The 131,202-nt window shown below is 40.9% G+C and overlaps 2 protein-coding genes across 10 annotated transcripts; both read left to right on the top strand.

Moving 5' to 3' along the window:
- Positions 1-12,785: 12,785 nt before the first annotated feature.
- PUM2 (pumilio RNA binding family member 2) lies at positions 12,786-83,242 on the top strand. 9 transcript variants are annotated; one of them, XM_061989955.1, is made up of 21 exons: positions 12,786-12,888; positions 34,796-34,864; positions 40,611-40,716; positions 41,011-41,198; positions 41,832-42,004; positions 45,285-45,555; positions 45,791-45,884; positions 47,754-47,879; positions 49,012-49,151; positions 50,867-51,005; positions 58,250-58,393; positions 59,425-59,706; positions 64,313-64,549; positions 71,073-71,340; positions 71,890-72,019; positions 73,195-73,329; positions 73,583-73,720; positions 76,387-76,512; positions 77,387-77,508; positions 79,857-80,049; positions 81,311-83,242. In XM_061989955.1, exons 2-21 carry the CDS (start codon positions 34,814-34,816, stop codon positions 81,440-81,442), a joined length of 3,195 nt encoding a protein of 1,064 aa, XP_061845939.1. In that variant the 5' UTR covers positions 12,786-12,888; positions 34,796-34,813; the 3' UTR covers positions 81,443-83,242. The 9 variants fall into 9 exon arrangements, with proteins under 9 accessions (XP_061845939.1, XP_061845935.1, XP_061845933.1 ...); XM_061989951.1 differs by having other exon boundaries at positions 12,811-12,888; positions 47,757-47,879; positions 73,195-73,323; XM_061989949.1 differs by having other exon boundaries at positions 12,811-12,888; positions 47,757-47,879.
- Positions 83,243-97,537: 14,295 nt separating this feature from the next.
- Positions 97,538-123,376, top strand: SDC1 (syndecan 1). The gene is made up of 5 exons (XM_061989974.1): positions 97,538-97,874; positions 118,669-118,750; positions 119,777-120,270; positions 120,483-120,612; positions 121,173-123,376. The coding sequence occupies exons 1-5, from the start codon at positions 97,818-97,820 to the stop codon at positions 121,337-121,339; spliced, it is 930 nt and encodes a 309-aa protein (XP_061845958.1). The 5' UTR covers positions 97,538-97,817; the 3' UTR covers positions 121,340-123,376.
- The last annotated feature ends 7,826 nt before the right edge of the window (positions 123,377-131,202 follow it).

The following is a 131,202-nucleotide window of genomic DNA, read 5'->3' as shown; positions in this document are numbered from 1 at the left end:
CTTCTGTTGTGATAAGTACCAGAAAACAGGAGTGAGACCTTTCTCAGCCCTTCATGGAAGCAGCAAACCTTGAATCTTTCAAACTATCTGTCCTCCTCAACTGTTTGAACAAAAAAAAAAAAAAAATCATGACTATAAACAGAGAAGTATTTTTATTCTTTGCCTAAAAATTCCTTCTCTTCTAAATAATTTAGATCTTGACTTCCTCTTCTTAAAAAAAAAAAAAAAAAAACAAAAATCACCTCACTAACTTTACAGTTTTCTGCAAGAGTTATCTTGGACTCTTAGCAAAACTCATGGGCCCATAAGAAAAACAACATATACAACTCAGATAATTTCCCTTGCTAAAGCAAATAAAGTTGCACAAATTCTAGCATTGGACTGGAGGCCTTTTATTACTTAAAAAAGCAAATAAAAAGAACATAAATCTCACTAAGGAGTAGGGTTTTTTTTACAGTATAAATCTTATTATTACATAACATAAAATAAATAAGGAGAGTTTAGCAGCACTTGTCAGTAATATTAGAAGCTATTCCTAATACCATCTCACTAGTACTCACTAGCAATAGTGTCCCGGATGGATTTAACATAATTTTAAAGTCACAACATTCACAGTTGTAGCTTTAACAAAAGGAAAAGGTTACTTTATCTATATCAAGCAGGTTTTAAACTCTTCCTAGCCAAGATATGTGTCCTGAGAATAAACATTCACACCTTGTACTGCAAGGGTGCAAGTTAATGCATTTCAGGTTAATGGTTTGCAAAGTGTTTGAGAACTTGGAGAGAGGCATCTCAGTAATGCATTTTGTTTTTCTTCTACTAAGTAACAGAGATCTTCTCCTTAGTTAGTTTAGCTATTTGTATAGTAATCTTTTTAGAATTGCTAATCACAGTGTTAGGTGTTGCTGGAATCCTTAAGAGGTCTAAAGGTCTGCTTTTTTTTCTGCACTACAGATAACTCTACTGCTTCCTGCACTCATACTTTTATTATGTATATCAATCCTAACCGAAAATGTACCCACAAAACATAGTTAAATCAATGCTAAAGGAAAACAATATGGCTACAAGTAGTTAAGTATCCCTCTAGTAAGGTTACAGACCCATTTCCATAATTGTTCTCTCGTTTTAATGAAGGAGTTGCTTTTTATAAAGTTTTATTCTAATGTTGTAGAAAGAATCAGAATCTCTTCAAATTTGATCATGGAAAAAAAACCTCAACCCTTTCTGTAAGACCACTCAGATAACCAGGATTAATTAACTGGTATGTCAGTAGCCTCAGCCAGTTCCTTAAGGAAGATCTATTTCCAGTCCCAGGATCATTGTTACTCAATTCTAGCTGCTTCTACAGAAAGTAATAATGAACCTAATTAATCAGGATAAGAACTTGAGGCTATTCCTATGGAAGCTAAGACAGTCTGGTTGCTTCAGTGTTTGGTTTTTTTTCATTGACTTGTTTTTTTTTTTTTTTTTTTACTGATATCAGCATTAAGGAGCAGCCATAAGATATTTTAGTCAAATGGATGGTCACAATTATAATTTGTCAAAACTGGTTACATGAAAGAGCATCTCACTGCTCCCCTTATAAAGATACGTAAAAAGAGGAGTAAAAAGAAAAGTACTGCTTTCTCCTTAAGTGGAGTAGCAGAGCCTTGTTGTTCAAGCTGTCATGTAATAAATCCACTACCTAAGCGACTCTCATTTTTCATATGCCTTTGGCATCACAATGGATGGTTGCCACCTACTGGTCTCTAAAAAATAAAGCAGCTTTGTCCAGTGAAACACAGCTCAGTTTACATTTGGTCTTGATATTTTGCATTACTGATTAAAAAGAAACCCTACAGTAAGTATTAGTTCTTCAATGCTAAGGTAACACAAATAGAGTACACCCGGGTGATGAGTGAAAATTCTCCTTAATGCCCTTAGGGCTATTTTTATCTCAGTGATAGCTACAAGGCCTAGAGAAAGCTAATTTAAGGTAAAGGCCAATGTCAGTGGTAAGAACTAGACAAAACACGTGGGCAAATATTTTGCAATATTTAATTTTAGGTCCCAGGCGTGGTATTTGGATGAGAGTTATGGGCTTGGCTTCCCTGTCCCACGCTTGGGAATGAGTTACAAATCTCAGAATGAGGGTTAAAAATAAACCACCATCTGAAGATTGAGTGGCCAAAGCCATTGTCTTTAACTTTCTTTGGAGGTAAAAAACAATACTGTTTACAAAATTTTGCAAGGATCAAGATTTTCCTTTTTTTATTTAAATAAAAGCAACATCAAAATCAAAGCCAAACGACTGAGTTGTAAAAGAGGTACTAAAGGTTAGAGAACTCATAGAGGACATAAGATATGGGTTTGTTGGCCTTTTCTACTTGAGAACATGGAAACCTACAAACCACAAGTTGAATAACCTCATCTGCAAAATGCAGGCTTTGAACTGCCCTTGCAGACAGATCTTGGTGTGTGAACTTGCAATCTAAGTAGAAATGCAAGCTTGAAAAGAGGGAAGAAATAAAGGCTAGGAAAGAGGCATTCTGACATAGGTCTTGAGCCTACTCAATCAGAGAAAAAACACTTCTCAGATGCCCTGTATGAAAACAAAAGAAGGAAAGAGGACTCACTTAGAGGTATCTGGCTAAGGAAGGGATGCTTACAGCATTTGTCTCTAAGTCTCCACCTCACAGTAAATCCTGGCTCTTCTCACATCTGAGCCCTGCAACAGTGCAGCTTTGGGCCTCTACCCCTCTGGTGATGACCTGGACCCACCAGCTCCATGGGGACCCAGGGGCCAGTAGCTCTTGATTGCTCCCAAGGGCCCCTGGCATGCCTTGCAGCATAGAAGCTCTGGCTGGAATAGTAAAAATGCCAATATGAGTCGTAGCCAATAAAAAAAAAAAACCAAACAAAAACCAAACAAACCAGCTTGGGCTACTGGAAGTAGGATGAGCAGAAAAAAAAGACATTTCTGAGGATGCAAGACAGCTCTAGGCTTCACAACAAGAATAATCACTAAAGTGGAGCTGGTTTAAGTTTGGACAGTAACTGCCTTTCCCTGTCATGTTACAATAGCAGAGCTGAACCCAGGGGATTAAGAGAGAATCTAAAGACCAAGAATTTTCCGTAAGCTGAGTTAGGGCTTCCTGTCTGAGTCTGCAGACAGCCTGCAGCAGGGCCACGGAGAGGTGAGCTCGAGGCTCCCCAGTCCTCCTCAGAAAGGGCTCAACATATTTTGGTTCTACAACTATTAAACCTTGAAAAATTTGGTTTTGTTCTGCAGATATTCTTCTCAGAAATTTTTTTTGTATCCTACATGTTGGCAATCAGATACTGGATATTTTGTTCAGCTATATTACTGTACTCAGGAGGAAGCTGCTAGCATCATACTGCATGTTCTCTGGATTGCTCTATTGAGCTGGGCATAGGGCAGGAACAGTCTCACTCATGTACGTTGTATGAGTGTACTCTTAAATAAAAGAACTGTTAGGGAAGATAGTGATGGCATAACAGAAAATAAAGCTGAAAATAAGCTGAAAATAAAATAATTACAACTTTCAAAGGGTGCTAATCCCACCACTGCTTGCAAAGGTCAAAAGTTGTGTCTCAAAGTTCGGTTTACAATCATTTCATTAGAAATATAAAGTAATTATTAGAAAAGTTTATCATAAAAATGGAAAAGATCATGCTGCTTCTGATACGATTAGACTAGCATTCTGAAGTTAAACAGGCAAATGAGGATTACATTTCCACCACTAGACACTGCCAGCATGAGAAACACATACAGTCAGAGAAGATCCTGAGTGACTCTCTGAGAACAGCAGGAGAGTACCTGTGTGAGCTGGAGCAGTGACTTCCTTTTTAAAAAATCCAACGGGGAGATCTTATTAACATTTACAAATATCTAAATGGTGGATGTCAGGAGGTTGGGGCATCCCTTTTTTCTATAGTAGCTAGCAACAGGACAAGGGGTAATGGGATGAAGCTGGAACACAAAAAGTTCCACTTAAATATAAGAAAAAACTATTTCACTGTGAGGGTGAGGGAGCCCTGGCACAGGCTGCCCAGAGGGGTTGTGGAGTCTCCTTCCTTGGCGGTCTTCAAGACCCGCCTGGACATGTTCCTATGTGACCTGATATAGGTGACTCTGCTTCTGCAGGGGCGATTGGACTAGATGATGTCTAAAGACCTCTTCCAATCCCTACCATTCTATGATTCGATGACAAAAATCAACAGTCTTAGGCTAATGCTGGCCCCAAGATTCCACACTTTGGCACTGCAGGCAGTTATTGTATCAGCTGCCATTGCTGCATTTTCTTTCACCTTCTGAGGGAATATTATACAATTCCTCTTTACATCTATATTTCCCGATTTTATAGCTCTACATACACACATTGTATATGCATGTCTATATGCACAGTATTCAAAATCTATCCTGTTTTCTTTTTCTTTTCCTACCAGTACTTTAAATCAGCCTCAACAATTTCTTTGCATTTTTTTGTACTCTTAAGAACTCCTTTTAAATTTTGCAATTCATTTTCATTTATTTTTTTAGTTTAATTCAAGATTAGATTTTCTTGTCTCACAGAAAATCTGTAGAATATGTCCTATATCATTTTGCAGAATAATTATCAAACACATCCTATCATCTTAAATACCAGAGGCAAATACATTCGTTAAAACTTTCTTACCATGCCAGATTAAAAATAGAATTAAAACATGGCTCTATTTCCAAGGCCAAAATTCTGTTTAATCAGTGAAATGCATTTCTACATTTATGAGTAGATGTACAGTAATACTTTCACTAAGACTAAATGGTTTCAGTATTTTTAAACAAATTTTTAAAACATATGCTTAGAGCTTAACCTATAACTTTACATTCAGTTTGTCAGGCATCCTTCAATAATGAAATAGTGTTCTTTGTATGATTCTGGTCAAAAACATTACAATAATACTGGCAAAAATTATTCCAGTTTTTCTTAGGCCAAAAGGGGACATAGTAACGGCAGGTACCAAACATAGTGCCTTAAAGATTTCACCAAAACGTACACCAATTTTTTAATGAAACCTTCAAACAGAAGTGACATCTAAGGCCCACAGAAAGAAGCTCTCTTCCCCAGCCTGGGCCAGGGCTCTGCAACATTCCCGTAACCCAAAAGACGAAAGGGCTATTTGCCCACCTGCCCCTTTTTTTTCTTCTTAATCACAAAAGGTGGGGAGCATTCAGCTTTGGTATCATAGCAGAGCAGAGGACCTGCTCTGGAGAGACTAGGAGACTGAAAAAAGTGCTCAGAGAACAACAGCCAGGGAGAAAAATCGAATAACGCTGCTTGCAGCAGCTCATGAAAGCCTCGTGGGCTGCCTCTGCCTGTTTGGTTTCTCTGGGTCACAGTATGAAGTGCAGGGTGGGGCTGGGTAAGCTTATCCCTGAGTTGCACTGAGGGTTGTCAACGCAAGTGGGGCAGATCACTGTTGCACTGCTCTTCCCCCACGCAGGGGTGGGATATGCTTCAGCACACAGTCAGCATGAGATCAGGCCTTGCACATAGAGACATGCCCAAAACATTTCATTTGTGGAGTAGGTATAGGCTGCACCATGGGCTCTGGGCCATACTTAGAGCATTGTAAAGCTGATTTCCTGGGTTAAGCTTAGTCAGGGGCAAAGGGGCTCAGCCTGTCTCCATGCCACTTACTGCCTAGCTTCTCAAAATGCTAGGACAAGGGATTAATTTCAACCTTCTGTTCAATTATAACCTCACTTGGACTCTGCCAAATATCAAGGGAAAAAAACAGCCCCCCACAACATTTGCCTGGAAAAGTCACACAGTTTATGACACTCATATCTCTGGTGCTTTATGAAGCTGTACCAAACATCTATTTTGCAGCTAATGCTTTATCTTGTACAATTTTACCAATAGAAAAAGTAATGATCTCAGGCTGATAGTGCTGTGTTGAGATTATAATCACTCCCATCTGAATACTCTTGATAAAGTTATAAATAGATAAGAATAAAAGGAAGGATTAAATATATTACACGTATCTTTTCTTGGCTTTCCAGGGGAAGTATGTGTGGGAGATGGAGGCCAGGTTTTAATTCCACTTGGTAAATTTTCATTTCAGATTGTATGAAGAATAGAGCTGTGCTTGGAGGGCTCTTTCTGGACCCAAATCATAGCTTCCTAATTACCCTTGTCAGTGATATAGTCAGCTGATAAATTCATGTGTAATGAGGATGTCCAAGAACCAGTCTGAAGTAGTAATTTTTCTCTTGAATGCAAACGAGATGAATCTACAGATGTTGTCTTCTAATTCTTAGCCCTTAAGCCAAAATGAGTGGAAAGGCACTCTTATTTACACATATAAACTTCCTGTTTTGCAGTCCACTAACAGGATGTATTAGGAGGGAAGAAGTTTTCCAGCTGAGCTGGATTTCCGGCGGGAGCCAGCTCAAGGCAGTAGGCAAAGCAAGTTGCAGGCTACGGGGTGTGCTCTGGTGCCTACTTTTCCTGTGTCAAGGAAGTGGGAACTGATTATTCCTGTTTGAATAGCTAATCTCTGCTTCCCACTTGCAAAGCTCTTTGCTCCCAGAGTTACAGGAACAGCAAAGGTATCGTTGGGTGGGTGGTATGTTCCTTCCCCAGTAGCTCCTGCAGAAAAGCAAAATACTGCTCTTCTTTCTCACCCTGCCTTTTCCATCTTCTGCTACAGAGGCAGGCACACCCTTGGGCCCCCACTCCAGCCCTGGGGGTGCAGGTGCACAAACAGCTGTTGGGCCCTGATAGGAGATTAGTTGAAGACAGGGGTCCTATACTGCAAGAGAGAGAGAGAGCTAGCTTGAAAAAAGAACTTGAATTTTGCAGTATCAAAAAAACCCACGTAATTTCAGCTCCATGAATTTTTTGTTTTGTTCTGTATTTGACTAACTGCCTCAGAAGAAGGATGAACTAGAAACAGAAGAGGTACTTTAGAAGTTTGTAAAACCTGTAGATATAATTAAAGGTAAGCCCACATATGTATGAATACACCATCGCTATTTATGTAATACTTTATGCAATACATGCATAACATTGACACCCACTGTTCAGTATTACAGTGCTCAACCATTTTGTTTATGCTCAAGAAGCAAGCTAGGATTTCCCACCCTGAAAATGCCTTGTTGCTCTGAAGGTATGTCTGGTGTGGATTAAGGTTTGGGTTCTCTAGCTGGAAATGGGGCTGGTGGGTATATCTTCATGTTATAATGGTGAGTCAGAACACAGAGGTCTTAATTAGCTCTGAGCTAATATGGTTGTGTTTTGTTTTGGTATTCAAATATGTCCAGTCACATAGACACACCTTCTGCTTTTGGTCAGCCTCCTTGACAGTGTGTAAGAACAGGAAATTCAAGGGAGCTTTGGATACGCTTAAGATAGAAGCCAAATATAGGATCTAGTGATTATATCACAAGACCAGAGACAATCACAGATGTTACCCTAAGCAAAGTCCACTTGGTGTTGGGCTGCTCATTCAGAGGCCTGTCAGAAGAACCTACTGCAGTTGGATCAGTATTTGATACAGCAATAGGCAGAAGGATGTTGATGAACCTAAGGTGAGAGAAACTCTGTAACCCAAAGTACTATTGCAGATGTAGATACTGGCACAAGCTGCCCAGTGGTGGAGTGCCCATGCCTGGAAATACTTAAAAGACATTTAGATGAGGAGCTGAGGGACATGGCTTAGTGATGGGCTTGGCAGTGTGAGGCCCAGTGTCAAAGTCGTTTCCAATCAAAATGATCCTATGATTCCATGATATTTCTTCTAGTTTATTCTCTACATTATGGCATCTTGTTTTGAAATTTTCTAGTTCATGCAATTTAAGTTGGTGAGACTTTACCTATAGATATACTTCTAGTATTTGTAGACTGTTTTCCTTAGGAGAGGGAAAAATCACCTTTATTCTTTCCACTCTTCCTTGTTCTGATATGGCTGAACTATCGTACTCGAAGTGTGCCAAAAAATGACTGCCTTTTTTTCAGAGCTCTTGTGACTGCATCCATTGCATGGGATATTTCTTCGAACTCTTTTCCCCTTTTAGAAATCAGAGTGTTTACTCATTACTGCTTAATATATTAAATGAGTGAGAATCGATTTGATGATTATCTTTGAGGTTTCATTCTTCAGTTCTGAGACACAGTCTGCATTCAGCATGGAGAGTTCCTGGAACTTAACTCTCCACTGGAAAGAAAAATACACTTCTATTGAGACACACAGGCTTTTTTTTCCTTAAGATAAGCATTGACAGCCACTCTGTTGTGAACCAAAGTGAATATGAATCTAAAAACCAGCTGTCATTATCTCTGTCTTTGCCACTCAAAGGCTATTTATATTCATGTACATGAAGTGATGCTGTTACTCTTGTGGTGTTACAATGACTGTCTTCAGTGGTTGTGACTCTGAGGTATGTTTACAAAGCTTGTTTATACCTCAGTCAATTATGAGAGGGTGAATGACTCGGGGACAAAAGTCGTCTTGCCGGTGAAGCAAATCTTCAGCTGACACCTTCTCAGCCATTCTAGCATAGACTCACTCAGCAAAGTACTTCCAGGAGAGAGACTTCTTTCTTGGGACAAGTTCAGGAAGATCTGTGATGCAGGGCTGCACGCTCCATTTGCCTCATGCATTTCCTTCAATCCTCTTGCAGAACAGCTTCTTTGGAAAAGCCGATTGTGTCTACGGCAGCAATAACCATGTAACTGAATGGCAAGTCAGCACTTTAAAACAGTAGTATAGTAATGAATAAGTCCAAAAATGGGATTAGTGACAAAATTTATTATAATTCAGCTATGGGTTTTCTGTTGGTCCTAAACTGAAGTATTCCTATTTGCACTGCTCCATATGTTACAGCAGTTGCTAACTAGTGAAAAAAGGAAAACAACCCAGAAGAGATGGTCTTCCTTGAAGAAACTTACAGTTGCATAGAACAGGTAAGGGAAACAAATGGAAACATTACCACAGTTTAGGGCAACGAAGCAGACTGGGCTTTTCAGGGCACTGGGAGCCTGGCTGTTGTCAAATGGCTTTTACAGGAATGATATCAAAGGAAGGCCTTCTTGTACCAGCTTTTGTGTTAAATGGGAAATTGAAGGATGCTAAGGTAACTCAGAAGAGTTCTTCCCACATATGAGAAAAAAAGCTTAAAGATGTGCAGTTTTAAACATTAAAATTGGGCAACAGATGCAGTTGCGTACAGTGGCCCAAATGTTTCTGTACCAGAAGAGAGAGAGTTGAGACAGGAATAAGTTGTGAAGCTTGTATGCATTAAGGCAACATATCAGTACAATGAGATGGAGCAGGAGCTGAGTTAATTAACAGGTTTCTTGATCAAAAGCAATAGAACAGAAGAAGCAACTCTGAGTTAGCATGGTGAATGGTTATGTCAGGGAAAAGCTGTGCTTGTGAAGCAATGGTGGGGCAAAAGGATGTGTGGATGGGAAAGTCACTCTGTACCAAGAGTCTTTGGCTTGTAAGTCGGTTTCCCTGAGACCCTGGGGAGAGGCTAGCCCAAGGAGACTCCTGAGCCCCTAGGCCACAGTTCTTAATGCACAGCAGGCCCTCCTGTGCATTATGGTCACTGCTGGCCTAAAACATGAAATATCATCAGATTTCTGTAGCAATGCATTTAGCAGCAAGTCCTGTGGATGTAATATTTCAGACTCATTGAGTTTTGAATTTACTCATTGAGATGTGAATTAATTAATTGCACCTCTGTTGACAAGGTGGGATCCAGAATTTTGTATTGGGCAGCTAGATTTGCTATGCTGTGTGTGGGATAATTATTAACCTCAGTGCTGTCCTCTGTGCAGGTGGTAGACAATTTTCTGCAGCTGCATTTCAGAGAACTGAGCAAGACTCAACCATTTGACTGCTCCTCTGAAGAAATAAGATGGCAGTTAGACTAGAAGTTAAGCTTAGGGATTGGACTAGGGGATCATTAAAGATCTCTTCCAGCCCAAATCATTCTATGACCGTGACAGCAATGCCAGCAAGGCCACTAAGTAGAAGCCCTGAGATGAAGGTCTGGAATTCCTCCTTGCAGAACAGCTCAGCTGCAGCAGAGGGCAGCCAAAGCTGTCTGCTGATTTTAGGGACTCTAGGCCTGTGAACCTTAAGCAAAGGAATCAAATCTGGGTGCTCTCCAGTCCTGGGAGTGAAGGTTGTTGCACAAGAGTGCAAGACCTTTTTGGGACCTGCATCTTTTCTGGAGATGCTTTGAGAAGGTCTACCACATCTTGTTTCATTTTCATAGAGGAATGCCTTTGCTTTAATTAATACCAGTAATTATTTGCTGCTGTGATAGATCTAACATCAATGTCTATCAAAACTGCTGAGGGTAGGTCGATGTTGTGGCACAGCAGGGTAAATTTTGTTCATGTACACAGTTTCAGGCCCTGAAGTTTGTGTCTTTAGAAAATGTAGACATTTCCAGGATGAGACATTAGCTGAGTGTGGGTGGTTAGGACTGCAGATTTCAATTTCTGCAAGTGTTCTTCAATTAAGTACCTTACCCAAGGTCTCATAGGAAGATTGTGGAAGAATGCCAAGAGTATCCAGGCTTTCCATATCCTTGTCTACTTTTCTAAATGGTAGACTGTATATTTTTTTTTAGCAATTTTTATTGAGGATGCTTATTCACCTTAAAAAACAAATCATAACTGAGTTTATCTGAAATGTTTGGAGTGTAAGCAGAGCCCAGTCAGGTCAGTCATAAACACCTCCTTAAAAATAGAAATAGCTAGGAAAAGCATTTTGTAATGGAGTGATACCAAGTTAAAACTATCCAAAGTATGAAGTACTTTTAAAAGTTTTCACTCAGAACAAAGGTAAGAAAAAAAGATTTTTCTTGAACTATTTTAGGATGAGCCCAACATGTTCGTACCATTACTAAATTGTGAGGTGTGTGGCCATGGGATTTTTTAGGGAGTTCTATCTTTTTTAAAAAAATACTTTACAAAATAACCAAGTAATTGCATTTCTCAGATCAAATCTCAAAATGTTTGTACTTAAAACCTTTTTCATCATCAGGTTAGGTTTTTCAGTACTGAGGAATAGACTGATGTAGAAGTCGTTCAAGCTCATGCTTATCAAATGCACATTGAGTTCTTCCTGAACATTTAATGCTTTATATAAACACTGATCAGAATTATCCAGGGCTAATAGGTCCCCAAAAAAGGTCTGAGCTGGAGAGTATTTTGACCAGCTGCTGTAAGTATTTGGGATGCTAACACTTTGGTTTTCTTCAGTCCCAGACAGTCTGCATGAAGGGAAGGAGGCTGTGACTTGCTGTGACTTAGAGGCCTTCTCTCCTTAAGTAAGCAAAAGAACTGTTTTTTCAGACCTCCCTGCAGCCTCCCTGGAGACAGTGGTGGCAGTGGGACAAGATACTGTGGATTACAGGGATTAGCCATAAGAGCAGCAGCAGACATCCTCACACTTAGATGACTAGTATTAAGCTGAATCAATCATTTTCATTTCCTGGGAGAACATTTCTATCTTTATGAGGAGCTGTGAATTTCCATGTTTTTAACCATGTCTATAAATACTGAAAACAGAGAGGGTTTTATTTTTTTCAAGACACTTCCATTTTAAAGGATGCAGTTGGTAGTCACATACATCTCATCTGAACTGCTGCCAGCAATACCACCAGCACACACGGTCTTCCCTCACCTTATGTTGCCCGCTCCGGCGCTAGCAGAGCCCACCTGCTTTCCACCCACAGGAAAAACAGCCGATAGCAGTGTTTTGCACAGCCGCCGTGGGACTGATCCCCAGGTTTTGTCTGAAGGTTTGACCTGGGGATGGCATCTACATGCCTTTCCTGAAACGGAGAACTCTCTAACCAGGCTCTTTCAAGAACTGGTGAAATATCAAAATACAGGATTTTGCTGTGAAATCCCTATTTTAAAATGTCACCGACAGGCAGTGTCTTTTCCAGAGACTGCTAAGTAAGTAGAATCTGAACTCATATCGAGTGGGGTTACTAAAAGCCATCACTAGCTGCGTTTACCAGCATCCAGCTCTATCCCAGGTCCTGTATTTAATTCTCTCGATTGACTTTTTACGCAAAATCACCATGCACAGACTACCGTCAGAGTAGTTAACTAATTAGTAGTTAATTAATAACTTCGGTGATCCCGCCTCCTCCCGCGACGCTCGGCCAGAGGCCCTCAGCTGCTGCCGGGCACCCCTACAGACGGGCCTCGCCTTCCCCTTTGTCTCCTAAGCCCGGGCCTTCGGGCGGACACCGCCTCCCGCCGCCGCCCTCCCCGAAGGCGAAAAATGAAAATAAGGAAAAAGAAAAAAAAATCATCACCACAAAAAACCCCCCCCAAAACTAGTTTGGAACGGCCTGTACGACGGGAGGCTGCAGGACGGAGCGGCCCGTGTGGCGGGAGGCTGCGAGACGGGACGGCCCCGAGGAGGGGCAGCCGCTCACCGCCGAGCACTAAGCGCGCCAGCCGGCAGCGCATGCGCCGCGCGCGGCGGAAGAGGCCAGGGGCCGCCACCTCCCTCTCCCTGGCTGCCTCCCTCCCTCCCTCCCTCGCTCCCGGGCGGGGGCGCGCATGCGCTGTGGCGGCGGCAGGGGCGAGCAGCGGCGGTGGCGGCGGCGGGGGGAGGTTTGCCGCGCTCTCGCTGTCCCTCTCCCTCCGCGCGCGCCGGGCTCGCCCTCCCGCCATGTTGTTGTGAGCCCCTTGCGGCCGAAGGGGGGGAGGGGAGGCAGGAAGGAGAGGTGCTGAGAGGGAGGAGGAGGAGGAGGAGAAGGAGGAGGAGGAGGCGGGGGGCGGCGGCGGGCCGGCGGGCGGGCAGGGGTGTCCCAGGGCCCGCTCCAGCTCCATCCCAGCGAGCAGCGCCGGCAGCCAGCCCGTGAGTATTCCCCGGGGCCGGGGCCATGCGAGCTAGGCCGCGGGCGCAGCAGGCGGGCGGGCGGGCCCCCCTTCCTCCAGCCCCCTTTTGTCTCCGGCCTCGGCTGCGCGCCGAGGGAGGGGAGGGGAGAGGGAGGGGAGAAGAAGGGCGGGAGGGGGCCATGTTGTGGCAGGTCACCGGGCGGCGCGGGGCCTGCTCGGCGGCCGTCCGCTCCTCGCCGCCTTTGTGTCCTCCCGGCGCGCCGGGGAGCGGCGCCGAGGTGGGGAGGGAGCGGCGTGAGGGGGAGGCGGCGGTGGCGCGAAGGGGGCGGGCGGGCGGCGGCGATGCTGAGGGGCGGGCGGCATTGTGCTCTCGGCGAGCCGAGGGGAGAGGGGCGCTTGGGGAACAGTTTCCATCCCAGCGGGGTTTGAGGGACGAAGTTGTCTCCTCAGACGAGTCCGGGGAGGAGGAAGGGGGGAAGGGGCGCACACGGGGCCCTCGGAGGCGGTTGTGGGAGTTCAGGCAGGGAGAGGTACCTGTGCGCGAACACGAGCGATGGTGACGGGAGCTGGGGGCAGACACACGGCGCTGGGGGTTACAATAGGCTTCGATGCGAAGTGCCATGAGGCGCTGGGGAGGGCAGGGGAACGCCAGAGCGTCGCTTCGACAACCTCACGGACGATCGCGTGCGTGCAGAATTAGGATAAAATTGTCTTTGTTTAAATGTACCGAAAGCGTGAAAACTTGTGGTATTATTTGTGGAGTGTTTTTTTTTAGTACTCTTAAAGATAATGACTGCTTTCTGAGGGTGGAGCGAGAAGGCCAAATGCTTTTGGTAGTTGATACCACACAATGAAGTGCTCGGGTTTAATTTTTCTTGAAACGTATCTGTTCAGACTACAATAACAAAAAGTTGAGGAAAATACCAGCTGCCCTGAGTGAATTGTGCTTACAACTAACAGTTTGAGTTTTAATCTCCTTGGCAGTCATCGTGAAAGGATTTTTTTTTTTTGGCATTGTTCTCCTTCATGTATTTCATAACCTCAGACTCTTAATTCCTTGAGAGAAAATTAATATGCTCGGGACTCTATTCTTCAGGCTTACTGTTTGAAGCAAGATGGCTTAACACCAAAATATGTAGCACATTTTATATGTGATGTGATCAAGAGGTTACATCAACTGATTTTTCTGGGTAATGTAGGCATGTATGAGCTATGTAGGTCATTGCAAAAGAGAATTGGTAAAACTTCTTGTATTGCCTAGTTGTTTGTCACTTGCATGCTACGTGCTAACAAAATACTTTTAGATTTATTTTAGTTTCTCTTTTACGGAAGTCTTTGTTGCATCTTGCTGAGAGATCAGGCCTTTTTAGTAACCATGGGCTGATGGTATAGCTCCTCAGGTATGTGGGATATGAATGCATTTGAAATATAATTACTACCTCACGTTACCATTTTTACATATAAAACATAGTATTTTGTTATATTTAGTCGTGTCTGGGTTTAAAACCAAGTGTTAACAACAGTTGCAGTTCTGTTGACAAGCTGAGAGAATTATTGTCTACCTTTCTCTGATCTACAACTCAGTTTGTGTCTGTGCAAAGCTAGGTGGGAGAAGGAAACTCGAATAAAAAGGGAAATGATAATTTAGTGGTGGTGTAGTTTGGATTCTATGGGTAGAAATGACACTAAATCACCTGGCAATTTTCTGAAGTATTCTGAGAGTTGAAAATTTGGAATTTGTCCCAGCAGAATGGTTAGTAGGCAAATACATGCAAGAAGGTGCTTGATAATGCAGATTCTGCAGTTTATTATGTGACTGTTGCACACAGGAAAGTCCATGTTATTTGAATAGGGTTTTTTGGTTTGTTTTTTTTTTTTTTTCTGAGTTAATAGGGAATGTTACTTTTTTCCTTTAGTGTAACTCTTTAGTACTTAAGTATTCTTCTATATAAAGGATATTGTCACGTTGCTGAGGCAGTTATAATCATATCTGGTATCCTGATTGGGCTAATAGTGCAATAAGCTGTTGACTGAAAAAGTTGGACTTGCCTGTCTTTGATGAGACAATACCTCTTATTTTGGCAGTATATATCAAATCTTCTGGGGGATTGTAGTATGCACTGAAAGCTTTATGCACATGTTTTCTTCAAGATTTGGTGTCTCAGGTGTTTGTAGTGTTCTCAGTGGGCTACATATCGCGAATGTTAAGGGCAAATATGTTAGTGAACAGGATGTTAGCTTGTTGAGTGCTGTGAGCTAGATCTGATTTTCAACAGCACTTTCTACTTCACTTTTAGATGGGTTTTTCCCCCCTTGATTTAATGATATCTGAGTGTGCATTGTATAATCAGCGTATGTAGAATTTTCTGAGGACATTCTCCTTGATAACATTGCCTTTTTTTCTTATTTGTACAGTGGATTCTAAAACCCCTAAATTATTAGACCAAGTTTTTATAGACAGAGGCAAGTAATCCAGTAGATAGTTAGAATTCCTGCTTGTATGCCTGCATACTTCTTTCTGAATGTGGAGTTACATAAAAATTCACTGTCTTTTGCAGTAAAGAGAAATTCTTTTAAACATTCAATTCTTTTTGTGTTGGGAATCATCTATGAAACAAGCATTAGTACATCGTATCTTATTTAGAAACTCTAGAAAGGAAACATCATAGAACTGTAGAATAGGCATGCTTTATAAACACTTGTCCTTGTGTGCATTATAGGTATTCAGGATTTATCAGTCTTCTTCCTCTTCAATAAATTTATTTGAAAGTGCATATTACCTCATTTAATGTGAATTAACATAGCTGTTGTCTTTATTAACCCACATGATGCAGCCAGTCCAATGTGGTCACAAAGGTAGTGCCCAGGCTCATGTCTCAGAAATGAGACAAGAAGTCTGTCGTCAGAAAGCTGTTTTGTCTTCCTGTAACTAGTACCAATTATGTAGTGCTTCTAATAATGAAGTTGTAGGTGCTTCAGTCTCATATAGTGGAAGCAATTTTTAAGTGACGTCACAATATGTAAAAGTATTCAGTTCTAGCTACTTAAGTGTAATTTTAAACAAGTTGTATAAAATTTATTTTATAGTAACAGCTTGCATATCAAAACTTTATAGTAAGGTTTAGTTTTAATCTCACTCCGAATACCTGCTGTGGCTTTTAGAATAGTAGGCAAGAGCTTTTCAAGCTGGTATGTGAAATGTCTAGCTTACAAATAAAGACCAGATGTCATCTCTAGCAATGTCTTTAAAGATTATATTTCATTACTGATTAACAGTGTTTTTTTTAAAGATGGCTATTTAAGAACAGTTATATACATCTACAAGAATCGTGTCAGAAGAAGTTACAAAAACCAGAAGAAATCTAAAACTCTAAACTATAGCAAAAATATCTCTATAATAATCTATGTTTTACTTTTTTGCTAGCTGTACTAGATAGGCATTTCTTTTCACTAAACTTTCAGGTGGTGATGTGATCCTCTGTCCTCTACTGGCTGTGCCAAATATCACATCTTCAGCCCATTGAACAGACAGATTTTTACAACATAGATTTGTGTACATTGACCAGTGTAATCTGGTGTATGTTTTGTAATTTTTGGTTACTTTCGATTTTAATTTTTCATACATTTCTAAGATAAATTACCTCTTGTTTCATCAGTGCTACCGAGGTATTGGCAAAAGTCTCAGTTACAGGTAATGGGTCTGGTTGTCTCTTTGCATTATAAAGCTCTTAACCCTTATTTCCATTAGGATTTACATGTTGTGTCAGACATATGTTCATAACTTTGCTCCTAGATTTCATCTGTGTTATTCCAAGGAAGAATTTTGAGTGATGTATTGAGCTAGTTAAATACACTTTTCTTTCTTTGTGTGGCTGGTCTGAAGTTTTGTGTAGAGTTTATTTACAAATCTCTTCAAAGGGGAAGTGTGTTTTTAAAAGCTGGGTCGGTACATTTAGTTCCATCAGTCTTTACATGTGTGTATTGATTAAATACAAAGCTAGACTTGCTGGAGATTACTTTGTGCAGTTGAACTAAAAATAACCAACTTGTCTGGTTTGACTCATATTTTTCAAGTATCTCACCATTTATCTCCATTACGATATGTATTGCTTATACTTTAGTTCAGAGCACACTACAATGAAGAGTTAAGTCACGTAGTCTGAAGAAGTTGCAGAACTGATGTTAGTAGGGCATTTTGACAATAAATAAGTATCTACTGTAACACTACTACAAAGACAAAGTAGCTCTAAATCTTACGTTGCACACAAAACCAAGATTGTTTAAGACCATAAAAACCAATCCTCCTACCATGTATCTATTTATATATCTCCCTAAAGGTAAAGAAAGTCGATGAGGCTGAAAGAAAAAGGTAGAATTGTGTAGAGGGATTAGAGGACTGGTTTATTTTGGCTACATCTTCAGACCTAAGTGTTCTGTTCTGATTAAATATCTTTCCATATATGTCAATTCTTAATGTTTCGACTTAACACAGTTGTTGAGTGTGAAAAGTGAGACGTGTCTTGAACTTGAAAATTAATTTATTATTTCTTTTTTTCCTTCAAAAAGTACTTAGTTACAAATGTAGGGGTTATTTTAGGGTTTGGATATGTCCATTTACATATTAAAAGACTGACAGTATATTAGTTATGGCAGATTAAAATATGTGAAGATCAATAAATGTATGCATTGGGGGCAGATGTTTTTCGTGCAGAGGATTTTGTCAATATTAGAGAGATTTTTTTTTTTCCTCATTGTGAATTATACTTATTTCAAGCCAAAACTGAAGTGCTTTAAAAAATGAGTTGTCAAGCTTCATTTTAATCTGAGCCCGCAATCTTTGTTTTGTGAAAGCTATCATATGGGTTAAAAAAGCTTAATGTCAATTGCTCTGTTAAAATCTTACTTAGCTTAACACATTTGAAAGAAAAACAGAGACTGGTGTGTAAGAATGAGATGTAGTTACCTTTCTGTGCTACTTTGTTTCATAATCTACAAATGTATAAAATCAGATGTAACAGTATGAGAGAATTAGTGGGGGTTACACATTATACTGAGTAATAATGTAAAAGAAACTGTTGTCATTATGCTTGAAAATCATATTTTAATTTTTAGCAAGGAAGTATGTGGACAAGTATTTATAGTATGCAGAATTCTACTGCATTAATATATTTTTTTAAAAAAATCTTTGATACTTTGTTTCTCTTAGAGGCCTAGTTTGGTAATCATACTTAAATTTTAAATGTTAAATCAGTAAACATTTTGACAATGAATATTGTTCTTGAGTAGCTTGCAAATATTTTAATCCCCAAGTATAAGATCTGTATATTTAAAGATATGTGGGAAAGCCTTTTGTGTTAAGACTTCCTTTTTAGGTTTCTCTGTGGAATAAGCATTCTGTATATCTTCCAAGGCATGAATGAACTGGCCTGGCAGGAGGCCAGAAGATTGCTGCATGTGGATATTGGTCAGGGGTTGGAGTAGGGGTTGTCCCAACTTGGAATGGTAGTTGGAGCAATGTCAGGGTCCAGTTCAGATGGAAACACTCCTCACATCATCCCTGCAACTGCAGTGTTAGGTGCTTTGCATATCCAGCTACCACTCTGTGAGTGTTGTCAGGATGATGCCACAGTTGGGTATTTTGTCCAGAGGCAGGCCGGAGGAGGTTGAGTGGCTGCTCCAGCAAACACCACTGGATCCCAGGAGATAGCATTCAAATAGATCCTTCAGTAGGTAGCTTACTTGTTTTTCATGAAACAATTCCTGTGTTTTGTTGTTGAATCCACATCTTTAAAAAAGGTAGATGTAAGTTGAGCTAATATTTCAAAGCCTGTAGTAACCCAAACTCTGAAACTTCTGGGTAATCTTCTTAATGCAGTTATAATTGAAACTGCATCAAATAATTTTGAAATGTTCAATTTGAACCATTCATTTAACTTCTATAAACAGGACAATATTCTGATAGGCTTTGTGTGCTAAATCCATATTACTTTTCATAATGTTTTGTTCAAGTAAAATAAGTGGTAGAGCTAAGTGTAGATCAAAACTTTCTGCTTTTGCACGTTGTAATCTAGAAGAAAAAAAATCTGATTTTAAGCTTTTACTCCCAAATATTTAATTGATACAGCTTCTAATTTTTCTTAAAAATTTAGTTCTGAATTTCACATAAGAATGGCTTTTTTTTCTCCCAGGACTCTTGTAATGTGTCACACTGAAGTCCATGAGGAACTTTTTTTGCACCTTCCCAAGCCCAAGAACTTATTTTTTTTTCAAACAATGTGTTTGAAAAATTTAGTAGATATAAGAGCAAAAGTGAATAAAAAATTTGCTGACTTCAAAAGCAGGAATATTTGTGTTGTCTGAGGTTTTTTTCATTCTTTAATTTCTTTTGATATTTATTTTGTGATTTTACTCTTTTTTTCCTTTTACATTGATCTATGTAGCAGAAAAGTCTTTTCCTCTGATATCCTGCTTCATGCTGTATCACATTCTGTAAAACAGTTCTGTAGATATAAAATTTTACACTATTCTACTTGTCCGCTTGGACACACTTCATGTGTATGAGTTCGAAAATGTTGAGTTTTTCCTTGCCTGTGTTCAGTGTGTTGATATAGTGCAGATTTTCTCTAGCATTTCACAGGATTGATACATTGTGTAGATAAAATTATTCACAGAGAAGTAAATGCTGAGTAACAGTTGCATCTCTTCTGTCAGCTGTTTTCCATCCCAGGCGGAATCAAGAGAATCAGAGCCATGTCTTAGTAAGAAGCTTTCTTTAATAATCACTGAGGTCCATTAAAACGTTTCTGCATTTATCCAGCAGGTAAATGTCATGAACCTCGTGTATGATTTCTGGTAACTTGAATGGGGAATGCAGCAGAACTAGTTGTATTTTTTTTTTTAAGTGCTTCAGTGGTTTTACACATTATGGAGATTTAGTGAAAGACATTGTTACTGTGCATAGTTACCCATGTGAAAATAGTGTTTTCCAACTTACTGTAATCAGTGCCACCTTTCTGTTCTGCCATATTTCACTGCTCCCATTCTTCCTTGGCAATAAAGACTAGCAGAAATCAAGTATGGACCAGCAGACTTCTTCATTTCAGATCTTTGAGTGTTCTCTATGTACCAGTGTTTTTGGGGATTTTGTTAAGACAGAAGTTAACATTTGGGGTTTGTTGTTTTGTTGGATTCTTTTTTGTTTGTTTGGTTTTAGTAAAAAATAGACCATTTGCATCAGAAGTATTAAACAAATGGAAGTTCTAAAATCTAAATTTATGCAATCTGTGAAAGGAGTTTAGGGTAAACAGAATCTCTGTATAGACTAATATATGAAGTATTTCTTTTTAAATGCATTTAGAGAAAAATCAGAAAAAATAATAGAAGCAAGTACAGTAGATGAATATCACAGAATGGTTTGAGTTGGAAGGATCCTCCAGAGGTCCCTACTCAAGCAGGGACATCTAGAGACAGTTGCTCAGATGGTTTTGAGGTATAGATATATATGAAGTAGAAATGAAGATATCAAAATCTTTAATTCAACATACATTATCTTAGCACATGTTTAAAATGGATTTTGCATAAATTTTAGCATGTTATAGTGCAGTCAAAGAATTGAATACAATGCCAAAATAATCAAAAAGCACTTTAGGTAAAAATAAAATAGTAGATAAGATATATCTAGACAATAAATTCCAGATAAATGTAGCAAGACTGAACTTTTTTTTCTAACTTAGTAGGAATATAAAAATGTATAGTAAGTGAAATACGAAAATTGAACTATTTAAATTTGGCAGGAATTTTTCAAGTGACAATAATAATGAAAAGTGGGAAGTTTTCATATATTGAAAATAAGAATTGCTTAAATTGTCTTGGGAAGCCCTACTAGTCTTCTGGCAAGAAACTTGCATAAGCCTGAGGCCTTAGCAGGTGGATCCAACGAAATGCAGAATGTGGAAAAACCTTCTATTCACTTCATACAAGACACCTTATACTTTTTACTGAGTCTGAGTGGTAAATAGAAATGAATTGGAAGAAGAATTATTGTGAGCAAATTGATTTTAAGAGGAACAGATTGACTTAGATGGAATCACTGATGGATTTTGAAGAATCTTGAAATTAGTTGAAGTGCTAAATAAGTTGAGTAACAGTTGGAATAAGAAGTTAATAAATATACTTGATTCATTTCAAGAGTTGAATTCCTGGGAAGACTAAGGGAAAATGTCTTGTTCTTCTGAAAGCCATCTGAAATGTCTTCAAGAGAACTGAATGTAAAACTTAAGTATAAAGCAAAAAAGTGTCTTTAGTAAAGATAACTATTTGTCTAGTAGGATATTTAATTTTACTCTTGTCAGAAGACTGAATAATTACTTGTCAGTGTCCCTCACGAGGGATTATTGAGAGACAAACTATGGGCATCAGTGAAGTGTCAATAGTTGGAGGGAAATTCATGCTGTTAATAACATACTTTAACTTTTGGTCAGGCAGTTGGATTAGAAGGTCCCTTCTAACTGAGATATTCTATTCCCTGTTAATGCACTGTAGTATTAGAAACCGTTGACAGTACAGAAAAAGATTGGATGGGTTAGCCCGCGGTTCTATAGTATTACTCAGGTTTAATGTATGCTGATTGGGAAATTACCAAGACTGCAATGGAAAAATTTCAGATGCCCGACGTTGAAGAGGGAATCAGAAAGTTTGAATGGAACTCAACTTAGTTGAAATGGAAAAGTCTTTCTGTTAAGCAAATGTTTGACATGAGGTGTGTAAATAAACTAGCTGCTGTGATTCAAAACTGTTGTTCACTCATAGGACACTTGGGATAAGAGGCACAGAAATGTGTGATATTTGTAATATTCTGTGTGTATTCTGCTGTTGTTACTTCAGCTGTAGCAACAGAAAATTAAAGTGATGGACAACAGTTACTCCTATGGCAAAAACTTAATAGTGTTGAACTACTTTGTTGACGTGTGGGTGAGGCTCTGCAGAATAATTGGCAGAAAAAGGCAGAGCAGAATTATGAAGTATAAGAACTATCTCACTTGGGATTTTGCTTTTTTTTTTTTTCCTTTCCATTAAGACCAAAAAGCACTTGAGGCTCTTTGATAGGACAGTGTCTGAGGAAGACCACTATCCACTGTGACATGATCCTTTTGTTATCATCCCCATAGGGCTACAGGTGGGTTAATTTGTCATTAATTCACATCACTTCTGTAATGAAGAATTATCTGCAATAAAAGGCTTAGTGATCAGCAGTCAGTCCATAATATTTAGATTTATGGAGGTGAGGTTTTTGGGTAGCTCAGGATGCATTTACTTCTGTGTCAGTACTTGCAAATGTCCTTCCCACATGCTGAAGTGAAGAGCTACAAGTGTGGTGTTGCCCATACTATTTGTCCTATACTAGTCAACCCTATACTCCCCTCATGGCAAAGGTGCTTAACCACTTCTGTTTAAGCTAAATACATTGGGGTTTAGGAATATACATGAATTTTAACATTTCTGCCCTCTTTGCCTCTAGTAGTGGGAAAAAAAGACAGGAACTGATGGTGAAATCATTAGATAGAGTCCTGCAGCTAGGTGTACCAGAGCCTTTGCAAATCCTGAAGGAGCAAGAGTTCATAAGCAAAAGAATGCCAGAGAAATTCTTAGATTGTAGCAGACTTCTCAAAGCCTCTGAAGGGTACTGGTGCTCTAAACAAAAGAATATAAATTGTGACTTTGCGCAAAGCTTTGATTGAGCTGCAATTGCTGTAACTCATTTGTGTTAGAATTTACAGACTTCTGGAGAAGTTTTCTGAATAGCTACTGTGACAAAGAAAAATTCTTTCTGTTGGGGGATGGAGAGAACAAAGGAAAGTCATACCGAGTTCAAGAGCTTTTTAGCACTTGTGCAGTAGGGAGGAGAGGCTCTATGTATCAGTTTTTTCAAGTATCCATCATGGTTTCCATGAGGATCTCTTAGAATTAATATAACCATGAAAAAATGGATGCTATTAGACCAATAAAATGTATGCATATTTAACCTTGTTGCCTCCAGGTTAAAACAGATAATTTCTAGTGAAAATTTTACCTTGGTTATAAAAAAAAAAGCCCTTTTTTTGCTGTTCAAATAAGATGTGCAAATGAGTTTTTTGGTGTGGAAATTGTGAAATAATTTTCCGATATGAGACCTCATAATCATGTAGCCATCCCTTGGAACAATTGACTTGTTCCCAATTTGAATGCTGAGTTTAACATAATTTTTCTGACCTTACTGTGGGAGTTGCATTTCCTGGATCGTTAGCTTCTCCTTCCATGGGTTCTACTCAAAACTGTCTCTGGAAATGTAAATGAGTTTACAGTCCATATTTTTTTTATTTGCTGACTTTGTTTGCAACTTTTGCTTCACGTTAAAAATAAAGTGTAATTGTGAAATGTGAAAAAAGTGTAGTTGTGAAATATAACTATTTTGAAGTGTTTTGGAAATACTTTCATAGACAGATACTTCTTCAAGTGCCAAGCAACTACAAAGCTCATAAATACTTTCCTTTAATTGCTAGTAAAAGCTCAAGTTTTATCTTAGCTGATTGATGGCTCCTTGTAAAGTTAATATCCTTCTGAGGCTCTTCTGAAGATCACTTATTTAGATTTCTACAATCAGCAGGTTCTGTAACAACTTTTTTATGTCTTACATTTCTGTGTTTAAGTTTGCAGTGGTCTTAAATTTTAATTTTTTTTTTCCCAATTAATTGCAGTACCATTTAGCATCAGGTAACTAGAAATACAGATTAGTAATGTCAATTGTATGATTTAAACAACTTCTCAAACTTGCAAATTGGTAAAACTTCAGGTTCCAGAAACTAGGAGAAGAAATCTTAGACTGGAAGGATTTTCCATTGTAGTTCAGGGAGAGCTGGGGATAGGGCATTTTTTTCCTGTTTTGGAAAATACTGTATGCCCTGTTAGAACTACCTTGTTTAATAAGTTCTTGCTGAGATTTTTTTTCATCATAGTAGTGCCATATGGTTTGGAACAAGTTTCACAGTTTTTTTGGTGAATATTAAAGTTGTGGCTTTTTGTGTGTTTAGAAAATCTAAATGTCTTGCAACTTGCCTGCTTGAGGCATCACTTAATTACCTACTTTGGCCCTCTCAGCTGTGGCAGCAGACATAGCTGGAAAGCTTGTGTGTCCCCTTTCTTTGAAATAGCTAAAAATAAATATTTTGTTCCATACTGCAAGGTGTTTTCCTGTGGTTTGACTGAAAGAGAAACATTGAAAGTATACTTTAGATCCCTTCCCTAGTGAGAGAGAAGAAAATTGCAACATTGCATTTTGCAAATACTTGATTTGTATTTTAAGTAGTTTTAAGCCTGTAGTGCATGGAATAGACATCTTAAAGTTAACTATTGTCAGAGCAAGGAGAGTAATTTCAGTCACCTGATTGTGCAAACATGTTTATTCCTTATGATTTCTGTTTTTTAGAGACTATCCCTCAATCTCATCTTCCAGTCATTTTCTGGTTTGGTGCATCTGCATAGTTTCTCATCTTTTCACTTACATTTCCATCTGCAGATGATAGTTTTAGCTCATGAGAATATTTGATCGATTCCCACCTACTGCATATTGTCTAGTATACTATCAAGGTGTGAACTGCTACCCTAGTGTTAGTTGTCTCTTTCTTAAGTATGTTCACAAGCATGCTTGTGCTTTCTTCATCTTTTTTGTGCTTCCTGACATACTCCTTGAGTTAGTCTTTTATGTTTTCATCTGCCTTGATGTTTCCAAATACCTAGCACTTGTGCATTGAGTGTCTCAGTGTGAACAACTACTTTATTCTTATTTTACCATTTCAATTTCTCATTATATCAGTCTTTGTGCTTAGGCTAGGAGCTTTTGGAAGAAAAGTATTTTAGTTTTTATTTAATAATTCACATAGGGAGAGTCTGATTTGATACTACAGCAAAACAAATAGTGTAGGGTCAACTGTGCATTATCTTTGATTTACTTATAAATTATCCTGTATACTTGTGCAGCAGTAGATCTATGGGGAATCAAGTCAAGTCCTCAAGGAATTCTTGCTGGTACCAAAATGGTAGCATTGCTGCTGGGGGTAATGTGGACTGGAAGCAGCCAATGCCTGTTTGTGCACTTTGGAGCCTGACATAATGGGAACCAGAGACTTAAACCAGCTACTTGCAGAGCCAGGTGAGGTTTCTTTGCACTTTATTCCTATACGCTTCTGGATCTAAGTGGAATTATGAATTCCAAATATGCATTCCAATAATAATTTGAAACGTGATTATTATATGGTTGTGGGGTTTTGTCCTAAAGCTAAAACTTGTTTTAGGCATTCTAGGCATAGACATCCAGTATAAGCTGGTGGGAGCCATTAAGCTCGGGAAAAAATGGCTGCATATACTTGTTCAGGCATTTTGCATTTGCAGGGTATCTCTTCATATTTTCTTGCTTTCATTATTCAAAATGTCAGCAAAATAAAAATTAAATTTGGCCTAGTGTTATTTATTTTGCTTAATCTAAGTTATTACCTGGAGATTTAGAATGTACTTTGTTTTATTTAATGTGATTTAAACTGAGGCTTATGAAAATGTATGACACTGCTTTATTACATGGAGGAGCTACATTTAGTTTTCTGAACTACCTTGGTTTGTTACAGTTTACATTAAAGTCAGGATGATGAGGGCCCACATGTATCTTTGTGAAGGTATGGGAAGAGTTAAATGAAAGCTTTTTTCTTTAGTGAAAGTGGTGGAAGTTGGAACTCACAGGGAGCAAGGTGAAGTGATAGGTAGATATGCAAAGGGAGCAGTGGGACAGCACATAGTCAGGTGAGTTATTTGAGGGAATAGTTTGTTTTGGATGAGAATTAATAACCTGGAGTTCAGACATCTAATCCAAAATTCTGCTTGTGAGATCACCTCCTTGTATTTTGTTAGATGGTAATGCAAATATAGGGGGAGGTTGTCTGCAGTTACTGCTTCTGCGTACCCTGAGTTCTGTTGTATATGTGCCAGTAGCTGGTTTACATTAAATTGTTCTTAAATTTTTTGTTCAAGTGGAAAGGTTTTAAAATTCTGCTTTAAATCCACCATAACACAGATGTCTTAATGCCAATCTCGGAAATGATTTTTGTTACAAAGCATTTATTACATCGATTTGCCTTGTAAATAGCCTACTTTATTTCCAGTAGCTTAATTGTCATCAGTATAAAGTCTTTGGTATTATTTTAGATTTTTTTTTTTAGCTTCCTTTGAAGGACTATGCTGGCCAACATTTAATGAGATATTAATGTCCAAGGCTAAGCTGCCACTCTTAACTGAATTAGAAATGAGGCTTATTGAATTAGAAGTAGTCCCTTTAATTTTTTCTACAGTTGGTTGTTTTTTAGGGTTTAGACAATTGCAGAAGTCCATGGTTAGTTTAAATAGACGTATTGTCCAACGAGAATATCCTTAGAAAACAGCTGAAAAAATTGATAACAGCAATTTCTTTAAGTATCCATTCCCCTGCTGCAGATAGATAAAGTAGAAAACACGTATGGTTCTCTACAGTAATTCTTCTAAAATACCTTAAAAGAAACGTGCCTTAGTATTCTCTGTCCTTGAGGTTATGCAGAATTTAAAGGCTCACAGGATTTGGAAGCAGATTGGCATATATTTGAAACTTTGAGGTTTTTCACTGCCATTTTATGCTCGTGATGGTAAGAAGTTGTGTGTTTCAGCAGCAGCTTTCTTTAGAACAACGAGTTATAGTGGAGTGAGAAGTCTAAAAATTCTTAACTTCTTTTTTGTAATACCTACGATTCAATTCATTGCCTAAAGAGTAGGTAGTTCCATTTCTTCAACTCTAATTTTGGCACCTACTTAGAGAAAATCAGACTGTGTTGGTGTTCCTTGTTTTCCTCTTGCCTGCTGGAGGAGAAAAAAGCCAATAGAGCTTATTGAAAGGGTGCTGGACTTCGAGGGAGAAGTGGCAATGTTAGAAACTTCTGGGCAGGAGAATTACTTCAATTTTTGCATCTAGTGTTGTATCCTTAAAAAATGACTGTTGTGGTAAACACATCTGCCATATTCAGGAGTAAAGAAAATGAAAGTAAATGTTCTGAAGAAGGGGATTGTCACATATCCAGAAGTGCTGGCAGTGAGGGGAACTTTTCTGATCAGTGCTACAAGAACACAAAATAAAACTGTTTCCTGGAAATTCTGTCAGAGTGACTTTTGTAATTTCCTCAGCCCCACCTGTAAGGCAGGGGGATGTACGTACAAAATCTTTTCCTTGCTATGAATGACATCATAAATTGATGATTTTTCCATAGGTTCCCTTAGAGTCCCTTTTTTCCCTTAAAATTCCTTTTAAAGTGCTATTAAAAATACATAATTTTTGAGACAGAAGTTCAAAACTCAATTATTACTTTTTGAGTGGAACAAGGTGAGATGGTAGCATATAGAAAATTGCAAATAATTTAGATAAAGAAAACATCAGCAAAACAAAGTCTTTATTGCAATGTAGAAAGTTAATTGATGAAAATTTTTACTGGATTCTAGGCCTGTACATTCTAATTTCTGATTATTAACACATTTAAGAACAGTTTGTTGACTATCAGTCTGAAAGTTATATGTTTCATTACATTACGTATTGAGATAAATTGTCCGTAGTTCCTGCCTGTGTGTAGATAAATTTTGAGTTTATAGAATTTTCATCTTCAGAAGAGGTGATGTTTTCAGTTTGGAGTTTTTGTAGCATATTGTCTACAGAGCACTCTTTTTTTGTTATGTTTTTTAACTTATTAAGGGGCTAATGATAAAGTAACTAAGGCTGATGTCTGCAAACAGTAGTGCAGCAAATAAATGTCACACTTCCTTCTAGAAGTAGTTGTGCAGTGTTACTACTGATTGACAAAGCCTTTCAGTGTAGAATGGAGCAATAATGGTTAGAAGCTTCTCAGTTCCTCTAAACTTCTGTTACATCACTGGTAGCACTTGTTACTCCGTTATAGAAAGGTAGTGTTAACTGACTGGCTTAACAGGAAAAGTGTAGTGTTTTTTAAATTCGAAAGAAAGAAGTTTGTCATGTACATATATTAACTAATCAACACTAATTCAATAATAAGCATGTTTAGACAGGAGCTGCAATTCAAATTTAATTTCACAACTTTGTTTTCCAACTTCTGAATATATTTGATGTCTTCCTTTTTTGTTTGTGGTGTATTTATGCAGGAACATTGAAGTGAGAGATGCAGAAAAATAAACACATATCTGAGAGTACAGTAGAGGAAAAATTTAACAGTCTTGCCAAACTAGATAAGATTACATTTAGATGTAATCTTATGACTGTTTTACAATGCAGATTAAACCTGTGCATTTTCTTTTATGAAAGAGAGTTCTTCAGTTTGATTGTAGTAAAGAATTAAAGAATGAATGAGCCCCCTTTTTTTGAAGAATTACCTTTTCTTGTAGCCCATTTAACTATTAAGCTAAAAAATGAATGGATAAATACTATTTAAATCATTGTTTTAATTGTTTTTAAAGGATTTCCTGTTTACAAAAACTCATTTGACTGATATGGGGTTTTTCTTCTTTTTCTTAAAATTGTATGTAAACTTTTAATCAAGTGTCTGTTTTCTAGACTTTTATTTTACAAATGTCTGCGACATCTGTCACCCTGACTTCCTGTTCAGTACATTTCTTAGAAACTCTTGAGTGGATAATTTCTTAACATGATTAAAAGACTTTGAGAAACCTGCTAAGTTATTTAGTATAAACTGTATGCCCTACTTAGGTTGGCATATATCACTTTAGCTTTTCAAATGGAGGAAATGGTTAAACTGTCATAAATAGTTATAAAATCCGGTTTCAGTACAGACACATTATTATTAATGTATGTGAGGATGGTAATTCTGCCAGTATTTGACTGCAGGGATTAAAACTCTGATCTTGAGGACACCTGACAGTAGTTTAGAAAAACTTACGCTACCAGTACTGCCTCTCTTAGGGTAAAGCTTGAACTTACTGTGTGGAAAGACAGGCATAAAAGCATGTACAAGGGAGAGATAAGCTTCCTACATGATGGAAGAGTTCATGTTTGGGGGCAACAAGTGCAACTACCTGTTTCTTAGAGCATGTTTCATGCTGTAGCCAAGCTCAGAACACAAGGTTTCTGAATCTTGTTGGGCCAATGAGCCATTGTGTGCTTCATCAGCAGAAACAGGTGGCAAGATGTCTTCTGTTTTCCTCTGCTTTTCTTCATGGGAGGTGGTGTCCTGTTATGTTTGTTCTGTACAGTCTATTGCAAGTAGATTTTGTAATTTCCAAACTTGGCTGCAACTTGTGAGATGCTATCCAGCATCATTTTGATATGCTTATATATATGATGCGTTACTGAAAACCTAGGAAAGTCCTTTCTCCTGTGTGCATGCCTTTTTTTTTTTTTTCCATTGTTGTGCTCCATGCTTCAGAAACCCTACCTTGAGGTCTCCTAGTTTAATTTTTTTCATTGTTGATGCACTCAGCACTGGTAAGATTGCTTCTTAATCTTGTGAGAAAAAGTTTGAAAGGAAATACAGTAACATTAAGATCCGGAGTGGTTGTTGAGGCAGGCCAACTAATCTGACAAATTTGATTTTGTTAGATTGTTTGAATGTATTAAGGGTCATACAGTGCAAAAGTATAGCTCAGGAGTTAAGAAGCCTAAAATACAGGGATTGAAGTATTATTCCTTTCCCTGCAAAAACAACCACAAACCACCATTTGAGTTGGTTTTAGAACATTGTATTTTAGTGCAATGAAAATTTTCATACTTATTGGGGGAAGATGCTAAGCTGTGAGTTTAATGATGCACTTGTGTGTTAGATCTTAATACTGATTGCTTAAGTGTCTTGTCAGAAATGCCTAACATCTCTTGTTTGTTCACACTGCTTAAGGAGATGCATTACTGTGACATATACTGCTTGCTCAAAGGATATTACTTCTTTTCACAACACAACGCACTTGTAGGCTTTGGAATTACTCAGGACCAGCATCGTGTATTAACCAGTTTGGCAGAAAGCGAGCCTTTGATTCCTTGATGCCTCAAAGAGGGAAATATGCATCTAGCAAAAGGCAACTTTAATCAGAGAAATGCCTTGTTGTCCTAAGAAGTTACACAAAATAATTTAGCGTTTTGTAACTTGTACAAACAGAGTTTTGGGACTGTAGTAGTTGCCTGTTTAACTACTGAGCAACTTTTTTTTTTTTAACTGCATGTACTGTCTTCTAAAAGAAAACAAGGAAATTTTAGGTAATTTGGCAAAATAGAGGAAAAGTCTCTGCATAGGGCTTGGAACTGCAATATTTTATTTTAGAGGTAGAAGGACTTGAAAATTAGACTTGTATAGTTTTTCCTTGTTGTCTTTTGTTGTAAATATCTATTAGATTTTTGTATAAAATTTTAATTTGCATTAAAATATTTTTATTTAATACTTTACTACTTTATTTCTGCTGGCTACTCATCTGAAATGTTAAATAAGCTTTTTATATATGTAGTCAAGTGTGAGGTATGGCTTTACAAGACAATGTTTAACTACATATTGTGTTTTAAAATATAGCCATGTTGCTGTTCTTTAATTAGTTCTAAACTTGCTAATAGGTGTAGGTCTCTGCCATAAACATGTGTCATACATAAAAAGTTAAATGTTGCAGGAGAGACACCCCTGTAGAAAACTAATAAAAAGGTATTTTGCATTAATGCATTCAGCAAAAAACAAGGTTTAGGCATTTGCAATGCGAATAGAAGCTTCCTTTTCTTTACAGTCACAGGACCCTAATTGCCAAGTGGTTTGTGTTGAATTTATGGCCTAATAGCATAACTTTAACTTCAAAATGTGTTCTTTTCTTTGTCAGAGTGGTTGAGTATTCATCTGGGAAGGGCGGGCTGAGATTTGGCATTTCTTCATGCAGGAAAAGTGGCTCTACTACTTTCTGGTTAGTTGGCTTAACCACTTTGTATTTATAAAATGAAGCAGTCTTCTATTTTTTTTTTATCTACGGTTTAATGTTATTTTTCTCCTTCAAAGAAGGGGATAATCTTTACTTTTGCAAGAAAATTGTTAGAAGCTTATTTCTGTCAGGATCCAGGGCTATAGGGGAGAGTATTTCTCTGTAGATCTGGATCTAGCTGCCTGGATTCCAGAAATGGATATTACTTGAAGCAGTCATTCTAGATGACTATCTAGTCTGCCTCCTGAATTCTGTCCTGTGTTACGTCAGGATATGGTTTCATGTTAGTGGTTTATCTTCTTTCCTATTCTGCTTTGCTGCAGACCAGTTTCTCCTTGTTGCCTTTCCCGTGTAAAATGTAGTAGTCTCACCACTGCATTTTTTTTTAATTTTTTTTTTTTAGCCAAATAGAAGGTGTCCTTGCCTGTGGCAGGGGGATTGGACCTAGATGAACTTTCAGATCCCTTCCAACCCAAGTGATTCCATGTTTCTGATCTGGCGAAATTCTCATGCACAGGAAAAGAAGGAAAAGATTTCTGAATCAAACATTTTACTTGATGATTGCAAAGCAAGTGGTAAAAACTGTTGGGGGAAGGATCAAAGGACTGTCCCATTCATAGGTAGCTGGCTAGATGTGTTCAGCTCTGTTATGAACACAATCTATTGGTTGAACGTTGCACCATTCAGTATTGAGGGCTGTCGTGTGGGCATGGTGTGAGGTAATAGTGCAATGCAGAAAGAAATAACTATTCTTGGGGAGTTTTGATGGAGTAAAAGAAGGATTTTTTGTGTCAGACTCTAGATTTAAAATAAATTTTCTGAATTTCAGAGGGAAAGAAAGAGTAAACTTGTGGAAGACAGACAACTAGAAAAATGTAATTTTGGTTTTACTGTATGTTAAAATCTCATTCCTGATTCTTTGGATTAATGGACTAATACATGCTGGTAGATTGTATCCAGTTTCTGTGGAAGAACAAAAAGATCAGATTTTATCAATATGTCAAAAAGGGAAAGTTTATGGATATGCTTAAACCATTCTGTCTATTTAACAGTAGCGTGTTAGGAATTGTTATATCTGAAGGCTTCTTTGGTGGTGTGTAGTATCCATTCATGCATAATTTGGGGGCCCTGTGTAATGATCAGGTGTGTATCAGAAGAGTGGAACTACTGAGCAAATAATCTCCAAAGCAGGTAGATGGTAAATGGAGAAAGGAGTCTTCAGAGTGATTATGAGGAAAGGGGAAGAAAAAACCCTCCAAAACCTAACCAAACAAAAATCATAAAACAAAACCAAACCAAAAAAAAAAAATAATTGACCAAAACCAGGAAGAAGTTTTAAGTGTTGAGCAGGTTTCATAGGCCTCTTTCCTGATTTATGAAATATGCCAGACAAAAGGAAGTAAAGTAGATAAATTCTTTTTGGAATGTTCTGAATTTGAGGTAAATATAGAATATATAAAATGTATTTATTTCAAGAACAAATTAATTAGGTGAAAGTTGGCATTGAGTAAGAGAAGTTAAACTTCCTGGTGATACAGATGATTGTAACCAAAAAGGCATGTCTTTGTCTGAAGTAGATCTAGATTGTCATTGTTCTGGATGTTTTCCTCTGTTATTGTAGTGATAGGCCTAGCATTGAAGAAGGCAGATTTTCTGAAAATATTAGTGCTGCTTGTATTTTCTCCAAATGGTAAATTGAGCTGTGAAACATGTATTCATGATATGAGACAGGATTTTGTGGGCTGCTGTTTTTAATGGAAAGAGAAATTGAGACCTTTGCTACAATAAAAGGACTGTATTTTTTCTTTTACTGCTGATAGCAATAGATAACAAAAAGTTAAATATCATGTTTCTGACACATGGGCCGGTGAGCAAAACCAATGTTTGGAGTGCTAAATCTCATTTAATTTCAGAAAACTTGAGTGTCTTAGAGCTGACTGTGAAGTGCATTGGGTTGAAGGAAAGGCATTAAATGTGCTCTGATTCTTGGATTCTCTTTTCTGTAAAGGATGAAGGTGTTTGTGGTCCTGTTTTTGAACTCATTGTATTGTGAAAAATAAGCATTTGTCATTAGGTCTTGAAGCACAAAAAAAGCCCTAATAAAACCATCACCAGCAAAAAAAGACCCCAAGAAACGAAAAACACCCCACCCCAAAACAAATCAACCACACAAAGAAAAACAAAAAAATCCCACTTCAAAACTCACAAGCAAAAAACTTAGAATCTCTTTTAAGCTTGGTTGATTTTTTTTAAATTTTTTTGTTTTATTATTTTACTTACTAGTGACTTGGATAATGTTTATGGTAAATATAATTTGGCAAATATTAGCTACAGATTTTGTTTAGAGATATTATTAGACCAAAACCATCTTTTAAGATAAATATCTGATTGGGATTTGATTGTAATTGAAATTAAGTTCAGGTCTTCAGCACAGGGGGTGGCTTATGGTAACATAATCAACTCTCTCAACCATCTGTAGAAAAAAATTCTGATTTAAGAAACTGTATCCAAATTCAGAAGTCTTCAGTTGGAATTTCTGATTATTTTTTTAATTTCCCTTCTACAGTTAATTTTTCCACGTGCATGCACAAAGATTTGATTATCTCTCAGAGCTAACAAAAAAAGAGCTTCTTTCACATAAATTCAAAATAATTTTTAATTTATTTTAAAAACCACCTTCAAATTTTTAACTATACATGTAATCTGCTTTCTATTTGTTTTTTGGTTTTTTTTACCCACACACCACTACCTCCATAATTCACTGTGAAACTGTGGAATTGCTGGGAATTGGTTTCACAATCCATCTTAACTAAAATACGGTTCTTTCTGAGGGAATATTTCTTTGAGTTGTGAAATTTCTTCCTCAAAAGTACAGAGACACACAACCTCAGAAGTTAATGGCTTATAGTGGTTACAGGGCAATAACAATATTTTGAGAGTAGAATGTTGAGAGCAGAGTATATCTGGACAGGTAATTAGTTTTTCAGCACTAAAAAAGAATTGGAAAAGTTGTTTGTGCCAGAATATTAGAAGCAAAAATTTGTTTCTTTTCCTATTATTTGAGTATGTTTTTGAAAAGTGATTTGGTTATCAGCTGTATGGAATAGCTCCATTTCGATTCATTTGTAATGTAAACAGATGGGTTTACCAGATGAAAATAAACTCTCAGGAGAGACTGGTATTGGGAGGGAAACTTTAATTTTACTTTGAACTTGAATAAGTTTGCCATTTTATGCTGCTGCATCTCAGTGTTGAAGGAAAGGGGAGAAACAACTCTGAATTTCCTTTTTTTTATTTGTTTTTCTAAACTTGTTATGATTTTGAAAATTCCTTGTGGAAACCATTTTCTCAGGAAAGAATGCAACCAGTGCATTGTGTCTGCATGCCATGAAAAAAGAGGTGGTTTGTTGAAGCAGCAATTCTGACCTTAGTAATATACCTTTTGTAATTACATTAAATGAAAAAAGACATCATGCAGAGAAGGAGGAGTGCTATTTCCTGGAAGAAAGCATTAGAAATTGTGATAATGCAATGGTAACTAGATTTTAAAAGCAATGCATTGCTAGTAGCTTTTTTGTTTGTCTTTGTTTGCTGACAAGCTTACTCAGTATCAGGGCAATGGCTCACCTCCTTTCCAAAGGATGTTGTATGTCCAAATCATTTATTTCACTTTTTTGCATTTGTAATTGTAATATTGTTCATTATTTCCATAGTGAGTGATACCCATGCGGATATATGAAGATTAAAATTTTTAGGTCCCTCAGAATTTCTCACATGCAATTTATTAGCATGGTTCGTCACGTTGGTCACTGTGTCTATTTACTCATGTTCAGCCTAGAGGGAGTAGCAAATTTTGTGTGTGCTTTAAACTGTCAAAAATCGTGAGGAGTATTACAAACTCAACTTTTGAAAATACAGTTGATTAATAGATTGCTCTTCTGTTTTCCCTGCTACAGGTTCGATCTGTGGATGAGATGAATCATGAGTTTCAAGCTCTTGCCCTAGAATCTCGGGGAATGGGAGAGGTAATTATTGAGGGCTCAAAATCCAATTGGTGGTTTGGAAGTTTTGATACAATATAAGACATCTTAAATAATACACATGAAGCAAAGATCTTTACTTAAAACAAATTACTTTTTTCAGGCAACGAAAGATTTCTGTTCTAAGGTGAAGATAAACAGTACTTTGCAAGATCACTGGGGTCATTTTTGTCTGAATCTACTATGTTACTGTGTCACTCATTAAATAGATGGTACTCTTGGGGAAGTGACAGGATAATTTGTTTGAAAGTTTGTACAGTTCTATGAATTGAAGCATGTTTTCAGTATCACTGTGTCTAAACTAGTGAAAAAATTGCTTACTTCATTTGAGAAGCCAAGGAGACTCTGATCTGAAAAGTTTATCTCCACAAAAGGAGCAAGTGGCATACCTTAGGGGAACAGTGTGGTAATTTACTGTTTTTAACTGGTATTTACTCCTTAAAAAGAAGTGTTTAACCAGGGTGAAGAGCACTATTGTATACTTTATCTAGAGGGAAGAGGGACACTTTTTCTGACTTGTCTTGATTTGTTTGGGATCTTTTAAAGCCTTGTAATGTGGGGGTGACAGGATTAAGATCATGGAGGATGACTTGGCTTCTTCAAAAACAGTTCCCTGAATTGTTTGGAAAGTAATCAACATTCATTAGGGTTACATGCCCTGACAGGATGTGGTAATGAAGTAAATTCACATTGAACTTAGATTTCAAGTACTGATCCTTTTCTCTTGCTGGATATTTACCAAATTCACTTGATGGTTGAAACGGTGACAATATTTTCTTTAACTTTCTTAAAATGATGATAGGAGTGTGACCTGTACAGTAGGCGTAACTTATTGATGAAAAAGAAATGCCATGTTGTTGAACATTTCTGGCCTGACACATGACTCCCCCCTCTACCCTGATGAGGCCTCATCTGGAGTAGTGTATCCACTTCTGGGCTCCCCAGCTCAAGAGAGACAGGAAACTTATGGAGAGAGTCAAGCACAGGGCCACCAAGATGATCAGGGGACTGGAGCATCTTCCTTATGAGGAAAGACTGCAGTAACTGGGGCTGTTTAGTCTGGAGGAGACTGAGGTGGAATCTCATTAATATTTATAAGTATATAAATGATGGATGTCAGGAGGTTGGGACATCTGTTTTTTCTGTTGTATCTAGCAACAGGACAAGGAGTAGTGGGATGAAGTTCCATTTAAACATACGAAAAAATTATTTCACTGTGAGGGTGATGGAGCAGTGGCACAGGCTGCCCAGGGAGGGTGTGGAGTCTCCTTCCTTGGGGGTCTTCCTGTGTGACCTGATCTAAGTGGACCTGCTTCTTCAGAGACACTGGACTAGGTGTTCTCTAAAGGTCCCTTCCAACCCCTACCTTTCTATGATTCTATGGTCTCCCATTTGAAATAGTGAATACATGAGGTCCTGTTCATTAGAAAGACAAGCAGCATCACTGGAATTTTTTGTTTCCCACTCCACCAGCCCCTGCTCTTGAAACTCCTTTTGAAAGGAGTTAGTTCTGAAAGATATTAGTAAAGCACCCATGATAATACAGTGTGATAGAGTGAAGAGGTAAAGTTCATATTGCTGTTTGTAGTAAAAGAACAAAGTACTCTGAAATACCAAAAATGGTGAAAGGGAAGGATGATGTAAATGCCTAGGAATTAGAGGTCCATATGCCTACTCAAGCAGATCTTTGTGTTAGGTTATCTCTGACAAAAGGAGATATTTCTGCATGATTATGATTTTGGTGGGGTTTTTTTTGTTGTTTTTTTTGGTTTTTTTTTTAAAACAAAGGTATAACAATAAAAGCCACAAAAAAACAGAGTCCTGTTATGGTAATATAGTGTCACCCTGCACTTATTAGGTTATTATGTCTTTTATTTCAGTGGTGTCTTTTGGGTATCTGGAGGTTAATATAAGTTTATGTCTCTGACTTGGCTTAGTAATTTTATTAATATATTACACAACAATAAAGCAGTTCTGGAATAGATTCCATAGCTGTTTTAACTTTTTTTTATTATAATCTTTTGAAATATTAATGGAAATATCCTTTTAAATACACTTGTAAGCTAGAAGTGATAGTTGTGTATTCTTACACACTGCCCTCTGTCTGTTTTGAAAGGAGTTGAAAGGGAAGTCATGTGAAGTGATCTGCTTCTAGGTATTATGAAGTTGTTCTCTTTCTCATTTTCTCCATCTGGATAGATTTTTCTCTGAACTGAAATAAATTTCTTGTTCATAATTCTAATCCTTCTTGGTCTTTTTATTTCCCTGACCAGGAATCAATATTTGAGGTTAGGCTGTTAAGGTTTTCTTTTCACATCATTGCTAAACTCCTGACTGTCTGTGAATCCTCAAGAAAGTATCTTTTCCATGTGCTAATGTAAAGGAATAGAGTATGAAATCTGTTTTCTTTGCACCATAACACATTTTGGAGCTAATGAGTACTGGAAATCCTTCTGTTAAGTTATCCATCTGAGTTGCATTCAGATGGAGCCTGCTACCAATCAGTATCGGGAATAGGAGAGTGGAACATGTGCCAGATAGACAGTTTACTTGATCTGTCTTGGAATTGTTTAATAATTTATTCTGTAAAGAAACAGTCTAAAGTTTTATTACCAAGAGATCTGCTGTACTGCAGGTATCTTTCCCTAAACGTCTGCTAAAATTTTATCTGGTTAAACATAGATGATGCTTCTGGCTCCGGCTCCCAAAAGCTATTATGACCCTTAAGGTCATAATGATATTCCAAAGAAACACTGACACGTGGTGCTATTTCTCTTCTCCAGGCATCTGTTTGCTGTTTCAGGGCTAGCATAGTGGGCTTCAGGACCTTTAGTTGACTTAATACAGTCATATATAAAATTAATTGCCAAACAGAATATAAAGCTAAATCTCTTTGATAACGGCTATTCTTATAGAATGAAAAATCAAGGCACACACCAATTTTGTTTTAGGGACAATGTATCAATTTCTGGGGTAAAAACTTCAGAGAAATTGTGGAAGACTCTGTAGGAGTAGCTTCTGATCTTAAGGAAAAAAAAAAATTAAGAAGTCCTTACTTCGAGAGCCAGTAATCAAGACTGTGCAGTTACTTATCAGAGAGCTGGATAAGAGGCAGCTTGAGCATAATTGGTTATTATCTATGGATAGAAAAGAGCTTTGTTCATCTGGTAGAGACATAACAGGGATCAAGGCTGATACTGAAAAAGATGATTTAGCATACTTGTTGTAAGAGCTTAGGAAGAAATACAGCAATCTTTTCCACTATTTTGGATAAAAATTGGATTTATTTTTGTAAAGTTTCTTTTTTGTTTGATTCAACGCATGAAATAGTGAGCAAGACTTATGTTATCATAGGGTAAAACATGATAATTTATCTACTTGTATTAATTTGCAATGATTTACACTTGATGAAGTCTTTTTCAGTAGAGCTAATCAAGTATGGTTTTTTTCTTCTCTGTTAAAGAGGAACACAGTTGTTTTGCTTTTCTGAAAAGTACTTTTTTGAGTACCAGAATGAAGTAAGCTTCATTGTGGATTAAAGGGCTGCAAGGGCATGGACTGCTAGAGACAGGGCTGCTCACTTATATGGCAATCCAATAGCTAAAATATCCCTTTAAAGAGAGCATAGTGTATGTCACATCCATCAGCTGTCAAAAATAAGTAAATAATCTAAGTCATTGGCCCTCAGCAAGGTGCAAAATTGCAAACATTTAAAAATTCATTTATTTAAGTATTTGAGGGACTTCTTTGTGGTGTAGAAATTTTACAAAGTTTTGTCTGTAAATCTGTTTGATCTTCAATGGAATACAGTTTAAATTTAACCTCTTGGTGTATAGATGATGCATTATGTTTTGTGTTAAAGATATTCTGTAGTCTTTGAATGCCAGAGTACATGAAGATCACAAGCAGTTGAATATATCTGTTTGGAATTTGAGAGTAAGTATTTAAAAAAACAAGCACAATAAGCAACAAATCAAAGCAAACAGCAACAGGAAAAAAAAAAAAAACTTAAAGAATGATGGTGTTCTACCAGTGGTCAGATGTTTTTCCTCTGATAGAAATCCTGAGAATTAGTTATGAAATCAAAACTAGTATTACAGTGTCTTCTGCTCTAAATTTACATATTAACATTGTGTGATCTGAACACCTGGGTAGAATTTTCTAATTTCAGAGTAAGCATACTTTAGGATAATGCTTATTTTATAACATCCAAACTTAATCTGTTCATTTCTGCCAAGGTTGTGTTAGATTGTGACACTTCCACTTTTGTACTTCCAGTAGGTTTCATGTCAGCTGGACAACATTATTGTTCAACATGGAATATAAGTAGTGTTGCAAACTTGTTACAATATAAAGTTTAAAAGGAAGATCAGATTGCATAGGTTGATCAGAAATTTATAACCTTTCACTTTTAGTTGGACCACAATTGTAAGATTCTACTAAATCTACTTCTTTGTCCTCTGGCAAACTTAATCCCTTACATTTGGAGGAAACTTAGTATCCTGGTGCTTCCAAGGTATGTTTGATTAATACCTGTTCATGACAAAACAAGCGTCTCAGGGCATGTTGTAATAGTATAATACTCTCACAAGCATGATACTCTCCTGTAGTTCTGTTGAGCTTTGGCTGTTTATGGTCCTCCAGTATTAATAAGTTTGTGAGAAACTCAGGAATTTCAGTCAAAATACTTTTTTTCTGTTTCTTGTGAACAGAGCTTCATTGAGTTACGTTTTTTTTTTCTAAATTCACAAAATGTAGAATTTTAAACAGAGTGATACACTTCGCAAAATCTGATGGTTTACAATGCTATCTTCAGAGCTATTCCTTTTCTTCTTTGCAAGTTGTTTTCATTGATGCACCATGTAAACTATGTAAGATGTAGTCTAAGAATACAGGGATTTAGTTACACATTCAAGAGAAAATGTGATGTACAGAGTTTAGCAGTTGTACCACTACTGATGGAAAAAGAAGGAAAAGATAGAAGTGGTGAAGAAAAAGTGAAAAGAATGCTGATGTTGGAGATGGTCTTGTTTGTGTGGTGCTTCTGTCACATCACACCAAATATTTTGTCCTCAAAGGCAGTATACCAGAAGTGATACTGATCTAGTGTGAAACTTTCTACTTTAGAAGCAGTAATGAAAAAAAATCATACCGCTAAATGATATCTTGGGTATGTGGAACTTCAAATTTGAACATCACAGATGTGTAACTGGCAGATCTCTGTGGTCTAAAGGAGAGCTGACTTACCACTGTGTATGTTACTTGCTTTCTAGAATTTGGAACATGATGCATTTCTAAGCCAACAGAACTTTACAATTAACTGCTGCTGTTTCTGGTTATCATGACAGTACTAGTGAAAGGCCAAGATTTTGAGCCAACACAGAAGGAAGGCAGTGTCAGTACAAGTTTCCGAGAGGACTGACTTGGTTTAACACAGGGATTCATTTGAGCAGCTCTTTTAACAACTGCTTCTATATTCTGTAGCTGTCTCCCTTATAATATAAGAATCTTAGTCTTGTTGGGGTCATTTGAGCAATTCCTATATACAGCATCAGTTTCAGTAACAGAACATAACTTTTAAGTGTTCATATATTACTTGGCAGTATGTGTTTCTGTATATAAAGCTGACCCGTATGTAAAATGAATTACATGCCTGCCCTCTTAATGGTATTGCTGATTTTGCCTGTTTATAAGCATACTCAAAATAAAACCATTTTCTCCTTTGGAACAGCTTTTACCTGCCAAAAAGTTTTGGGAACCTGATGATTCAGCAAAAGATGGACAAAAAGGGATATTCCTTGGTGATGAGTGGAGAGAGACTGCATGGGGAACTCCTCGTAAGTGATTGATGTATATGTATTGAAAAGTCAGTGCTGTTTACGGAAAATGTTATTTCAGGATAAAATAAATATTATTTTAATTGTGTATTAAATGTGATTTTCCTTAAATCTTAATTGTGAAAATGTATACTGCACTGATGATTGTGAGCCAGTTATGCTTTTGAAACTAAGATTTTTCATTTTTATTTTATTCTTATTTAATATTACCATCTGTAATGAAATGCAAAACCATTACAAGTTGTATTTAAAAAATACAATAGGTTTTTATTTTCCATTTATTTGTTTTAACAGACCATTCTATGTCCCAACCTATTATGGTACAGAGAAAGCCTGGACAGGGTTTTCATGGAAACAGTGAAGTAAATGCTGTGTTGTCTCCACGATCAGAAAGTGGTGGCCTTGGAGTGAGCATGGTAGAATATGTGTTAAGTTCCTCTCCAGCTGATAAATTGGATTCACGGTTTAGGAAAGGAGCTTTTGTAAGTAATGTGATGTGTTAAGCTTGCCCAGTTACCTACTATGGTCTTGCTGTCTTATATGGTTATATTTGACTGTGTTCCTTTTCTAACTCTTTTCTTTAGAAGGAAGAGTGTAGTTGCTATCTGTTCTCCTTGGTTGGAGGGGGCAGAGAGGGAAGTAGTTTGGGAATTGTGATTAAATAACTGTCTTCAAAGTATTTTCCCAGCATCTTTATTTAAATATAAGAAAAAGATTGCAAAAATATTAATTAAAAAAGTGTAATGGGCATTATTCTAGATATTTCTATTCTGTGTTTCCATACAGATTTGTTTTGTACTAGTTTTAACAGTATAAAATAAACATTATTTCATATTAAGTGTTACTACTTTTTTACTACTTTTAACAGCACCGCTATAGTTAAGGTTGAGTTAGCTCTTCCATTATAAATCCTAGCATTCCTTTTTCACATTTTGGCAGTTATTAATTGCATGTGGTTGAAACTTGATGATCAAGTTACCCACCAAATGCAATTTCATTTAAAACAAACTGTTTGTAATGTTTATGTGCACTTGTAGTGTAGAATTAGGTCACCTTGTGGTGCTCCTATTGTGTTCTGTTCAATATTCAGAATCAAACAGATTCTTTTTCCTCAGGGCACTAGAGATGCTGAAACAGATGGACCTGAGAAAGGAGATCAGAAAGGCAAGGCTTCTCCATTTGAGGAGGACAAAAACAGAGATCTTAAACAAGGAGATGATGAGGATGTTACTAAAATAAGTGGCAGAGGTTTGCCAAATGGAATGGATGCCGATTGCAAAGATTTTAAGTAAGCTTTTAAATCTTTCTCAAGAGGACCAGCATGTCTCTTAAGGGCTTTATTACAGTTCTGGTTTGTGTGTCAGCTTTAAACGTTACCCAGCTGCAGACTGATTCTTCTTACCTCATGTTCTCCCTTTCCTACCGTGCCACATGTTTCTTAGGTTGTCATTAATGTGTGTGTCACTTCTCATGAGACAAATTCATCTTAGTATAGTAATTCTTCCAAGTAAATGAGTACCTTCAAAATGTGGTTAATTAAAGAAGGATGAAAACTTTGACCCTTTTATTTTCAAACTAAATACCTGTTTCTCTCTGCTTCTTTTTAATACTCTCTAGCTTTTGCATCTGATTGTTGTTGTAGAGAGTAAGTCAGAATTTTTATTTTCCTCCTATTTTTGCTAGTGGATACCACAGCCTAATAAAATCATTTCCCTACAGAAGTGAAACCAGTAATTTGACTAGGGAGAAACAATGTATTTCCCTATTCACATAGTTAAATGTCACCTGTTCACACTATAGAATGGTGTTGAGGTTTGGATGTTTTCTTAGAGGAGAAAAAAAAAATCCATCAAGCTCAAGACTTTGAACTGTAAACTCCTATATGACAGCACAGGCAGCTTGTTTTTTCCCAATACTAAACCACATTTTAAATTGGATATTTTTAAAGGATAATCTTTGTTTTTAAATAACTGTTATCTATTTGTAACTGTCATAGAAGAGTTAACAAGATCAGAAAATTAGGGTGCTGCTCATAAATTGATATTCATGTGATGAACATGACCAAATAGTGGTGATTTCACTAGTTAATTACTAAACCAGTATATTAAAATGCATACTTGAATCTCATATGTATTTCCTACCCTTTTAAAAAAGTATGTTTTTACCTGAGCTTAAGGAGGGATTCAAGTCTATCTTTCAAGATGTATTATCGAAAATAATACAACACCAAGCATATCGTAAATTAGTTTCTTTTGGATGCATGCTGCAATAAGCACAGTAAACAGTTACCTTCAATACTTTGTGTAGAAAACAGCACAAATTTTGTCTTGATTTTCTTAACCGGTATCTATTACAGTTTTGAAATAGTTGCTTGCCAAGTACCTTGTGTATTATTTAAAGAGAGAAGTTATTAAAAAATATTCAAGTGCAAAAAAGCATCCAAAGCCAGTAAACCTCTCTCTCTCTCAAAAAAAAAGGCCATCTAATTAAATGGGCCGTATAAAGCCCTCCAAACAGAGGTTTATAATTGAAGTATTGACACAACTTTAACTATAGCAACAGAACAGCACCTGTATAAAGAGCAACCTATATTAGGTAAATAAAGAAACTTTGTCCTGTCTTCTTCCTTGTATTTTTATTGTACTTGCAGCTTTTAAAAAAATAAATAAGTACTGGAATAACTGCCTTTTTCCCTTTTTGTTTTTCACTTGATTGATATTGTATGCCACTTGGGAAGAATAGGAATATTAAGTGGCTTCAAGCTTGGGTTTTGTACATTGAGCTAGCTAGGACACTTAGATGGTAGCCAGTATGTTACAGATAATTGTCGTGAGGTTGGTTGATATGTTAAAAACCCCTACCTTTAAAATATTTTGTCCAAAATAGTAGATGGTACACTCTAGTTAATAAAACTCACTAAGAGAATGCTTTCTGACTATATAGTCTTTAGAGTCAGTATCAGCAAATATGTACTGGCACATTTCATTTATCTTGTGCTTCAGTGAGGAATAAATACTTTAGCTTTGGAGCTCTGAAGAGGGAAGAGAACAGGTAGCACTAAGACAGTATTTCTGTCTTAGAATTAGCAGTGTACAACACTGGTCTGGCAGCATGCTGCTAGAGTAAACATACTTTCATCCTGCAAGATGTCATTTTGTATCTGAGCCCAGTTTTCACAAGCAAACTTAACTGGAAGTTGTATGTTTTCTGAGAAACAGTATATAATTACCAAGTTCTGCCAGCACAATAGTGCTATTAAGAGATCATCTATTCTTTCACACAACTCCTTCATAGTAGTTGACTTAGACTTTTGCCAGTAAAAATTTGGTAGAATAAACAATGTGACCTGACACAGAAGGTGGATTACCACTCCAGATCAAGATACCCGAAATCTAACCAAATACAGGCTGGAAGTCTGCTTAGGACATGAATCTGTTGACATCTCACTTCAGATGTTTGCCTGTAGGTATTTATAGGTGCACAGAAGTTCCTTCGAGGGAACTACAGTGGTGATGTAGTCAATACAGTAGAGATGTATCTCTCATATGGAGATGAGAAATCGATTCAGCTTTCACCCTAAAGTAAGAACCTGATAACCGCTCAGTTGAGTTACCATCTAGGCTTTTGTCAATGACATTGACTGGATTTTCTTTCCCTCTGATGGGAACTTAAACATTACTGTACCTAGAGGTGTGTTAAGTGTAGCTATCTACATCTCAGTTGCCCCCAGCCCTTCATATTTGGAAGCTGAACTTGCAGACATTTGGCATAGTAAATGATTTGTAGCTCCATAGCGCTGTCTTGTTGACATCAGAAATGAAACACCTATGATTTGCTCAATCCTAAAGAATTTCCTCTGGAACAGGAATCTACATCTGTTCTTCGGGAAACTGAGATAGAATCAGTGGGATTATATTAGGGATACTTTTTTCCCCTATACCAATCATCTGGTGTAGTGTGATTTATTAAATGAGTTGTGCAGGAAATGAAACTTTTTAGTCAGATGCTAAATTAGGTGGTTATTAGTCCATTTTATTTGAGGTAGAAAATGTATTTACTTTTGAGATGTGAAAGGTACTTGCTGTAATATATGTTTGTCTTTTCTAGTTGGAGTTTTATTGTCTCTTTCTTTCCTTTGTCATGAGATGCACTTAGCCATTTCCTTTTCTGTTTGTTGGGGTTTCTTTTGTTTATTTCTCTTCAATACATTTTCTAATAATTCCTGTCACTACCAAAATGCAATAAAGAGCCATCCCAAAAGTTACAGGTGACCCACAGTTCACTCCATTTCACTCAAAACCACCTCAAAGATTAGTTTTTCTCACAGTGATTTGAAAAGCTGAATAGTCTTAAAGTTTAAAGATATAAATAAAATTATACTTTGAAATGAAATGTGTCCTTTAACTTGAGCCATCAATGCATGCTGGTTAAAGTTGTTGAGATCAATCTGTCACTCTTTTTTTAGAAAATTTCAAAGTTCAGAGATTCTTTTAAAATAGGAATGCTGTACTCTATCCACGGGCAGCTTTATTTAAGATTGAAGAGTATCTTGAATTTCTTCTAAACAGTCGTACCCCTGGAAGTCGACAAGCCTCCCCAACAGAAGTAGCTGAGCGCTTGGGCCCCAATCCCAGCACCACAGAAGGATTGGGTCCACTTCCCAATCCTACAACCCACAAACCTCTGGTAGAAGAATTTGCAAATCCAGAAAATCAGAATCTAGATGCCATGGAACAAGTTGGTCTCGATTCTCTACAGTTTGACTATCCTGGCAATCAGGTACAAATGGACTCTTCAGGAGCTACTGTAGGACTTTTCGACTACAATTCTCAGCAGCAGGTTAGTACTGAACTTGAAAACATGTCAAGTTGTTCTTTTAGGCGGTGCATTATCGTATTTGATAATCATTTAAGCATGTAATTTAGTCGAAGGCAAATAAATGTGGATAATTTTCTTTAGTAACTCATTAGGATAGAAATTTAGTTTAAAATCTTTATTTTTAAGTAAATTCCAGTATATCATAGCCTGTCTTTGGAAAACTGAAATGTATCTTTTTTTTTTTCTTTTTCATTAGCTTTTCCAGAGGACTAATGCTCTGACCGTTCAACAGTTAACAGCAGCCCAGCAGCAGCAATACGCATTGGCTGCAGCCCAGCAGCCACACATAGGTGAGGTTTTTGTAAAGTACACGAGGCATCCCTGTCAAAAGGGATGTGTCGCTTTGATATAACCCTTTCAGTGTTACCCACAGTATTCTAATTCAAATAGATACTGATCAGTCGACCTGTTTTACCAGTTCTCTTGAAAACTGCATATAATGATTGCGTAAGACTGTCACATCATTAGAAAAAGTTTTCTGTGTAATTTTTTGCCTACTTTTAACTGCTGCATATAAAGAAATTAAAAATATTTTTGCTTGTGTAGCAAAATAGTTGAATTTTAATGGGAGAAAAAGTAAACACACTTTTCTGCTATATGTAGCAATAGGAATGCTACCTGTATTTGCTAAAATAAGAAAAATATTCAATTCCGGTGTTCTGTTGCAGTTTAGTGGTTTTGATACTCAGTTAGATCCTACTACAATGGCTTTTTGAAATCAAACTTGTGTTAATTCTTTCTTCTTTGTCAATGGCACCCTTTAAAGAGAGAGCTCTTTATTCTTGCGGTTACCCTTCTTTGTGATAGAGTCTGTTCTTTAGCAAGCTTTTCCTGTCCCTTGAAAGTACATCAGTGAATTAATTACATGCATAAACTTTGTGGTGTGCTGGCAACTCAACAAGGCTGTATTTCAGTGGCCACAGTTTTATGTGCTGCTGTGGGGAACCTGTGTGTTTGGGATGAGAGGGGTTGCTCATGGATGCAACTTCTTATTTAAGGAAGGGAGTTCCTTGAATTCTGACACTGCAGGGCAGGTTTAAGTACTCTTACCTTTCTCAGTCTTTGCCACTAGGCTATTGAGATGTGTGGACCTCCCCTTCCTCTGTGAGGGAAGAAGTGAGAAAAGAGATTTCTCAGGATCAGAAAGGCAGACAGAAGTAAAAAGCAGCATCTCCGAAGGAGCATGTCCATGCTCTCCTGCGATATGGTGACCCTATCCCACTAGCTTGTAAGGTCTATTTGGACAGGGATCAGCAGCCTATAGCTGAGCTTAACAGTGGCAGCTCTTCAGTGTTAACTAACATAGTCATAGAGCTGGCAGCATGGCAAATTGAGATGTTTGTGTGAGCCCACAGGTCCTATCTTTGACTCCTAAACTGCCAAAAAGCCTCTGCTTTGTATAAAGTGCTGACTGAACAGTCAGCTGTATCTTGCTCCTTTCAAATGCAGCTTCTTCTGATGTGCATATTAATAGAAATTTAGCAAGAAGCCTTCTGTTTGGAAGGAAGAACATAGTTTGACATGCTGTGCTTGTTGGACTAGTTGCTGCCTCCATGCTGGAGAAAGTGTGTGAACCTCACTTGACAGGGGAAACTGTAGCAATGCTTTGTTTGATGACTGAGTTTCTTCAGTTGTCTCCTTCCATTACAATTCTTACATAGAATTTGGATTCTTGGAAGTGAGATTAGCATCTCATAACACAGTTATCTGATTTAAATTATCTGTTTATGCTTTTTTCCCTATTGTCAGTGAAAAGAGATTTGTATCTCTGGCAGGTGATTCATTCTATCTGCTTAGACGTTAGGTGATTTGTCTGATGTAGATTTAGTTGTAAGACCAGTGTAACTTTTAGATAAAGCTAGGCAAGATAAATTCCACTTTGAGTAATCCCTTCTGTATAAGAGTGACTAGATAACGAGAGAAATTTCCATGGAGTCTGTAGATCAAGCAAAACAAAGCTGTTAGGCCTTGGGATTAGTAAGAAAGGACTGATGAGATGACAGAGGTGTTTATTTCCATAATGGTGTCCCTGCTCTTAGAAACTTCCAAAGTACAAGCAGTTCTGATTTTAACAGATATGCTTTGTGATTTGATTGGTTTGAATATGATGATGCTTGCTAAGTATGTTAGCTATAATTAAACTCTGTTTATTACTGTAGCAGGCGTATTCTCAGCAGGCTTGGCTCCAGCTGCTTTTGTGCCAAACCCATACATTATCAGTGCTGCTCCTCCAGGTACTGATCCATACACTGCAGCAGGATTAGCTGCAGCAGCTACCCTAGCAGGTAACTGACCACTTTCTAGTGTCTATCTTGAATTTTACTGAATGAAATTAGGGAAAAAAGTTGAAATTGATCCTGTTTGTTATTCTCTGTAGTTGAATTTCTAGGAAGGAGGATCATGTAGGAAAACTAATACTGAAGTTTTGAAGATTTTCACTAAAATGTGACAGTTTCTGTATGAGTATTTCTTTCCATGGGACTTATATAGGCAACAATTAGGTTTCTTCTGTTCTAAAAATATTTGAATGTAATAAGTGTTCATCTGACAGTAGTAGTAGGTATTATTTTCAAAAGATGAGACAGCCTTTCCTTGTATATTTTTACTTGGTGCATTAATTTTCTAATTCCAGGTTTTCTCATTCCCAGTGGGCATGAGAGTAAAGATGATCTCCAGTGTGCTAGGAGGACCAGACAACAGATAAAGCCAATTCTGAAATTCAGGAAAATGTCTTTAAAAGTGAATAGTTCTCACTGTAAAGCAGCACTGCTGAGTGTTCAAGTCCCAGCTAGTGCTCAAACCTGAAACATTTTGAAAAAAAACCTTTTATCTCCAGTTAGTGATTTCACAGGAGGGGCAGTAGAACAAACTAAAATAGAAGTATACATAATGCATTATATGAGTAATATGTTGGTATGGTTAGCTCATTCTTCTATAGGTTCTTTATCAATAGACTGGAAGAGGTAAGTGTGATGTAATGAGCAAGGGAGGCAGAAGCAATAGTGGTGTTTATAGGCAAAGGAAGCAGACAGAAAGGGTAATAGATGATCAAAGTCTCAGTACATCACTATCAGGAGGATGAATTTGGTTTGTTCTGTGATGTTCTGAAATGATTTTTTTCCAACAATGAAAACTGATTTTGAGTGTTCTTTGGAGTACAGGCTTTGATTACTTTGTCACCTGAGTCTCAGAAGGGTACTTATTTGTTCATTGAGAAGGTAGGGTTTGATGTGAATGTTTTCAATTAACCCATTTGTGTTCACGTATCATTTAGGCTAATACAGGAATTTGTCTCTTTTTAATACCTATTTCTGTTTTGACATTTAGAAGATAGATCAATGAGGGATGCTACAAATATTATAAACGATTATTTTAACTAGCTACAATAGATGAAGTAATCCTGTTTTCTGGTTTTAGGTCCTGCTGTGGTTCCACCTCAGTATTACGGTGTTCCATGGGGGGTATATCCAGCCAATTTATTTCAGCAGCAAGCTGCAGCAGCAAATACCACAGCAAATCAGCAAGCGGCTTCACAGGCACAACAAGGGCAGCAACCGGTATGTTCTTCATAAAAAGAAGATGTGCATTTAAAGTCTTAACATTTACAGTGTGTAAGGATCAGCTTCTAGAAAATTTTAGGTAATTCAGATGTTGTATCAAATGAGAAATGAATATTTTAAATCCTCAATGTCTTTACATTATTGATTATAGTTATCTTAAAAATTCACTTCCTGCGTACTAAGTGTCCAACTTATTTTGCAGTCCTGATTTGTTATACTAAGAAAATTTATAAATACCTCTTTTAATCGAGGTTATTGTTTATGTTTATGTCCAGATAATGCTGCTGTTACTGTTATTCAAAAATTAAATTTAAAAGCTAATCTAGAAAGCTGACATAAGGTACTGATGTTTTAACAATTTAGGAAAGATTTTTTTTTTAAGTTCTTTAAGCTTGAAAAAAAAGTCTGTGTTTTTAGCAATTAGATCAAAAATGGGATATTACACATTTTTCTTTGCTTCTTTAAAATGTAGGGAAAACAAAGGTATTATCAGTAGTCATGTTGCTTCATGGGGAAGGAGGATTGCCCTGGATATCTTTTGGCATCAGAGTAATTGTATTACATCACCCTGTGCCATATTGTTTTTGCCTTGGTAAATCAGGAGTAAGCAATTGTTACAAGAGCTTGTTGCAATTTCCATTTCTTTAAGTAACTTAAAAAACTCATTTTCTGTGGTTACTCTGCATGTGTTTTTAAATATATTACACGACCTTCCAGTAAATGACCTTTCTCCACAAAGGAAAAACCTAAATTTTGAAAGATCTTATGTTAGAGTGAAGAATATTATGGTTTTTGGTTTGTTTTTTTACTAGCAATATGATGAATTTCATTGCCATTCTTATAAATTTAAGTGACTTTGAGTTACCATGAAGTTCCATGGTAGCTTCTTCACTGTTTTAATGTTCAGGTGGATCTTTCCTCTTACTGATTATTGCTATCGGTGAACTACATTAATAACTGAATGTGTATCAGCTCTCCAGTGTGGTGTTTTGCTATTGCTTGAAAAGTAGTACCCAATTTATGCAAATCACGTGTAAGATATTTTGTGAGAATATTTTGTGAATTGTGCTTTACTTTGGACCTGGAAAAGATTAGTTTAACAAAGAGTAATATCGTGGTTACAAGAGTTTAGATTGCTTTTCAATCACATTTCCAAAGGTACATTGTAAGAATGTAGTAAAATAAGTCTATGTTGCATGGTGATGGTGTTACGTGGATTCTTAAGGCTTAGTGGGTACATGTGTTTTTACAGCACTGTTGGCGGCATGGTGTTAATTATTTAGACAAGTTACTGCAAGCTCTGAAGTATTCCAACTTACAGCATGCAACTGCCTGAAAATAATGTAAACAAATGTATTTATCAGGGAAGGGCAGGTGTTCAGTTAAAAAATAATGCATGTCATAAATGTATTGCTCTTAAAGGTTTTCTTCCTTATTTTTATACTCATTACCACCAATGGAACATACATGGGTTCTGCTGTCCAGAGTAGGACAGGTATTTTTGTTGTCACAGATGTCAGCAGAATAGTTTATGCCTCTTACTCTTTGTATGGATGTATCCTGAAACCGCTAAGATGGAATATTCCCAAAATTAAGATCAGAGTGAAGTGTATGTGCAAATGTGCAAAGCAACTGTTCTAGACCTTTTTTAGTATACAATGGCTTTGCTTCCTTACCTTTTAAGGAGAGGGTGTTGTGTTGGCCTCTTCCAGGTTCTTCGTGCTGGAGCAACTCAGCGCCCACTCACTCCCAATCAGGGTCAGCAAGGGCAGCAGGCAGAGTCACTTGCAGCAGCTGCAGCAGCAAATCCAGCTTTGGCTTTTGGTCAGGGTCTTGCTACAGGCATGCCAGGTATGTATGTTATCAGTGGATTAAGAGAATCAATGAAAGTTAAAATATTGGTGTTACTAGATAACAGATTAACTGTCAAAGTCCTGCTACATTTCTGATAAGCTGCTTAAAGCTACGTAAAACTAACTCAATTCTGTGTTGTTCAGTTGGATTAAAATACTGACACAGGATTCTTAGAGCACAAGAAATTCCTCTAGCTTTTTTTTTTTTTGAGCATTTTCTCTGTACTTGTTATAAATGTATGCACAAGGAATATTTATTGTAGATTTTTGCAGGATAATTTCATATATAATGAAGCAACTACTTACTATCTTAAAAGGTCATGAGATGTCTGATTATTCTGATGCAACATGAAGCATTAATTTGTCTTTCTGAAGTAATTTTTTACTTGTGGCATATAACAATAATAATAATCTAAAATTCAGAACACAAAATTATGACATGGAAAAGAAAGTTGCTTCTTAACCATGTCTTAAGATCCCAGCGTGCTTGAAGTGGAAGTACTCCAAAGCTTGGAGGCTCCGATCCTTTTAGCATGTGTGGATTCCAACTTACCGAGGAATCATTGTTATTAGTGTCAGTACATGTGTCATAATGCACAATGTGTACCTTGAACTTCAGCATCACTTTTAAGTATTTGATACAATTACCTGAGCAGGTAACAGTTTCAGTGTACTTGGTGGTTCCTCAGTGTGAAAGTTAAGAGTGCACACAGGTAACATTACATGACATTGATGGTAGCTGCCAATGCATTTGACTTGTGCAAGTTCTCTCCTCTGTCAGCACTACTGTGAAATGCCTCACAGCCTGTAGGAGTCCAAAGTAGTTTGTTACTGAATGCTCCAGGATTGCATTGGGCACTTTGCTTCACACAATCAGATTTTACACCTCTAACTGCAGAACAGACTGTCTCTTCCGATTTTCTTGTCTGTTTTTGTTCTGTAACAGCCATTTTTATTTCTTCTCATGCAGTAGTATCTCCACCTTTTAGCACCTTTCACCTAAAATAAGGAATCAGCAAAGTGTGCTGTCACAGCACCTGTCAAGTGGTATCTCTGCACCTCACCAAAGCATGCAAACATAAGCATCTTTGCAAAAGCATCAAAGCTTAGATTATAGCTTTTTGTGTGTGTATGTTGGAGTAAGTGTGTTTACAGTTATTAGTTCTGGTTTTGGACATGGAGCTCTAAGACTGTGGAGTGACCTTTGTCTTTTAAAAAAATCTTGACACTGATCTTGAATCAGATCAACACCTGAGACCTTGACCCAAGCCAGATTTGTGGCATCGTTATAGGAAGACATTAAAAAAGACATTATTTTAGAAAAGTATCTGTCTTAAATAATTCAAGAGTAGTTCTTAAACCCACAAAAAGATCTCCTATCCGAAAGGATGATTGAAAGTCATCCTATGTGATGAAATACGTGAACTCAGTAATGTGGGAGCCTGTCCTGTGAAGACTGGACCTAGGGGCTTTTTACTTCCTCCGTTAAGCCCTAAAAGGGCAGAAACCTTTTTATTTGGTTTCTATTGCAGGTTGCTTCTTTGTCCCATCTGCCACGTGCCAGGATGGCCAGAGAAAAACTTCCTTCATGTAAAAGTATTTTAGACTTCTATAGCAGGAATTGTGTGCAAATGTCTCTTCAGCCTTACTGACCACACTCTTACAGGGAAAGGGGCTCAAAATGTAAACAGAAAGGACAGTTATTTCCTCAACCATTACAAGCTGGTTTTGTAGTGAATCATTGGGAGTGCTGATGATTCCTCTTTGTAGGTGAAGCATATAGGATGATGAAATGAATACAGACCATTTTAGGTGGGAATCATGATATCGTTTCAGATATCTGTATTTGAACTAGATACCTAAGACTTCTTACATAACTAGTGAAGAGAAATAGGAACTTTGAGTCTTGATTCATTTGACTATTTATTTGATTAATTAGAATAAAGTGAATTTTGCTCCAGATATCTTTTTCAGTTCATTTACTGTAGAAGAGTCAACATCTCTAAGTTATATCTGGGACAAGAGGCAATAGGTATAAACTGGGAAAACAAGAGGTTCCAAAGAAACACAAGGAAGAATTTTTTCACTGCGAGGGTGACAGAGCACTGGAATAGGCTGCTCAGATGGGTTGTTGAGTCTCCTTCTCTGGAGACATTCAAAACCCACCTGGACAAGTTACTGTGTGACCTACTCTAGATGGTCCTGCTCTGGCAGAGGGGTTGGACTAGATGATCTGTCAAGGTCCCTTCCAACCCTTAAGATTCTGTGATTCTGTGATACCAGAACGTGATTAAAGGAATCACAGGTAGTAACCACTGAACAACATATACAGTGTAATAAGCTGAATATATGTGGAATTCTTGTTTCAATGGACTTAGATATTTTACAAAAAAGTGTAGATCCAAATGGAGTTTCAAACTTTTAAATATTCTTTACACAGAGAGTATTTTTGTAGTTCGACTTCACTGTGATCTAAGAAGTTAGAATATATAACTAAGCTTGTGCATACTGCTGTCTTAGATTGTTTCAGCTGCTTTTGTACAGCCCTCATGTTGGATGGAGTTGATGAGCTATCCCAACTATGAGATTGTTTTCTTTTTCAAATTTGGTATTTCTTTACTAATTATTCAGGGAAATGTATTCATATAGCACTTAAGGCACATATCCTAAGTGCATAAAGAAGGTGTCTGAAATCCAGGTTACTTTTCACATAACATTAGATTTGTCTTCAGAGAAAAAAAGATTCTTAAAACTGACGAAAATTAAATACTTTTTCCATTAGAGTTGTGCAATTACACTTTAAACACTTCCAGTCCTAATTTATCAGATCTTTTGGTAACCAAGGATTCATAAAAAACAGACAGTTTCTGATTGAATACATGTGCAAGACAAAGTCAGATGATACTCCCAGTTTAATCATAATATGATCAGTGTATGTTCTTTTCTACTAATAAAACCAGTCCTTATCACAGATAGTGGCTGGACTCAGTCATCCAAACTCAGGAATCTGCACGTGACCTTGGTTATCTTAGGAGCCATTGTGCTATGTGAAGATCTGTATCCCAGTGCAGTGACTGTAGAGGGGCTGCAGAGCTGCTCAGCCTACCCTTAAATAGATGTCAAGTGGTGGGTCAGCTGAATCCCTCCAGAGACTTCGTTGACCGCAATGGTTAGATCAGATGAAACTTGGTTGTATTGAATTTGTGCAAGTGATGCCGTTAGCACTAACTGTAATGGTGCATCTGGCATGCAAGTGGGCACATAAATTGACTTGTCTGAAAAACATGTATAAAACATTTAAATCAACAATTTCTGTCTATTGGCATAGCATTTTATTATTACCTAGAAGAATTTGAAGTGTGATATTGCAGTGGGCTGTGTGTTCTGTGCCTCCAGGTACTATAAAATAGAAGTCAGATTTAATGTAGCAGACATACAGGGAGTTATGGTATTGGTAAAGTTATGGTTATAGAAAGCATAAATCAATTACTGTTAGGATAGTAAGTTCTAAATTTTATTTGTAAGAGAACAAGGGCAGAGATAAGGCTGTGCATATCTTCATAACAAATGAAAGGTTATAGCAGTTTAAGTTTTGGTGAGCTTGGGAGACTGAAGACTGCATCATTTAAAGTTTAAGAGCTAAATCTTTTTTCAAATAATTTAATATTCAAATAATTGCATCTTGGGAATATTGAGGAGGGAGAAACTCTAAATTTTGTACATGGGGAGTGAGGACTCTACAGTGACTTACAAGTTGTGCTCCTGAGCAGAGGTGAGATAGTTGGGGGAGAGAGAGATGTGTCAGGATGATAGTGTTAAAAGGGGCAGATAATTGAGTTGGCAGTAAGAATTGTCACATCTGTTAACTTAAATTGAGTAGAGAGAAGTGACAAACTGACATACGTCTGGGTGTCATCAGTGAGGAAAGTTGCCTGGAGGGAAGGGAGTAGGAGATCTGGGCAGAGCTTTGTGGTATTACATACAAAAATGTGAGAAGGGAGTGTGGAAGTATCCAGTGAAAGACACTGAAGAAATTACTGGGTAGATAAGAGAAACATTAAGAATGGTCTGTATGAGCCAAGAGAACAGATTTCCTTTCATTCTCTCATTCTTTAAGAACGTTTAAGGTTTGTGTGAAAAGAATCCAGAAAGTTTTCAGAGTCTGTAGTTTGGGAGACATTTAAAAATCATTTCAGCAAAGCACGGTACTGGTGAAACAGATTGTTTACTTTCATATTCCTTGCTGATCTGGAGACAGTAAGTGTAGACAGAGCAGTTGAATTCTAAAATATATGATTAGGAACCAGTTAGGAAGCAAGGAATATATTTTAGTGTTTTAGTTTTTTAGTTGAAGTGGAAGACCACAGTAAGCTTGAATGTAAAAGCACGGAAATAGTTGTTAATTTGGAGGGGAAATTGCACAGCCGCAGGGAGATAATGATGTGATGGGAAGGTAATAAAAACTGAAATGGGAGGAGAGAAGGAATTGGAGGGGAGAAGATCTTGCAAGTCATGATCTTTTCTTTGATAAGAGAGAAGGCTGGGAAATAGTTTATATTTTTGTGCTCCCATCTCTGAAGGGGAGTGAAAAGTTTATAGTATACTGTGAAGGAAGGCAGAAGACTTAAGTTTTGCTATGAGAGCTGTCCTTCAGTTCTTTGATCAAGACAATCTCTATGAAATAATATTTTTTTATGTCAGAGCAAGTAACTTTATATCTTTGAAGCTGCAGATGCACATAGCAAGATCTCAGTAATTGCACGAGTAGTTGTACATGGATTTGTTTTAGTAGAAAGTTGAGAGACCCCCTATTCCAGGTCAGAATGCATTCATTTCAGAGAGTGGGAGCACAGAAGCACCCATCAGTTCTCATGCATAGCTTGAACCTTCTGTGGTGATCAGTATCTTGATATGAATGATCTAGCTTATTATTACTAATTTTAAATGACCTGTTTGTGGATGACATCACAAGTAAGATAGTGTGTGGAAGTATCAAGAGGAACTGGGCACTTTGTAATATGAAGTGACATTTTTTAGTTCTGTAGTCAATACTAGTCAATTATTTTAGAAAATATAAAATTAATTTATTAAACTGCATTAGTATGAATCCCAGGAAATTTAATGTGTGCAATACAGTGTAAGTTACCTTTTTGTTCTGTTCCTCCAAATATTTTGCATTGGAAAATAGGTTTGTTTACATTGTGGGCCTGTAGTCATATAAAATGCTCTAGTTTCACATGAGCACAAGGGTGTAAATATATAAGCAGTAGCATTATCTGTATTTTGAGTGTTTCAAGAGTGTAGGTGGACAGAGTAAATACTGGTAAGTATTTGACAATTCTGAGTTCTGAACTTAAGTGGGATTTGATGATATGGCAGTAACAAATGACAGGACCAATGTGGTTATCAATTGAACGTTCCATGACTAAAAGCAGAAATTATGTGGATACTAGTAATAAAACATTGCTAATGTATACAGGGACATATTTTGTATGCTTTCCTACTACGTCACTAATTTCAAATATTCTATCCTGTGTTCTGTATAGAATGACAATAAAACAGTCAGCAGTCTCTCTCAGCTTTCCCGGCTTTTGGAGTATAGCAACTATTCTTAGTGGTGAAGGTGGTGGAGCGGCACAGCATAGCTTTGTAGGTGGAAGAAGCAGTGGTACCCATAGCAGAGGTTTCTTAACCGATTTAATTGTAAGAACTGGATTTGGTTGTTTTTAACTAGCCGAACTTTCAGACTCTGTGGAAGAAGGCTGTCTGCTTCTGCTCTTGGTGGGAAAGAGAAGGCAGATGCACCTGAAATGCAAAATAAGTAGTGAGCAGCGAGAACAGGTTTGGAATTATAGTAATGCCAAGTTTTCATAACCACTATGTTCCATTCAGCTTCAGAAACGTGAATTGAACCTAAAGGTCTAGATTTTCATCACTCCTGTCCTTTTCAGTTACTATTTGAGTCTCCTTTGTATCTTCAGTTTTTCTTAGTGTGAGAAAAGTTGAACCTGTGTCTCCAGCTTCCCTGCAGAGTACCATGGGCCAGTAGGCAGATGGTGTTTCCAGCTCTGTTTTTGGAGGAAGACGTCTAGGCAGAAGACATTACAGAGATATTTTAGAAATTGAGGAGAAAATATGACTTGGAAGCCTGGTGATGGAGATACTCAGCTGGAATTAGAGGCTGAGGTCTTTATGTTCAGTTCTATATGTATTTCACTGAGAACTCTGCCAGACCTAGTTCAGAACATGCATGGAAGCTGACTTAAAATATTATGTAATATCTAGGTTCTTAAACATGTAAAAATAGATGTGTGATTTTTGCAATCTTGACCTTTTTACCAATAGCATTAGTATGCATTTCAACCTAAGAGCAATGGGTTTGGTTTTTTTGCTTTCTAAGAAGAGTCAGCCTAAAAATGAAACCATGTTATCTTTTCATTGTCAGCACCTTTTTCTGGATTATTCTAGCTTGTCTGCCTTTTTTTATGGATTCTTACTCCGGTTGTTCTACTTCATTATAAAGTCTCAGAGCTTTAATTATCTTGCTCTTATCCTAAATCAAGGTTTATTGCTTTGCTCTTTGTTGTCTCGCTTGCTTTCCTTGTATTCATATCTCATATCTTGTTTTCTTTCCTCCTGCTTGCTTTTCTCCCCCAGTTCCAACTCTTTAACTGTCAACTGAATGAAATTATACTTGGATTACAGTCTTTTTTTTCTGTGAAACTGACTGATCCAAGGTATTCCTACACAAAGATCTTTCTTTTCCTAATATCTTTTTGTAGACGAGCTTCTAAGTATAGCGAGGTAATGTGTGGAATTGCCAAACTTAGATTTAGTTCAGCCCTTTAAATTGTGCATATTTCAATACCTTTTCCGTATGCAAAGGAGTGCAAGATAAATGTAGACTATTTTAAACTCCTGAAAGAAGTCGATTCGATGGTGATTCAAACACAACCAGTTCCTGTACCTTTACACTGTGATGTTACAAACTTACTTTGTTAACCTAGAAAATCAAATACAACTTTAAACTGCTAAATTTAACTGGTTTTCTGGTTTTAAAAGATTATGTAGAGCATTCCTAAATAAGACTTTGTCACGCTGTTTTACAGTTTTCACTGGAGTGTTTTTGATGTCCAATTGACGTTCTAAGGCAGAAATGCTGGTTGTCAGTATTTCATGGAGAGAAATGCTGACTATGTGATACTGTCTGTACTACTAATTCTTGTATTCTGTTTTATGCAGGCTATCAAGTACTAGCTCCCACTGCCTATTACGATCAGACTGGTGCCTTAGTAGTAGGCCCTGGAGCGAGAACTGGCCTTGGAGCACCAGTCAGATTAGTGGCCTCAACTCCTGTTATAATCAGTTCTGCAGCAGCACAAGCAGGTAAGTATTTGATCCTGCAGGGAAGTTTCTTCTTCTGCATTAAATCTTAACAGTAATGTTGGTTGATTAGTATTTGATATCGTTGATGTGTTTTATAGGCATCTGTGAAGTTTTGTAGTTGTGAAGGATAGCACACACTTTTGCTTTCTTATTCCATGGCTTCCCTTTATCTGAAAAAGACTGCTGTTTCTAAGAGATAACGTTTTCATTTTTTTAATTCACATTTACAGTCCTCTCCCCTGCATAGGCAGGCATGTTTTCTACAAATGTTGCTTGTCAGATACCGATATTTTCCCCTTTCCTCTCCCTGTGCATATAATACACAGTTCTCATCAATCCCTTAAATGGTATCCTCTAGAAAGCATCATTTCATTGCTTTGTCATGGCAAAAGATGATGGATTGTTTTGGGACCTAGCTCTCCTTTTCTTCTGAAAAGTGTGGCAAGGAAAAAAAACAACTATAGAATGGACAGCAGAAGAGGAGAATTAGTTATATCAAAAGTCTCTAGTTTTCTTTTTCTCTTTTTGTTGGTGATAATGATACTGCTTTACTGAACCATTGTATTTATTGCATTCATTAAGTTAAAATCCAAAATACTAAACACCAAATTAATTAACTTAAAATCTAATTTTCTGGACAGATTAATATATAAGCTTCTTTCTCTGTACAGAACTCACTTCTGACATTAGTAGATGAAGGTATCTTTGAATGACTTAGGTGCAACTCTACTATTGCAACTTTGATGTAAAAGTACAGTTCAGTAAACAGTAATATCTGACATGTTTACATTGAGAATACCCTCAATTACATTAACAATGCAACAGCCTTGATTTAGCCAACAAAATATGCTGTCTTTATCTTTTTTCCTTGAGTAATTAAGACTATGGAGTACTATAAAGTCTCTTAGTTCTCCTTGTGAATTTCTGCTTGTTTAAGAGGGCTTCAAGAAAATGCGATTTAGATCTGAATAGTCCACTTGAGTCAGAACTGTTTGAGAGAGTAATTATGATTGAAAACATGTGTTTTACAGCTGCAGCTGCTTCAGCCGGAGGAACAGCAAACAATCTGCCAGGAGCCACGAACGGTCTATTTCGGCCACTTGGTGCCCAGCCACAACAACAGCAACAGCAAACAAATAGTAGCCTACAATCCAATTCATTTTATGGCAGTAACTCTTTGACCAGTAACTCCCAGAGCAGTTCCCTTTTTTCACATGGTCCTGGTCAACCAGGAAGCACGTCTCTTGGCTTTGGAAGTAGCAGCTCTTTAGGAGCAGCTATCGGCTCTGCACTTGGTGGATTTGGCTCATCAGGTATGTTGTTAATATAGTGAGGAAATCCTGTAAGATTTTTGTGTTAAGAGCAATGTATCTGTATCCAGACATATTATATGCACATACATTTCTTTAAAAAATACAAAAATAAGTCATTGAAGTTTAAAACAAATTAGAGGGGAAGAAAAAGGGATTTCAAAATTCAATTTGGCACTGTGTACAAGGTCCATTTTTGAAGAATATCCTGAAGTCATAGGGATCTCCAAAATACTTTTCTATGTTGAGCACTGTACTCTGCCCCAGAAGTCTGTTGTTATTTTTAATAAGCTTTTTTATTTTCAATGAACTCTTCATTCTATGCTTAAAATAATAATTGATGACATTTGAGAGATGCATTCCTTTGTTGTAATTTGTCAGGAAAATTATTAATTTGAAAAAAAATAGCATGTGACTTCCTAAATTTGATCTAATATGGAAGTTTTTGTTTCCATAGCGTTTTCTATAGAACTTAAAAAACATGAAGACTTTTATACTCAAGAATAGATCTTATTAACTCTAGCAGTTTTAACGTTACAGTTAAGCCTGAATAGTTCTGTGCAAGTTTAGGGGCTTAAATTATTTCAACAGAGGCTCCTAAATAATTGTAAGTCTCTTTGTATTTAAAAAGAAAATACTCCTTTGGCTATTAATGTCTAAGGTTATTGCTATTATTATTATTTCATTAGTGGAGGATGTTTACAATCTAATGGGTCTTTCTGATGAAAAGGGTCTTCTGAAAGTGTGGTCAATTTCTCTAACAGTGTTCTTTTGAAAATTAAATGCATTAAAGTAAATAAAATTTGAAAACCATAAATGTTGAAAGAAATGTAAAAAAGTGAAGATTACAGGATAGCTTAATCTATGGAAAAACATGCCCTTTGGTGTTAAAATATGATACCTGTTAATTGGTAGCTTAAGTGACGGCAAATAGTGACATCAAATGTACTATTTACCAACACAGAGATGTTCTCAGTTGTTTTATGAAAAATTATGTAACCAAAGTACTGGTAAGAAATCCAGAATCAGGTTTTACACATACCTTCTTTTAATACCTGATGTTTTTAAGTGTGCAGTAAGAGACTCTAAACACACCTATGTCTTTAATTTTTTTTTTCAGTAAAAAAAAATAAATGCTACTCAGTCATGTAGGGTTTCTTAGTTTTCCACAATACCAATGCAGGTAAATCTTATTTACAAAATAATTGTGCTGTCCAAGTGCTGTATTTTGTAATATGATTTGTCCTGAGCTACTTGTAGAATTTCAGTGACTTCTTAGCAGCTGTGTTTTGCTCTAGGTACAGTTTCATTTCATTGATAGTGATGCTAAGTATATCTGCATATTTAATACAGCACACTCATTTTAAGTCTCCAGATAGAACAGTCTTTAGTCATAAAAAGTCTTTATCCAGTATTATCAGGAAGACCTCTCTAGAAGACAAACTTTAGTTGTATATCTGCTTAGGAAGAATCAGCATAGTTCTTTGTGGCCCAGGAGATGAAACCTTTTTCTTGTAGCAAAGGTCAGTTCCAGAGATTTGTCCAAAGCCTTCAGCATTGTCAGCATACGCTGAAATCTTGTAGCAGTATCCCAGGTGATTTAATTAGCATAGTAGCTTCCACAGGGAAGCAGGAAGCCTAAGTTTTTGCAGTTTGATAAGTGCTGATGAAAGGTGCTATCTAAACCCGACATATTTTTACTAGTATTGATGGAATATATTGAAAGTGCCCTTCTGCCAAGTATAAGTTATACTTGCCACTTATGTAGCCACTTAAAAAATGCTTCCTGATGATTTTTTTTAAGAATTCCTGAACTATATGCATATATTAATTGAATTGCACAGAGGAATACTTAAACAAATGGTATTAATGCATGTTGAGGCAAATTAAAAACAAGTTTAATTTTTTTATCTGCCAAAATTTCAGCCACTTTATAACTCCCCTCAGTGAGCTGTAAAGGTAGAATTTCAATTAACACACAGCCATGAAGACTGACAGATGGCAATATAGATCTTGCCCTTAAGGTTTCAGTTGTTGCAGGGGAAAAAAAATAGCTCTGCAAAAAATGCAAAGGTGAGCATGTTCTAGATCAATGACTGAACAAATTGAAAACAGGAAGAGGCGAGCATACTGTATAAATGGCTGTATGTACAGTCTGCTCTTCATAATAAAGTTATTCATACTCCATTTCAGAGGTTTAGGTACGTAAATTACTGCAGCTTAACAAGTAGGGAAGAATTAGATCAACTACGATGCCTTTCCAAATGCCTACTTCTGGCTCATACTAAATGTAAAGTAATTGCATTAGCTTAGACAGTGATGAAGAGGGGTAGACCAATTCAAATTACCTTCTGGGTTTTGTGAGCTTGGCTTCTGTGTGAAAATGCAGCTCAGCTGGTTCAAGGTAACTTGTTAAGCTACAGTAATTTAGCTGAGTAAGAAAGCCTGAAAGCTAAAGTTTGCTTAGCTTTTTTTTGTAGTTGGAAAAGTGTCAATCCATCATGTAGCATTGTATTAACATTCACATGGTTCACTACCTGACACAGAACCTGTAGAGCTAGTTTCAAATCTTGAGATTTTTTTCTCAACTGTTGCCTTAATTTGCTCTTCTGATTTCTTAATCTCCTTGCCTAGTTAGTCCAGGATCTTTTCCTTCTGGCTTCTCCTACAGTATGTCTTCCTCTCCAGTTTCCAGGCAACATCTCTCTCCTGCTTGCCCTCCCAAATGTTTGGTTTTGCTTGTACTGTGTAATACTCCCATCATCAGTTTACTATTCCAGTCTTTTTGCCCCACAGTCACATATGCCTTCTGCAGGCTAACTTTTCTTCAGATCTGCTTTCTTTTCATCCTCAGTGCCACTGGTTTTGAAAGTGCTTGCCAGTTTTTCTTGCAGTCTCCTTGTTGGCTCTTTTGTCTGACCTTTCTCTCCTCCTAGCTCTGGTTTCTTTTTTCTTTCTCCTTTTTTTTTTTTTCTTCTCTCATTTTGTTATATCTTGTGTTTGGCTGTTGTCTCCTCTGCATTTGAAGTAGAAAACTTCCTTTCCACACTGACTGATGGGCCTTCTGAACACAGGTGGGATCTTGGACAGCAGTTGCAGAGTCCTTTTTCAGCATGGCACACAGAAGCCTAGAAGTTCAGTTGCAGGGAAAGCCTTGTCATCCCTCTCAAACATGCTGTGCATGAACAGCAGTTGAAGTTTTCAGCTATGAGTCTGTAGCAGATCGATGCTGAACTTGTGTAAACTGTGATTTTTGCTAAGATTCTTAGCTCAATCAAAGAGAGCATGAAAATAAAGGTCTCCTGTTGCTAACATATTGATCTGAGTAAGTGAAGGCATTAACATCTCAAATAATAGATGGATTATTTTACTAACAATATGGAAAAAAACCCCACACTTTCCTTGCCTATGCTTCAGAAATAGTGATGGTGTTTTGGGCAGAACTTCTTTGAAATTCAGTCCAAGCCCATACCTGCCATGAAAAGCATTAACCAAGTTGGTAATGTTACGAAGAAACAAATTAATATGAGAAGTATCAGATGACCTTTATATTGAGCCATGCTGCAAGCTTTAGTGGAAAGGTACCTGGCACAGAGAAAGATTATGGAAGTATAAATCCTGATCTTCTTAAGTTGAAGCAGAAATCAGTTTTCCAAATTCAACTTAAGAAACGTCTTTGCTATCAAAATACCCATAATCTTGATTTTGTTCGTGACTGTTATAATGTTCCAGTGTTTAAAATACCCACTTCAGTTTAATATTTTGCTAGTATGCAACAGATACTAGAATTTAACATTTCTAAAAGCTTTTCGTTGTTCTCCTAATTGATCCTAGAGTGCTCATCTCCCTGTTGAATGATGCTGTGCAGGATAATCAGTCCTTCACTAATACGCTGTTATCCAAAGCTTCTAGTCTAATTTGACTTTTCAGAAATACTGATAGCAGCAACATTACACTTTTAATTCCTCACTCTAATCTCCCTGTCTTTGCTCTGCTTCTCATCTTCTTTGCCTATTCCCACTTTATAATATCTTTCCAAAACACTTCTTTGAGAACCATAATTCTCATAGGGAATTTTAAGTAGTCAATTTTTTCCTACAGATGAGGGGTTGACAAACAAGAGGAAGTTCAGAAACAGCTGAACAGCATAGACCCTTAAACAATGACCATTTGTCTCTAGCCTTTTTTCCTGATGAAATCACGTATCATTGTCTGTCTAAATTACGGTGGAAAACATTTTATCAAATAATTTAGTGGAAATCTATTTAGAACCATTCGTTCTATGAAGTGACCGTGTAATCTAATCTCATAAGTTCCCGTGTTTGTCCCAAAGCCTGAAGCCATGCGGTTAAAATGTGACTGCAATATTGTTGTGAGAAGTCTAGAATGAAATGTTGAAAGACGTGGACATTGGTGAAATTACTTACCAGTGGTGTGTTTATACCCACTTAGATTTCCTTAAAAGCGTGTGTGATTATTACAGTAATTATCTTTGTCGTAACGGTTGCTGTAATTATTGTGATCGCATCTGTTATTGCCCAGCTGTAGTTGGGGATAGGTTTTATTCAGTTGACACTGTGTAATTAGGGTCTTTTTATTTCTTCTTCAGTTGGCAGTTCTGCAAGTAGTAGTGCCACAAGGAGAGATTCTCTATCTACTAGCTCTGACTTGTACAAAAGATCTAGTAGCAGCCTAGCACCCATAGGGCAGCCATTTTACAATAGTCTGGGATTTTCCTCCTCTCCAAGTCCAATAGGCATGCCTCTGCCAAGCCAAACGCCAGGACATTCACTTACGCCACCGCCATCACTTTCATCACATGGATCCTCATCCAGTTTGCATTTAGGTAAAAAAAACAAAAACAAAAAACCAAAAAAACACTTTTTGTTTGTATGTGTGTATGTATTTCTATGTGTAAAATATATGTTGCATAAGAGATGTCACATTACCTTTGCTGTTAAACAGTTTTGTAATGAAGAGGGGCCATCCCTGAAAGCGGAAGAGCACGCTCACATGCTCAAATGGAGGGCACTCGGCTTTTTGCGGTATCGGGCCAACAACTGATTTTTCTTCCCTTGCAGAAGCCCGATAGAGAGCCCAGTAAGACTTATTGGTCCTTTTTGTATTATGTTTCTACAATATGACAAGCAAAGGTGCTGGTTTTTTTTTTTGTTTCTCTTCAGTGTATTACCACTTTAAGGACAGTTTAAGATGATATTGTGTTGAACAGTGAAGTGGCCTTCACTACTTCCCCTTACCACCATAAAGTAGGAAAGTGAGCAAAGCTCTCGATGTAAAATGTATCAAAAGGTGTTTTTTCAAATCAGTGAGCCTGCTACATCATGGCCCAGATACTTTGCCAGAAAGACAATAATTTATCACCAGGCTGGTGGAAAAAAAGAAAATGCATTTGGGAAAGAACATAGCAAAGGCTTTGTCAGTGGTGGCTCTCTGTTACTGGAATATATTTTTTAAGGAGTGGTTGACAGTAACCTTTTCTCTTTTTTTGAGCAAGTTAGATGATATGGGACCTTAACCTTTAAAAGAAAAAAATTAAGAAAATTTAAAAATTAAGAATCCACCACAGCCTACAGTATATTTAGAAGGGAAGGCCTCTAACCTGAGGTTACTTAATAAACTTTATAAACTTCCTCTTTTTTTCACTGCCAATATTTGTAGTCGTTTAATTTGGACCTTAAACTCATACAATGAAGCTGGATGTAATTTCAAGATTGAGTTGCCTGTTCCTCCAGTAACTATTCAGTGCTTAGTTTTATGCGTGTAATAGGCAACGTAATCGTCTGTACTTCCGTTCGTGCAGATAAAACAGGGAAAACTTAAAAATTGCCTACAAAAGTACACTTTGACAAATGTGTGAGTGATTTGTATTACAAGGTTAAAAGTCATTTAAATATATTACATTTACAGTTCAGTATCCCCTTCACGGTTAAGTGCTGAATACCCAAAGTAAAACTGGGCGAGGGGATGTTTCAGCACGTTTTATTTTTTTTTACTTACCTTTTTTCCTTTTCCAGGTCTACAAAGTGCACCTTTGGGCTGAGACCAAGCATGGAAAGTTTCAGCCCAAATGGAGGCTTTTGAGAAAGTTCTGAACATCTGACAATGGGGTTATCATGGAAATCTTTTTCTTTCTTTCTTTCCAAAGTACTCTCACAATAGTTTTCACGTTACTGAAAACTATACTTAAACCAAATTTTGGAAGGCATTATCTGAAATTCAAAACACTTGAGGTTTTTCATTGTTACGCTTTTGATAAATGTTAAAAGACGTTTTTCACTTCTGTGAAAGTAAACTACTATCAGTACAGAGCATCACCTCTGTCAGCAGAAATTGTTAAATACTGATTTTTCATCCATTTTGGACTGCTTGGCAGTGTGAACTATGCCTAATAGCTTGTTAAAATCACGTACTAGATCAGTGTGTAAAGGCCAGAGTGTACAGTTGTACTCTGAAAATTGACACAACCTTGTTGACTTCCATGTATACCGCCTCTTTGTCTTCCCAAGGAATTGGACCTTGATTATGGGTAAACTTGTTGCTAGCATACCAAATTGATCTGCAGTTTGGAAATGGAGGTCTTCTGAAATTTTGCTTTCACAAAAATGCAGTAATTTGATGTATCATTTCCTGTTCTCTGCCCTGTGTTGTACTTTTGCACTGTTACATCTATGGTGCATCATTGCAAAAAGTTGAAGATTATTTCTGCAATGAATTTTCTGTCCTGTTAAATTTATTCTGATGTGTTCATCAGCCACTCTTGGAAGCATTTGTTTTGTTCTCACATATAAAAAAAAAATAAAAAGGCAAAACTTTCTCACCAAATGAGATGCTACACATGAAATCAAACAGGGAGTATCTTTTAAGAAGAGTATGATTATCACCTAGTCACTTTTCAGAGTAGAACAACGCTGTAAGTTCATGTCTGCATGCAGTTTCCATTGGTATTCTGATAATGCCTGTCAAATGCAGCTCTCCCTCTACCCTCAGAACTTGTCCTGCCTGCTTATATCAACAGGTTCAGCTAAGTTTAACTCCTGATTTTAAATGGACATCAAACTGGGTTGCTCCTGTTTCAGCCACCAGAACAATAGTGCACAATACTGGGAAAGGGTGCATGGTTTTATAACCCCTTTGTCAGACACTGCTGCAATTTGTAGCTTAAAAGACCAATTTCCCTTTTTGCAAGAAATTTGTGGTATTTTATTGTTTTTACCTCTTCTCACCAACTCTTACCCAACATCCTAAAAATGTGCTAATTTCTTTGTTCTAGTGTCAGTTTCCCTGCAATTTGAACAGATTTGTTGGTTGTCTGTAACTGCTTCTTTTCTGTAATCAGCTGGAGCAGTAAGGTCATGAATTTGAACTACCCTTTCACTCCCAGGGACAAAAAAAAATGCAAGAGGAAGTATGTTTCTTACCTTACTAAAACCCTTTTAGATTAGCAGTGCTTCCTGTGATGGTACATTGCAGTATGTTAAGGGTTTGGCATAGAGTAGGATTTTTAAAACCTGGGTTTCTGGAGGTAATTGCTTTGCATTGCAAGCTAGGCTTTTTGGTAGTTTAGACTGGTGGGTTTTTATCTTCAGAAGTGGTCAGCCTGAGTAAGAGTAAAGGCCCCTTGGCAAGATAGCGTGGGGAACTTTGCATTGCCTCTGCTGTGTACCTATACTGTAAGGCTTCAGTAAACCAGGTGTAATAAGCACTTGATTCATAATATATATATGTGTATACATAAATATGTGCAATTATAATTCACATATGAAGATGAAATTTTTAGCTGAGAATGAGATGAAGCTACTTTTTTTATAGATGAACAAATGCTTTGTAGAAATCAAGTTTAACGTGTGTGTGTGTGTATATATATACACACTCGTACGTATTTAACCAGAAAGTGATATCGCTGACTGATTCAAACAGCAGTTACTGTGCAGTAAAACTGGTTTATGTCTAGGTTAGAAAAGATCGAAGAAAGACTTTGGTAATAAGTACTAACAGACTAATGCTATCAAAATAGATGTGCCTAGATCTAGTTTGTAATATTTTTCCATATTCTCCTTTATATTACATATGCTATCTGTGTTAAGGAGTTAGTAATTCAACATGCTTTGTGTCCTTGACACTGTGAGGCTCTCTGTCCCCTTTGTACCTCTGTACCTCTTCTTCCCTAAGAACCTAGCCACAGGGATTTAGGTTCCATTAAACTGTAAAACAACTTGTTTCTTTTACCAGATCAGGAGTGACAGCTAAGATAGATAGTCTAAGAATGAACTGCACACTTTGCTCCCCAATGGTTTGTAATCATGTGGCTATGCTGGTGCCTAATAAGAGTCTTAAAACTTCAATGTTTGAACTGAAACTTAAGTTTAGACCAGGTGCTTTATTCAGTAGAGTATGTTCCTCAAATAATATAGAAGACTTAGGCTGTTACCTTCTAGTTTGGAATCGGAATCTGTTAAGTGTCCTGGATTCCTGGAGGATATGGAGATGCAGTAGGCCAACCAGGAGGACTTGAGTAACTAGAATTCAGGTTTCAATTTTCCATTTCAAAGCTGTTCACACTTAAAAGTTTTCAGGAAGCAGACCAGGTGTCCCTAATATCCATATTAATGTATTCATGGATTTGAGTACAACATTTAAGAAAAGGTCCATTGTATAAAAGAATATATCTGCATATAACAAGTACCTGTAACAGTAATGCTTTTACTGGAGGGAGGTATGGGGATACTATTTTTCAAATCTGCATAGTTGCCACTGAGCTCTAACACTGCTGATGCAATAAAAGGTTACAGGAGAAGAAAAGCTAATTACCTATTAAATTACTGCTTTTTATAGTAGTGACCAGGGTTTTACAAGGTTAAGCTTTTTGTGTACTTTTGAAGTATGACAAGTTCTTCTAGGCACAGTGGATACATTTTCAGCCTTCCTGTATTACAGTCCTGCTTAATGTGATTGTTTGCAGCAGTTTCACAGGCTAGACAGGAGTCTCCCAGTTGCAGCACAGTTGTCTTTCAAGTCTTTAGAAAAGGATGATTCTCCACTTAGACTGAATAAAGACTTGATAATCCTGCATGTGAAATGTCTTGTTTATGTGCAGTCCTATTACACATAGCATATATTTTGAAAATTACCAAGTTTCTTAATATCTGTTTTAATTGCTTGATAAATTGCCACATTTAATTTATACTTAAATCAAGGCTCAGTTGAAAAGATTAAACAATTCCTGATTTACACGTGCAGTTCAGTGACTGAGTATAACAATTAGAGACACGCAGTTTGTGAGCATATAATCAAAAATACCCGTTTAGTTTCTGGTACAGAATTGAGCATGTGATCAGTGGAGCAACGAAGGTGCTATAAGAGGAAGGCAGTCTGTAAACAGACTTTCTTTTAACCAGGCTTTGCTGCCCTCCAGTGGCGATAAATGGTGTTACTACACGTTATTTGTGGGAAAGCTAGGATTTCATTCATGTATTTAAACAGTCTAGATGAGAAAGGCCATAATTTCAGGTGCAGAACTTTTGGTTCTTTAGAAACTCACTCCTAGAAGAGAAACAACTGTAGAACGTTACTCTGCATACTGCTTCACCTGCAGAATGTTGGGTTTGTTGTGGTGGTTTTTTTTGGTGGCATTTTGGTTGGGTTTTTTTGTCTCTTAGTATCATGTTGCTGTTAACTCTTTTCTGGAAATAGTCATTATCAATGCAAGTTAGAAATTATAGTTTTAAAAACTTTGATTTTTCTAGCTATGAAGATTTGAGGCGCTTTAATTTCAAAGGAAATCTAATGATTTTCAAAAGGTATTGTGGGGCATATTCACTGATCCTTCACTGGTTCTTACCATTGAATTTTGAAAACTAATTGTAAAATAAAAACTAATTATTTCTATTCTAAGGCATATTCCTGTACACGGTAATAAATATGATACTTGATATGTCTTGCAGAGCACTAACATCTCGGATTCTGGCGTTGCAATTTGACCTTTAGAAACAGATACGTTACCAGCCCACTGTAACGCTGTTGTTGCCTGGCCTTATAAATACTTGGAACCACTAGAAGGCTTGGCTGGGGCACTGTCAGCTGATTCTTTTTTTCTTTGTCTTAATTAATTTTGTAATAGAGCACCATTCAAACAGCACATACTGCAATTTTAATTTCAAATTTATATGTTCCTTCTGTTGACTTTGAAAGAGCTTCTAGTTACTATGTCACCTTCTTAATAGGGAAACTGAAAATGCTTTCCTTTTCCAATTCATACTAGATGATTTTAGGTTGATTTGGAGGTGGGGGAGTGGTGTTGAGTAGCAGAGTTAGGTTTCCAGATGAGAATTGCCGTTGAATATTTCTGCTTGCAGTATAGTAGCAGTATCCCTTTTTAAAATCATACTGTAGTCAGGAAGGATGATGTATTTGCATACTTCTTATGATAATTGCTGTCTGTTGTGAAGTGCAGAGGAGAGAGGTCTGCTGGGAGAGTTCCGAATGACATGAACTGATTAGAGAGCGCTATGTGAGGAGAGATTCTCAGGGTTGTGAGATGATAGCTGTAGGTGAAATCTCTAGCAAAAAGGAGCAGGACCTAAACATAGGAAAGCGATTTAGTTTTTAAAAAGTAAGGAAAGACAAAGTGTAGTGAGAGTGATTAATGTTTTTGCAGGAAGGAAAGGACTTCATGTTTCTGAAAGTACCATCAGTGTGATATACCTTTGGTTGGCTTAGAATTAGTTCTCAGAACAGAGCATTCTTAGATACCTGGTTTGAAATTTCACGTATTTAGTGCTTAAAAGAAGTACCACATTAAAAGCCTGTGCTGCTGAAGTCATCAAATATCCTGCAGAACAGGTACAGTGTGACAAGAGACACCGTGTGTACCTGCCCAAAAATGCCCCTTCACACTGTAAGTTGGAAAGGTACCTCAGCAGGGACTGAAGGGTAGTTCAGATTTCATGGTCTATTTTGAAACAATTGGCTAACTTCAAGACTACTAACAAGGGTATAAGTCAGCATTACTTGTGAAGTGGAAATCTGCCCACCAAGCCAAGGCCCACCCAATTCAAAAGTTTCTGTAAATCCGAGTGGGTGCTCACTTTACCTGCTTGGATATATTCCTCTAATGATGTTTCTTTTCCTGATGCCCTTCACATAAAATAAAAATGAGGAGGAAAATGGGTTTTTTTGTTGGAAGACAAAGCTATCTAACTGCTCCAACTATGATGTGGTAAATATAAATAACAAGACAACGCTGTTGTTTTCTTTGACTCCAGGGTGTATCCATAGTTCTGATACACTTTACTGTTTTGCTGTTGCTTATTTTCCCTACGGCTTTTACTGACAGAGCTGCTTCCTTGTAGGAGGACTGACAAATGGTAGTGGTCGCTATATTTCTGCAGCACCTGGAGCCGAAGCAAAGTATCGCAGTGCAGCAAGTACCTCCAGTCTTTTTAGCTCCACCAGTCAGCTCTTCCCTCCTTCACGTCTTCGTTACAGTAGGTCTGATATTATGCCTTCTGGACGTAGTCGATTGCTGGAAGATTTCAGAAACAACCGTTTCCCTAATCTGCAGCTAAGAGATCTTGTTGGACATATTGTTGAATTTTCCCAAGACCAACATGGTTCTAGGTAATTATTACAGCAAAGTTAATAATGTTTTACTGCTTTGATATTGTTAGATTAACATCAAGCGTTGGAATGAGCTGCTAGTCACTTTAATACAAAGCATGCTATTAGTTGGAGTACGTGCTTTAACACTGACCTTTTTCTTCCTTAGGAAATTTCATTGGAAAGGCAGTGTAAATTTAGCTGCTCGTAGAAATTCTCAGTGTAGAAATAGCCTCACAACTAGACTTGTAAACTCTAGTATTAGGTATCAAAAAGGCATTGATTAAGAAAACAAAAAACTGGCATCTGGAATGTAAAACTATTTTTTACCAGTACATCATCAGGCACTTAGTTATTCTTTTCATCTTTAATCCTTTTCAAATGAAAGGCTTGAAGTATAATTTTATGAAAATGTATCCTTTTATATTGCAAAGGCACAATTTTCGTTTTAATAACTTTAAAAAATGTTGAATGCTTGCTTTAGGATTTTGAGGTGTCTCATTGAAACAGTGTTTGAGAGATTTTCCTGTTGTTTATGTAAAGCATAACATACCTTTTTTTTGCACTTAGATTTATACAGCAAAAGCTGGAGCGAGCTACTCCAGCTGAGCGCCAGATGGTATTTAATGAGATCCTGCAAGCAGCCTATCAATTGATGACTGATGTGTTTGGAAACTATGTAATACAGAAGTTCTTTGAGGTAAGCCTAACACTAATTATATGAACAGGAATGAAAATGAAATGATGTAAAATCTGATTACATTTAACTGGTTTCTTAACATCACAGCAGAATTCTACTGGACTTTTTACCACGGAACCCAAGCGTATAACAACACTGCACAAGTTTTCTCTTCTGTATCCCCTGCTTTTTGTCTGTAACAGGCCCAGTTCCTTTTTACGCTAGTGATGTGCACTGTTGGTAAACGTGAGTTATGTACAGGCTGTACACTCTGGCTTTGTGAGCCTTTCAGCATAAGTTACAAAGACTTTTGGTAGACGATCGGGAACAAAGATTTGAAGAATACTTTTTATTGGTTACTGCATTGTGGTACAGAATGAAGCTGTGTGTACTTCATCCAGTGTTGTATATGAAGAAACTCACATAAAATATATTGAAGCAGAAGAATTTTGAGGAAGGGAATCAATAAGATACGTCCAATATTACTAAACTAGTATTCAAAACAGCTTTGTTTTTGTTAAAAACTATCAGGTTAAAATAAAAAGCCTTATCAAAGAGTTTACTACTGCTTAAAAGCAAATGTTGGTGCAATTGCACTCGAATTAATACAGTCAGTGTACAAAACTATTTTGACTTTGCTCTGTCAAAGCCCAAGTATTTCTAGATTTCCCAAAGTCCCCATGGTAAGAATGATCCTTCAAGCCACGTGAAGTTACTGATAAACTACTTCAGAGGCTGAGGTCTTTACCCCTACCTCCTTCTGTTACAGCTTGCCCTCTGTATACAAGATGGTAAGATAAACTGACCTGTACAAATTCGAGTTACCAAAGAAAATCTGATTTAGATGAATATGTTATAGTCATCTATAATAAATGTGCTCGGTATCATTTGTCTAAATGAGTGGGTTATTGCACTTATATATTCTTGTAGTCAGTCAAGTGTAAACTCTTTTGATCTTTTCTGTCATCTTCCAAGGTCATCCATTTGATGGCAGGTATGTGACCAGAATGTGGAATATTACATGCTAAATGCAACACTTTGTAAAAGCCTCTGGTAAATACACACACCAGAAATACAAAGGGAAAAATCGTTCAAGGCATGCAGTAAACATGTAATACGTTGTGAAAGTACTCACCCTGTCATGTAAATTCCAGCATGCTGCAACGTGTCTTCATTTGTTATTTATTTTCTCTTAGTTTGGAAACCTGGATCAAAAGTTAGCCCTAGCAACACGCATCCGTGGACATGTTCTGCCATTAGCCCTACAAATGTACGGTTGTCGTGTTATTCAGAAAGCGCTTGAGTCAATCTCACCTGACCAGCAGGTAATTGTAAGTTAGAGCAATACATTTTTTTTTATTATTATTTTTATTGCGTACATCTTTTTCCCTGCTCGAGTTGTTGATCATTTGTTTCATTGTGAAATGCTGTCGGGACTGAAGTAGTTGTTTAAAATAAATTGCTGATACACACAATTAAACCACCAGGAAAGATTGGACAGTTGGGATGAAATGGAATATAGTTTTGAGGAGAGAGAAGAAAAAAAATCACTGTAAAGACAAAACAATTTTTTTTTTTTCCCAGAATGAAATGGTGAAAGAGTTGGATGGTCATGTTCTGAAATGTGTGAAAGATCAAAATGGAAACCATGTTGTACAGAAATGCATTGAGTGTGTTCAACCCCAGTCGCTCCAGTTCATCATTGACGCATTCAAAGGACAGGTAGTGTCACCAGTTCATTTCCTCTCCTGTAGGGTTGCTTTGATTTGCAACATTTTTTCCATCACTTGCATATACGAGATAGTGTTTGACACATTACAGTTGACTTGTTTTAAGTAGGATAAAAAAAGAATGATAAAATAGAATAGCCATTAAGAGATAATTAACATGCTGTAAAAAGATAACTGTAGTGGAGAATGAGACTCTATAAAGAACTGTTTGGTTGTATCATAAATTTCAATGGAGGTATTTGACTTAAGGCCAGGCTTTCTGTGTGAGCTTTTGTGACATGCCATTTCAGATTTCCGTTATAACTTCTAATGTTGCTGTTTTAAAATGTAGTAATAACGGTATCTGCTCTCTACCATATATTTTTCATTAAAATTTGTCTTCTATTGTTCAGGTAGCAAGTCTTTCTTTTAATGATTCCCACATAATGTCTGTCATTTGGGAAATGCTTCGAAGAAAACTACTGATCTGTTCCCTACATACGGGCTCGTGTTAAGTGAAGGGGGATGGTACTTGTTTGTTTAATGTTCGGGGGGGTTGTTTTGTTTCCAAAGAAGTTATTAACGTTAGATGGATACTGTGCTGTAGGCTAGAGAGAATGCTGCAGCTAAATAAGATTTTAATACTCTGAGACAAACATGTACTTTTATAGTCTGAGGAAGAACAGTAAAAATCTTACTAATTTGGCTGTATTACTAAATTTTACTTTGATGGCTGGCCAAGCGTATTTCTTAACAGAACTTACAATATCCTTCTCTCGCATTTTACACAACAGCAGTACCAGAGTTGTTGTTGCACATAGCGGTAAATGGCATGCCAGGGTTTCTAGGGTGGGGTCTTTTTACATCAAAAGTGTGTATGGAGTAGGTGAAACGCGATTTCTAAACTGAGCCCCGCGACTAAAATATGTCTCTATTTACTGGATATTCAGCCTTAGCTCCAAGTAATTATATATTTTTAGAAATTAGCTAATCTGAAGTGGCAAATGAAAATGCCATACCTTAGTCATGTCATGTAATGACACGTATCTTTCAACCTGCCTACATGTTGTGGTTTAGGCCCATCAGGGAACAAAGACCACGATTAGCCTCGAGTACCGAAGAGGCTGAGAATTGCTCAAGGGCAGGGAGAGCTTAATTGCCGCTTAAGGTTCAGGACAAAACAGACCAGGCTACTCGGTTTGGGGAAGAAAACAGAAACAATTTAATGCAACATCAACTAAAACATACCCCCAAAAACCCAAAACATAACCAAAATGAAACAACACAGAGTAATACATCAATGAAGAGTCCAACCAGCCTTTTTAAGAACACCTTCTTGCCACACCTCCCCTCTTCCCGGGCTCAGAGCCCTCATCCTGGGGTTTTTACCTTGTCCACCCCTGAACGGTTCAGGGGGCAGGCAGTGGGGGTTTCAGTTAGTCTGTTCCTGATAGCTTCTGCCGTTGGTCCGTCCTCAGGACGGGTGAACTCCACACCAGTCCTCCCTGCAAGTCCGTGGGGTAACTCACACGCACGGCAGACCTGCACAGGCTGGTCCGACACGCACCCATTCCAAAGGCTGCAGCTTCTTTCTGCCTCTCGTGTGGGGCTGCTCTGCGGCGTGCAGGCTCTCCAACACGGCCTGGGCCATGGCCGTCTCCCCACACAGTCCCTCGCCCGTCCGGGCTCACTCACATGGAGCTGCTGGTAACTCTCGGTCCTGCCATGGATCTCCAAAGATTGCAGGGACACAGCTTGCATTCTTGCCACAGCTTGCAGAGGAGTCTCTGGTCTATTGCTTCTCCTTCCTTCCTCCTTCTCTGGCTGAAGGGTCCGCGTGGTCGCCTCCATCTTGTATCACTCATACACCTCCTGACTCGCATTCCGAATTCCCGTCCCCTAAATAGTGATGGCAGAGGCGCCAGATTGGCCCAGCCGGGCCGGAGGTGGGTCTGAACCCAGGAGCCGGGGGAGAGTCTGCAAACTCTTTACCGGGTCTTCACTGCAACCCACTCCCCCTGTTACTAAGCCAAAAGCTGCTCCTTGCTAAACCAGAACAGTACATCATTTGCATCAATGGCTACTCAGACAAGATTCTGTGCTCAGTTTTGACCAACATTGTCTTCTGAATTAATCTCCAAAACACAAACTTAGCTTCTGGAAAAGCAAGCAAAAGGAATAGCCAAGATTTTGACTGCATGTTTGGAACAGTTATTTACAATCTTTATACCTATAACAGGAAGCTTGTTGTATGTGCATGTATGTGCTTGTTGTACGTGGCATGTGAAAGTCAAACATGACAATTGAACTTCTTTTGTAAATGTCAGATCTTCACGTTTGAAAATGAAGTACCAAGTTAAAAGAAAAGCTTGAAAGGTGGACAGTGCTTAACTAAGGGTCGTACTCCCAGGCTTTCCTTTGCAGCTAAGTAGACAACAAACATTGCAAGAACTCAGGTTCTTAGTTGTCTAGAGTTACTGGAGTCCTTGACACACAAAAAAACCTGCATTTTCATCTTTTCCTGACTACTGCTGGAAATGGAATTCTGATATTGGCAGGCAAAACCTTTTTTTGATATATAGAAGTAGTTGACATGTTCAGTTCCATTTTGAACATGGTAATATTACTATATCTGTACCCTTCGGTTGATTTAACTCCAGTTTGCAATCCTATTTTAAGGTATTTGTACTTTCAACTCATCCATATGGTTGTAGAGTAATTCAGCGTATTCTGGAACACTGCACGGCTGAGCAGACTTTGCCAATCTTGGAAGAACTGCATCAACACACAGAACAGCTAGTGCAGGTCAGTGCTATGTTAATTTGTAATGCATTTTAGAGCCTTTTTTGTTGTCATAATTTATTCCCATTTCTTAGTTTAAGAAATAGTTCAAATGCATTTGTGTCTTTAGTGTTATAGACGGTGATTTTTTTTTTCTCTTTTTCATAGTTCTAATGGAAATTAATTTGGAAATTGAGAGGGAAAGAAGATATAAAAAGCCTTTTTCTTACACTTTTGACTATAGCTTTGAATGTACGTTGTTAAATGCACTGAATTAGTGGGGTTTTATTGCAAATATTGTGTTTCTCTAGTTTTTACTACTTTTTTTGATACTAGATTTGGGGAAGGGAAAGGGGAAACACTGTTGTGTAGCAAATCTTCATTCAGTCAGGTTTCCTACGTTGTCAGGAATATAACTGTTTCATATTCTTGTATGAAAAGGGCATCTTTTCTAAGTGCAGGCAAAAGACCTTACACAACATGATTTCCTGGTTTGATCTCAAATGAACTGAGTGCTACAAATGACTTTGAAATTGGACTAGTTAAAGTACTGGGACTTGGTGTTCAGCAGGCCTGAAATGTTTTTGGGAACCAGAGTTCAAGGAGATATTCCAGCTGTTAAAGAACAATAATCTTAATTTTGAGGACTACTTTCTTTAAGAGGATAAAACCAAATGCTAGTTTTATAGCTTATTTCCATTTTGCCTAAATCTTGTGGTCCATGAAGTAATTCTTGATGCAGTATTTCTTGGGTTGCTCTGTTTCTATAATGTTGATATCACTGTATTTTTCCTTATGTCGGTGCAAAAAGTAATTTGAAAGTTTATACAACTGTGCAAAAGCTGTATGGATTACTTGGTATGAACAAAAAAGAAAACTTTAGTTATCTTATTTTCAGGATCAATATGGAAATTACGTTATTCAACATGTACTGGAGCATGGTCGTCCTGAAGACAAGAGTAAAATAGTTTCAGAAATAAGAGGAAAAGTTCTAGCTCTGAGTCAGCACAAATTTGCCAGGTATTGCACAGCCTTCATATATTAAAGATTCGTTAACCTTTAAAAGCTGTATTGCTGGCTTTATTTCTTGTGTTACAAAAAGGATATGATGAGGGTATTTATGTTGTGTGACTTGCCTCCTGAAGTTTCATATTTTTATAGAGATAAGCGGTAGTGGGATTTTCACGCTAGATTTGGGGAAGGGAAAGGAGAAACACTGTTCTGTAGCAAAACAAGGAAGATTCCACAGGTTTATGGAATGGATTTTACTTACCTTGTGCAAGAGCAGGGAATGGATTTCAGGTCTCTATGTGAAGATCCCCAAAGCAGGTGAAAAGCTCTCCTAGAAATGCTGATGATGATAAGCTGAGACTTCCTGACTCAGTCCAGGCAAGCCATTTACAAGTGTGAGAAGGCTAGCTTTAAAAAGCGGTGCGTTTTCCTGACAGGGCTTTCATGCATTAGGAAGTCTCAAAGACTACTGTAGGAGTCCCAAAGTACTCTAAAGTTCTTCAGTGCTTTTTGCTGAAATATAGATGATTTGCCTTTTGTGAAGGAAAACATGCTTCAGAATTCATCCTGGATGATTTGGTGAGACTAACCTTCTTGTCAACATAAAGTAGAAATGCATTGTGAGATTACAGAGGCTTTCTGGTTTTAAAGTGGATTTTATGCAAACTAGCATGTTTATCTGGATTGTGGTTTTTCTTTGTCTAAATGTAATTGTTCATAATCCTCTCCTTGGAATTTAATTTCTAAAACACAAACTTGAGATCAGAATCACTTTGCTGTCTTACAAGCATTGATGGCCTTTCCAGCTTCTGAGTGTGGTGATTTAGCCCTGGCTGGGTGCCCAATGCCCACCAAGTCATTCTATCACTCCCCCTCCTAAACTGGACAGGAGAGAGAGAAATATAACGAGAGGTTTTGTGAGTCGAGATAAGGACAGAGTTTGCTCAGTAATTAGTGTCACAGGCAAAACAGACTCAACTTGGGGAGAAAAAGGTCTGATTTATTAATGAACAATCAGAACAGAGCAGGGAAATGAGAAATAAAACTAAATCTTAAAATGCTTCCCTGTACCTCTCCTTCTTCCCGGGACTCTCCTTGCCCCACCCCCAATGGTGCAGGGGATGAAGGTTGCAGTCAGTTCATTACAGGTGGACTTTGCCGCTGCTTCTTCTCAAGGGGAGGCTTCCTCACAGTTCCCACTGGTACACTGTGGGTTCCCTTCCACTGGAGACAGTCCTTCACAAACTGCTCCAGCATGGGGCTTCCAACAGGGGCAGCTCCTCACACCCTGCCCCAATGTGGGCCACCCACCGGCAGAACAGTCCTTCAGGCACTGACTGTTCCAGCCTGAGTCCCTCACAGGATCACAAGTCCTGACAGCAAACCTGCTCTGGCGTGTGCTCCTCTCTCCCCACAGGCTCCTGCCAGGAACTTAATCCAGTGTGGGCTTTCCATGGAGTCACAGCCTCCTTCAGGAATCCACCTGCTCCGGTGTGGGGTCCTCCATGGGCTGCGAGTGGGTCTCTACTCCCTGGTGGCCTCTATGGACTGCGGGGGCACAGCTGCCTCACCATGGTCCTCACCACAGGTTACAGGGGAGGGAGTCTTTCTTTCAGGGCCTAAGCACCCTCCTCCCCTTCCTTCTCCACTGACTTTGGTGTCTGTGGAGATGTTTTCACATTCTCACTCCCTGTTGCTGCTGCAGTTCTGCAACTGCCCAGCAACTTCTTCCTCTTCTCAAATCCGTTATTCACAGAGGTGTTACCTCAGTTACTAATTGGCCAGGCCTGGGTCAGCTGTGATGGTCCATCTTAGAATTGACTGGCAGTGACCCTGTCAACTACAGAGGAAGCTTCTGGCAGATCTTTGTTTAAAGAAGCCACTCCAGTGGCCCTCCCACTACCAAAACCTGTCCCAGGAAAAACCACCACACTGAGATATCTGGAAGGTCAAAGACGTCCTCTACAAAACACAGTATTTGTCAGTATCTCTGATCTAGGCATGTTCCTGAAAAGCACCTTTTTTCAAAAAGGAGGAAGTCTCCTGTCTGTCTTTCCCTGTTGTGTCCTGAAAGTGCCTACAACTGACACAGACATGTTTGACTACATCTGCAACCTGAAGTCCAGTCTATCTACCGTAGATCTGGTGGAAAAAGCTCTCGTGCAAGATATTAAGTATCAGAAACTTGCTTTTTTTTACATGAGTGAGGGTATAAACTTCTGCAGTCATTGCAGACAAAACATTTGGAGATGAGGATGATGCGTTTACAGTATGTTCTTTAGTAGCATTAAGACACTCCAACTGTTCCGATAAGTTTGAAATTGCTCCTTGAATGTTTCATTTGTCTTGTTTTTCAGCAATGTGGTGGAGAAATGTGTAACTCATGCTTCTCGGGCTGAAAGAGCTTTACTGATTGATGAGGTCTGCTGCCAGAATGATGGTCCTCACAGTGCCTTATACACCATGATGAAGGACCAGTATGCTAACTATGTTGTTCAGAAGATGATTGATATGGCTGAACCTGCTCAGCGGAAGATAATAATGCACAAGGTATATTTAGATGTAGTTTCATCGGTTCAGAAAATATTGAATATACTGATTTTTCTGCTAGAATACCTTTCCCTCTAAATGTAAAGCTCTCACTAGTTCTATAATATAGAACTCTATGCAAAATCAGTAGAGCTGGATAAAGCAGAATATATTCAAGTCTCTGAGCAGTGAGCTAAAACCATAGATCTACAGAAAGGTCTCAAAAGTTGGATGTCATACCATCTCTGTCTGCCAGCTTTTATGTGGAAGTCCTTGGAATAGGAAAATATCATATCTGTCATCTTTATTCATGTAACAGAAGAAGTACAAGTTTCTCTTTCTGTTTGCTGATATAAATCCATTCTGCAGTTCCCCCAAAATGAGATTCCCATAGTTCCTAACATATGGGCACATTTTCTACTTCAGAATATCCAGACATGGGCAAGTGTGCTACTGCCACACTTTCCCTAGGCTGTTGATCACAGGGCCCAGTGTATGCCTGCAGGAGCTCGGCTTCCACTGGTCACAGGCACTCCCACTAAAGGGCCACCTCCCTTTTCCTGTGACAGGTATGTCAGTGGTTTGGCGAGTCAAAAGTCACCAATTCTGGTTCTACTCCCCCTCTACTATGCCCTGGTAAAGCCTCATCTGGAGTACTGTGTCCATTTCTGGGCTCCCCAGCTCAAGAGAGACAGAGAACTTCTGGAGAGAGTCCAGCACAGGGCCACCAAGATGATCAGGGGACTGGAACATCTTTCATACAGGGAAAGGCTGTGGGAACTGGGGCTGTTTAGTCTAGAAAAGAGGAGACTGAGGGGAGATCTTACTAACATTTACAAATATCTAAATGGTGGGTGTCAGGAGGTTGGAGCATCCCTTTTTTCTGTTATATCCAGTGACAGGACAAGGGGTAATGGGATGGAGCTGGAACACAAGAAGTTCTATTTAAACATAAGAAAAAACTATGTTATTGGGAGGATGAGGGACCCCTGGCACAGGCTGCCATGGGAGGGTGTGGAGTCTCCTTCCTTGGAGGTCTTCAAGACCCGCCCGGACATGTTCCTGTGCAACCTGATCTAGGTGAACCTGCTTCTGCAGGGAGGTTGGACTAGATGATCTCTAAAAGGTCCCTTCCAACCCCTACCATTCTGTGATTTACAGGAACTTCCAAAATAAGGAAAGACAGGCTTCCAACACAACATTGCTAAAGTGTAATAAGCTTTACTTCAAAAGTTTTGAAGGGGAGAAAAAAACCAAACCAGTAACATGTTTCCTCTTACAGATTCGACCCCACATCACAACTCTGCGGAAATACACCTACGGCAAACACATCCTGGCCAAGCTGGAGAAGTATTACCTGAAGAACAGCACTGATCTGGGGCCGATCGGTGGGCCACCTAACGGGATGCTCTGAAATGCAAAGAGAAACAGAAGAGAAATTTGAATTGTGAATGATCAAAAGATACAACTTAACTATAAATGTTCTGATTTTTTTAAATCTATTTATTGACTCTGTTCATCCATTTGTAAAATTTTTATTCTTGTGTATATTTTTGGGGAGAGAATTGATTAAAAAAAAAAAAAAAAAAAGAAGAAAAATATCTCCAGCCCTGATCCGGAGACCTATCAGATTGGATGGCTGGCAAAGCACAGAATGCCTGTATATGATGTAATTGTATCAAAAAAGCTGTCACATATTTTGTAAATTTTTACCTTGTAAAGTCACTGAAATAGTTTTTAAAGGGAAAAAGTACAGTATTCTTTTAATACACTGGCTTGCAATCTGGTAGGTCTACCCAGCATCATAGCACAACAGGTTTATAGAGTTGTATATAGAATTAATCCTTATTTTTTCCCTTTTTGTGTGAAGTCTTTTATACCAGATTGAAATTGATCAGCTGCATAAACATTATTTAACATGTCGGAAAGTTAAGTTGTACTTTGGTGGTTCACAAAACATTCTACCCAAATAATGAGCGGGGCACAGCAAACTGAAGAAGGGAATAACAGGAGGATGGAAACCTTATTAAGAAGACTCGTCTGTCATCTCTCGCTATGGATACAGGTTTGTTTGGTTTCTTTGAAACGGTGCCCTAAGGTTTTCTCTAGCGATCTATTAAAAATAGAAGTGCTGTATATACTTACATATTTAATTGTTGTACGAGGTAGAGGGGTTACGAGGATGGTGGTACTTCCACTGCTGGAAAGGGAGTGAACCCCGTTTGAACTTCACAGCCCGTTTTACAACGCGTGAAGAGTAGAGATTCGTATTTTTTTATTTTGCATATAGGATTGCAAGGATTTGGAGGTGTTGAGCGTTTATTTTGCTTTCTCACCGTAGATGCAAAAACCTAGGTATTGATTGAAGAGAAAAGGGGCCACTGAAAAGTAAACTCGATAGCTCAACATTTAAGCATGACTGATTAAATATTCTGATAGCTTTTTTGCTTCCTATAAATATATGCATTGTATACGTGTAGTTAATAGGTGTAAGTTTACAGTTTGGAAAGAAATCTCTTGTTTCGATGTTTATTACAAGCCTTGCTAATTTAGTAGTGATGCTTACCTTGGTTGTACAGATGTACATTTGTAAACCTTCATGCTGTAAATGTAATTTGTTTTACCCCTTTTTGGGACAAAAAAATTTGCATTTTAGTGTATATTCATAACCCCGTTCCCTTTTCTCCCCCCGGCATATAGTGTTGTATAATGTAAATTTATTTCAGCAAATCAAGAGTGATTTTTTTAAATTCTATCTTTATATGGTTTCCGAAATATGACCTGGCTTTCTTTTTATCTATTGTGAGAAACATGACGTTTTGTTTATAACATAGCTGTTGATTCTGTTAATATGGACACTTTGGGAAATCAATCTGTTCAAATTTTAAGTCAGGATAGTGAGAAATAGCCTAGTAAGAAATGGACTGAAATACTTGGTTATCGCAGAAACCAACGCTTCTTCCATCTTAATAAATGTGGCATGATTTTTTTGTACAGAAGAGTACTGTATTTTTGAATAGCCTTCTCCCAGCGTAAAGCAAATATGTATGATACTGTCGATTTTTTTCTCTGGACATATGACATTGTAACAGTAACATAAAGATGATGTACATTTACAAGCGGCCTTATGTACATTTCCCAATGATCTTTTTAAGGCAGAATTGTGACCATATGTGTATAATTAAAATCCTTTTTAATCCTTTGCCTATGGAAATATTTTGGAAAAAGCTTACTTTGTATATTCAGTTTCTGAAAGATAAAGAAAGTGCTTTGTATGTTGTTGAAGTAAGTATTTTGTGTAAAAAAAACATTCATTCAGATGGCTTTGCCTAGAGCTTTGATCAGCGAGGTGGTTTAAAAACGACGTCCTGAGCACTGATCAAATTAAAAGGCTGTTACGGCAGGGGTCTGATCATGAGGAAAGACAATAGTAGTGGCATAAACTTGCATTGAGGAGTTCTGTCATGTTGCTGTTCATTGCAGGTTTACATCAGTCTTACTGAAGCGTACATTTGAGGCGCTGATTTTTTAATGATGACCTTTGCTCATCAATAGGCAAATGGGCAAGTTTGTTCTGGCCCCCTTCCAGTTTCTGCTCTGGCACTAAGGCCTGCGTTAAGGGATGGAGTGCGCCTCATTCTTCTGACTAAGCACAATTCTAATTGCCAAGTAGTGAACTGCTTCTACCAGATCCCTCTGGAGAGGTGCGAGCTCTCTCATTGGAGCCAGAGCTTTTCCCTAGTCACACCAAGGAAAACTCTTGAGCTACTTCCTTGGGCCCATGAATTCTCAGTGGCAGTGTTTACCCCATATACAATTGCTTTGTGTTACGATCCAGAGAGCTGACATCTCCTCAATAGACGTCCCGAACAACTCAGCTTCGGGGATGTCTGGGCAGAAACTGCTCGTGTCCCAGTACTTTGTCCCCATAGCACTCATGCCATGGCTGACTTAAACAGTCCTATAACTATATCATCCCTAGTGCTTTCAAGTACCTTGAACATAATCTCCCGCTTGCTCTCCTTCTAAAATCATTTTGCACAAATTGTATCCAAGACATGAAAATCACCAGTTTTCCTTTCAAGTACTTTTAGGCTTTGGGTAGAACCACTAGACTTTTTGCTCAAGTATTGCTTTTTGATGTAGATTGTATATGGACCAGTTTGGCTAGGTTTGACTACAGGTGGCTGATATTGAATAATGTAATGTTCACATGTATATACTGTAAAAATCAAAATGAAAATGTGTGAATAACACTGTGTGAAATACATCTGGTCTTGTGTTTTTCCTGTAGGAAAACAGCCATTTCCTTATTTTCTCAATAATTTTTTATTTCCTCTTGTTTCAAATGACTTGGTCTGCTCTGTGGTGCTCAGCTTTAGAAAGGTGCTCAGCTTTAGAAAGGTGCTCAGCTTTAGAAAGGTGCTCAGCTTTAGAAAGGTGCTCAGCTTTAGAAAGGTGCTCAGCTTTAGAAAGGTGCTCAGCTTTAGAAAGGTGCTCATTTCTAGCAACCTGGTGGGATCATTCAATTGTTGAAGAACCTTATATTAGATCATTAAGTGTCTTGAGTAACTAAACCTTTGTGTAACATCTTACAAAAAATCTTTAGCAATATCTAGTCAAGACTACAGGCTGATGACAGTTTCCTTGTGTTCTCAAGCGTTTGAAGGGCAGAGATTGTCAGCTGGCCATGGCATCATTGCAGCCACAGTCCTTTCTGGGATTTTTACAAAGGACTTAAGGGATAGAGCAAAGTGGTCTGTCTGACTGAGAAGCAATAACACCCAAGTGCCCCTTATGGAACACAAGACCAACAAAGCTGCTACCTCCACTGGTAGTTTTTCATCAGCATGTGGGGAAGGTTGAGGTTTCTGGGGCCATAATGTCAAGAGGCTTTGGAGTGCTGATGGAGATTCAGAAGGTGGTTTGGTCACTTTTTCCCTCTGCTCTGAGGAACTGGCATTTGGAAGGGTGTTCGTAGAAGCTGTGTAGTAGCATAGTAACCAGGTTGATGTGTCAGTTTTGATCCACGAGAATAATGTTCAGCAGAGTAGTAGTTAGGGAAGTGGGTAAACAGCGTGGTGGACACAACTACCCCACCACCCCCCTTATCCAGGGGAGTAAAGCTGAGGGAACAATTGCAAGAGCATTTAAAGATCCAGGGACTGGCCATTAAACTTGCAGGTTCCATATGTGTCACATGGCTGGGGAGAAGACCCAAAGCTGCCTCTAGAGAAAGTATTTTGCTGTGGAGCGCTTGCCATCAGGTCAGTGGCAGGGCCTCACTGAGGTGTTCCACATCACGCACAAGGTGCTGGTAGCCAGGCAGCCTGGAGCGCTGGCTGCCTTTGGAGGGTTGGGCCAGCATTATGTAGTTCTGTGTTGCTGCTTGAGGAAGGAAAGGGAAAAGCCACAGCAGGGCAAGTCACTGATACCTGGCCACTGGGAACACTCGGAGCCATCCCATGATCCCATTAGTCTATGGGTAACGATGATGTTTAGATGAGTGTGTGCTTCAGTTGGTGCTTCCTTCTGCCTGGAGACTTCCAGTTGAAAGCATTTCCTGGGATTGCAGACAGTGGCAGAAACACTCACATAGAATCATAGAACCATTTTGATTGGAAAAGACTTCTAAGGTCATCAAGTCCAACCACTAACCCTACTCTTCCAAACCATGTCCCTCAGGAACCCACCTACACTTCTTGTCAATATCTCCAGAGATGGTGACACCACCACCTCCCTGGGCAGCCTGTGCCAGTGTCTGACAACCCTCTTAGGGAAAAAGTTCTACCTAATGTCCAATATAAACCTCACCTGGCACAATTTGAGCCCCTTTCCTCTTGTCCTATCACTCAATACAGGGGAGATGAGACCGACCCCCACCTCACGTGCAATCTGTGTGGGATGAGGAAAGTTGCTTCTTGTCATGGAAGGCACGTCCCTCTTAGGCCTCTGCTTGGTTCTTCAAGGCCTTGTGAGTCTCCTTCTCTGGAGACATTCAAACCCACCTGGAGGAGTTCCTGTGTGCCTTATTCTAGGAGGTCCTGCTCTGGCAGGAGGTTGGACTAGATGATCTTCAGAGGTCCCTTCCAACCCTTAAGATTCTGTTAATTGGGTGAGAGAGATGTGGGAGAACTTTGCAAGTGTTGATCCTGCCACTCGGGGAAAAGACAATTGGAGTGTTGCTGTGGAGGAAGTCAGGGCTGCCAGCACTACTCTGAGGCAGAGCAGCCGAGGCCTGCCCCACTCCATCATAAGATGCAGTTAGAAACCAGCACCATTATTACAGACAGACTAGTCCTATGTCAACTTCTGCCATGCAGAGTGGGTGGAAGGGTGGTGATAGCTCTCCAGAGCCCATGCAGTACCTGGGCCCTTCCCTGCCAGTGTAGTGCCTGCCTTACAGAGAGAAGAGAACCAAAGCCCAGCATTAAGTGTGAAGTTTTAGAACATGGAGGCTATTAGGAAAGCACCAGCAGGGCTGAGAGCCAGCAGGGAAGACCAAGCTGAGAGGCTGAAATGAACTGCTTGTGTTCCTCAGTGAGGTGGTGCAGGAGTGTTTCCCCCCTCAGCCCTTGGGACAGGCACTGGCTCATTTTCCTTGCTAGCTCTATGGTTCGGGAACCTGCCCAGCAAATAAGGTGCCTGAATTCATTTCCTTTATCAACCTCGGGGTTTTGAACCCACCTCCCTCACTTCAGAGGAGTATGTGCTAACCACAAGGAGCTGGGCAGGTTTGCTTTCTGCTCCTGAATTTGGGCTGGGCCTTTCACGCCGCTTGTTGCATCACAGACGGCACAAGATGGAGCATGACTCCTGAGGCACGCAGGTGGGAGTGGGGAGATTCTGCCCTCCAGATCCTTGTCTCCACCACGGTTCTCTCAGGCTCACTTAATGCAAAATATATCTTGGGAGCAGCGTTCCCCCATCATTAGCAAACTGGAAATGCTCCAGAGGCTGAAACGTAGGAAGACCTCTACTAAAGGCCTCTTCGTTCATGAGTAACAAGTGTAGGAACAAAACGTCCACTCTCTCACCAGCATTAGTACTCCAGGCACGAGAGGCCTCTTCCTCCTCAGCATGCACAGCACCTTCCTGGCCCTAAAAAGCCCAAATCAGTGAGCAGGAGGCAGGGGCACTTTGCAGATGGCACAACTGATGTACTAGACTAAACCCCTTGCTGAGCTGAGCTGAGCAGCCCTAATGAGCTTCGTTGGAGCTGAAGACCTGCCTGGAGGGTTCAGATTTCCTGGCAGTACCACAGCCCTTCCCCAGCTCAGCTGCCAGATCTTTGCCCAGCCCAAGGCAGGCAGGGAGGGAGGGAGCCCTTCAGAGCTGTGCTGAAGATGGTAGAGGCTGTTTAGGGACCGCAGCCTGCTTGGCTGCCAGTCACAGGACAGGTTCACATGTTTCAGAGCTGCCACGGGACTTGACTGCTGCAGAGGAGTCATACAGGGGACAGGGGGGAAACTGGCCATCCTCCTGAGGCACCTCTCCTTACAGGTCAGGGTCACTGTGTCCTCCCTCTCAGGATAGGAGACCACCATCTGCTCCTGTCATAGGGCTTTTCCCAGTGGTACAGAAGCAGAGCTGTTTCAGGCGTCATTTAAAAGCAGGTGCCACAATAAAGATCGCCAAAGGTACACAGCTGCTCACTGAGGGCCAATGGAAACTGCAAGAAGAGGTAGTGCTACGGCAAGGGCAATGCACAGGAAGATGGTGGCAGAAAACACCAGCGAGCCTGGCCAGTGATTGAGATGATGACAGACCACACATTCATGGCTATATTCTCTTCTCCCGTGATTGCAAATATAAGCACCCTATTCTTCATGTACCTCAGAAGAATCAGAAGCTAGAGATTCCCTGATGGGAATGAAGACTTCTCTTTACTTTCCTGTATAATCCTTACCTCCTTTTTCTAAGAGAGCTGAAATATGGCATCAAAAAGCATCTGTAATTCCCACCCACCCCCAGGATCAACACAGGAGGAGAGGTTTCAGGAGACCATCTGCTTGTACAAGCTAGGATCTTAGTGAAGGATTCAGCCCACTTGCACCTCCGTTTGGCTCAGGTCTGGTGAGTCTGCCTCAATGCTGACCCGTTGCCCCCTGCTATCACTCATTCTGCAGGGATCGCAGAGGGCTGAGCTGGGCTGAAGAGCTGAGGATGGACAAACTCAATGCAAGCCATGGAGTCAAGTCCAGTCACCTCGGTGGAGATTGAGATGAATGGAGAGCAGAGCTGACTCCCATCAGAGCTCAAGGCTATACACTAATCTCATTCAGTTGGGCCATTTGGCTCTTAAAAAGCCTTTTTGTTTGAAAATTGACTGTCATTAAGAACTCCAACATTCACATGATGTCTCCTGTTTCCTCAGAATGTCATGTGTCTCATGAGAACGAGGGCTTGGTTATTCATCCCTGTTTGGGAGTCATCGGAGCTGAGCTCCCATCCTGCTGGGAAAAGGACTGTCATCCATCTCCAGTCCATAAGAAAGGACTGGAGCATCTTTCTTATGAGGAAAGGCCACAGGAACTGGTAGGTAAGAGGAGATTGACAGGGGAAGGGAGAATCTCATTATATTTACAAATATCTAAATGGTGGGTGTCAGGAGGTTGGGGCATCTCTTTTTTCTGTTATATCCAGTGACAGGACAAGGGGTAATGGAAAGAAGCTGGAACACAAAAAGTTCCATTTAAACATAAGGTAAAACTATTTCACTGTGAGGGTGAGGGAGCCCTGGCACAGGCTGCCCAGGGAGGATGTGGAGTCTCCTTCCTTGGAGGTTTACAAACCCACCTGGATGCCTTCCTATGCAACCTGATCAAGGTGGACCTGCTTCTGTAGGGGGTTGGACTGGATGGTCCCCTACCATTCTGTGATTCTGTGGTCCAGCCCTGCCACCCTCTCCACACACAGGGAACCAAAAGCCCAGAGCAGGTCATTAAAGGTCACTCACTCTATGCCTCTGCGAAGCACGGCACAGCTTCCACTGTCCAGCTCGAGAAAAGCCACTGCCACAAAGGTCATGCAGCTCCACTCCACCGGCAAGGCTACACTGGGAACAGATCCCATTGACAGCTTAGGTACCTGGTGCTATATGGGAGACCCTTGAGCATCCAAGACACCTGACCAGGGCAGGTGAACATCTCCTGGGAACTTGCTTCAGCTTAGTCTCCACCTTCTACTCCAGAAGGAAATTAAAGATGGCACTGGACACTTTCATATAGACAATAAGTCTCTTCACCCAGAAGGTACCAGAATCTGATAAGCAACTTCTTACAAATCAGTGGTTAAAATGAGGAGGGAGGCAATAGAAGGTGGGAACAGGCCCAAAGGGTTTATTGGGGGTGGGATTGAAAACAGCTTCATATTACTGAATAGAATAGGATGAGAGGTGGAAAAACAAAGCATACACATCCACACACACACACACACACTCAAAGCCACATAATAGGCAACCATAATGACTGTTTGGATTATAAATACTGTGAGAAGGGGATGAGGAAAAGAGGAGCACCTTGGGAACCCAATGGTATCTTTAAAGCATAATAATAATAATAATAATAATAATAATAATAATAATGAAAAGACACCATTATGCACAGCAAAACCTTCATTCCAGGCCTCCCTGTAAGGTACAACTAATTTCACAATCATCTACAAAAAGGATGAGGGGATCAAGCCCACCCTCAGTAAGTTTGCAGATGTCATAAAGCTGGGCAAGTGTGTAGAACTGCTTGAGGACAGGAAGGGTCTTCAGAGGGACCTGGACAGGCTGAAATAATGGGCTGAGGCCAATTTTATGCGGTTCAACAAGGCCAATTGCCATGTCCTGTACCTGGGCCACACCAACTCCGTGCAGTGCTACAGGCCTGGGGATGTGTGCCTGGAGGAAAAGGACCTGGGAGTGTTAATAAACAGCAGCTGAACATGAGCTAGCAGTGTGCCCAGTTGGCCAAGAAGGCCAATGGCATCCTGGTTTGTATCAGAAATAGTGTGGCCAGCAAAACCAGTGCAGTGATTGTCCCCCTGTTCTCAGCACTGGTGAGGCCACACCTCAAGCGCTGTGTTCAGTTTTGGGCCCCTCACTATAAGAAGGGCATTGAGGTGCTGGAGCATGTCCAGAGATGAGCAATGAAGCTGGTGGAGAGTCTGTAGCACAAGTCTGATGAGAAACTGCTGAGGGAGCTGTGGATGTTTAGTCTGGAGAAGAAGAGGCTGAGGGGAGACATGATCACTCTCTACAACTCTCAGAAAGGAGGTTGTAGTAAGGCACGGGTTGGTCTCTTCTCTCCAGTAATGAATGATGCAAGAGGAAATGGGTTCAAGTTGTGCCAGGGGAGATTTATATGGGATATTAGGAAGAACTTTTTTCCCTAGAGGGCTGTCAGACACTGGCACAGGCTGCTCAGGGAGGTGGTGGATTCCTCATCCCCAGAGATATTTAAAAACTGTGTAGCTGAGGTGGTGAGGAAGATGCTTTAGTGGTGGGCTTGGCAATGTGAGGTTAGTGGTTGGACTCAATGATCTTAAAGGTCTTTTCCAATCTTGCTGATTCTGTGATTATATGATTCTTTGAAATCAAACTTTATAAAGGAAGCAGAAAAACAGAAAAAAATAAGCAATTAAAATGTCTGTGTTCACTTAGAGCAGCCCAGAATAGGTCAGGCATCACACACATGTGCCACACAAAGCTTAAACCTGAGCTAAAAGCCCAAACCCGAGGTAAAAGCCCTGCGTTCTCTCCTCCACAGACATGGAGGTCAGCACTCAGACCCCCCAGCCCAGCTGGGGTTACAGCCTGTTCTCCCCTCGTTTCTTCCGGTTCTTGCCCCAGGAAACACCGTGGTGGTGGTGGTGAATCCCCAGTGACAGGTGCTGATGGGCAGGAGCACAGCTCAGGGTCTCCTCCAGCCTTACTCCGGCTCCATCCTTGGGGCACAGGAGCAGAATCTTGCCTAAGGCAGGGGTTATACCAAACCCCACTCCCAGGGGTGGGGGTGGTGACAAGAGCTGGGGAAAAGTATTCTCCTGATGAATGCGTGAGAAGGTCCCAGATGAAGGATGAGACAGGATGGGTGGGGAATCAGTGGGTGAATCAAGGCTCTGACAGGAAGGGCTGACAGACACTCATAGTGCCTGGAGGGGTACGGCAATGGAGTGACTGCACACAGCCCCGAGACAGACAGTACCTGTAGAAACCAGTAAGTGGCCTTGAAATGTTAAATGAAGGATGATAATTACAGCAAGACACATCCTTTTGGTTAATCAAGAAGAAAACCTGTGTGTTGTGTTATATCAAAGTCACAGCGTAGTCACGACTGGTTGCAAGAGTAAACAATAAAACCTGAACTTATCCCGAGAGCGGGAGTCCTCAGAGACCCTCAGCGAGTCTGGGGTCCACATACCAGCTTGATGAACAGGTTAAAAAACAAACCTAAACCAACCCACAACAGTATTTTTCACAAGTACCTAAGTCTCAGTTACCGAAACTGAACTAAAAGCTCTGCTGCAGCCTAACCCTGCTCTCATCACCGCTCTGCTACAGCATCTGCTCCTTCCAAGACCACAGCTTTCTTTGCATACGTAGGCGTATTAGACCTGCTTTGACAAAATTCCTGGAGCTATATGTGCTTACTCAAATTCTCCAGGTAGCAGAAGCACCTAACCCGAGTCACTTGGCTGTTTTAAAAGTGAGTGTTGAAGCAGAGAGTTAACATGTTTCAGGCAGATTGAATACCTCTGTGTTTCGACTAAAAATCTTCACTTCTCTCCTTCATTTGGAACTTTTTAACCAGCAGTACAGCACTGGTACAAACTGATAGCAGACTTCAAGAGTACATTGTATATTCGGCACGGTCAGAAACAAGCACCACGTCCCACAGGGACAACTTTGAAGTTTTATGTGAGTTACTCAAGCATCTAGGAGCCTCTATCACAAACCAGGACAGTAAAGGAATACACAAAGAAAATGAAGGAGTCCTTTGATAAGAGATTACACCTCATTTGACCTGGAGTCCTCACTTCTCCCAGGCAAATAATGGGTCTCTGTGGCACTGCCAGAGCCAGCTGTAGGATTAAAACTATACATATTCTCACAGCAGCCATCGAGGCACTGAAAGGGCACTAAGTATCATAGTCCCTGTTCTGCAGGATGACAGGCAGCTGTGAAGGGTCAACTTCCCATCTATGGTCAGAGGGTTTGCAGCTCAGCCATCCAACTCACGAGCTCTGGTCTTGGCATTTCCCCAGCGAAGGCGCTGAAGTAAGCCCCTGTTCCTCCTGGGACCGTGGGATAGATGGAACCTCCCGCCTGCAAGAGACAGGCTGGCTGCCAGAGTAAAGGTAACAACCAGGGTGGAAATAACAGGGCTCTGTCCTCCCTGTGCTTGTTCCCTTTCCTCCGGAGCCCCCAGCAGCAGCAGCCGCCTGCCGGTATGTTCCTGGGAATTGTGATACTCTACTTACGCTTATTCTCACGCCAGGGGTAACCCCATTCTGTGCTCAAATTATTGAGGGTCACAGAGGCTGAGGGTCCCACATTACAAACTGATGTTAGTCACTGCAAGTGAGTTGTCTTGAGCTCACCACGTGGCTAAGTGACTCACAGAAATACAGGAGAGTCTCTCCCTGGGCAAGAGGGGGGAAAAAAAAAAAAAGGGCAGTTATTCAGGCAAGTGCTTTGAGAAATACTCGCCCTGAGATGGGTGGGCCAAAACTGTTGAGCAGTGAAAGCACCAGCCAGTATTTCAGCAAAAGACCTCACTAAGAGAGAGCGAGTCGGCCTTTTCTTGTGGGCAATATCCACGTAACTTCAGCCAAACCCCACGGAGGCTTATGGGAAACCCCTCTGTAGATTTCAATGCACCAACCCCCCCCCAGTTCTGAGGCCCTCTGTAACGAGCAAGCAGGATCCTACAAGGCCCTCACACACAGCATCAGAGAAATGCAGCTGGTTTTATTACAGCTGTTTATGAAAACTATCACAAAAGTGGCACGGCTGCCAGCTGGGCTTTTGCCAAAGGAAGCTCTGCTAAATTAGGTTGAGAACTATTTGGTTAGTAGCGCAGACACAGTTATATATAGTTTTCAGTGTCCACCCAGAAGTTCTCATTTACAGGTCACAAGGAAAGGGGACGGAGGAGAATTTAAAAAAAAAGCCACCAAATTCTTGGGAGAGGCAGCCAGGTTGTTTCAGTTGGTATCTATAAAGCCAACACTGTGGCTACACTGACACTTGGACCATCAACCATTGCATTGTTTAAGCTGAGAAAAACCCCACATCGGACTTTCTGCAAGAAGGCATACTCTTGTCCAAATAAGCAAGGTCATCCCTTCCATTGGAACGTACATGAGGGAGAAGAAAGGAGACCAGAGACATCCCCTCAGGCTGACTTCACACCCCTCGCCTTGGCATGGGCCAAGAGGGCCTCTTGTGCTCTTTGGCTTCCTGGGAGTGAAAGGCAGGAGACAGGCAGAGTTGAGGTGCTCAGAGATGTCTGACTCACTGCAAAGGCGGCTGGGCAGAACATGCAACGTCAGGTATCGCTGTGCAAGAGTACCAGGTGGGTTGGGCTGATCCTGCTCTAAGTCACAGCTGGCATTTGAAAAGCGTCAGAATTGATTATCTCTGCATCAGTTGGAAAGGACACTCAAAACTGCACATGATTTGTCAAGGTGTGGGAGGAGGCGGGAAGGGATTGAGTGTGTTCGGTGCCACGACCTGAAGGAGAAGAGATGTCTTGGGAACAGAGGACTTGGTGTCTGGGCTCCCAGAAGATGGGCCAGCACCATGACTGGATGGCAAATGTAATAGAGGCAGTGGCCAGAGGGACTTTGAAGGGGAAGGAGTACAGAAGCTCCAGGCTAGCAAGGAATGAAATTTTGCAAACTTTCTTGGTCTCCACAGTCTCCAAGTAGACACCAGCCACGTTATCTGAACCTCCTCTGAGTCCTCTCAGGACAAACAATTTCTCTTACATCCCCAGGCTTCAGGTCAAGATTCTGATTCTATGATTCTGTGACCAAGACCTTTGGTTGCCAGCTCACCTTTCTGAGGTGCCATTCATAGGGAAAACCCAGATGCATAAGGGAATGTCAGTGACAGTACTTCAGGCCCTCATCAGGCACCATCACTTGCTTGGGGCCCATCTCCCACCTCACTCCAACCCATTTCTGGGGCAGACTCAATCTGAATGCATTTAACTAAACGTATTTAACATCCTGTAACTGCCCCATGCATCTGAAGGCTCTTTCCTTCCTTTCTGTCCTGTTCAGCAATCGCACAGACTCAGGGCTTTCACTCAAAGCCTTGTCTATATGTTACAGCTGAGAATCACAATGCACGAGGAGCTGTGAGTTTCCTGATTTCATAAGCTCCCTTTAGTTAACTGAGCTACCGACTAGAGTGGAAAAAAAATTCCCTTTGGCACAAAAGCAACAGCTGAGAAAATGGCAATCATCAGTAGGGAAGCCAACTATCTGCAGGCAACCAGAGATAGCACCCATCAGCAGTGAGCTGTCAACTCCATGACCCCAGCAGGCAGGCAACTGCCTGTACACTTAAAACAATCTTGATATTTGCATGTAATCTAACCTCCCACTGTGTATTAGGGAATATACTCCCCTGCTCCATCCCAAGGTGTCAGGCTCCAACATCCTCAAACAAGTTTTTCTATGGGTGAAGTCACCAAGATGTGATGTGTGAACCTACCCAGCCTGATGCCACAGGGACGATGATCCAGCCCTCATTAAGGAACAGAATCCCCTTTTTCTATCCCCACCCCATCTGGTCACAGTCCATTAACAAACCATCTAAGGATGGCAGTCATCTGCTCTGCAGGCCCCACCGCTGCTGGTGGACAAAAGCGAGGTAAGGACACACGGTGACAGTGGCCACGTCCTCCTCACACACTGCTGTGGGTGAGTCTGACACCTGGAAAGGCAGGCAGGCAGCTCCTGCTGCTGCCTGATGCTCACATTCATTAGGGGACAGGGAACGGTGGCTGCTGCTGCAGGACATGCTGAATAATGGTGGCAGTTGCCCAAAAGCAGCAGTTGCCATCTCTGCTCTCCCCTTGGCTCTGGTGGTGGCGGAAGCAGCCGGCTGGATTCTTCCCCCGGCTGTGTTTCCCCCTCTTCCCATGGCAGGACACAGTTCAAACCAGCCTCTTATCCCCAGGGAGGCTGAGTTCAATTGGGCTACACTGCTGGAAGCCCTTGATCCAGTTCTGGGAAATCCCCGCAGCTCCACTGTCTTGGGCAGAGGCAACCAACTCCTATCATCCCCTGAGCTCTGGGCTGCCAAGAAACTCCTTTCCATACAAGTCTCATCTGGCTTTTCAGCATGGAGCTCTTTTGACTGAAACCACAATACTTAGCATGCTTCAGTGATCAAACAGAGGGCACGGGAATGTCACTGAAAACACTTGGCTTCCAAACGCAGCATTGTTCTGCCCTTACCCTATTCACAGATCCCAACCAGAACATCCCGATCAGGTTCTCTCAGTGTTTTCTAGCAAATCCAGTGAAAAGGCAAATCCAGCAAGAAGTACCCTAGCTCTATTTGAGCTGCCGTCCCCCCAAACACACACATGGCCCACACTTGCATGAAACCAATCATCGTGCAGCCCCACCAGTGCCTCGTTACTGCTCCCAGGAGCAGCCCCCATGGAAGCATTGCCTCCTTCCTCCACGGCTGCAGGGGTCCCTCGGATGCAGCCCTGGCCACACTGGCCGCTGCTGTGCCAAGCCCTGCTGAGAAGGCCTAGCGTGCCTCGTGTGCATTTCCCCACTCCCAGCCACACCAGCATGGCTGGAGGTCACACCCTGTGCCCACCAGCCCCGGAAAGCATTTGCAGCCTCACTCCCCACGCACCCCAGTAGCAAGCATCTCCCGCCCAAGCGCCACTCCAGAAGTCCCATCTCCAACATTCTGCTTGCATCAGGTTCAGGACGTGGCTCGAGAAGGCCACTCTCCCCCCATCCTTTAGTAGCAGCCTGCTCTCCCACTCGGGAGCTGCTGCTCTGGCACAGCCACCTGCCAGGCACCCATGTGCCCCCACAATTTTTTTATCTTGGATCCTTTCCCCACCCTGCCTCACTGTTCCTCCCAGACGCCTCACAGGCCAGAGGCCTCCTGAGCCGTGGGCCCCATGGGTGCCATCCTCTATCAGCCCCATTGTGGGGAGAACGACGTGGTGGCCATGGCTTGTCTGAGGGAAAGGCAATGTGGCAGGAGTCTTTCCTAGGAAGGCTCCACGAGTAATTTAAGAGCGAGGGAAAGAAAGCAAGCTAATTAAAGACATGATAAAAATCACAACAGCTTTAGCCACATTGAATATCCAATTAGGTCTATTCAGCCTTTGGGCCACAGCTGTGGGAAGGAATCCCGAGTCTGGCAAATATGGGCCAACAGCCACCAAGAGCCTTCTGAGCCACCAGGAGGCACCGGTTATGGCTCTTTCTTTGGGTACCCACTCCTTATCCCAAGTAGTCCTGGGGCAGCACGGCCCCACGCCTGCAGGCTGGGCCACATCCCAAATCCATCCAGCACTCCACAGGCATGCAGTGCCTGTCCCCCATGCAGCCAGTCTGCACTCTGCAGCTCCCAGCAGCACTATTTCATTCTTTAAAATGGCCTTTTTTTTCAACAATGTTTGCGCACACTTTCAGTTGTGTTGTTTGTAGCAAACATTTCAACATGTGCTGGCATGCAAACACAATGCAAAAAACACACACATACACACACACAAAAGAACTGAATCGGCTGGAAGCGAACAGGAACTCCAACCCTGACCCTGTCAACGGGGTAATAATAAAGTTCGACCCGTGGTGTGGGATTTTTATGCGGGACCGCTGCCCGCCTCGTTTTTGCGGTCTATGGCGAGATGTGCAAAGCCCAACCCGCAGCAGCGCCGGTGAGCGCCGGAGTAGTTTTAAACTCCAGAAGTGGTAATTTGGAGGAGGGCGCATCTTTCAAAGCAGCACTTTCTGCCGCAAACCTCTCGCAGCGTTTTACACCGACAGAAACCTTTCCCTTCTGAGCAGCAGAAAATCAGCACGGGCAGAGGGTGCGGAGCCAGTCCCGAAGGGATCCCCGAGGACACCCTCCCTTCCACCAAACCCCTTATTTTTAGGGGGAGAAAACCCCGCTGAGGTGAGCGAGATCCTCGACGCAGACGTGCTGTCCCGGGGAAAGGGGAGACGGCAGCGCAGCTCCGTGATTTTCCCACACTGGAAAGGGAAGGGAGGACTTTTAACTTTATTATTAATTATTATTATTTTTAGCGAGAAGGAAGGAAGCTCGGCGGGAGCAATGCCGCTGCTGCAGAGGAAATCTGGGAGGGGAGCGGCAGGGGTGGGGGTGGGTGCCAGGCGATGCCGGTGCCGGTGCGGCGCAGGTACGGCAGCGGCAGGAAGCGGGGGCGGGCGGCGGGGCCGGGCCGGGCCGGGCCGGGGAGCCGAGGGGAGGGGAGGGGAGGCGGAGCCGGACCCGGACGGGGGGTGGCCGTAAGGTGAAGGTTGTTGCAGTGGGTTCATTAAAAGACAGAGTTCAACTCCTCGCTGCCGCAGAGCGTTGTTGGGAGGCTGGTTCGGCGGCTCCTGAAGAGAGGGGGGAAAAAAAAAAAAAAGAAAGAAAAAGGGAAAGGAAAAAACCAAAGAACTAGAAAAGGGAGAAAATCGGCAACTACTTGAAGACTAAGAGGAGCGGGGCAAAAGCGGCGGAGGGGACGGCGGGAAGGAGAAGCAGGCTGCGCGCTGCCGAGGCCTGGCGAGGAGGAAGGATGATAAACGTGGTGTCCGTGTGGCTGGTGGCCCTTTGCTTCCAGGCTGCTGTCCCGGTGAGCCCGCGGCGAGCGGGAGGGAGGGGCGGCGGCGCGGCGCACGTGGGGCGACGGAGACCGGGACCGGGGCGGCGGCGGCGCCGGGCCGGGGCGGGGGGCGGCCGCCGCTCCTGTGAGCTGCCTGGCTCCCCCCTTCCAACAGGTTCTCGCCATAGAGCCGTATTGTGCCGTACTGGGGAGGGGGTTCCAGTGGCCTTTTGTGCTGGCGGCGGGCTCCAGCCCGGGCTGCCCTCGCAAGCTTTAATTTAAACCAGATCCGCTGCGGCCGCTCCCGGCGCGCCGCGGCCCCGCCCCGGTGGCGGTGGGGCGGGCGGTGCTGCCCAGTGACCCCCCACGGGAGCCCCTCGGTGAGCCCAGGGAAGGGGCCAGGGTGGAGGCGGGGGGGGGGGGGGCGGGGAGAATGATGCTCACGTCGTCCCGCCGGCATGGTGCGCCCCGGAGCGGGGTGAGCGTAAGTTTGGGCGAGGGCTCGCATGTGGCCCTTTGTGGTTCGGCTGCGGCCGGGCAGCCCTCCCCCGCGGTCACGGGTGACTTCTGAGACTTCTCCGTGCCGTGCCCCGCACAGCCTGGCTGCGGGGGGAGCCGGGAGCCAGCTGCTCCCGACCGCCTTTGTGCGAGGAGAGCCCGCCCGGAGGGGGGACGCTCGCACGCCGGTTATTTCAGCCCGCTAACAAAACTCCTGCCGACGGGCTCGGCGCACGGACCCTCCGCTCTCCGGAGCCCGCGCTCGGCAGCAGCCCCTGGCGATCCGCCCCGCGGCCCCTCCCGGGCGGCGGCTTGCGGCGTGCCGCTGCCTCCGGCACCCGCCTATGCAGGGCTTCTAAGCACGGGGTCTCGCCGCTTTCTGGGCCGCGGTGCGAGAGTCGCTCCCTCCTCCTCCGAGACCGCGGCCCGCGGCTTCGGCCGCCCCGCCCCGGGGAGCCCCGGCGACCGCCAGGGGTCGCCCGCCCCTCGCGGTGCCGCTCCCCCGTGCCGGGGCCCGTCGCGGCGGCGCCCTTCGGAGCCCCCGGCAACGTGCGGTGGGAGCGGGACAGGACGGGACGGGAGTCCCCGCGGCCTCGGCCGCTCCGGGGAGGGGGAGCTGAGCCCGAGCCGCCGTCCTGTGGCGAGGCGCGCCCGCTGCTGCGTGCCGGCGCGGCCGCTCCCTTGGGTGAGTTGGGAGGAAGAAGCGGAGTGCGAGGATGCGTGTGAGCGGGCAGCACCCCCGGAGCCAAAACTGGGCGTTTTATTTCTCCTTCGAGTTAATTTGAAACCCGTCTGGAGGTGAACTACAGCAGCAGTTCAGTTGAACTGCAGCCCGGCAGGGTCCGAGCTGCTCAGAATACCTCATTTTGGTGCACCCTTCTGTCTGTAGAGCCCACCGGTATGTGTGGCCACACACCTTTCTAGCCCTCGTGGTAGTGAGTAGTTGTAGGTAAAAATGACAGGTGTAGCCAGCCCTGTTTCATGGGGAGAGGGCTCTGCTGATGGCTCCCCAAACGAGCTCTCCACTGAATAAAATGGAAAAACCGCGGTTAATTTGTAGCCTCCCTAGTGTATTTGGATAAAGTTCCCCTATGAGAAATACTTCTTACTAGAAATAAGGACATAAAGAAAATGCTTGTCTGGAGTTTCCCTACACGCAGGCCTGGATGACGCTTCAGATGGAAAGAGGTTCCCTGGGTGACACAGAGGAGCAGAAGTGCTTGGGGCTCTCTGTGGTGGTCACTCAGTGCTGAGGCCATCTCTCTCCTGGTGAGCATGTGGCCTTGTTCCCATGTCGGAATGTCAGTGACACTGCCTTTCCCACCTGTCTGCAATAATTATGCTTTTGCACTGCATGGGAGAGAGCCTCTTGTGTTGGGCACAGAAAGCAGAGTGACCTTGCACGGTCCTTTTCCTGTGGCAGATTGCAGTGCCATGGTTGCATTAGGTTTGCAGTGGAGAGTGTGCCGCTGCTGGCACATCACTTGACCCGTGGCTATTGCCACATGACTTTGAGTCTTCCATGCCTATTGTCGTAAAAGTAATAAGCAGGAACACGAAAGTGGCCAAACAATGGTTGTTTTTTTTGTTTGGGAGGTTCCTCTCTGTCCTAGGGTGATACTTTATTGCTCAAAGCACCTTGTGTGAGAGTAATTGCACTCTCTTGTTACGATAAGGGCACCGATTTCCTTGAAATAAGAAGGCTGATGCATCTTGATGGATTAACCTAGTTATTCCCTCAAATGGAAACTTTTACATGGTGTAACCCTGCCATGAAGCCAGGTGAGCCAGGATGCATAGCCTGCTGCAGGAGGGCAGCTCAGCCTGCGTGGCAAGGGACACTAGAGGTTTGGGTTTTATTTTTCATCCCGTGTAGCCGTGTGCTGGCAGCTAACACAAGCATAACAGAGCAGGCAGGACCTTTTTTCAAGAGTGATGTCATTCCTAGCTGAATGTAAACTAATTAGAAGGAATTAGGTAGTCCATCTTGCTTATTAAACATGTCGGCAGCAAATAGGGAGGAAAAACTTTCTTCTCTAGTGCGTGCAGAGCAGCGTCACACGATTTATCAAGTACTATAAACAGCACTTCTCTGTCTGAGAGCTCGCTCACTCACTCGCTGGTGGCTAGTGGGGACCTCCCAGTGAAATGGTGACTATTGCATCTGGTCTGCTCTGATTAGAGCAGAGTCAAATAAGCTGTGGTCTCTATCATCTAAGGGGGCTCTGGTGCAAGCTTGTTCCAGGTTTGCCTTGGTTTCAAGTGGTTAGAAGAGCTAACATTTTTAATGGTAGCACTCTGAAACTTCTGGAAACCAAACAATCCTCTCTGACAACCCCAGACAAGTCACAGCAAGCGCAAGAAACCTGTAAGCCTTCTAAAATTAAGCTAGTGCACTAACCTGAAATGTGGGCTGCTGTTTTAACAGCAAAATTGGTCCACTTTAAGCATGTGCTTTGCATTGCTAGTGCTTGGAGGTCTCCAGGTGGCCTATATTAGCAGCACTTGGTCCTAACCTTGTTTGAAGTGGCTCCTGTGTCCAAGAACCCCTCTGGACCTGCTTTGGCAAGGGAGTTGGACTAGATGATCTCTAAAGCTCCCTTCCAAACCCCTACCATTCTATGATTAATATATCCGAGAAGGATGTTGCATACTTGTTTGTGTCATGTGACATCTAGAGAGCTGGGGCCTGCTTACAGGGAGGAGGGAGTCTCTTGGGAGAGAGAATATAGGACTTCTTTCCCGAGGAGGTGCTGTCAGTGATGAAATTGCAGTGTGTCAGCAGTGTAGCGTTAGTATTTTCATCTTGGATTGCTCCTACTCTTAGTTAAATCACAGCTGTTAGTTCAGCACTATGGGACAGATGAAGACGGATGCACTTGCAGACATAGGGTACTTCAAATGGCACTAGTTACTGAAATCAATGTTCAGTCGATGTAAAGGCACCTAAATGTAGGTGCCTACATACGTGCTAGGTGCCTAAGCTTTTATTATGGTCATGGCAGTGTAATCAGTGGAGCCAAAGAGAGCAATTATCTGACCAGCCCCTGCATGTCTACCTCAGGGTGAGCTGCTTTACTGGGGTTTTGTGAACTAGATCTCATTTTGCCTATGAGGGGAGTATTGCCACCTTGACTTTAGTGTTTTTATCCGAGAGCTATTTATCTCAAAGCAATAGTCTTTTTATTTGTGAAACTTCTGTGGTAACTCTCTCCATAAACAAACTGGACAGGTGCTGTTTCTGTGCCAAGAGCAAAGCAGTGGGAAACGTCATCTTTCAGCAGGAAGAACAGCTCTTTCCTCTTTGAGTGCCACTGGATGGGTGCCTCCAAACAGCCCTGTAGTCTTGCTCTGCTAAAGGCTGTGAAGAAATTGGGGAGCACAGTTGGGTTCTGTATCGGCATTCTGAAGTGAGAAATATGAGCAGAAACATAAGTGGATGTATTTGGGAGAGGGAGTGGGATTGTTAGCTGTCAAGGAGGTGTTAGAGCATTTTGGTATTTAAAGGCATAGCTTATTTGTGGAATAGAAGCGAGGAACTTTTGTTGCTTCCTAGACTTTGATACAGGTAGTGAACTTGCAGAGTTGCTTTGACCAACAACAGTGCAAGGACTTCTGGTCTCCTTACGAGTACCAAGCGTCAATTTTGTTAACAGGCCTCTGAGTTAGGGTTGACTAGTATAACTTCATTTGAACTGCTGTTCTGCCTGGCTACTGGTAGACCACAGGAATGAGCTTTATCTGGCCTGGCTAGAAACCCAGGGTAGTGCACTTTCCACCGTGGAGATGCTAGTGGAAGAGTTACTGCACCATGAAGACTTACCTCAAGGTGAGATAACATTTGGACCTCCTACAAGCAACTCTTGTGGAGCAACATCTGCTAATGTGGTGGTTTCCCAATCTCTCAGTTTCTCAAGGAGCGCTTGGCTGCAGTTGACGTTCTGGGTCTTGTTGAACCGGCGTGGGTCCAACGGAGTCTGTTAGCTTGGGCTGCTTGCCATGCTTGACTGTAATGTTTGTATCTCACCACATGAGACCAGTCTCACCAGTGAGGCTTGCTTTGCTGGATAGGAACCAGTGTGTTAGTAGGATTTGGATGGAGTTGGTAATAGAACTTCCCATTGAGTCACTAGAGCTGCAGTTGCAGCTGAGTCACAGAGGTGTTGGAAGTCATGGCTTTCCCTGCTGGGCTTCTAGTTTGAAACTCCTTTGGGTATTGATCAGTTAAAGAGCTCTTCCCACTCCACTGCTGTACTCTCTGGCAGAACTATCTTCTCCATAGCCTCAGTTTTTGCAGTAGTTCTCTTCAATGTCCACTCATTTTTGTCTGTTAGTGTTCAGGGCTTTTCTAATAACTGAGAGGTGTTCAGGATTGCTGTTGCAGAATGACTCCTTACTAAATCAAAGGCACTGGTAAAAGATGGACACTACCTGCCAGCCTGCTTATAATGCTCATGGGTATCTTGCCTTTCATGGAGACTCAGTGTTCTCGTCATACTCCAGCCTGTAACTTTTCTGTGCTGCCTGTGTAGTAATGACAATGTCTTGTGTGCCCATGATGGAAACAGAGGCTGACAGTCTTGATTTTTGGCTATAGGCAGTACCAGGCACACACTCCTGCCAACCTGCAAAGTACAGCAACACCTTCTCTGGGTTGCCCTGGCTCCATACCCTGAGTGTACGCCAGCCATAGCTAGAGAGCGGGGGGTTGCTCTTTGTCTGCCTGTGCCACGTGATGAGGAGCTTATTGCCCCTTAAATGGAAGGAAGCTTAAACTTTACTCCAGTTGTAAGGGGATCACGCTGTCTGGGCAGCACTGCAGACCATGACTGTCCTGTGCTGTATGCAGGAAAGCCCTGCTAATTAGAAACTAATGCTGGTGGCAGTATGCATCCTGGTCAGAGCCAGCCAGCAGTCCAGCCCCTTGCATCTAGGGATTACTAGATAAGCAGACTTTATGTTGAAGCCAGAGGTGGTCAGAGGAGAGTGGAAGCAGTCTACCATCAGGAGAGCAAGTGGTGATTAACGTAATGATTTCCAGATGAGAGCTCTTGTGAAGCTCTGTGTCATAGCAATATTGCTCTGGTCCTGTTGGTAGGGAGCCTTTGTGTGTTCCCTGGGAATCAGAGCTGGCAGCCACAGTGATGTAGGAAGAGACTACCTGTCTCTTTTCTGTCCCAAAACAGGAACTTATTGCTGCCTTATTGTATGCTTTGAGACCACTGGAATGGAGAAATACAATCATAGAATGGTAGGGTTGGAAGGGACCTTTAGAAATCATCTAGTCCAACCCCCCTACAAAAGCAGGTCCACCTAGATCAGGTCTAGGAAGGTGTCCAGATGTGTCTTGAAGACATAGGTATCTATATATTTATATATAGGGAGATATCTATCCCTGTCACTTGTTCTTTGTTGACCAGCTCCAAGAAGGATTTGGAAGCTGTATGCCCTGCCTCCAGGATGGTAATTTGGGAGATTTTGTTGCCTGTGTTCTACACAACCATAGGAGGTCAGAGCAGCCTGTGTATCTGCCAAAACATCAACCTCATGTAAGAGCACCTCTGCAGAAGAGAGAACCTGTTATCCCATTGACCAGCTAACAGGTATCTTTAGAGAGAGAGCCCAGGCTTTCTTTTGGTCAAGAAGTTGAAGGGTTAGAGGAGCATAAAAGCCCAAACTAGAGGAACCCCAAAGCTTGCTTGAATTCGTATCCAACACAAACACTAATATATTAGTGATATTTTTCACTCCCTTGCTGTGCTCTGTGCTTACGAAACTGTAACAGAGACTCTCATGCTGGCAGATTTGACGGCCAAATCAGATTTGTCCACCTCAGTGGCTCTTAACAGGGTGTAAGTGGCACCTACGTGCAGTGGAAAGGTGGTAGTGAGGCTTGCATCGAAACTTGCCTAACAGCCTGCAGCTAGACAGCTTTGACTTCTAAATCTCTTTCTGTCCTAACTGAGGAATCATCTAGATTGTGACTACTTTCCCATCAGGGAACAAAGCGCCTAACAAAAGAGGCTGACTCTGGCATGTCTGGGCAGTGGCAAAGGAGTGCTCTGCTATCTTGCGCTCACATCAACTGACTCACGGCCTGGAAGAGGAGAGCTGCTAGCTTAATCCTCCAGCACCAGTGGCTCTGCTCTGAAGCAAGCTTCACTCGCAAAAAGTTCTCAGTCTGCATCTGGAGTAGCACTGAGCTGTGGAATGGTGGTGAGCTTCTTGCTACAGAAGATGGAAGATGCCATTATGAGTAATTAGAAGTGATTCCCGCAGTAGCTGAGCAGTGCTGAATGCTCAGTATGCCTCCATCTCCCCAGTGTGCAGCCAGAGGGGTTAAAAGATCCACCAAACCTTACGTAAAATGAGCTGTGGCCAAATTAAATGCTGGAATCCAAGTCATATCACAAATCTTATGTTCTGACCTAGCCTTTAACATTCCTACCCTTTAACATTCCTATTCCCAAGGGTACTGCTGGGGTACCTTCCCCTGCCTGGTTTTGGGGCACACCAGTTGTCAAGGCTTAACACTGTGCCACAAATCATTCTGATAATTTGATGGTATAGGTCATGTTCCAGTGCTCGGGACGTTCCCTGATGTTGTTTTATTTACCAGTCTTGCTGTAGCCAGTGAGTCTCTGGTAGCAGGCCTGGAATATTATGGAATAGTGAAAACTGCAGTATCCAGTAAAAGAAAGTGAAAGTTTGTAATGGGAATTCATGATTATGTCACTGAAAACTCAGCCTTTTGGGGTGCTTCAGAAGGATGAGCAGCTAGAGCTAGGCAAGAAATCTTGCAGCAACTAGAATTGTTGAGCAAGAAAACTAACTGCAGTTTGTGAGGTGAGTACTACAAACCTGGAACAGGTAATACAGTTCAGTGTAATAGTGATGGTGCCAGTGATTCAGCCTGTGCTTTTGGAATTCAGCCTTTTGTTTGACTTTCTTTACAGAGATACTGTGCTGACTCTACTTGGTAGTCAGTGAGTAGACTTGGAAGAATATTTGTAGATGAAATGTCTTTTAACTTGGTGATGTTTGAACAGTGTCTTACATGTTTGATTTATTACATAGCATCTAGCTAGCCTGATGATAATCCTTGCCAGAGACTTGTCTGAACTCAGGGATGTGTTGTGCTCAGAGTGACTTGGTACAAAAGCACTTCACCTTGCCCTGCAGTTTTTAGTGCTGTTTTATTGACTGGTCATAATGTCTGACAGTCCATCAGAGGTGACATGACTGATTCCTCCTGTCTCTTCACAGTATAGAGTCATTTCAATTGGAAAAGATCTTTAAATCATCAAGTCCATAGACTTGTAAGATGCACAGATGTTGCAATCACAACTTAAGTCTTGCAGTTGCCCATGTGAGGCAGGAGAGCAACTAGACTCCATGAAGGTGGTAGCATCTCTTCCCGAACTCTAACCTCCTCAACTGATTTGGTGATTTCTCTGAAATGACCACAGGGAAGCCAAGTGAACAAGCTGTGTACCTCAAAATGAAGGCAGGAGGTAGCTGAAGCTAGTATTGGTTACAGTGAGTCTTGGATAACAGCTGAGTCAAAGGGAAGCTCTCAGACTTATCCTGCCTTTGCAACAGTCCTTTCTTCAGGGCTCTGTGGTATGATGTGGTACTAAACAGTGCAACTCAGTGACTCTAGGTCAGAGACAATAAGTTTAACCCACTGGGTAGGTGGTCAAGAGATACTCAGCGTTAATCTCTGAAATGAGCAGAACTATGGGTGACTGGAGCAAATTTGCAGCAACACTTTTGTTTTTTAAGACTGTTTCTGATGGGAGGGTTTCATTTGATGCTTCAGCTTTGACATGATACTTCACCACCCTCATGACTCAGCTGAGAAGTACACCAGACAGCTTCCATAAGCTCCGTGTGGTGTTGCATAATTTAACTGTAAAGGGGGCAGTAGTAAGTGACTGCTGTCAGAACTTCATCTTAGATGCTGGATTACCAGTGCTTTTCTAAAACTGCACATAGAGACCATTAGTGTCCTAAGAATAGGCACTGAGAGCTTGATCTCTGCACCATTTTATATTGTCACTTACTGTATGCTTCTGTGACTATAAGCATGAGTATTTCTTAGTGTGTACAGTCTGAACTGTGTCTTATGTTAGAAAAATTCAGTGAAATCTGGTCCAACCTGTACCTAAAGACCATCTGGCCTATTGCTGTTTATTCTGAGGAGACTTGTAGTACTCAGAACACTTACATGCTGCTTTTCTTCATCACCTGCACTCATAAACTCCTTAGATTATGTGGAAGAAAGTGCCTCTTTGGAGAAGACTTTGGTATGGGGGAATTGGGTATTCCTGATCAGAGATGTGGCTCCTGCATCTGGTGGAGATGTTTTAGTCCTTGTGTGCATGGATTAGTTGTAGTGGTGTAACTGCATCTCTGTGGCAAAGATGACTTCTGCATTATAAACAACTCAGACTTAGTCAACACTGTGGATAAAGGAGATGTGGTAGCATGCTTCCATCACAGAATCATAGAATTGTTTTCGTTGGAAAGTATAATTCAGTCCAACCACAAACCTCACACTGACAAGCCCACCACTAAGCCATGCCCCTCAGCACCTCATCTACACGGCTTTTAAATATCTCCAGGGATTCCACCTCCTCCCTGGACAGCCTGTGCCAGTGTCTGACAACCCTCTCAGTGAAGAAGTTCTTCCTAATCTCTAATCTAAACCTCCACTGGTGCAACTTGAGGCCATTTTCTATTTTTATGTTACTTGGGAGAAAAGACTGATCGCCATAATGTAGGGAGAGACTTGATTTCTTCACATCATGCTGTTTTACTTGAAACTGGAAATGATGAGGCGTAGAAGCAAATGCAAAAAGTGCACTTAGTGTGTGTTAGTGTAAGACCTTCTGAGGCACAGGAATTGCCCTGCATGGGATCAAACCCAAAATCTAAAGCTGCTGGCATGGTCCGTGTGAGTCCAGCAACTGGCTGCAGACTGAGACTCACAAGTTGTGTCTTAGCAGGCCAGCAGCTGAGCAGTGTGAGTCCTGCTGTGCAAGGATGGGGTTTCTCAGAACTGGTCAGAGCTCAGCTGTAGGGAGCATGATTAAATCAGAAGGGAGTTGCTGAATGCCAGCTATTGGCTCACTTTGGTGCCCAAGTTTAACTTGCTTCTGCAGCTCCTTTGCAAATACTCAGTCTCCTGTAGCAGACTGGCAAATAACTGCACCGAGGGATCAATCTGTGGGATAGGACTGGTCCTGTCATCTGGTGTGCACATGTGAAGTGGAGATGGAGATAGTGTCTGTTCAAGCTAGGCTTTCTGGATACTTCCCTGATCAGTCAACTCTTCAGTGGAGGAGTGTGCCTGAAAAGGGTTGGTGTAACTGAGAAGCCGAGTACGAGATTTATGATGGAATACAACACTGAAAGGTAACATATATCCAGGATGTGTGTACAGAAAATAGGGGTTGTTAGCAAAAACCCATTTTGCAAATATTGGAGACTTCATCATGACTCATTCCAGAGAAATCATGAAGTCTACAAAAGTGATCAAGAAGGCATTGTCTTGAAATATTGAGTTTCAGACTGATTGTGGTGATATGAAGGACTTGATTTATGTCCTGTAAGGTAAACTGAGCAGATCAGCTAGGAAGCTAAAGAGGCATTTGATAGCAGCAGGCCTTACAGCTGGCAAGTGTTTCTGCTACTGAAGTGTCAGCAAACAGAAAGGAGTTTTTGTTGTCTTGTGCATAGGCAGTTGCTATAGGATACTTCCAGTTGCTATAGAATATATCCTATAAAACCTTGTATGTGGCTGTGCTACTGCAGGAGGAGGAAGAGACAGGGAGGACCTTAGATCCTGTCACATTTCCACTGTAAATTTATGTAACCAATCAGAATACCATGTCAGCCCTTTTGTTGTAACTATTTGTAGGCTTAGGTAGTCTCATTAAGTTTACCAACTAACCTGCTTTAGCTTGAGGATTTAGTACCCCAGGGTTGCAAGTTCATCTTTCTGCTGAGGTTTAAACAACCTCCTAGCTGCTAGGGAGCAGAAGGACTGCCAGTAAATTCTTAGTCTGATGATACTGTAGGGATTTTTATCTGAAACTCGGATTTCACTGACCTAGTGTAGCACTGCAAGCAGTTTACTCAAATTAGAAACATACATATGTATCACTAATAGAGTGAAAATGCTTTTGTGATCCTTCGAAAAGATATTACAGCTTTTGTCTCCTGGCTCCTTGGCATATCTTGCTCTAGGTAATTGCTGGAGTTCAAGGAGAAGAGGGAAACTCCCAGGATGAGGATAATAACCCAGGTCTTCTCCCCGTGTGCCTGGATACTGAAGGCTGTTGCATTAAGTCTTGCCTGATAATAATTCTTGGAGGCAGGAAGCATTCCTGGCTGCATGTTGGCTTCCCTTCCCCAGGTGAAGCAGAACTTTTTCCTCCCCACAATACTGTGTAGCATGGTGATGCATTCACTTCTGACTTCTGGAGGCACATCCGCTCAGCTCAGAACACTTGTGTAGGTATAGTATTGCTTGAAGTAGTTTGCTGATCACACAAAAGCAGGCATGGAGGTAATTTGAAATGAGTAGTAGTTGCACCAGCCAAATTGTGTGGCATTTGCCTCCAGGAAAATGGGCTTCCCTAGGGCCAGAGGCACACACATTTTCCTGAGGCTGTTTAGAAGCATTAGTGATTCACAGTATGCCACCAAGCTAACTTAAAGGTTTGAGATGCCGTAGACCACATCACACTTTCCTGATGCACATCTCTTATTTCTGAGCTGAGGCTTCCTGGGCAGAATGGCTGAAAAGAGCAAGTTGTGCTGCTGTGGGACCAAAGTCCTTGAACTGCCTTTCTTGTGTCCTGAGGTGAGCTGCAGACTTGCATTCTGCTCTGCAGTGATGGCCTTAGCAGGAGGAGAATGTGGGGTTGAGCCTCTCGGCATCCCGGCACATGGCCTGCAGCTGCACAGTGACCACCTTGAACTAACAGGCCCGTGGAGAAGACAGTCTCAAACAGGATGCATGGAGACACCAGCTGCTTCACAGCTCTTCCCTCAGACCCAGCCATGGACTCCATTCATCAGTCTCGGGGCTGTAATGCTAACTGGTGTGCTTTACTGGGAACTGGCTTATTCTTCAGCTTTGTGGGGAATGGAGATGGGTTTTTCCAACCCTTGTATGCTGGCAAGGAGCACTCAGGTGCTCTGAAGCCCACTATTGCACTGGCCGTGAAGTCTTGGTGGTTTTGTACTGAGTTTCATTCCAGTGACAGTCCTCAGTGCTGATCCCATACGACAGGAAGACCAAGAGAGGGGACAAGGGAAGGAATTTGTGCCCAGATGCAAGTGAGTCTGTGTGTTCTTGACAGCAGAGGTCAAGGTGGGGATGAGAGCAGGGACTCATTTTGGTGGGACTGCTGTTGGAAACGTAAGGTCAATGTGTTTATATGTGTGGAAGGGCAATGCTACAAAGTCCGGTCTCCATTTCTGTGTCTGTAACTGCTGATGACTTGTCTAAAGTGAGTTGCTCAACCTCACCTGCCTGAACTCCGCAGCAGGTGCTGGGTTATGCTGTGGTCACCATGCACATTGTAAACTAGCCATGTGGGAGTATGTGGTAGCCAGGAGGCATGTGGCTGTGCTACTGCAGGGGGAGGAAGAGACAGCGAGGACCTTAGATCTTGTCACATTTCATTTCTTCCTCTGTCAGGAGAGTTGTGTATATCTCTGTTGCAGTTACTAGTATGCATAGGTAGTGGATTGTGGGCTACTAGAGTCCTTTGCTGTATGGGTTTCTGTTTCATAAAGATTTTCTGACCTGCAGCATACTGCTCTCTTTTAACCTTAGGGTACTTTGACAGGCAGCCCACCCCAAGCTTTGGCTGAAACTAAACAATTCCTCAGCTCTGCTTTTCTAAACAAGCTGCTGAACTGACTGTTGTTGTAAGACTGAGTCGTCTCTGCTGGTTTGGCTACACTAGAATGTAAGAAATGCTGGTGACTTTATTGTCAGAGGGTTTCAAGACAAGTTAGGTTTGTCTGGTCTAAGCTCACACTGCTCAAGCCACCTGAAATAGATTGAAATTAATTCCCCAGGACGAGCTGGTGCTGTTGGCTGTATGGCTTCATGGAGCTGCATACACTTTGTACAGCTCTTTGAGCTTATACATTGACTGTGGTTTTCTCATGCTATCTGAAGAAAGTAATGCCTGAACTATCAAGTATGTTAAAGAGCTACAGAGGAGGCTCTTTAAAGAAAAGCAGTTACAGCATAAAACTGAACTGGCTGCTTCTTATGAGATTAGCTGCAGGGAAAAGACTTTTTTCATTAGTCTGCATCTTCAAAACACAGGCTGCCTTCAACGTGGGAGACAAAAGGTACCCCACTTGTGGGCATGTGGTGATAAACCCACACCTGCCACTGTACAGTTGAGTAGTTGTTGTGTGCTAGGTCTGGGGATATGTTGAGCTGTCAGTGAGGTTCAGACATTGGCCTGGGCTGTGTTGCTTGGCTGAAAGCAGGCTGCAATGGGTGGCAGCACTGGGTAGTAATGTACTAGTTGTTTAATATATCCTCCAGATGAAAATGCAGGAGCACAAATGCTAACCTACTGCTCTGAACAGACTTCTGTTGGAGCTGGCTGAGGGAGAACTGGGAGGCAGCTCAGCTGTTCTGCATCAGAAGCAATGCTCTTTACTCTCCTAGCAGCATGCACGAAGTGATATGCTGTCATTGATGCTATGTGTAGCATGGCAACAATCTTGCCTGGCTCTGGTTGTCCATAAACCTCCTATACTCCTGCTACTCCTTTGGTCAGCCCTCTGTGCTGAAGGATGTGCAAAACACTAGTAGCCCAGTACTAAATGGCAATCACAGCAGACCTGTAAAGTTCAGGTGGCTTAATACAAAAACATTACTACTGCTTTTCCGAATAAGATATCTATCTAGCCTTTACTTCTGTGTTTAGGAGATTAGGGAGGACTTAAAAGCACTGCTGACAGGCTTAGGAATAAATCTTATGCATCATGAACAAACTAACTCTCTGGAGAAGTGTCCCTACAACCCCTCTCCTTTCTCCTTTTTGTATAAACCTCGTGCAGCCGTTTTGAGTCAGCCTCTGATGAGCATGTTGCCGCAATCTGAGGGTGGTGATGTGCATTTCCGTCAGGGGTGGCAGTGACAGGGTACAGCCGCAGGGCAGGTGAGTGAATGTATATGTGTCAGCACCCCAGGAACCTGGGCTGTCACTTTTTGAATTGCATAAGCAGCCCTGGCTGCCACGCTCAGCCCTGTGCCAACGCAAACACTTGTGCATTCATGCGCCCAGCAGGATCGGGGAACTGGTCCTGCTGGAAAATTCTTTGCATGATATTTTCTCCTCTCTCTTTTTTTTTTTTTTTAATCAGACCAGTTCCTTAATCTTGTTCACCATGAGACTGCACAAACAGCCATGCAGGGGATAGTCCAGGAAGCATGAAGTGACACGCTCTTGTGGGAGGTGGTAGTTTAAAGGGCCTCCCTGCAGAATATGAAGCCCAGCCTAATGGTGACAGGCTGGTTCATTTTCACTCTTGGGATGTGAATTACTATGTTTCAATCCTACTTAATTAAAAAAGTTGCTCTGTCACAGTAAGGAGAGGATATAATGCTGATTGGGCAATAGCATGGTACTTCACCAGGCAAGCCTCTAGTACTGGGACTGTAGCTGTTCTCTGTGTGTGTGTGTAGAGCAGCTGGAGGCTCATCTTTAGCCACTGCAGCTCATTCAAAAGATCAGAGTATACTTCTAACAGCTGTGGCCACAAAACTTGACAGAAAAAGGATATCAAAGATTAGAGGGCAGTGGGCAAAGGTTACAGTCTGGTCTGTTCTGCCCATAGTGGAATAGATCCTAAAAGCTTGATTTTGAGTATGTGTCCGAAGGTGTTTTACTGCCTTGAGAGCTTGAGTGCCAGGAGGTCACTACCGTGTGATAATCAGGTAGCTCATGCTTCAAACAAAAGCAATGGCTGTTGTAGCTAGCACCTTTCTTTCAAAGACAGTCCCCTTCTCAAGTCACTAGCCAAGAATAGAAGGGGAGGCCAGTAAGAACTTGAGAATTTACAGATTTTTGGTTTTTTAATTCATAATGATCTGATAGAGAAGCAGCAAATTGACTGAATTACTTACGTCTTGTTGCAAAAATGGTGCTTGCCTTGCTGGGCAAAACCAGCATCCTTTACTTTCCTCTTGACAGCTGCGTAGCCACTTCCCTGTGGAAGGAGCACCCTGTGAGCCACAAACCAGCCTTGTTCTGGTTGACATAATGATGGATGCAAGGGTGGGAACGCTGAAACTTTTTGGTACACGGCAAAAGCTCACTGAGGGAGGGAGGAGATGACACCATCTGAAACAGGGAGGGCAGATAGTTGTAATGCTTTAAACAGCCTTGACTGGAAGGCTAGCTGGGGGTAAAAGTACTGTTAAAATTTAGGTGATGCAGTCCATGGGCTGCTTGTGGGACAGTTCATAGCTGTCTTTCTGTACTTTGGCCCGTGCTGTTTGTCTGTATTGCTGGCTGTTCTAGGAAGATGACTACTTCACTAACCCGCAGGGTCACCAAGCAGCACTGGTGCTTATCTTGAGCAGTGGAGTAACAGGAGAAACAACTGGAACAGCCATTAGCTGAGGTGGTGCCACGCTGCTACTGATGACTGATGTGGCAGATTTGCAGGCAAGCTTCACTTTCTGACTTGCCACATAAAAGCATTAGTTTTGTTTCAGCTACTCCAGAATTTGTCTGACTGTTAAAATTGAAGGTGTGCATGGTCAACTTAATGCTAACAGTGTATATGCCTGCAGAGAGAGAAGGAGGAGGAAGATAGGTGAGGATGCTGGTAGTTTTGGGGGGGGTTGGCGAGATTTTGGGGTATGTTTTTGGGGGGGTGGGGGCGTTTTTTGGGTTTGGGATTTTTTTTTCCCTTAACCATTTAAGCTGTCTGAAGACCATGAACGTGTGGCACAGGAGTTAATCATGCGTGGGCTAGTAACTGCAGAACATCAAGGTTTAACAAAGCTAGAATTTCTTTCAGTAAGTGCTTTTTGTCTTCCCACACACTAATAGCAAAACTGAGGTTAGAAGCTCTTCAGGTCGCTCTGCCTCAGATAGCATTTCTGGTAGAGGGATTAGCTCTGCGTTTCAATATACGGAAACAGGTAAAAGACCAGCCTCATTGTCTGAGTTCTTTTGGAGCTGTTCAAATCCTTCTGAAAGTATCTCTCTAGATGCTCCAGTGTCATATTAAGTAGGCAGACCAGAGAGTAAATGCTTGACTTGTTCTTGTATGTCTCTCTAAGGAAGAACAAGCTACTGGTTTTGCTTCCCATAAAGTTGCAAGCATCTTGCAGGATGCTCAGGGAGCTGTGTGAGGTGGGAGAGCTCATCACAGCTCATTCATCTTCAGCTAAATAAGAAGGATTTATTGGGATAAACAAATGTGCAAATTTAACAGTTTTATTCAGATAATGGAGGATTTCAAGTGTTTTCAACGGTGCTGTAATGGATTGTAACTAGGATTAATAATCATCCTTAATCTAGTCTGGGGCCTGTGTCAGCTTGTGGCAAAGCCAATGTTTTTGCTTACCTCAAAGAGCAATTGAAAAAAGCTCCTTCCTTATACGTCTACCATGGCTCCAAATTAAAGAAATGTGATTCCTAGTTTGGGCAGAGTGAGATCAGCTAGCAAACTCCATGTTTTGTCCATGTGTTGAGACTGTGACCAAGATGAAGACAGAAGAGTAGTTAGAAATTATGCTTTAAAAAAAAATCTGGAGTATGTCAGACTTCTGGAGCCAATAATATTGCTAATGAGTTGTGAAAGCCTGGTGCATTCTTGATTAAATTGAAGATGCTACTAAGCAGCTTTCTGATTGTCTCAGCAGAACTGAATAACTATTGTTCCACAACAATATAGTGCTCAGCAAGAGCAGAGGCCAGCAGTCTCCCCAGGGTTTGCCCTCAACAGGCTGCTTTGATACTTAGAGAAGGGAGTCTTTCACTGGTTAATGGGAACTGGTTAATGCATATAAAAAATACTGTTAATTTTACCCCTCACATGCAACTGAATTCTGTGATACCAAAAGGAAAGGGCTAGGCAAGTTTTTCTAATCGGTTGTCTGAACTGCTAAAACTGAAACATACTAGCTTGTTAAATGATAAAAAGCAACATGTTTGTTACTTTTAGGTGCAGTATAAAGTTTGGAAGGGTTTTTACTACAATGTGAGGTAACATCAGAGATCCTTCAAGCAATCCACCTGAGTCCAGCTGAACTTCGGTGTGTTCATCCACCTTCTCTGGCATCAATTACAATGTTTAATGGTCCATAAATAGTCTCAGTGGACTGAAAAATAAACTGAATGATGATGGAAGTAATCTCTAAAAGCACATCCACATTAGCTAACTGTATCTAACAGTCTAATACTGAAGTTTTGAGCTGAAATAATGCAAAGTTTTTGGTAGAGTAATCTTGCTTTAAGCTGGAACTTATTTTCATCTCTTTTGTGTGATGGTAGTTCAACCTGTTTTCTGTGCCCCTAATTCTCCTGACTGATCAAAACTTTCTCATTAGTGTAACTCACCTGCAATAAAAGGTCATGGAAAAGCCTTGACCTTGAGGTACTTTCTGACTGAACAACATGGTCTGTCTTCCTGATGCAGACCCAGATTTGTTCAGTCTCTTCCTATGCTATCCTGAGTCAGTGTTTTGTGTTAACCTTGCTGTATCTGAAGTCCTTCAGCAGCAGATGGTTCCAGAAGCATGACCTTTCCGAAGTACTTCTATTTTGCAGTGCCATGAGGAAAGGTTACTTACTACAGAAGCTGTGGTCTATGAAGCAAGAAGTGTAGTCTTTAAATAGCCAAACAGTTATCTAGATTAGGCAAATGTTCCTTAATGGTCGTGTGCCATGAAATTAGGCAACATCATGAAGTTATGTCACTTTGTGGATATTGACTGATGTCCACATGCACATGATCCTATACTGTCACTTGAGCAAAGAAAGCCCCTCTCAGATCCCAACTCAAACTATCTGATCAAAGGGGGATGCTGTAACTCCAGAGGAGCAGCCTGGCTTATGATCCCTCGGGACAACTAAGGCCAATGGCATCCTGGCTTGTATCAGAAATAGTGTGGCCAGCAAGACCAGGACAGTGATTGTCCACCTGTAATTGGCACTGGTGAGGCTGCACTTTGAGTGATGTGTTCAGTTCTGAGCCTCTCTCTACAAGAGGAACATTCAGGTGCTGGAGTGTGTCCAGAGATGGGCAACAGAGCTGATGAAGTGTCTGGAGCACAAGTATGATGAGGGATATGAGGAGCACAACTCTAGAGAGAAGGGGGCAATATCACTCTCTTACAACTGCCTGAAAGGAGGTTGTGATGAGGTGGGGGTTGGTCTCTTCTCCAGAGCAACAGGAAAGAGGAGGAAAGCAAGAGGAAATGGGCTCAAGTTGTCTCAGAGGAGGTTGAGGTTTGAGATCAAGAAGAACATTTTATTGAGGGGGTTGTTAGACTCTGTCACAGGCTGCCCAGGGAGTTGGCAGAGTCACGAGCCCTGGAGATATTTAAAAGATGCATAGATGAAGTGCTGAGGGACATGGTTTAGTGATGGGCTTGGCAGTGGGAGATTAGTGGTTGGACTTGATGATCTTCATGTTCTTTTCCAACCAAAATAATTCTATGATTCTATGATCCCTGCTAAGGATACAGAAATCAAAATAGGATGCAAACAAGTACATGACAAAAGGTATGGAGATGCAGAACATGCAGCAGCATGGGAAGAGGCTAAAAGCTCAGGTGTAAGGGGAAATGTAAGGGTAGGCAGGCTGAACACACTGGATAACAAGAAAAAAGTTTGTCGTGACTATACAAGCCTCATCCACCAGCACCACAAGAGGAAGGGATGCTGTCTCTGTAGTCAAGATCAAGAGTTGCTCTTTTATTTCCTGACAGTCTGTGATCCTTTCAGAAGTGTTGCTGAGGTCTGCAGACCATCAAATCTGTCCAGGTGTTCTTATATGTTACCCATGAAGATTCAGACAGGAGGGGGGGAAGTAAGCTTCAATCCTAGATAAAGGCATATGCTGATATATCTTAAACAGCCTTTTTCTTCCAATAAGAAGCTGGAGAGATTGCTTTTTAAGTGCTTCAAGGTAGAGCCTTCCTGCTGGGAGGACAGTGTACCCTCCCTTTTGCAATGCGTCCCTGTTTTGCAGCCAAAACCAAGCTGAGTGAGCAAACAAAGGTTTGTGCTTGCACAGAAAGGAGGGGGAAAAATGGTCCCAAACACCCCCATCAAACAAAATGGTGCACTTTCCCAAGTCTGACCTCACTTCTGAGCATATTGGAAAGGATGCTCAAGGGAGCAGAATTTGGGAAGCCTGGCAGTTCTTTCCATGTTCTTTACGCACCAACAGTTCATCCTCTTTAATATTTGAAGTGCAGTGAGATTAGCTTGTGTGAGTCACTGACCTTCGACACACGAAGGAAAACATACAGGAAGTACTTATCTGACCTACTTTCTGTGGATGAGTGCAAAAGCACAGTGCAAACATGCAGGGACAAATCTAAAAATCCAAATTACCTCATGACGTGCAGCTAAAACAAGAGACTGAAGGGCAATTTCTTCTTGGAAATTACTCTAGAAATACACTTGCAGAAACTTGAGGAAAAGTGGTTTGGTTGCTTTATGTATTTTTCCCAGTAGAGAGAGAAACTGCTAAAAAGTTTAATCTCTGTGTGAACTTTGTTGGGTTTACTTTAAAAAAGAAAACAAACACAAAAACAAAACCACAAACAAAAAAAACAAAGGTCTATCTAATGACAATGATGAAGATCTTCAGCTTAATTGGGTTGGTGACAGCTTGCATACTTGTCTTCAGAGAGGTTGAATCTAATGGACTAGTTAAATACTTTGGAAACTGGTCATTCTATGCAAATACAGGGAATGGATAAGATATTAAGGATAGAAGATAACTGGATGAATCTGTTGTCTTAAAAGAATGAAAAGGAGATAGTAAATACAGTCATGTAGGTAAAAAAAAAGTGAAAATGAGAGTGCTCAGTTGCTTTGACAGGTCATGCTAGTGCTGGCTAACTTCTTCCTAGTATGAAAATGAGTGTTACGTTAATTTTTAAGAGGCACTGTGTTAATGCAAGCTAGAGAAATACAGTGGGCCTGGTTGCAAAGCTGGCAAGAATTTCTGTTGTTATTCCATCATAAAATGGAATTTTGCACTCCCAATGAAACTGTACATATCTTGGATGATGCGGTGCAATATCTCCTAAACTTGCAGATGAGGCCGTGCTGAAAAAGGATGACAAGGGCATCTTGAAGATGGGGTAGAAGTCCAATTTTTAGCAAATAGGGAAACAAGTTGGATAGGGAAAGATGAAATTCAGAAGCAGAGACTTAGAGGGCTTTGGTTTGAAATCTGAGAAGGGAGAATGACTGGCTACATAATGATAGCCCTGCAGAAATAAACTTGGGACTAGTTGTGGACTGAGAGTCAAGAATATTGTACCAATAAGGAACAGCAAGTGTATGCAGCAGAGGCCAACAAGATGCGTGAAGTAGTCACTCTGCTTCCTTTTTGGATATCAGCTTTTAATGTTGTGTGCCACGACAAACAGATGCAGTAGAACAGGGTTTGACCTTGTATTTCAGCAACAGAACCTCTGTGCTGATTAGTGTATTCGTTGAAGCATAAATGGAGAAAACCAGGGCCATGTTCTCCTGCATGGAAGGCTGGCTTCTGTCTCAGAGCTTAGTCTCAGTGCTACCTGTAGAAAAAGGAAATTTTATTCTGCTTTCAGTTGGTTTCAGATATGTGAAAAATGCTGAAGGGGCTTAAAAAGGCCGAGGAGCCGAACTGTTCCTTTTTGCTTCTTGGAAGTAACACAGTAATTCACAGGTGAAGTAGTTGGTAGGTAGCACAGACGCAGGAGTCAGAACCCGAAGCAGAATGATTGTTGTGTGAGGACCAAGCATTGGCTGCTACCAGGATGCAGCTCTGATTGGATTCCTTGCTTTCTTCTTTCCCAAATCAAGTGCAGCTCAGAGGCAGTGCAGAGAAGCAATGGCAAGACTGACCTGTCCAACACCCTGTAGACTAACCAGAACTACATTTTTTGGGAAGGAGAGATGGAATGAAGAAAGATGAGAAAATGCTATCTGAACAAAGAAAATCTATGTAGCCTTCAGGAGCCTGTTGGAGGACTCAAAGTTACTGTGTTGCTTGTGTAGTATCACTAACATATCTTTTCCCCTTCTCTTTAAAGCAAACTACAAATCTGAACCTTCCTCCTGAAGACCTTGATTCATCTGGTGATGATGACGATGCGTTCTCAGGTTCAGGTGCAGGTGAGTTACTTGCACTTGTACTGTTAGTGCTCAATCCTTCCAGAATGTGGCAATTGAGATCTTGATGAGCATCCAGGCTAAAAGGGGAGGAGGGAGGAATCACACATGCACACCTTGCCCCAGAATGTGAGAGTTGGGAACAGAGAGAGAGCCTAATCTGTTCATCTTGTGTTGCTTCAAATACTAACAATTAGCAGAAAATGAGTAGTAGGAGACTTGAAAGTGAGCAAAAGCAGGTATATTCCACATGACTGTTAATATGAGAAATTGCACGAGGAATCTCATGGAACTGGAGTGATTCTCTATTGATGGGGAAGAGAGACCATATTCTTGCAGGCCTTTGTCTTCTCTTATGGTAGGAGATGCCATTTGAGGGTGTGTAAACCCCAACTGCCAATATACAAATTTTATCAATCATCAGATATGCAAGTTCCCATTGGCCATAATTTTCTAAAAGTGGAATAAAGAGGTTTTAGGATGGGAAAGAAGTCTGTCAAAATGATTACTAAACTGCATGAGACACCTTTGGTGCTCAGTGCTGAAACTGAGGAGAGATGTTACTGAGGAAATGGAAAGCTGAAGCACGGCATCCTGCTTCCTTCCAACCACATTATATTCTGCAGGTATAAGACCCTGAAATCAGGGCTAAATGTGCCAGTGCCTAAAGCTGTCAAGTATATGGGTGGCTGCTCTGAATCCAATAAAAGATATTCGTGGGAGAAGAGTCAGGTAATCATCCAGGGCAACCAGTGTACTGAAGGCAAATGTCCCCCCTGTTGACTCGTCTGCAAACAGACAAGCACTTTTGCCTTGGGAAGAAGATGACTGACAAAGTATTTCTGAGTAGTGCATTGGTCTGTCCTTTCCTTATTCCGTTGAAAAGAATAAGAAATTGCACACTGAACTGCTGTTGGTGCAAAAATTGGCTGTTCAGGTTAGACATCCTCCGCAGACCAGCGTCCTGAAAATGCTGTTAATAAGTCTCTAAATCAGACAAAGATAACATATGTTTGTTTCATTTTGCAGGTCCTCTGACCGACCAGTCTCACACCTGGAAAGTCCCAGAAGAACCCACTAATTCCTCGTTACTGGCAACACCAGTGGATTTCAATGAACAGCCATTTCCTGGGACTGAGAGCCGAACTGAAAAGGAAGGAATATCTCCTTTTGTAACTAGTAAGGTAGTGACAGAGGAGCCGGTTGTAGCATTGAAGGATGAGGTACTCATCATGGGCTCACCTGATGAGAAACCAACAAGTGATGCTGTTACCACAACAGTGAGAAGCCCCACTACTCACTTCCCTTCAATGATTCATGTAACTCCTTCAGAAGCCTTAGACACAGTCCATGAGCTCGAAACTAAAATCCCTAGCTCTGCTGGCCCAGACACCAAAGATGTGCCTCAGCCTCACTCTACTGTCCGTCACGAGGGAGATGTGGCTGCCAACCCCACGACAACAGCTCCAAAGGATGTTGTTCCTACACCTGAGGAGACTCCTGAAGATGGTTCTGGAGACCCGGTGAGGACTAGTAGCTTTGACGCCCTTTCTCGGGAGATGACTTTAGTAGTATGTAGTAGGTTTTGCAGGAAAGGGTGGTAATTTGTCAAAACACTGCATAGTTTTATTAATAAGGTGGAGGCTTTTAGATGAGAAAAAAACAAAACTGTGGAAAGTCTCCGGTAACAGTCATGATGAGAAACATGGATAACCCGCCTTGTATGTCGCAACAGGGAGACTTCATCCTGACGAGAGATGAGGACTCAGTCCCCACCCAGAACTCAGAAGTACCAGCTGACTCCGGGAGGAATGCCAAAGCAGCAGGAGCCTCGGGAATTATGGACAGAAAAGAAGTTCTTGGAGGTACCTGATATTCTGGATTTCTAGATGGTAAAAGCAGACTCGTAGGAGTCTCCCAGGCAGCAGAAACTGGAGTCCTGCAAGTACAGCTCTGAGCCTGAAAGAGCCAGCCTTGTTAGACCTCTGAAATGGGGGTGGTGACTCATGACTCCATGATGCCAAAATCCTACCAGGGGCTAAAATGAATCTGCTAATAGCAAAGCAGCCACTGGTGTCCGGAAATCTGGAATTTTATGTTTAAACCCATTCTTTTGCTCCTCTCAAAAATTGCACTGAAACTGCTGTAATGAAGCCTGGGTCCACTTACTAGAGTTGAACCTGATAGCCTTATCTGCTTTGCAGCTGACGCAGTGAGAGATTTGTTTCTGTAGGTCTGTCTTGTGTAGGTGAGCAGGCTGTGGGTGCTGGCAGAATGAGTGTTTTGGGAGGAGGCAAAAAGGACAAAAGAATTCAGGAAGTCATGATTTTGGGGACTACACAGTAAGGAACAATCTGGAACTTAGAATTCTACTTACATGATCTGATGTGACATTGAGTAATTTGTGGCTTTTCCCCCCTTCTAGGTGTTATTGCTGGAGGACTAGTAGGCTTGGTGTTTGCAGTGTTTCTAGTTGTGTTCATGCTGTACAGAATGAAGAAAAAAGACGAAGGCAGCTATTCACTGGATGAACCAAAACAGTCTAATGGAGGATACCAAAAACCACACAAACAAGAAGAATTCTATGCATAAACACTGATGTTCAGGACAATTCTTATTCCATCTCTCTTGGACTCTTCTCTCCCTGCACGTGGACCTCCTAGTGTGCTTTGCATTAAACTTAAGCCATATGATCGTTGGGTTCTTGGCCCTTACCACTTTGCCATGGAAATTTTATAACTACAAAGTAGATCTGGATTCATTGAACATTCCCTGCTTTCTTGCACAACTTTCTTTGGTTTTTGTTTAACAGAAGTGGGACTGCAAGTTCCTAAACTTACTTTGATTTATCTAAAGACTGCTGGGGCAGGCGATGGGGAGAAGATAAGGGAGCACTGTATGTACAAACCTCTTGGTATTTAGGGAAAGGGCTAGCAGGAATTCTCAGTGCTCACATTCTGTTTAGCAGGGATCCTTCCTATTTAACTCGTAGATGTGTCTTAAGTGTAAGATATGACTGCACTGGGCAGACATGTGGCACACTGCAGTCCTCTAGCTCTTTCTAACTGCCATATTTGGAGCACTTAACGCCCTTGAAACATCAAGCTGAACATGTTTCCTAGTGAAAGGAGATGTGAGGGGCAGGGTAAGCAAATGACTGTCAGTTGGTTTAAAATAATTTGTATTTTGCAAGCATTATCCCATACTTGGAGCCAGCTCCTAAGCAATTGGTGCATACACCAATACAAAACAAACCCCAAAATGAAGCGGAGAGTTTGTTTTTACTAATAGCCTTGGACTGTCCCACTACCCTTTTGCTCTTTCTAGGCTTTGGTAAGAAACAGATTTTTCTAAGCAGTCCTATCGCAGACATTCCTTCTTCTTAGGTGCCGAATCTAGGCTGGACTGTCGTGCTGCAAATGCCTTTGTCCTGTGCTGCTGCGTAGTGGCCGGGTGAGTGATGCTGTATTGTAGCACCTGCCTCCCTGTGCCACTTCCAGGACTTGTCTTGGAATGTCGTCTGCCATCTGTGCCACAGAATACCATGGCACACAGGGGTAGAAGGTAGAAAGCAGCATATCGTGACTTGGCAGCTAAAGATTAGAGAAGCAGAGCATCTGAAAGAAGCCCGATGAAGGCTAAGTGTAGATGGCCTTAGGTATATGCAACGGTTGGCGTGCTCGACTCTCACGACTCTGGAACAGCTCTTCAGAAGCTGTTCCTGCACTTTGGAGAGAAGCCATTCCAGGCATGTCAGGATAGTAAGGGCTGAAGAGCACCTCCTGAGGAAAGTCTGGATGCCTGAAGCTGTTGGCAGTTATGGTGCTGTCAGATGTGAGGCACTGAGGCCTCAGTGAGGGTCTGGAGTTACCCAGAGTATCTCAAATTGACTAAGTGTGGTGTTCTGCACAAGCCTTACTTCTGCTCTGCCTTTGGTTAGCTTCTTGCAAGTTAAGTTGCTCATCGCTCAGTGCAGAAGGTGTGGGGCGGGCAGAGAAGTGTTTACAACCCTTATAAATATTTGTACTGTAGAGCCAGAGGGAGTGATTGGAGACCACTGCAACAGTAACACCCATGTAACTGAAATGAAGTATAGAACACTCCTGAGCTGCTACGCAGCTAAAATTGGTGCCTTGTCTGCAAACCTAAGGAAAAACAAACCACTTCTTGATTCCAAACTCTTCTTTATGCATAAGGAAAACTTGTGCATACTTGTAGCTGCCTGTTGTTAAGTAAAGCTGCAAAGTCCATTATGTCTTTTTTTTTAAACTGAATGAATTTTTATAGGTTAATGCAATGACCAGATGGTGTTAATTTCAGCTGTAATTCTTTGCTTTGTATAGGAATGTAGAAATGTTGTTTGATAGGTTTATCTATGAAAAGGTTCTTGTAAAGCACAGGAAGATAAAAGTGGTAAACTTCAGTTGTACCTCACAACCTTGCTAGGGGGAAAGGAAAAAAAAAACCTGTATATTTTGGTAGTCTAAACTGACAGTTTGTGAAACAAACATGACATTCTGTGTTATTTAAGTGGTACAAATGAAATACGAGTTCTAACAGAAGATGCAACATTTGGTTATCTGTATGCCATGTAAAGGTATACTGCAATAAATGATGTTTTGGCAAGAATGGATGTGAACACTGCTCTGTATCATACTTCAAAAGGTAAACGTGTTTTTTAAGATCACTCATCTTTTTAAGGAAGCTGGATTCCAATTGTGCAGAATTCACACCAAATGTGAATTTTGGTGCTAAACATATGAAGGTTCAGCTCAGAATTTGAAGGATAAGAGTGGCCTGCTTCTCTCTCCCCTGCCCTGGATATCCGGGTTGTGGGTGAACTGCTCTAGGTGGTGGTTTGGGATGTAAACTGGGTGCAGAGGAGACCTGAATGTAATCTCTGTGTCTCCTGCAGAATTTGTGCTGGTTCTGATCAACAGCCAACTGACCATGACCCAGCAGTGTGCCCAGGTGGCCAAGAAGGCCAATGGCATCCTGGCCTGTATCAGAAATAGCGTGGGCAGCAGGACCAGGGCAGTGATTGTCTCTCTGTACTTGGTGCCGGTGAGGCCACACTTTGAATACTGTGTTCAGTTCTGGGCCCCTCACTACAAGAAGGACATTGAGGTGCTGGAGTGTGTCCAGAGATGGGCAACGAAGCTGGTGAAGGGTCTGGAGCACAGGTCTGAATCGAAGCTGCTGAGGGAACTGGAGGTATTTAGTCTGGAGAAAGGAGTCTGAGAGGAGATATGATCACACTCTGCAGCAACCTGAAAGGAGTTTGTAGTGAGGTGGATCTCTTCTCCCAAGTAATGAATGGTAGAACAATAGGAAATGGGCTCAAGTTCCACCTGAGGAGGTTTAGATTAGAGATTAGAAAGAATTTGCACAGAGAACATTGTTAAACACTGGCACAGGCTGCTGGAGGAAGTGGTTGAGTCCCCATCCCTGCAGATACTAGCTGAGGTGCTGAGGGCCATGGTTGTAAATCCTCCACAAGGCTCTTTTGTTACCTGTCTTCTCCCTCTAGGAGTCTGACAATGGTGAGGGCTGCAAGAGTGGTATCTCCAAGTCTTTTCTATTAACATGTGCTTTCAAGACAGATTTGGAGATTGTACCTCCAAAGGAGGGAGAATAGAGCAGGCTTGTCTTAAGTGTTCTTCAGTGCAGTTGTCAATTCCTCTGGGGTGCTACAGGTTGTGTGGGAGGAGGTGGAGGAAGGTGTCCTTCACAAAACTGGGAAGTCAAAAGCTGCTGCCTGTCTGGGTGGGCCTTGCTGCAGTTCACACAATTTGTATATTAAAAGACTTTGAGCTGTAAGAAACCCCTTTTTGTTCTGTAAACTAGCCACTATATTTTTTTAGTTTATAATCCCCTCTTGCTTACACTGGAACCATGTGGGCTGTGTGTTTCACATCAGAAAATGTTTGGAGGAATCTTGGTAATGAGAAGGCTTTGAGATCAGGCAAAAGGATCGAAGGCTTGAGTTTAAAAGTGCTTTCTAACTGTATGCCAACTTTGCCAGTCCCTTAAACTGGGTAGAAGACTAGTGTGAGACCAGAGTTGACCATCTTGCATGGCAGTGTCTTACCTGCTATGAATTCTATTCCTTGGAGGTTTCCATGACTTTTGCTTCCACTTTTCTAGTCAGTGATGATGTGGGAACTTCAGGTGTCAAGTCGGGAAAAAATGAATTGCTGAGGAAACTGGGAAACTTCAGTGTGAAGACCGTTACAAGTGAAACACAGTATCTGATCCTCAGCATGCAATTGAGACAGATGATGTACTCAGAAGAGAATGTATAGATGGGATAGTCTGCCTCTGACACAGGTTAGCCTGGGTTTTCCTGAGTCACGTTTCTGTTCACTGTTCTGTTTCTGTTCCTGCCTGATGCCTTCATCCATGCTGGAGCAATTATCACATTTGCTCTTGTTCACAAGCGAGATGCAAAGAATGGGACTGGCAGAAAATCCGACCCCTTCTTTGTTCTGGAAAAATGAGCTGGAAAGGTGTAAATGTACCAAATGTCAATGAAGGCAAACTATGAGAGGAGAAGGATTTTTCTCAATTCTCACTGTGTCAGGTTGCATTAGACCCTATAAAGGAAGCTAAAACCAAATCTAAAAGGCTGTATAATCTTGTAATTGAAATAGAGAACAGGGAAAAAAAACACAAGGGCCACCCTACAAGGGAACTGAGGATAAAAGGTAAAGCACTTACAAAATGTCTGAAATAGTTGAGTCTTTATCAGGACTGGTATATATATTGATGAAAATGAGTAGTGAAATAAAGGTACAAGGTAGAATTTGCTCCATTTGAGGTATCAGCAAAACTGAAAAAAAAAAAAACAACTTCAAATTTGCAGGAGATGAGACAGTGGCTCGAACCCAAATAGTTACTTGGTCCTCTGGGATGGTGTTAATCTCATGAACTGGGAAGTGTGAAGGACAGCATTTTTAGTAAGCTTGTCGGAGGACAAGGATTTTACCGCAGAAAATGAAGTACAGTGTCTGCACTAAGGAAGGAGGGGAGATGGTACAGCCTCAGCAGTGTGCAAGGTCTTACAAAAGGATTTAATGCATAGAAAAAAAAAATGATGAGGTACTGATACATGGGATAAAACGTAAAATAAATTCACCAAAAGTAGATGGTGCCAGACTAATCTGATCTCATGCTTTTTTATATTAGGGGTGGTTTTTTTAGTCAAAAGCAATCTAATCTAGTTGAACTTGAATATAGCAACTTCAGTGCCACACAGAAAAGGCATAATTGAATGCAGGAAGCTGGAGGTCAGTGGAAGAGAATTGTAAAGTCATGAGTAATAGCCTAAGGAGGAACCTGCAGAGGCTCTGCAAGGCAGGGAGTTAGTAGGAAGAAAATACTTCATTTTGGGGACATCTTTCTAACTATTGTCTGAACTAGAAGGGAATACGTGGAATTACTTTTGCTGTTGAGAATGTGGGCAGCCTCAACAGTGTGCAATATCAAGAGTAAGGTATTTAAATGTTCTGACAACTAACAATTAGGATCAACTTCAACGGGACAAGGCCAGGCATTGGAAGGGGCAATAACAGGAATTTTTCTCTGACATGGGAATAAGAGAAAGGAAGAAAGTACTAGGTGACTTTATCAATTTTAGAATAATTATCTGTGTAATACAGCTGTAAGAAAGGAGAAAAAGTAAGTGGGATGTAGTAGCCAAGGCATTTCTAGCAAATAGAGGGAATATCATTACACAAAGAACTAGTGAGCCTTTTGCTTACCATCACCTACATACTGGGAAGGAACAGAGGAAAAAACATTAAAATGATGTGGGAGTCCAGAGCCTCTTCTCATAGTAAGCTAACAATGTTTGATTTGTTCAGGAAAAACACAGAATGATAGGTCTTACAGTTGTTGTCTGCATGCTTGTCATGATGCAGGACAACACAAAAGATCAGATGAGCAATTTAACCTATAGAATAATATGGGACCTAGAAAAAAACAAACCAGCAAGTGTAAGTATTGAAATAATTAAAAACCTTGAGAATATTTCCATTAATGGTGGGGGCAAAAGATCAAAATGGATTGATGTTCAAGAACACTAAGGGATGTGTCATGGTTTCAGCCCAGTTGGGCCCAAGGCCCAGCAGCTGCTCACATCCTCCCTCCCAATGCCCATGGCAGGAGGGGAAAAAGTCCTGAGGCCTCATGGAGATCCCCAAGGACAGGGACGGTTCAATCGCCTCTTACAGTCCCAGACAAAACACATAGGACTGCCTCGCTTGGGGATGGAAACAAAATCAATCTAATCTACTGCCAACCAAAAGTAGAACAAGCAGAAAACAAAACAGAGTGGAGTGACGTCTCATTGTGGGCTGCACAGGGGTCTCTGTCCTCCCTCCCTGACTGCAGGGTCTATGTGGTCACCTCCATCTTGTTCCACCCTTCCATCTCCTCTTCTGCTCGAGATTTCCCTTCAATAGTGATTCTGAGATGTTTCCAGAACTGTCTACAGGGGCCACCACCACAGCCTCCTTTCCCGGTACCAAACAAAAAGTGGCTCCACACAGACTCATCACAGGATGAAATGTTTCTGAGTTGGTAGGATGTCTTTCAGTCAATAGTCTATGCAGAGAATACAGAGACCAGTTAAAAATCCTTTCTCTCTTAGCCCATCTTTCCTTGTAACAATCTTTAGATCAAGATTGGACTTTTTCATGCCACTTCAAGCTGAGAAGAAAGTTATTTGTCTAATACAGATAAGATCAGCTGAGCCACATTTCCAGGTGGGGTTTCTGGAAAGCTGTGTCTTTTTAAGAGACTAAAGTAATTAGTCAGGTCTGCATTACTTCTGTTAGGAGAAAATGTGAAATAGGTCTTCCTCAACCTGTTTCTTCAAACTGTCATTAAACTTTTCAAATTGCAGCTCTCTGCAACCCCTGCCTGAAAAAAAACCCTAATTCAAAGTTTAAGCCATTGTGTTTCTGTACTTATTATTGCTTCTAGCATAGTACAGCTAAGCCAGGCTGAGATTCTAGCAAGATTTAGCCCAACTAGCATAAAAGCAGCAAATGCAAGAGGAAAGTGTGGGGACAGAGAGAAGATGATGCAACATGAAGTCATCTCAAACAGTGCTGCTTTCAGGTATCAGTACTGCTGGGTTTACGGATTGCCCTTTAGTCTGCTCTGTTCTATGTAGAGACAGTCTCACCTTACTCTAGTGCCAATGGTCTGCTCGTATTTATCACATAATTAATTTACTCTAGTTTACTATTCTCCCTCTAGTGCTCTTCAGCATGGGAAAAGCAGATAGGCAAACTTCTGGGCCATTCTTGGAGGTGATAACAAAACGTAATTGGGACTGATATACTCTGTTTCTACAAACACACGTATATATGTACATGTACTTAAATGTATGCACATGCACATGTGTGCTAACTAGAGATCAAACCAGGAACCTGGTAAAGGCAATCCCTAGACTTCAAAGAGTCAGAAAACGTGAAGTGCTTTTTAGAAGCAGAAAATCCTACTTCAAAATGGTATAAAGCAAAGAATAAATAGGCATGATTTAAAAAGAAGATAGCAGTTGGGTAGATAGTAGATCTCAGAACATGGCTGTTCCAGTCTAACTAAAGATACAGGACTTGGTAGTATAGAAAGGTCCTCAGCACAAACCTCTGCTTGTCTGAGCCAACTGTCAGTGTTCCTGATCCTCCAGAACCTGTGTGAGGAAGAGCCGTGTGCTTAAGATGGACCACCAGCCCAGGGGTCCTCAAACTGGGGTATGTGTTCCACTGTGGTATGCAATATGTTTCCAAACAGTATGCAGGGAAAAAGAAAGAAAGCAAAACCCCAAGCCTCCAAAAATCCATCATAAAAACCTGTCACAACTGCCTTATCTTTGGAAGTGATAGGCAGGAGCCAGCTAGATCCCTCCTTCTGTACACAGAGCTAGGGGCTGCACAGGTGATTAAGGTTTGACAGGGAGATGGAGGAAAGGACTGTGACACATGCAAAACCTTAGCTGAGGAAAGATTAAAGGTGCGAAAACTTAGTGTTACAACTTAGGATATCAAACCAACTGGAATTAAGGCTGAAATAATTTCAAAAGGCCATTAAAGGTTATTGTCTTTTTAAAAGAGACCTCTAAACCCATAGATCAGAAGGTCTGAAAAGCAGAGATTGCATAAAAAGAGAAAGTTTGCATGTACCACAATCAAGTGAGCCCATCTAATTACTTATCCATCCATTCCCAGGAGATATCTGAAAAGCTACCGTTGCTGCCAATAAGAAATCATAATCATCCATCCTCTGTGGGCAGAGGCCTACTCATGTGAAATGAGTAGGACTGGACATGAAGCTACATGCAGCATGCAGCCCTGCTGATGGAGGAATCAGCCCTTTCTTGTGCAGTACATCCAGGCCTGGAGCTGACTTTATGAGTAACTTGAAATAGCAGTTGAGTGTTCAATCTTCATGACCCAAAACAATTGGTCTTCTTGGAGTTTTGTTGTTCTCAGGGTGGCACAGGGAAAAATATGGTTGTTTTGGAGCTACAATAGGCAGATTGAGAATGAGGCTTTATTATTTTTGCTATGAAACTGTAGGAAAAGACAGTTTGCACACACTCTTGAAAGTTTTGGTAGAGTCTGCTCTTCCTGCTCAAATACTGCTGTTAATATTTGATAGCAGCTGCCTGAAAGCAGATTCCTTTGAACTGTTTCTTGTTCTTGGGAGGCAGTTTGTCTTTTTTGTTACACATGTGAGCTGGAGCCTAGCTGCAAGTTTCTTGGGCATGGCATAAATGATTAGAGTCCTGTTCTAAAGTGGTGTTGGTTATAAGTATTCCTTTCGGATGTTACTCTTTTGCTTTCAAACAAAACCCCTGCTGCTGAAACGCAGTTATGTGTGCTCATACAGCTCTAAGGAGTGGTTGTGTGGTTACTCCACAGTGAGCATTAGTCACACATTAACCACAGCTGTAAAAACATGTCTATGGGAAAATTGCATCCAAACACTGAGGGTCTTTGAGTCTGCTGCTTATTACTGAGGAGATGGGTTTCTTTTCCATTTTATTTTGCTACTGTGAATGCATCACAACTTTTCCTCTGGCAGTCTTCTGCTTCCCTCATTTCTACGGACCATGGTCTACTGAGGTCTTACAGGTAGAGCTGAGTCACCCGGTGTTTCTAAACCAGCAGATCTTGGCAAGGGGAGGGGCACTCACACCATTTACAGCATTCAGCCACACTATTTCATTGCCACCTGAGGCAGAAGGTGTGATGCCAAATGATGACTTGGGGCTCTGTGATTATGCCAACTTTAGGCCCTTGAGGAGCAAGGACACCCTTGTTAATTGCTGAGATGACAAAGTTTGTAGCAAGGTCTCCTGAATTTTACTGAATAGAAAACCACCATTCATTGCTATCATCTTTCTTTCTACACATCCCTACACCTCTTTCTGCACAGGCCTTCAGCAAAGTATGGATCATTCCTGTACTCAGTTTCCAAGTCCTCTACTCCAGATCTTCTCAGAGGTAGTAAAGTTGAAGAGCTTAGAAGGAAAGGAGAAAGAGGACGGCATCTCCCCTAGGAACTTTTAACTTGGAAGAGCCAGTCTAGCTTTGGCCTATGACAGCTTTTGGTGCTGCAGTACACAATTCAGGGAGTCCAGGACAGAATCTCAGGTGATTATCAACCAACTGGGGGGGTTGGACTAGATGATATCTAAAGGTCCCTTCCAACCCTACCATTCTGTGATTCTATGAATTGTGGATTCTATTATCCTCCCCGCACTGCTGTTGAATTCTCGTCAAAGGATGACAAATCTTCTAAAGGGGAATATTTTGGAGGCACTGGGGGAGGGATGGGGATTGGGGTAAGGCAGCGCAAATGAGAGATGCACAAATAGGAATGCTTTCTCCAAAGCTGCTTTGGGCAAAGGAAGAAAATCAGCACTTATGAAGAACATGTAATTACCATGTCCTCTGCCCCACCCTTGCCTTCTCAAGAGAAAATACTGTCTTTATACATTAGGCTACCTTCTGAATTTACTGATTTGCTCCAGGCCTGTATCACATGGCCTATTGCGAGTCGGTAACCAACAAAGTCTCTTTCACATAAATAAGTAAGGCTCCTTTAGACTCGAGCTGCCTGTTGAGTACATAAAGGAAAAATGAACACTGAGAACAAGGCGGCATAGCTTTCTACTGTTGCTGGGAGTGATATTTGGGAACTGAAGTTGGGAATCCTCAGCCAGCTTCTGTGGTTCCATTCTGCTTTCTGAAGCCATGTCCTCACCTTGGCTCCTGCCTGGAAAAAAAAAAATTAGGCTGAGGTAGAAATTCACATATTGCTGTAATGTGAGAAGCTGAATTACTGTGAGAAAGTGCATATTTTCTGTGCATTGAGCTTATTTCCCTCCTTACCCAGCACTACTGCCTCTAACGCCTGCTCCAGCTTGTTTTCCTATT

Source organism: Colius striatus, chromosome 2, assembly GCF_028858725.1.
Source record: "Colius striatus isolate bColStr4 chromosome 2, bColStr4.1.hap1, whole genome shotgun sequence".
In the NCBI taxonomy this organism is placed as follows: domain Eukaryota; kingdom Metazoa; phylum Chordata; class Aves; order Coliiformes; family Coliidae; genus Colius; species Colius striatus.
Note: the sequence above shows the minus strand (reverse complement) of the source record. Positions and strands in the feature narration are given on the sequence as shown.

Coding starts and splice junctions, on each gene's coding strand:
- PUM2 (XM_061989955.1), top strand. CDS start 34,814: ATGAATCATGAGTTTCAAGCTCTTGCCCTAGAATCTCGGGGAATGGGA. Junction 42,005..45,284: donor GCCGATTGCAAAGATTTTAA/GTAAGCTTTTAA, acceptor TCTTCTAAACAG/TCGTACCCCTGGAAGTCGAC. Junction 58,394..59,424: donor TTCTGCAGCAGCACAAGCAG/GTAAGTATTTGA, acceptor TGTGTTTTACAG/CTGCAGCTGCTTCAGCCGGA.
- SDC1 (XM_061989974.1), top strand. CDS start 97,818: ATGATAAACGTGGTGTCCGTGTGGCTGGTGGCCCTTTGCTTCCAGGCT. Junction 120,271..120,482: donor AAGATGGTTCTGGAGACCCG/GTGAGGACTAGT, acceptor ATGTCGCAACAG/GGAGACTTCATCCTGACGAG. Junction 120,613..121,172: donor CAGAAAAGAAGTTCTTGGAG/GTACCTGATATT, acceptor CCCCCCTTCTAG/GTGTTATTGCTGGAGGACTA.